The following is a 121896-nucleotide window of genomic DNA, read 5'->3' on the forward strand; positions in this document are numbered from 1 at the left end:
TCCTTTTTTAATTAAATTTGTTTCCCCATTGGCATGTCATTTTGACAATTTCACTGATGTGTCATTTTCACGTGACTATTTCCAACAAAATATTTTTTGGGCCCGCCCCTTTGGTACGCTCTCCCATCTGTACAATAAAATAATGCCAACTCTAATGTATTTTTATGAGACACGCAGTACCCGATTGCAGACAGAAACAGTTCTAAATTTTATAAATACATTTTTAACGATGCGCTCAAAAAAAGAAGGGCGGGACGTAGCCCAGCGGTACAGCGCTCGCTTTTTGAGCGGTCGGTCTGAGATCGACCCCTGTCAGTGGGCCCATTGGGCTATTTTTTGTTTCAGCCAGTGCACCACGACTGGTATATTAAAGGTCGTGGTATGTCCTATACACATACGTTTAAAAAGTCATACATGAAGAAAATACGAGAGAGAGACAAAGAGAGAAAGAGGGAGGGAGGGAGAGAGAGAGGGTGGAGAGAGAGATATATATATATATACAGAGAGACATAGAGACAGGGAGAGAGACAGTTTAAAGAAACAGAGACAAAGACAAAAAGAGTTAATCGAATACAGAGTGTCACGGGGATCCTATAATACCCGTAACTGAATAAAACACGATTATCCAAATATCTCTCCTAACTGTATATCTATTAGATCTCTCTGTATCGGGCAGTGTATACCCGAGTGGCTCGGTTCTATGTATACTAGTGGAAAAAAGTAACTGTGTAACCTAAAAAATCGGATGAAAATAAAACCGCTCAATATTTTAGCCTGATGTTTTGTACATGTTACCAGTGAACGCACCGCCACACAATAGCTGGGTCAATGCCGTATTTGCACGTGCAGTTTTGCTTCTGGGACATGAACATGTTTTTCCCATTTTTTTCTCCCAACATGTTACTTTTCAAGTTTTCAACTGTCGGGTCATTGCATACCAACCGGGGGTACAGAAAAGCAGGTTATTTCTGTTGAAAATTGTAGCAGAGCAATGCCCAGGCTAAACGAAAATGACCGCCTTCGCGCAATTGGCATGATCCAGGCTGGTATGCGCCATACATAAACAGTATTCAGGCTTTGTGGAGACGTTATCAACATGTTGGTAATGTCAGAGACTAACAACGTGCAGGCCGTCCACGCGTGACGTCACGACAGCAGGACAACCACGTCAGACTCGTGCACTTCAGGAATCGATTCCAAACGGCAAGTCTGACAGCGCGGACCATTCCTGGATTGCGTGCCATTAATCCCAGAACTGTACGGAATCGATTACGTGAACATGGTATCCGTCCGCGACGCCCGGCTGTCCGTTCAGTTTTGCTAAGACGTCATCGTGTAGCACGTTTGGCTTGGTGTAGAAGACACTTGCACTTTAATCGCCGTGACTGGGCGGGTATACTGTTTACGGACGAGTCCAGGTTTCACTTGGACAGCAGTGACGGCCGTTCAAGAGTGTATCGTCGTGTATCGTCGTGTTTTAGTGACGCCTGTGTTGTGGAGCGACGTGCATTTGGCGGAGGCAGTGTCATGGTTTGGGGTGGCATCACGTCAACTGGACGAACGCCTCTTGTGGTCATCGATGGCAATTTGAACGCTGTACGCTACCGTGACGACATTATTCAGGCTCACGTCATCCCATTTGTGCAAGGACAGCAACGTGGTAATGGATTTTCTAGCACAGCAGAACATCGATGTGTTGCAGTGGCCTGCGGTCTCACCCGATCTTGCACCAATCGAGCACGTCTGGGATGAGATGCAACGTCGTGTACGTGCACTGCCTAACCAGCCGCTGACGTTGAGAGCGCTTGGTCAGACGTTAGTACAGATCTGGAACGGCATTCCCCAGGCATTCTTCAACAATTTGGTAGGCTCTATGAGGCGACGGTGCCAGGCCTGCATCGACGCAAACGGTGGCCATACGCGCTATTAACTTTGTGAACTGTTTTTTTTTACCCCCCATGTCTTTCATCCCCAATACCGATGAAATGACGGATGCTGTGACATTTTAAATGAATTGACGTTTTGCTTAATTGCCTAATAAATAATGCTATATGATCATTTTATCGTTTTATGTCTTGAAATTATGTTTTTATCAACATGATAACCATACACAGTTACTTTTTTCCACTAGTATATATCAGAGATATGATCTTATATAAAGTATATATAATATAGCACGTTAGTTCACTAGAAAACACAACAAAACACAATACACTTTGGAATCTGTATTAACCTTAAGCTGACAAATATATTTGCCGCAGGTAATTAATTAACAACAACAATAATAATAACAACCCAGAACTAATCACTTAATTAGTTAATCACTAGGTGTCTAGTTTACACAATATTCTAATCACTTCACATCAATCACATCAAGGTTATACAACAGAGCAGAAAAATATATTTACCAAGTCCGGACTGAACTTATATATTTCGTTCAGTGGACGACGTCCGTTTCCCCTGCAGCCTTCCTATGTTTCTTGCCGATAAATCCAAATCCTAGCTATTTATTACAATAACCGAATATCGCCTGGGGGCACATCGCGGTACCGAATACCTACAAGTGATATTTCCACACAGACCAAGACGGCAATTTTCTCTTAGATGGCCAGACTTACTGTCGCCTAGTCGCCAAAATCACGGTCGTAAAAACCGCACTCGCGGAGGTATTACGTAACACAGTGCCCACCTGGTCTAAGTGCATAATGGGACTGCACACGGCCCTCTAACACAATTAATATCGCCACAGGCGAAAAGAAATTAAAAGCATGTTCCGTCACACAGAGAGATAAAAGAAGAGGGGGCGGGGACGGGAGAGACCGAGAGAAAAGTTTATCCCATTCCAACATGTATTCCATTACTGAAATATTAGTGGCTGTTGTATGCAAGGTCCTATCTGTCGGAAATTTATGTAAAAGACCTCGTTCCTCTAATTGGAAAATTGAAAAAAAAAAGAGTACAGTATATAATATGACACAGCCGATAGTTTGACCCTAGCATCAGAAGGAAGGAAATGTTTTATTTAACGACGCTCTCAACACATTTTATTTACAGTTATATGGCGTCAGACTTATGGTTAAGAACCACACAGATATTGAGAGAGGAAACCCGCTGTCGCTACTTCATGGGCTACTCTTTTCGATTAGCAGCAAGGGATCTTTTATATGCACCATCCCATAGACAGGACAACAGATACCACGGCCTTTGATATACCAGTCGTGGTGCACTGGCTGGAGCTAGAAATAGCCCAATGGGCCCACCGAAGGGTATCGATCCCAGACCGACCGCGCATAGAGCGAGTGCTTTACCACTGGGCTACGTCCCGCCCCCTAGTATGAGAAATTCAGAAGTGTATTTTACCTTGTATCAAAGGATAATGGACTGTAAAAATATAAAGAAAATGGTAGGCCAACCGACTATCGTTTTTCGGTACGGTCAGTATGAGATGATGAGTAGGTTTCATTAGTATTGCATTTTCTTTTCTTTTTTTAAACATCAAGTTTAGTATTACGCGCCATTTTAAAAGACAAACATATATCAAACTAAAAACTGTATACTATACAATAAACTGGTTTTGAGCATTACATACGTTTCTCGCTATTCAACTTCATCAGTTACTCCTCAGGTTCCTGTACTAGTACTGGCTCCAACCCATTTTTCCTTGGTACCAATTATCTATTAACCAAGACCAAGACCAAAATGTTTAACGTGCACATTCAGAGCAAGCTGTTATAACGCACACCTGTCCTGGACACAGGCGTCGGCCTCGACCGGCTCCTCCGTCCAGGACAGGAAAGGGTTGGGGTGGGGATAGGAGGGACCGCCTGCACTGGCAGGTGCAAGGGAGCACCAGCAGTCCGACCGCAGCCGGTAACAGGCGGAGGGTGGTATGATGCTATGTAATTTGGAATATCCCGTAGGATTAAGAAGAAGGAAATCGGGCGCAATTTTGAACGGTCGGTCTAAAGGAAAAGGTATTGAGCTACGTTAGGTTTGGAATTTTAGTAGGCCCGAGAGTAGCTCGGTAATTAGGGCCTGCCAATCTATTAACCTTTCGGTAGCACGTCTTTATAGCTGACATAAATTATTAGAAATAAGAACAAAACGAATAACTAATAACACAAGGGTTCTATTTTCTCATCAGGCATCAAACACCATTAAAAAAATTCAAGAAAGAACTACAGAACTAGGTCAACAAAAACATGTTATTAATTATAATTTACAAAAAAACAACAACAACATTTTATGTTTAACACACAATTAAAACACATAATGTTTTTCCAAATTCATTTCCAATGCAGGCAATTTCATTTACATTACGTTATCAAAAGCATAATATATGTCAGAAATCGCCATATCAGATACCTGACTGGCAGAGTTAAAACAAACAGATTAAAGCTATAATATCACTAATTTTCCATCAACAGCCATTAATACTTTCAAAACATAGAGCCTTATTACCTTAGTACTAGCTTACACTGTAACAAGAATTTATTATCCATTTAGCGGACATTGACATCCCTATCTTGAAACTGTCATTTCCACTCTACCCATAGCCCCCCTCCCCTACACCCGCTAAATCAACCCACCCACCTTGCATTACAAATCGTACCAATGAAGCTGACATCTTCAACACTACCTATGAAAATATCATCTTTGGTGCAAGTTTACTCTTGAAAGCCATCATCTTTGACCCCCTTCCATGAAACCCATATTTTACGTTACCCCAAACACCAGCTATTGCAACCGATTATGATGCAGATATTTAACCAGATTTAAATTTTAATTTATTATGCAATATCTCAGTCAGCAAGAGGTTGTTATAAATTAATTCCTTGACGAATAAATCTCAGTCACCAACATTACAATCATGCTACAGTTGATGTAAACTACAATAAATTACAATAATTTGTTCTCGCTGCTATAGGGTTGGCCATGCTGGGTGTAAATGATGTTGGAATACATTTATTAACTGGGAGTATTTCATAATGAAGTCCTTGGCTCATAAAACACTGTCATAGACATCAACAGTTTCGTCTTAGTTAATAACGAATCCGTCGTATCGCAAGTTGTATGTTTTGTCAGCCATTTCGGACGTCATCTTAAATATTTCAAAATGCACAAAGATGTCAAGTTTGCACTCCTCGGATCTTCAACACTTTCGAAAGATGCAAAAGTATTTTGGCACAGAGATCAAAACACGGATTTCTGTCATTTTGTTTACACCTGAATCACAAATAATAAGTGTAATAACTAACGTGAAAATCTATCATGTACTTTCAGTTTTGTTCTAGGATGTACTAAGACAACTGTAACAGTTATATCCGACTTATGGCTTATGCTATAACAATATAATTTGTAACTCATTATTTTATCCTTCCTATAAACCAATTGTATATGACCCTATGTATCGAACTTTCGTATTTCACCCTAAATTCCGAACTACACATGAAACAACCATTTGGCCCTGAAAGTGTCCTTTTTTTTACCTTCCATAAAAGTGTCATCCTTGGCCATATTCACTGACCTCGCAGTGAAAACAAATTGAGGAGTGATAAATTGCTCCCCTAACTTAGATTATGAGGAGCCATTTGAGATATTACCATACTTATACCATATAAATCCACATGCTAAGGTGAGCTATATATCACTCTCGTTGGACTAGTCTCAGAGGAGTAACATGGAGCGAGAGCGACAGCTCTCCTAAAATGGCAAGGTCTGGTGTTAATGAAGATATTTTCTTAAACCTAAACAGAAAACAGTATCAACTGACACCAGCTATTTAAGAAACCATTCATGATCCTGCATAAGAAACAGTGATGGTATTTCTTCAGCCACTATGTGTATATCTTAACTTTGAGCGGAAACAATTCATAAATATATGCTACTGTATAAATTTAGCATACAGTAATACTGTTAAGTTTAAACCCAGTGTGTGGTACTATATACACAACAATAATCACAGATTTCAGTGGATATGATAACGTAGTGCTGATTTTGACACAATTATCTTCTGTTCACAAAGTCGTCATTGTTCGACACGAATCAATATTTTTCGTTAAGAGTCGACATTTTTCGTTAAGAGTCGACATGTTTCGTTAACAGTCGACATTTTCCGTTAACAGTCGACATTTTCCGTTACGACGCTGAAACAATCGGTTGACCGCGATCAGCGTCATGAGTCAGGAATGTTTGTGGATTTCGATAATCTGTCTACAGTATCGAACTCTTCAGAACTAAAGACCTTGCCATGTCGAATAGACGACCTTTTACTACTGCTCTGGCTCTCTCTTCTGTTAATAGTTTCCTCCGGTCTTGGAGGAAGCTTCGGAGGTTTCTCGTTTGGAATTTGTCCAACATCACCGTGTGCCTCAGGCTCCTCCTCTATGTCTGAATCGGTGGTTGTTTTAAAAGACATGATTATGTAGCCAGGCAGATCTTGTCCCACGGGAATATGTGTTTCTGTTGGACGATCAGGTATCAACATATAAGGACTTTCGCCTCCACTAAAAAATATTTCAGAAGTCATATTTTATATTGTGTGATATGATAAAAAAAACACATCAACAAACAAACAAGCAAAGATACAAACAAACAAAACACAAAAATCCATTACCACACCCACCACCAGTAACAACAAAATCCCACAAATATGGTATTAAAAAGAAGGTTACATGTCCGACAAGCTACTCAACTTCTAACGTCTCTTTACTTCCGTGCACCTACCTAGCATCCTCGTCCTCTGCCGCTAATAAAGCCTGTCTGACCTACGGCACTATCTAACGACAGCCGGTTGTAGAGGAGTATAGCAGGTGGTTACAAGTGCTTTTTAATAATACCAGAAGAAACTACTGAACACTTTCCAAAGTGGTCAGACTAAGCCTACAGCTAAAGCTGATGGGAAATGGCAGGTATGGCACGGATAGCCAAAAGAGACAAGTATATGTCGTGAATGGAGACACAAGGACTGGGATGTAGAGCTGGACAGCGAATGAAGTTGAAACATAGCAGGAGCTGCCAGATCAGGAAGAAATGAGATGCATTTCAAAGGAGAGAAAGGAAAGCGGACAGTGGGATATATAAAGAAAAAAATAATAAAATAAAAAACATACATACATACATACATACATACATACATACATACATAGATATATACATATACATATACATACACATGCATGTATATATAACATAGTTGACAAGCTACCAGTACTCAACATCTAACATGTGTACAAAAATGATAGTCGGTTGGCCCATCGTCTTCGCCATGTACTCTCGAGTTACCCCCCCCCCCCCCCCCCCCCCCCCCACCTGGGGGGACTCTTACTGAGTTACGGGAAGCTACTTGAATATTGCGTCACTTACACCGGGTCACGGGCTTCCGTGACTTTGGTGTACGGCGACACGATCGTACAGAAGAAGAGGAGGAGATGGAGGAAGAGGAAAAGCGCGCCAGGAACGGCACGGAGGGGGACCAAAACTGGCGGCTCAACCACCAGCGGCGGTCCCTACTGCGACGCCGCCCCCAGCCCAGCCTGAGTCGAGGAAACCTGCTACGCCGGAACCGTCGACCACCGAGAGGGACAGACTCAACACCGCGGTGTGTGAGACGCCCCGTAAAGGCCCTCCATCGCCGACCACTACGTGGCCCAGGCAGAACTGGCCAGTATCCCCGGTACTGCCAGTCGTCAAGCCACCGGCCCGATCAGCCAGCGTTGGAAAGAGGAAGGCCGTCGCTCAGCCGAGCGACCAACCTGACAAGGCCCGGCCTCTACCTTCACAACCACCGCCCCCCACCGACTCGGAAGCCGCCTGGAAAGCTCAGATCAGGAAAATCAGGTCCGGCTTCCTGAAGTTCGTGCAGGGGGACACCTCGGATCCGGCATCCCTGATGGGCGGACTAGTGAAACCAGAACTGAAACAACTGCCCGATGGAAGCGCTTACGAGCTACACACCATCAAATCTACAGCCGGCAAGACGGGGTTGGTACTAACTCAGCGCCGAGAAGGAGTCTACCGACAAGCGGTCCTGGTTAGAGAGATGGATAGCCACACCATCCATCCACAGGATCGGAGTGTCATAACCATCCTCGCCGACCAGAGATGGAAGCACTTCATCCCCGCCTTTGCCGGCTCTCCGCTCATCGGTTCGCCGTAGACCAACCTCCAACGGCCTTAACGAGGCCACTCACGTGGACATATATATCGGACTTTAAACATTTAGACTTTCGTCAAAATTTTATGTCGAAATTACTTCTTTTTTTAAAAATATTATTAAATAGTCCGATCCTCTCTTCTTTCTCTTATTTATTTTTGGACTGTCCTTCTAAAATGCTCCAAATTATATAAATATTCGGCCGAGCAGTCAATTCTTTTTATTTTTGGCTTGTAATTTTTTTTTTTTTTTATTCTATTAACTTTTTACTAATTGCTATTTTCAAAATTCTGCCCATTTTCAACACTACCCCCCCCCCCCCCCCCCCCCCCCCCCCCCATCCCGAGTCCGGCCACCGATCTTATCGGAGGTCAGACTCGGGATGGGCGTGTTCGAAACCCTAATGGTATATGGGCACGTTAAACTAGTTATCATCATCACCATCGTCTTCTTCTACTATGCCCAGTACCTTTCTTCTATTTCCTCTAGTTATCGCTTCCCCGAACACACTGATATGTCGATTTTACGTCCCCTGTCTGCATCCCTACGAATTATTCAAAATGGGACTGTCTCTCCAAAAAAGATAGTGGTCGTGCGGACAAGTTTATGGTAGAAGAACTTTAAAAAGGAAATCGTTAAATGTTGGGGACAAAAAAGAAAAGACTATGGGATGTGAAAAAACTAAATGGGTATTAATCGACCATCGTTGTTAGTAGGTGTTTAGTAGAGGCCCAATGGGTTCCAATTGGCATAATATACATCACGTCTGAGGGCAGGACGTAGCCCAGTGTTAAAGTGTTCGCTTGATGCGCGGTCGGTCTAGGATCGATCCCCGTCGATGAGCCCATTGGGCTACAGTGTATGTCTTGTTCCAGCCAGTGCACCATGATTGGTATATCAAAGGCCGTTGTATGTGCTATCCTGTCTGTTGGATGATGCATAAAAAATATTTGTTGCTACTGATGGAAACATATAACAGGTTTGATCTATTAATCATCGGCTATTGCATGACAAACATTTGATAATTCGTAGTCATCAGAGGAAACCCGCTACATTTTTCCCTTAGACAGGAAAGCACATACCATGGCATTTGACCAATTGTGGTGCATTGGTTGGAACGAGAATGGTTGAATGGATCCACCAATGTGGTTTGATCCTGCGATACAAACACATCAAGCGAGCACTCGACCAACTGAGCTAAATCCCGCCCCCAGTGAGGTGTGTGTGTGTGTGTGTATGTGCGTGTATTTGTGTGTATGTGTGCGCGTGCATGTGTGTACGTGCGTGTGTACCTGCGTGTATGCGTGTATGTTTTCATATAATTATATTTAAACACATTTCTACATTATATTCATTTTTTATGTCTTACCATCCAGCATTATAACGCTCTATTTCCGTGTCAAGTTGAGCAATGATTGTATCGAGGCTTGGTCGCTGTTTCCGCTCGACGTTCCAGCACTGCGTCATCAAGTCATACAGCTCCGTGGTGCAGTTACCGGGAGGTGGGAAGTAATCCGTTGGGTTCTGTGATACCATTTTACCATACAGCTGAAAGTTAAGTAACTTGATATAACGCAGAATATATAGCTGCAGTAGCGAACAATAAAACCAATGTTTAAAGGGACATGTCCTAGTTTTTAAACACTAAGGCATATTTTTCACCATAAGAGCCGTTTATGATCACTGAAATCAAATATTGCTTATATTTTATTGTTTAGATTATCCATTTCCGTACATCCCAAGTGTTTCTGGTTACCTGGTGTTTCTAATACAACAAATTAAATGCATTTTTCATATTTTTAAACACGCACGTGTGTCTGAGAAGTAACGGTTATCGAGTTGCGTTTTAGTCCATTTTAATGGTATTTCAACGTCACAGACTCTTGTTACAGGTTTGCAAATTAACCAAACTTAGTGTCCATTTTTGCGGGTTGAAACTAGAGTCTAGATATAAAATATGCCTTAGTGTTTAAAATCTAGGGTTTGTCCCTTGAAGCCAGTCAGCGGCTGTATAAGCAATCTGCACACTGTTCATTTATCGAAAACAAATAATTACCCCAGATATTTTAGCCCATATGGGTAATAAATACTAACATCATTCTGCGTTAATTCGTCGAACTGGTTCAGTGAGTCCCGCTGATTACCGGAGAGGAAATTCAAAATCTCCCAGATAACGAAAGCGAAACTGAAAACATCAGACTCGGGAGAATAGACAGCGTTCCGGATAACCTCTGGAGCCGACCTGCAATACATGGACGTTTTTTTAATGAATGTTTTATTTTCATTTATTTATTAATGCTTACGTCATTTGTTCATCTGTTTGTTACGAAAGAGTATAATTTGATTTTTTTTAAAAACTGAACATTAAATATTGTATTTTGAATTTGTCTTTTCTTCCGATCGGTACATCCGATGCACGACATTTAATTTTGAAATACAGTATAACCTCGATTTAACGTCACTTAATGTACCAATGCAATTTTGGCGTTATATCGAGTTGGCGGTATAGTGAGGGTGCCTTGGGTTTACTACCAAACATATTTTGTTTGAAGTTGCTAAATATCAAAAGAATGACATGTTTTAAATAAAACTAACAGGCAGTAATAACAATAAAATAAAATAAAAATAAGAACCAGGTAAGAAATTATCGAATATTTTATGTATTTATGTTGATTCCCTTCTACAAAACGAAAATTTACGTTTTAATGTCATCCCGGGCACTGCATGACCACTGACGGAATGGGCTCCGGTTCAGTGTTGGACTCTTCTTCCTGGTCATCGCACGTTTTTGTTTTTTTCATAAGTTATCTTAACACTTTCAACAATCTGCTCATCACTAAGACTTTTATTTTGAAATACTGTATATAAATCCTTTAGGAATAGGTTTTTACAAAATACCGTTTCTTTGCTGTTCAGTACACTAGTAAAAGTTTTTAGTTTCATCACCGACCTGTTGTATGACCTTCTGTTTAGCGACTCTTTAACTTGGACATATGGTCGTCGTTGGTTTTCGTCTCTGGGCAACTGAACCATGTGGGCAAGTCGGACAAACCACACCTAAAATACACAAGCGATTTCTAAATCAGTAACATCGGTGACAGTTCCGTTGGAGCTAAAAGGGGGTGGGTTTTTACATTAATGGTTTCGGGTAGCATGGTCCTTTAATGTCTCACAGCAAGAAATGCTTTGATACAATAGCGACCAAAATATAGATACTGAAGTTTTAAAAAAGTTTTTTTAAATAATTTTCTGTAGACAGGATGTGTGACCTTTGATATAAATGTCGTGGAGCACCAGTAAGGGTGGATCCAGGAATTGTTTTGGAAGAGGGGAGGTAACTTTAAAAAGGGTATTGTGCCAGACAGTTACTTTATAAATTGAATTTACACTTGCAACGCTTGGAACTGAAAATATACCACAAAACCCATCCAATACTATATGTCAGAATTACCAAATATTTGACATCCAATAGCCAATTATTAATAAATCAATGTGCTCTAGATAGTCGTGTTGTTAAACAAAACACATTTTAACTTTAACTTAACTGATAATATTAATACCAAAGCGCGTACCAACATTTCAAAGTACAGGGCCCGGTAACACAAAGCACTCGTAACACTTTCCCCTGCGCGTGCTGTAACCTCACCGCGGTGCAGGGGTGTAACATTCTCCTTGAGAATGGCCAATACAGCACAAAATTGAAGTTTTTAGTAAAATTCAGTATCTATCTGTGATATTTGTGTTTTTGCACAGTTCTTTACACTGTTTTTGTTTAAATCTTGAATTTTTATATTGATGTTGATCATCACTTTATTTATTTGCATTACCATAGTTTGACACCCAATAGCCAATGTATTTTTCGTGCTGGGATGTCGTTAAACATTCATTCATTCATTCATTCATCCATTCATTCATTCATTCGTAACACTTTCGTCAGACGTACGCAACACATTATGTTGTACGTCTCATGTAAGTGTCACAAGTGCTTTATGTTACCGGGCCGCCATTTTGCTGTTAGTAAATTAGGTCATTTCCGGTGGTCCGATTTTGTCCTATTTTGGATATGTTATGTAGGGATAACCCCAGAATAAGATAAAACAAAAAAAACCTTCTGTTGCAATTAGTCCTAAGGCCGTAACCGTAGCGGATAACGGATATAAGGGGAGGTACGTGGGATTTTCTGTGGGGGGTTGGGGTTGTTGGGGGTGGGGGGCGTTGAGGGTGGTTGTAGGTTGTTTTTGTTTTTTTTGTTTCTTTTTTTAGTGCAAGGTAAATCCGTGGTTGACCTTCACCTTTCTTTTTGCAGACAGGGGTTGAGTCGCCTCAGCCAGGATGTTGGACGTCTGTATCTCTCCGTGCACCCAGCCTCGACTGTGCAGGTCACGTAAGTTGACAGCCGTCGTCTGCAAATACCGCAAGTACTCGGTATCGCTCGAATCATACAGTCGGTTCTTGCAAAGGTCTGCCAGTGATCTCGACAATGACTTATCGATGTGGTATTCCTGTTGTATGAAAGTACAATCGAACTCAAGTCATAACTTAAAAGTCGCCAACCCTATAGTTTCAACCCGTGAGAATGAACACTATGTTTGGTAGCTCGAGTGTCGTCTAACCCTCCCCTGTTTATATGCTGTCGAGGATAGGTAGAAGGCCAGAATAAAGGAAATGGTTTATTTAACGATGCACTCAACACATTTTATTTAGGCCTACGGTTATATGGCGTCGGACATATGGTTAAGGACTACGCGGATACTGACGGAGGAAACCCGCTGTCTCCACTTTATGGGCTACTCTTTTCGATTAGCAGCAAGTGATCTTTTATATGCACCATCCCACAGACAGGATAGTACATACCACGGCATTTGTTACACCAGTTGTGGAGCACTGAGCAACGTTCCCCCCCCCCCCCCCCCCCCCCCACTGTTTGTATGATGTCAAGGATAGGTAGAGGACACTCGAGCTATAAATTTGGTTATCTACAAACCTGAAACACATCTGGATAAAGTTATAATAGAGTGAAACGAGAGTCAGGTTCAACAGGGGAACTACCCTCTATACATAGATTAGGCCTCGTTTCCATAACCGTTACTTCTCAGAGGTACGTGCGTTTTTAGAAATTTCTTTTTTAACTTGCATTTCTTGGTAGTACAAACACCAGGATGATCAGGGGGTGAGACATAGCCTAGTGGTAAAGCGCTCGCTTGATGCGCGGTCAGTTTGGGATCGATCCCCGTAAGCGGGCCCATTGGGTTATTTCTCGCTCCAGCCAGTGCACCACGATTGGTACATCAAAGGCTGTAGTATGTGCTATCCTGTCTGTGGGATGATGTATATAAAAGACCCTTGCTGCTAATCGAAAAGAGTAGCCCATGAAGTGGCGACAGCGGGTTTCCTCTCTCAATATCTGTGTGGTCCTTAACCATATGTCCGACGCCATATAACCGTAAATAAAATGTGTTGAGTGCGTTGTTAAATAAAACATTTCCTTCCTTCCTTCCTTCCAGGATGATCAGAAACATTTCAGATGTACGAAAATTAATAGCCTATACAATAAAATCTAAGTAATGTCCAAGTTTAATCGGCCTTAACGAGGCCACTCGCGTGGACATATCGATCGGACTTTAAACTTTTAGATCTGCGTTCAAAATGTTATGTCGAAATCACTTCTTTTTTTTAAATATTATTAAATAGTCCGATCCTCTCTTCTTTCTCTTATTTAATTCTGGACTGTCCTTCTAAAATGCTCCAAATTATATAAATATTCGGCCGAGCAGTCAATTCTTTTTATTTTTGGCTTGTAACCTTTTTATTTTTTTTATTTATTCTATTAACTTTTTTACTAATTGCTATTTTCAAAATTCTGCCCATTTTCAACACACACACACACACACACACACACACACACACACACACACACACACCCTCCATCCCGAGTCAGGCCACCGATCTTATCGGAGGTCGGACTCGGGATGGGCGTGTTCGAAACCCTAGTGGTAATATGGGCACGTTAAACTAGTTATCATCATCACCAAGTTTAATTGTCAAAAGACAGTTCTAATAGTGAAAAATATATTGTATTATTTTAAAACTAGGGTCTGTCACTTTAAAGGGAACAACCTTGGTTTGCTGCCATTGTAAGATGTGTCAGATGCAATAACGTCTTTTTGAAGACAATATGGTGCTCAGAGATCGGGCGTCTGTGGTTGGTGTACAGCAGCTCAAAATGTCACAATTGGCTAAGATTGACTCCAGCCCACAAATCGGCCAAATGTGAGCCAAGACGGCCTAAAATGTCACAAATGCTGAATTGTGTGTTCTTGTTGTAGAGAAATAGTGCATATCTAGTCTGAGAGTGGCAGTCCTCTTTGTGGCGGTGCAAGGAAGGTGAACTCACCAATAGAGGATCTTATCGGGAGTGGGTGGGTGTGGGTAATTTTTGGCATGTTTCCACCAGAGAACTGTTCAAACACGCCTGTTGTGGGCACAACCTCTGACTACACCAGAGTTCTGTCCATGCCAGGGCCCTCAATGAGGCGTTAGATAGAGAGTCGTGGAATCAACCACTACTAGTAGTGGACCAAAATTTAATGCCTGGTCATGTATTACTGTTTTGTCGTGTTTTGATTTGTCTAATTACTAGAACTAACAACACGGTTAGTAGATTCAGAAGTTGGACGGCACACACCCTCTAAACAAAAAGTAAATGTTTTCATACCTAAAGTCCAATCTGATACAATTCCCTTTTAAAATTACAATACGCTTTCTGTTTTATTTTGCTTCTTTTTTTTGCTTTTTTTTTTTTTTTGCTTTTTTTTTTTTTAGGGGGATAGGGATGGCAGGCCCTAATAGATCTGCAAAACACTTCAGCCATTACAAGTATTGTTTCTAGGAATAACTGGAACATTTTGGGCTGATACAGAGGTGTGATAGGTGACTAGCAGTTTTCCCCGTGTCAACCAGTGCCCATTTACTGGCACCGAAATATCGTGGTACGTACAGTCCTGTCTATCAGCGCTCACATGGTTTGATTTGGTCGCAGGATTGAACGGCCTCGGTGGATTTATTCTCTGATGTGCTTTTTTACCTGGTTTTATCTATTATTTTGATTGTTTGCAGTATACTACTATTTTTTCTTTGATATTTAAAAAAAAAAAAATATATATATTTTATTATTATACGATTCCTTACCAGTATCGTGTTTTGCTCGTTCTTGTATATTTCTATTACGTCTGGAATGCCCGGAAGATCTTTTTCGTTTTTCAGGGACCACCACACCTGTGTTGGGTAACTTGCAGGAATTATCTCTTGCACTACTGTTGAATTCTGAAAATTAAAACGTCATAACACGTTGGTCACGATTTTAGGCATATGTTAAACGTGGGACGTGGCCAACTCAAATATGTAACAGTCAAATTATATATATAGATATAGATATAGATATATATATATATATATATATATATATATATATATATATATAGAGAGAGAGAGAGAGAGAGAGAGAGAGAGAGAGAGAGAGAGAGAGAGAGAGAGAGAGAGAGAGAGAGAGAGAGATACACACACACACACACACAACACACACACACACATACATACATACATACATACATACATACATACATACATACATACAAACAAGCATGCATGCAGGCATGCATCCATACATACATACACACACACATACACACATACATACACACACATACATGCACACATACATAGATACATGCATACATACATACATACATACATACATCTGTAGCTCAGAGCGCATCGTGGTTAGTCTCGCAATTTGCGGGCGATTCGGTACCACAGGTTCGAGTCCCATCAACGGCATGGGACAATTTGTTAGGCCAGAAAGGATTTATTTATATTGTGGGGCGGAACCCAAACAAATCCCTATCCTAGTAAGTCCTGCCAGGGATGTAAGACAGGTCAATACATAAAGTCTCACTACACAGATCAGTTCCGGGTGAGAGTTCATTTATCACGGTCCACTACAGTTCCTAGTTGTGACATATGTTGTGGTTCACATATTCACTTCTAGGAACTGGGGAAGAATTAAAACAATATGTATGTTTAATGGTAAGCCTTCTGGTTGTATTTTGCCCATGTTATTTTGTAATACTGTGCATTAACCTTTTGGGGCATGGGCGTAAGAGACAACCGGAGTGAATCGGTTAATGAACCACCTTTTCGGACCAGTACTACAGCCAGATGCGGTCATATAGCAAACAAACTGAGAAGGAAATGTTCTCAATTTTGGAGTAAAAAAAAATGCTTACATAATGTATGTTCGCAATGGTGTATGTTGTTAGTGCCAACGAGAACCCGTTCTATTGGCAATCGTCATTTGAAGTTGGGAAATTTAACATGGGTTTCAATGGTAGATGACATCTGTGTAGTGAGACCTAAGATGGGGGAGAAGTGATGGGGGACATGCCCCCCCCCCCCCCCCCCCGCCACACTAATGTGGTTGACAAAACCACTAGCCGGTGAGTTTATGATTCTATCCCAAATTCCTGACCAATTATTCCTTTAAAGGTGTTTATTCAAAACATTATATTCTAGTTTAACAATAAGGTTAAATGAGCTTCATCTAATTATGTTGCTATTAGATCGATATAATATACTAGTATACATGTACATACAAACAGAAAACGTAAGTCAAATTATATTTGTTGAATGTTGTTTTCACTTTTACCCTTCACACCTCGTTCCTGGAAAATTAATCAGTAAACTTAATCTTGGTGGTTTACACAATTTATATTATATAAGTTAAATTATTACTATCAGCTAATCAAATATTTAAGTACTGCAAGCGATAGTCTCATACATCTGCCGCCAATTGAATCTAACATCAGGGATCGAAATTGCCTGACATTCCTGCAGGATATATATACGGTCCGGTAAGCTACAAATTCTGCTGGACCAAAAATGACTGAATCAAACTAATGTGTTTATATAAATGTAAAATGTCAGGATGGCAATATTTTTACCTCTGCTAAAGGAAAGAAATAAGGAATCACACAAATAGTATCAGAAAATAATGATTTTTTTGTTTTTGTTTAACGACACCACTAGAGCACATTGATTTATTAACCATCGGCTATTGGATGTCAAACTTATGGTCATAGAGAAAACCCGCTACATTTGTTTCCATTAGTAGCAAAGGTTCTTTTATATGCACCATCCCACACACAGGAAAACACGGCCTTTGATATACAAGTCATGGTGCACTGGCTGGAACGAGAAATAGCCCAATGGACCCACCGACGGGGATCGATCCCAAACCGACCGCGCATCAAGCGAGCATTTTACCACTGGGCTACGTCCCGCCCCGTGTGCAAATAATGACTGCAACTAAATTCCTTAATTCACAGTGTCAGAAGTTGACCGTGTTACTGCCAGTCAATTCCACATTACTGACGTTCAATTCCACATTACTGACGTTCAATTCCACATTACTGACGTTCAATTCCACATTACTGCCAGTCAATTCCACATTACTGACGTTCAATTCCACATTACTGACATTCAATTACACACTACAACATATATATCGGACTAACAAAGTGACAACAATTATTTACCATCTCAAGTATTAGTGTGTAGGGTTCTACACTTTCACTTGAGAGGTAAATGGCGCTATCGAATGAATCCGCACTTCCTCCGGGTGATGACGTGGAATAGGGTCGCCGCAGGGCTGCAAAGACACAAGTAAAAATGTGGGATTTTTGTGTTCGTTTAACGACACCACTAGAGTACATTGGTTTCTATTAAACATCAGATATTGGATGTTAAACATTTTGTAATTTTGACATATAGTCTTAGAGAGGAAACCAGTTACATTTTTTCCCCCATTCATAGCAACGGATCGTTTATATGCACCATCCCACAGAGAGAATAGCACGTACCACGGCCATTGATATACCAGTCGTGGTGCACTTGCTGGAACGAAAAATAGCCCAATGAGCCCACCGACGGGGATCGATCCTAGACCGAAAGCGCATCAGGCGAGTCCCGCCCAGCAAAGACACAAGATGTGGTTGTAATCGATTTACACCAACCGATCAACTTCGGTTAGAATTATATGAATATAAAAAGGAATTGAATTATAAGGACCATGACATATGATGAGGTTAACCGGAATCTAGACAATACAAACTGGTAATTTTACATTTAATAACTATTTAATATCTGTTTTTTCTTTATGTACCACTGAAAAGCAACCCCAAATCCAACATATTTGCTTCAATTCCATCATTATATTTAAGTTGGTGGTATAATTACAGTTAACATTTTCCTCAACAATCGATTATTGAGTTTTATAATCGATCATCACATCGATATAGTCCAACCGATCAACGTTCGATCATAATCGATCATTGGAACATCACTAATACCACTTATTAATGGTTAGTAGTTAATAGGTTTGCTTTCCAGTACAGATAACAACAAGGAACGCGCTCAGATGAATACAATTAGAGATCAGGGCCCCTTTCCAAAAACGATCTTAACACTAAGATCGCTTTGTGGAACGAGACCTGCAAAAACAGTCATGTAGTTAATGTTGAAAATATAAATTATATTATTTGCATTTGCACATGATTTTATATATATATATATATATATATATAAACCACACCCACCATTGTTTTTACATGTATATGTTGTGTCGTTTTATATGTTGTATGAGCTGATGCGTTGTAAAACTGAAATCGAATAAAGAACTCAAACTTGAACTTGCATCCCAACCTGTCCTAAAATGAATTTTGACGACTCCAACTGACTTCTCTCTCGCTAACCTCCAACGGCTAACCATTAACCCTTTGTCTGGCCAGATGGTCCAGATAACTTACATATTTACGCAGTGTACTTGAATCGTAATTGAATAAAAAATATACAACAACAAAAAAAGATACAAAAATGGTAAAAGAAATAAAAAGAAGAAAAATGAGAGAGAAATTGGTGCGCCCTACTCATCTGTGGACTCAAAATGGATTATGGACGGGAGCCGGTACTGAGGTGCGAATCCAATTAAAGCTGGTGGTTCATAGTGCCACCAAAACCGTTCAACCTATGTTACAGGAAGTGGTGTTGGGCTAGAAAATCAGAGGAAAAAGTGACAGTTTCGAGGTAAGTATTTTCCGAATATTTGCTCATTTTACCTTTGTTTTCAAAAAAATAACAAGTAGAGGCACCAAAGACACTGATTCGTTAATTTTATGTGTGTTTAAATTATTTTAAACCGGCCTCGGTGGCGTCGTGGTTAGGCCATCGGTCTACAGGCTGGTAGGTACTGGGTTCGGATCCCAGTCGAGGCATGGGATTTTTAATCCAGATACCGACTCCAAGTGATACCGACTCCGAGTGAGTGCAAGGCGCAATGGGTGGGTGTAAACCACTTACACCGACCAGTGATCCATAACTGGTTCAACAAAGGCCATGGTTTGTGCTATCCCGCCTGTGGGAAGCGCAAATAAAAGATCCCTTGCTGCTAATCGAAAAAAGTAGCCCATGTAGTGGCGACAGCGGGTTTCCTCTCAAAATATGTGTGGTCCTTAACCATATGTCTGACGCCATATAACCGTAAATAAAATGTGTTGAGTGCGTCGTTAAATAAAACATTTCTTTCTTTAAATTATTTTATGGCAATCCCCAGTATTTGCAAACACTTCGTTCCAAAATGTTCGACAGTAGTGGAGTTGGTCACACAAGCTGATCGACGTTTCGTTGGCAAGGAAACTAAATTTGAGAGTGGAACAGCGCAATGACCAAACATATTTTTTTAAAACATATAGGGTGCGCTCCTTTCACTCTCCCGGAGAGCCAGAGTACTCCGCACAGCAATGGAGTGAACGGGAACACTGTCCAGGACTTACTCCACCTCTGCCAGTCAATGACTTGGTGCAGCAGGAAGATAAGATAGCGGACAATTCAAGTTTTGTTTTTCAGGGAAGCAGAAATTACTAATTAGCTAGCCAAATGCAGGTATAAAAATTACAAGGACTAGTTAAACAACATAACCACCAGTCAAAGAGGCGACATCGTTATTCTGATTTACTGTAGTGTGTAAGTTAAAGCGTTTATTTTATGTTTAATAATTGAAACGATCGAATGCTTGACCACAACAATAGAGGCAGCCATGTTGTTGAAGTAACTTTCTGTTCCAAAATTGTTCCTTTCGCTGTCCAGGACAGAACAGTTGGAACATGTCCAGGAGAGGTGAAAGGAGCGCACCCTTTGTCATCATAAATTGACAATACATAATAGTGATTGCAGGATAAAACAGCGTATGTGGAAAACGGCTCGTAAGGCAACGTCATACGATACGACTACCTGGTACGAGAATAGCCGCGTGAATAGCCGATTGTAACAAACCAACATTACGATTTCATCAATTGCTATGCAAAGGTGGAATGTAGCCCAGTGGTAGAATGCTCGCCTGATGCGCGGTCAGTCAAGGATCTACTCCCGTTGGTGGGCTCATTGGGCTATTTAACGTTCCAGCCAGTGCCCCACGACTGGTATATCAAGGCCGTGGTATGTACTATCCTGTCTATGGGATGGTGCATATTAAAGATCCCTTGCTACTAATGGAAAAAATGTAGCGTGTTTCTTCTCTAAGATTATATGTCATAATGACCAAATATTTGACATCCAATAGCCGATGATTAATAAATCAATGTGCTCTAGTGGTGTCATTAAACAAAATAAACCTTTTAACGGCTACAATGCAATTAGCTATTCTAGTACGAGACACTAATACCGTGTGGCTTCGCCTTTAGAGGACCAAGCTTCTTTTAAAAATACATGTATTAGGGTACACACTGGGAATACATAAACATGTCCTGGGGGTGACGGGGGTTATAAAAAAAAGTAATACTTACCAACTGGAATTCCCTGGAACAATGAAACTGTTGCTTAGTATACTAGTACTCAACGTTATATATATATTACCAATATGGTTTACAATAAACGGTTACATAAATATTGTATTTTCCCACGCTATCTCTTTGGCATTAGTCATAACAATACCTTGAAAACTGTTATGGCACACTTCTGACATCACGAGTCGCTATAGCAGCTGCAAGTTTGCGGCAGTCGCAGCTGTGAAATTGACATTATTCAACGTCATTGCAATTGACATCTCTGAATGTTATTAACATCGATTGTGAAGCGATTATAATCATATTTGACGTTTGTTATAAGTCACAGTTTGAGGATAATAAATAAATTATAACAGTCGCACGAGTGCCATAATAATTAAATTTGTGAAAGTCGTTTGCGAATTGTTTTATATCCCTCTATTTCGCCCGGGGAATAAAACAATTCCCAAACTCGTTTCATAAGTTACGTATAGTACATGTTACAATGCAATAATCTATATATACATGTACATATTAAAATAATGTAAGTATAAATAAATAAAGAGAAAACTATTTACCCGACAGAGTTTATTTGCTGGTGTTCGCTCTGCTTTCAAATTTGGAAACTGTGGTTGGATGACGCTGCGTCTACTGCTTTCACTTAGGGCTGTATAGGAGGAAAAACAATTGTTTATTGACACTTCAACGTATTGTTTAATCAACAAACAAATAAACAAACAAATAAATAAACAAACAAACAAATATATAAGTAAACATAAATATTTGTTTAACAACACCTTGGCACATTGTTGAAGTACAGCTATTTGGTGTCAAACATATAATGGTTCTTTTGATGTGAGATCAAGATCCATCATATCACAGGGAGCGATCTACCACGGAACAGCATTCTACCTTTTTTTAGCAGCTACTGGTATCATGATAATTTTTTAGATTTTAAAGTGTTTTTGTTTGTTTTGGGTTGTTGTTTTTTGTGTTGTTAAACAACACAACTAGAGCACATCGGTTATTTGAAGGAAGGAAATGTTTTATTTAACGACACACTCAACACATTTTATTTACAAAAGAAAGGAAGGAAATGTTTTATTTAACGACACATTGAACACATTTTATTTACTGTTATATGGCGTTGGACATTTGGTTAAGGACCACACAGATATTGAGAGAGGAAACCCGCTGTCGCCACTTCGTTGGCTACTCTTTTTTCGATTAGCAGCAAGACATCTTTTATATGCACCATCCACAGACAGGGTAGTACATACCTCGGCCTTTGATATGCCAGTCGTCGGCTATTTGATGTCAAACATCCGGTAATTTTGGCTCGTACTCTTGAGAGGAAACCTGCTACATTATTCCATTAGAAGGAAAGGATATTTTATATGCATTTCCCACAGACCGGACAGCTCATACCACGGCCTTTGATATACTAGACTTGAGGCAATGACTGGAACGGGAAAACACCAGAGAACAGGTCCACCGAGAAGGTTCGATCCTGCGACTAAAGCTCCTCCGACGAGCGCTCTCTCGACTAAAGCTATATCCTATCTCTCCCACCATTCCAAAATGTTCTAGAGACAAATCTGTCGGAGAGGGAGAAGTCGGTGTAGTGGCCTTACACCTCCCCACCCAGTTGTTAGAACTCGCTCCCATTGGGGTCCGATACCGAGATGCCAACCCAGTACCTGTAGTACCTACCAGTCTGAAAGGTACTATGTCAAAGTTGCAATAATGGTGGTTCCCGCCCAAAAAAATATTTATTAATTTTTGCTTTGAAACATAAAGTTTATACCTTCAGTTATATTGCCTATTAAAAATTACAACCAAATAATTCCATTTACTGGTGTTAAAAAATAACAAGAAGACGTTACTGAATGCCTAAAGTATTTTACTAAGGAATCTTTAGAGTAATTCTTTGCGCATTAACTAACTGACACACTGTTTTATGCCTACACATTCATGTTACACTCTAAGGTCAAATACACAGAGGGTCATTTTCGTCATTGAATAAGATGTTACAATATTCTTGAGCTTCATTAATGAAAATTTTCAATAGAACGGGCATTAAGAACATACACCAATGCGAACATACATCATATAAGCATTTATTTTCACTCCAAAATTTGAGTAGGATTTCCATCTCAGATTTTTTAACCAGCTATATGACCGCATTACGTCATGGCTGTAGTACCGGTCCGAACAGGTGTATTACATTAACCGATTCACTCCAGCTGTCACTTGCGCTATATACCCATGTCCCAAAAGGTCGATGCACAATATTACAAAATAACATGGGCAAAAATACAGCTAGAAGGCTTACCATTAAACATATATATTGTTTTAATTCTTCACCATTTCATAAAAGTGAATATGTGACAAATAGGAGTCTTCGTTTCAGGAAATATAGCACGAACCGTGATTACGTTACTGTATCTGTGTGCAGTGAGACCTTAAGGGTTTGTTTTTGCTGAATTCGAATTACATTACAATATTTGACAAAGAAACTGGTCAAGTATAAAACTTAATATATATATATTTGTGAGTTGAATTATGGAAAAGATTTGTGTAGTTGAATTATTACGTTATAAGTGTAAAAATATTACGTTAAAGTATTTGCAGCTTTTCTTTGACGTATTACGTTAAAGATTTGTGCTAGTTTAACCAGTATACATTACAATATTTGTGTCGGCCATTAACTTAGTATTACGTTACCTGTTGTTGCTAATATCTTTGTTATTATGTTATAATATTATACTTGCCTCTTTTTTCTGCGGACGTCCTGTTTGAGAATGGTTTTAATTACAATATTTGTGCGGGCTGAACTTTGTGGTATGTTACAATATTTGAATCAGCTGAACTTTGTATTACGTTACAATATTTGTGTTCGTGAACAAAGAGGCGTTACAATATTTGTGTAAGCTAACTTTGTATTAACGTACGTAACTGTATTTGTGTGCGTATCTGAACTTTGTATTACGTTACAATATTTGTGTTACCTGAACTTTCCTTTACATTACAATATTTGTGTTAGCTGAACTTTGTATTACATTACAATATTTGTGCCAGCTGAACTTTGTATTATGTTACAAGATTTGTGTTAGCTGAACTTTGTATTACGTTACAATATTTGTGCCAGCTGAACTTTGTATTACGTTACAATATTTGTGTTAGCTGAACTTTGTATTATGTTACAATATTTGTGTTAGCTGAACTTTGTATTGAATGACAAATTTGTGCAGCTGACATTACGTTACAATATTTGTGTTAGCTGAACTTTGTATTATGTTACAAGATTTGTGTTAGCTGAACTTTGTATTATGTTACAATATTTGTTCCAGCTTAACTTTGTATTACGTTACAATATTTGTGTTAGCTGAACTTTGTATTACGTTATTATATTTGTGTTAGCTGAACTTTGTAGACGCTATTTTCTAGATTTAAATTAAGTTACAATATTTGTGTTAGCTTAACTTTGTATTATGTTACAATATTTGTGCTAGCTTAACTTTGTATTACGTTACAATATTTGTGCTAGCTTAACTTTGTATTACGTTACAATATTTGTGCTACCTTAACTTTGTATTATGTTACAATATTTGTGCCAGCTGAACTTTGTATTACGTTACAATATTTGTGCCAGCTGAACTTTGTATTACGTTACAATATTTGTGATAGCTTAACTTTGTATTATGTTACAATATTTGTGCTAGATGACACAACTGTTAAATTAGTGTATATGTGATAGCTGAACTAAATAGTACGTTATAATGTACCCTACGTGAACTAAGTAATACATTACAAAATATGTGGAAACTGACCTAAATATCACATTACAATATTTGTGTTAGTCTAACTAGGTGTTACGTTACAGCATTTGTACTAGCTGATTTAAGCGTTAAAGTACTTCTGCTAGATGAACTAAGTATAATGTTATATTATTTATGCTAGTTAAGCCAAGTATTACACTATACTATTTCAGCTGGTTTAATTCTTTAGTACAGTATGCTAGTTGAACTAAGTATTAGTATAATAGATAATTTGTGTTAGTTTTACTGCTGCATTACAACATTTGTGCTAGTTAAAACAATTAGCACTATCTCGTCACATTATTTGTGCTAGTTAAACCGAGTGTTGCATTACAGTGTAAGAAAGAAAGAAAGAAAGAAAGAAAGAAATGTTTTATTTAACGACGCACTCAACACATTTTATTTACGGTTATATGGCGTCAGACATATGGTTAAGGACCACACAGATTTTGAGAGGAAACCCGCTGTCGCCAATACATGGGCTACTCTTTGTGCTTAGCAGCAAGGGATCTTTTATTTGCGCTTCCCACAGGTAGGACAGCACAAACCATTGCCTTTGTTGAACCAGTTATGGATCACTGGTCGGTGCAAGTGGTTTACCACTGAGCCTTGCGGAGCACTCACTCAAGGGTTGGAGTCAGTATCTGGATTAAAAATCCCATGCCTCGACTGGGATCCGAACCCAGTACCTACCAGCCTGTAGACCGATGGCCTAACCACTACGCTACCGAGGTCGGTTCATTGGCTATGGATGTCAAACATCTGGTAATTTTGGCACAGTCTTAGAGAGAAAACCCGCCACACTTTTCCATTAGTAGCAAGGAATATTTTATATGCACCATCCCAAAGACAGGATAGCACATACCACGGCCGTTGGTATACCACTTGTGGTGCACTGGATTGAATGAGAAATAACCTGGAGAGCTGGATTTCGTCCCGCCCCAATATTTAACCAATAAAACAAAACGAAATATCCTCTCTGATTTTGTGTTACCGCATTACAATATTTCCCCTGCTGTAACCTCCTCTCTAAGAATGGCCAATACAGCACAAATCCCCTTGTTTTCTTCGAGATACAATTGAAACTTTGAGTAAAAGTCAGTATCTATCTGTGATATTTGTATTTTTGCACAGTTCTTTACACTGTGTTTTTATTTAAATCTTGAATTTTCATATTGATGTTGATCATCACTTTATTTGTTTTATTACCATAGTTTCACACCCAAAAGTCGATGTATTTTTCGTGCTGGGGTGTCGTTAAACATTCATTCATTCATTCATTTAATACTGATTTACACAAAATTGGGTTTTGAATACACTGATGGCTTAACAGTATCATCCTAAAGTTTCAAAGTGTATACCCAAAATGGCATATGAGGACCAGGGCCTGTCCTTATAAAACATGTAGAGTCCAGAATCAATCTCTAATGATGTCACAGACATACAGTTTTGGCGTTGTCATGACATTACTGTCTCAGCCTCTATTAGAGTCTTGAGTCCTGACTCTAAACGTTTGATAATCACCAGGCCAGGGCTTGTGCTTATAAAACGTTTAGAGTCCAGACTCAATCTCTAATGACGTCACATGCATACAAGGTGTATGGCGTTGTCATGATATTAGTGTCTCAGTCTTTATTAGAGTCTTGAGTCTAGACTCTAAACTTTTTATAAGCAGGTCAGAGTCTCGTGGACTATGAAAGGAATCTTGTTAGATATATATTTATGCTAGGTTTATCCAGTGTTACGTTAAAGTATGTGTTATGCCGTGAGTAATACAATATGGTACACACCAGCTTTACCACTGCGGCGTCATCTTTGTCTTGGTGGTCGGAATACGGAAGGCATCCATGAGTGAGGACCTCATACATCATGTGACCAAACATCCAGATATCTGATTGCTTGGAGAAACATCGTTTCGTCAGGGATTCTGGGGCCGACCATCTTGTTGGAATTCCTCTACAGTCTTGTTCTAAAGATTATGTATTATTGAACGTGTTTGAATCAAAACTGAAACAAAATTCGGTTAGTGACAATATATACAATATTAAGCTTTGTATTTTGCAAAAAATATTGATTTCATGTATATTTAAAAAGTTAAAATATGTTTATAGACACGACTAGAGCACATTCATTTACTAACCATCGGCAATTGTATCGGCTATTGGATGTCAAGTATTTAATAATTCTGACACATTATCTCCTTGGTAATTCTGACACGTAGTCTTTAGAGAAAACCCACTAATTGTTTCCATTAGCCGCGAGGGATATTTTATATGCATTTTTTCCACAGACAAGACAGCACTTATCAACAACCTCAGCTGTGAAAACCTAGCAAGACAGAATCTCCCTAATCAATCTTTTGATTGTAAAGTTTTAAAACAGGTAGCTGCTTTATACACAGGTAACTAATAGAAGGAAGGAAAGGAAATGGTATATTTAACAACACACTCAACACATTTTATTTACGGTTATATGGCGTCGGACATATGGTTAAGGACCACACAGATATTGAGGGAGGAAACCCGCCGTTGCCACTTAATGGGCTACTCTTTTCGATTAGCAGCAAGGGATATTTTATATGCACCATCCCATAGACAGGATAGCATATACCACGGTCTTTGGTGTATCAGTCGTGGTGCAGTGGCTGGAGCGAGAAATAGCCCAATGGGCCCACTGACGGAGATCGACCCCAAACCGACCGCGCATCAAGCGAGCGCTTTACCACTGGGCTACGTCTCGCCCCTGGTAACTAATAGAACACGCTCCATAGTATTTTTCAAAGCACTTACCCACAACCTGTGTGTCATTGTTGAAATCTAGCGAGGTGGAATCTCCCCGGTGAAGCTGTTCATTTTAAAGTTTTGAGCCAGGTAGCTGCTTAATATAGACGTAACTGATAGAACACGTTCCATGGTATTTTTCGAAGCACTTACCCACAACCTCAGCATGTTTTCGTTGGAATTTAGCGAGATGGAATCTAGCTAATAAAATTAATTGTAACGTTTTAAGCCAGGTAGCTGCTTAATATTGAGGTAACTGAAAACATCCTACTGTATTGTGTAAAGCACATGCCCACAACCTCAGCATGCCCTTCTTGGAAACTAGCGAGATGGAATCTAGCTATTAAAGCTGCTGACTGTATGATTTTAATCCAGGTAGCCGATTTGTATAGAGCTAAATGATAGCTATGGAGAACGTTTGACCTTATTTTTTTAAAGCACTTACCCACAACCTCATCGTGTCCTTGTTGAAAGCAAGCGAGGTGGACTCTCCCTGATCAAGCTATTGATTTTAAGGTTTTAAGACAGGTAAATATTGAGGTAACTAATAGAACACGTATCACTGTATTTTCCAATGCACTTACCCACGACCCCACCGTGTCCTTGTTGAAACCTAGCAAGGTGGAATCCTGCTAGTTTAGCCGTCGTGTTGTCGGCGATGAACACACTTTTGGCGGTCAGGTCTCGGTGGATAATGTTCTTCTGGTGGATGTACTGCACAGCATCCACGACATCGAGCAGAAACGACTTGAGTCTCCACACCGGAAGCCAGTCTCTGTCGAGACTCCTGCTGACGAGCACGTCCTGCAGACACGTTTTCTTGTAGTCCTCGATGACAGAGAACCGTGGCAGTCTGCACACGTCGATGTTGTGGAACGCCAACAGCTGCACGACGTTCCTGTGTCCGGAGATCTCTCTGAGGACGGACGCCTCGTGATTGTGGGGCCACTTGTTTTTGCCCGGTTCTGGGCCTTGTTTGTGCTCATCGGCCGGTAGCTTGTGGAAATGAATAATGGCTGCCGTTTTCGCAAACAGCAGACTGACAGATGCGTCTTCAGGATCATCTTGTTGTTGTGGTTCTTTCGCTGTTCCGTTCAGGTTTGGAAGGAGTGAGTGAGTCAGGAGACGTTGTGCCATGGCAAGGTTCACTTGCAGTATGTTTTTACTAAACGCGTCCTGTTTCACGAATATGTCCACGATTCGCTGCGTCAAGAGGGCGCTCTTGTGAAAGAGTAGCAGCTGGAAGTCCTCAAGAAATACGTTAGAAATCAGACTCTCCAGAATTCCTTTAACTTCCTCGGCTACGTCCTCTCGGTCGTTGCTTTGGATCTTTCCTGAAACAGAAAGGGAATGGTGTTTTGTTTGTAACTCAACATAATTTAATATACGATTATCAATATTATTATTATTATCAGAAAGTCAGAGAGCAGTCACAAAGGCTGAACCTGCCATAGAGAGAGAACTATGTGTTTAACGACACCTAAGCACATTTTAACATACGGCTATTTGGTGTGCAACACAAATAGTTATTTTAGCACTTCCTCTACATAGTGAAACAAAAAGCCCGCTGCCACCGTAAAGGCTACTACTACCAAATTATTAACAGCAAATCGTCTTTTATATGCAATTTCCCTGTATACAGTAATGCGCGCACCTAATACAACCATTGGTATTCCAGTCTTAGGGCTCTGTTGGGATAGGACAAAAACCTGTGGGAGGAGATCCATCTACGGAAGAACGAAACGACAGACAGATAAACTATTTATTATACATATCTGATATTGCTTAACAATGTTAATTTTCCATTTTGTTTCGGGTTTCTTTCTTGAAAATGTAGGTACATAATGTTACATTGTATAAATACGAAAGCTCACCAAAATAAAAGATCAGTAATGCAGTCAGACTGTTCACGATCAAGGATGTGCTTAACGTGGTCCATTTTGAAACATTGGAAGCAGAAGATGCAAACGACATTCGACGTTTGACTATGGCGGGTATCAGTCCATGGCGGGTATCACGGTCCATAATTGATAAGAATAATACATGAATACAAAAAATAGATAGTCCATGTGTATGTGTATGTGTGTGTGTGTGTGTATATATATATATATATATATATATATATATATATATATAATATATAGACAGGCAATGATTTTTGACACTTCAGCTGATGTGACTTGTCGGCTCTTAAATAGGTATAGCTGTATTCGCAGACGAATTCAGATTACGATTGACTTCACCGGCGTAAAAAACATTGTAAAATGATGTTAAATGACAAAGCAATTTGTTTATAATGTGTATAGAATTACTCTGATATGCTGTACGAATTTGCTGGTGATTTTTATAGGACTCTGTAGTCTATTTGTATAGCACGGCTTTTGGTTGCATCACCACAAAATAACGGGGCATGGTTTTACGTAGACTTATATCGTAAAATGAATTGTTGTATAATATTAAGTATTGCTGTGCCCCACTAATTCCGTGTGGGGCAGAGTTTGCCCCTTCGTATTTACTGTATGAAAACTAAGAAAACAAGTAGCAATAAACATAAATGTTCGAAGCAAGCCGAACGGCTGACTCGATGTTTGTTTCATAAATTGTGCAGCCAATACTTACTTGATTTTGGGGCAGTAAAGTGCACGTGAATGCTCTGTACTAGTAGATTCTGGATCAGTGTAGGTTATTTAGCATTTTCTTTGTGAAATAGATCCGATCAGGTGTATCGTCCAGCCAAATTACGTAATACGATTGGTTAGATGACGTCATGTGACGTCATGTGAAAAGTATAAAAAGCGCGAAGGAACGTTTGTTTATCACTTTTCCCTTCGGTGTTAAAGTCATTATATCTAAAATAATAATAAATAGAAAATGGAAGATTACCTTTATGACAAATAGTTAACTATTTAGGCCTGACATTTGGAATGGAGACTGACACTGTTTACAAGCAATTTAAAGCATTAAAATCAAATAAAATTATGAATGTGCCTGCATTCCTATTACACTACTTTTGCTAAGTTCGTAGCTCAGCTTCACTTGAAACACAGACAGGATCTACTGGATAATGATGTTGATGTTGTTGTGTTATTTTGGCTGCTTATCTGCTGCAGTAAATAAATATGAACTGATGTTTTCTACCATTCCTGACTTGTTCCTTTTGTTAGCCGGGTGGCTTCCAATATATATATATACACACCTCTTGCAAAATCCATGCTAGGACGGCATAGATGGCTTCTGACCTTAAAGTCATGGCCGATTTCACATTTCCACTCTTACAAGCCTCTATGACGTCTGCTACCTCGCAACATTTCACCGCCCCGATGGCCTTGACGGTGGCTACTGCTGTCTTTAGATTCTTCGTGTAAGCCTTGTACTCGGAGTGCTTCCCGGCGCTGTGGCAGCCCTTCATCATCATGGCCAGAACCGTGAGGTAGAGACCCTCCACAGTGGCGGTGCTCCACCCTGACGGAGATGACGTCGCCTTGCTGTTGGCGGTGGCGTTGATGAGGATGCTTCCTAGCTGCTCCTCTATCAGACGCAGGACGTAGTCGCTGTCGGCGTTCACCTCGGCCTTCAGGAGCAGCAGCTCGGCCAGGTCCCTGGCCTTGTGGCGGATGAAGTCGCACGAGTCGGGACAGTGCAGGAACATGACGATCGAGAGGGTCGACTGGATGTCTCCTTTGGACAGTAGACGAGGCAGAGCCTCCAATTCGATGTACTTCGTGGTGTGCTCCCTCTGGCTGCTCAGGTACAGTTCGGGACTGGTAGCAATGCGGAAACAGTCTTCGTAGGACTCACCTGTAAAATGAAGTACAAGTGCGTATGTGATTCCTTGTGTTGGGGTGGCAATATACATCTATCTATCTATCTATCTATCTATTTACCTATCTCATATCGATCAATATATCCACCTATATATCTATCCATCTGTTTGTATGTCTATCTATATGTCTGTCTGTCTACCTGTCAGTCTATCCGTCTATTGATCTATCTATCTATATGTCTCTATCATCTATTTCTCTGTATGTTTGTCTGTCTGTCTGTCAACCTATCTATCTATCTGTCTATCTATCTATCTATCTGTCTATCTATCACCTGTTTATATGTATATTTGTCTGTCTGTCTGTCTGCTTATCTGTCTTCCTGAAATCCTGTCTGTCTATATATCTATCTATCGATATGTCCGTATGTCTGCCTGTCTGCTTGCTTGCCTGCCTGGTTATCTACGTACCAATCTACCTGTATCTGCCTATCATTCTATCTATCTATCTATCTATCTATCTATCGTTTTCTTTCCATCTGTCTGTTTATATATTTAGTTATATAATGTCATTTAATTATAACTATAATGCTCCATGTTCTTGAATGGGGGGGGGGGGGTCCATGGTTGTCTTTGTTTTGTTGTTTTTTGTGGGGAGTTTTGTTGTTGTTGTTGTTTTTTATCCGCCATTTTGTTTTTCAAAGGGTATTTTTTTATTTTTAGGGGGGAGGGTTTTTTTTGGGGGGGGGTTTTGTTTTTTGCTGTTTAGTAGAATATTTGATCGACGTACATGTGTATAACGGGTGTGGTTTCCAGTAGAGCACACTTGCTAGGACACTGGGTCCTTCGTCCTCTTCTCCGTGCACGTTGGGAAGTGTCTTAAACAGCGTGTCTTCGGACAGGCCGTCCGCCATCTTTGATAACCTTCAAACAGAGAAATCAACTTGCTTTCCAGTTTGAGCTGCAATAAACAAGTTAACCATCAGTGTAGAAATGTATTAGTAGGAAATACATGTATTAGACAAGACAAGACAAGAAACAATTTATTCTGTTAAGACTCAAAATATAAACAAAATTAATTTACACACTGTTTTCTGTAGAAGTATTGGATATTTTATTTCATTACCATTAGCCCGGAAGACTGACCCTCTTAATGACAGTTTGTAAATATCTACATAGTTTATACAAAAGTGACTTCTTAGTTGTAGAAAATAAATTGTAAAAAGTAACTGCACTTGCTCTGTTTGTATCCTACTATGTATATACTCATTTCACTCAGAAGGTAAAGATGGACAATTATAAACAAAAGTAATGGAATTCGTCGCCAATATCAGTACTGCATAAGTGACACATTCTATTTTCTCTCTCATTACCATCTACCGGTTTCTACAGGAAGTTTGATATTTCCCGTTCTAAATTTATATAGTATTCTCGCATCGTTTGTTGACAACTTCACCAAATCATTTTAATAATTTAAATTCAAGCTTGAACAGTCTGTAGTTAATACCTTTAGATGGGTCAGATTTATCTTTATTCTATTTTTGTAACAGCATGTTTTAACCACAAAACTTTATCATGTGTACATGGGTATATATGTTACATAAAGCGCACTCGTCTAATATACGTTATAACAAATAGCCAAAGACTTGATATAGCATTTATGTTATATTATGGGATGCTAATGTGTATAATATCATAGATGATTTAGATGTTCTACAATTAACAACATTTCCCCAACATGTAATCATTCTTATTTTAAAACTAAACAATGGATATCTCCCTAATTCGCCATATACCATAAAGATTGGTATTATCTTGTTAACATATATATATTTTGCAAAACGTCATGTGTAGTTGTTTGTGAATAGTAACAATTAAGCAGTATCAGTGAAAGTAATGAATATCCTTTTGTTTTTTAAAGTAAATTTAGTATTCATAAATTTTGATGATTCATAAGATGGATATTTATAACCGTATGTATGATTATTTTAGCAATACGCTGAACATGTTAAAAAAACCTCATTTAAATCATAATTTAATAATTGTAGAATTTTAGATTTTCTAAAAAATAAATCCTATGTTGTTATATTGTGGATAGTGTTTATGCCATGTTATACAATCCATAAAAGTAAAGTAAATTAATTTCATTAATTTAAAAATAAATAAATAAATAAAGGTTAAATGAATCAATATACATGTATATGTATTAAAAAGTAGTTTTAAATATTCACGATCTGTAATTAATAATCAACTAAAATATTCACGATATGTTATAATAATGCATTAAATATTCACGTTGTTATTTATAATCAACTAAAATACCCACGGTCTGTTATTAATATCCAACGAAAATATCCACGAGTGTTATTAATAATCAACAAAAATGGCTGCTATCTCATTTCAACAACCAACTAAATATTCACGACCTGTTACCAATACTCACCTAAAATATTAGCTATCAGTAAGCAACTAAAATAGTCAGTCTGTTATCCACAATCACCAGAATATTCATGCTTTCATATGTAAAGCCAGCTATTTATATGACTTACATTTTAGTACATATAAACAAACAAAATGAAACTAAAACGATCAGAAAGATATTTAAAGGGACATTCCTGAGTGTCCTGCATTGTAAGATGTTTCCGACTAATAAAATATTTCTACGATTAAACTTACACATTAAATATATTTTCTTATTTAGAATATCAGTGTCTGTATATTGAATGTGTTTCTGGTCATCTCAATATTTGTAAGACGCCCAAACTGGATTTTGTCTCCAAATAATTTCGTACGTACGAAAAAATAACTTTTGGGACATAAAATGAAATTTAACTTAGTACAAATATTAGAATGATCAGAAACACATTTAATATACAACCACTAGTATTTTATGCAGAAAAAATATATTTGATATGTAATTACAATCGTTAAAAAGTCTCTGTTATTCGATAACATCTTTAAAATTGTACCAAACTCAGGAATGTCCCTTTAATATACAGCCACTGATATGTAATGCAGAAAAATTTATTTAAAATGCAGTTTCAGCCAGTAAAACGTCTCTGTTTAGTCGGTAACAACTTTACAATGGCAACAAGCTCGGCACAGTCCCTTTAATAATTATTTTAATACTATATTTAATTATTTTGGAGTCAGATCTGGCTTAAATTATTTACTGGTATTACTACCTAGTGCAAATATATCGGGTGCCCCCTAAAGAAACTCAATAAACAAACGCTAACCCTATTGAACACGGAATTATTATTATAAAAGTATGGGGACTGTAATTTTTCATATTTCACAGCCATTAAAGGCATACTGTCACGGATTTAAAGACCTTATTTCTCTCAAAATGGATAATAACTAAAAATTACATTAGTTGTTGGAAACCAAATCTAGCTAGTGCATCACCTTAACTGAACCATGATGGAGTGAAACCCATGTCAACCCTCTCGGCAATTTTAGTTTTTGAATTATGGACCATTGCCATAATTCAATTACTTTTACAAAATATCATTAATAAATGGAGTATTGTGGTTATGAAGATGGTTGAATAAAGTACATTTAGGGACAAATCAAATTATATTTGTTCAGGTAATACTTTGTTAGACTATTAAATAGGTCAGTGGTCTGTGACAATATGCCTTTAAAATAGCAACATTTTGAAAACTGTAATGAATGAATGAATGATTAACGACACCCCAGCACAAACATAGAGGTCGGCTATTAGGTGTCAAACGAAGATTAGTACATCAGTATGATCATTTCCATTAAAAAAAACCAGTTCAATTAATTGTAAGTCAAAATATGTGAAGCAAGACAGGAGGGTAGAATTGCAATGAGAGTCGCATTTTGTATTTGTGTGATTAATATCCATATAGTAATGGTTGTGAAATATCAAAGTTACAGTACCCAGTAGTACTACTACTACCATCACACCACCACTACTACTACAACCACTACTACTATCATCACCACTACTATTACTACAATTACTACTCTACTACTACTACTACTACTACTACTACTAATACTACTACTAATACTAATACTAATACTACTACTACTACTACTACTACTCTACTGCTACTACTACTACTACTACTACCACTCTTCTACTACTACTACTACTACTACTACTACTACTACTACTACTACTACTACTACTACTACTACTACTACTACTATACTACTACTACTACTACTACTATTACAACAACAACAACTACTACTACTACTACTACTACAACTACTACTACTACTACAACTATCATCACTACTACTATTACTACAACTACTACTCTACTACTACTACTACTACTACTACTACTACAATTACTCTACTACTACTACTACTACTACTCTACTACTACTACAACTACTACAACTACAACTACTCTACTACTACTACAACTACAACTACTCTACTACTACTACAACTACTCTACTACTACAACTACTCTACTACTACTACTACTACTACTACTACTACTACTACTACTACTACAACTACAACTACTCTACTACTACTACAACTACTCTACTACTACAACTACTCTACTACTACTACTACTACTACTACTACTACTCTACTACTACTACTACTACTACTACTACTACTACTACAACTACAACTACTCTACTACTACTACAACTACTCTACTACTACAACTACTACTACTACAACTACAACTACTCTACTACTACTACAACTACTCTACTACTACAACTACTCTACTACTACTACTACAACTACTACTACTACTACTACAACTACTCTACTACTACTACAACTACTCTACTACTACAACTACTCTACTACTACTACAACTACTCTACTACTACAACTACTCTACTACTACTACTACTACTACTACTACTACTACTACTACTACTACTACTACTACTACTACTACTACTACTACTACTACTACTACTACTACTACTACTACAACTACAACTACTCTACTACTACTACAACTACTCTACTACTACAACTACTACTATTACTACTGTAACTACTCTATTACTACTGTAACTCTCGACTACTACTGCTGTTGCTGCTGCTAATAATAATAATAATAATAACAACAACAACAGTAACATCAACAACAACAATAACAATATTAATAATACCAAACAAAAATAACGATAATAATGCTGACGACGACGAAACTATTGCAATAAACCTGTAAGTTTGTGTACTGTTAATGTGTACTTACGTTTCGACTGTGTTGCGTGTGTTGTTACTGACCCGACTGTAAAGTAATATACTAGTAGAGTGTTGGTCTACATTAAAAAGGATTGAATACCTACCCGATAATAAATCCCCAGACGGCATTGTGTATACGCGTGCAAGAGCCAGCCAATCAGAGCATTTAATCGTGAAATAGGAAGTTACACAAGCTTTTAAAGGGGCATTCCCGAGTTTGTTGCATTGTAAGATCTTTCCGAAAATAAAATATTTCTACGATTGAACTTACATATTAAATATATTTTCTTGTTTAGAATATCAGTGTCTGAATATTCAATGTGTTTCTGGTAGTCTTAATATTTGTACGAAAAAAATATATTTTAGGAAATAAAATGAAATTTAATCTAATACAAATAGTAGAACGATCAGAAACACGTTTAATATACAGCCACTAACATTTTATGCAGAAAAATATAGTTGATATGTAATTACAATCGTTAAAAAGTCTCTGTTAGTCGATATCATCTTAAAAATTACAGCAAACTCGGGAATGTCCCTTTAAAATAAAGGTATACTAATCGGCCTCGGTGGCGTCGTGGTTAAGCCATCGAACATAACGCTGGTAGGTACAGGGTTGGCAGCACGGTACCGGCTCCCACCCACCCAGAACGAGTTTTAACGATTCAATGGGTAGGTGTAAGACCACTACACCCTCTCCTCTCTCACTAACAACTAACAAGTAACTCACTGTGCTGGACAGACAACCCAGTTAGCTGCTCACGGTGTATGCCCAGGACAGCGTGCTTGAACCTTGATTGGGATATAAGCACGAAAATAAGAAAGAATGAATAATAATCAAACTAATTATGGGGATAATAAACATTTATATATAATTTTTTTAAATATAAAAAGGTAACGAAGCGTGGGGTGTGTGTGTGGGGAGGGGGGTTTTGGGGCGGGTTGGGGGGGGTTAGGAGGTGTTTGTTTGGCTTTTATGTGTGGGTTGTTTGGTTGCTCACTGTCAGCTAGGTGTCTTGTTTGCAGTTTCAGGGAGCGGGTCTTGACTACGATATATGGTTCCAAATCGGCCTGTAGAATGACTACTACTTCATAAGCGCTCCCGTACAGGCGCTTAAACGTTCTACAGGCATAGACGTGCGGGCTCCCTTTTGTTTGGAGGGGATAGGGGCAGGCTGGTTTTTGTCCGAATTAAACGTAAATGCCCGAATCTGGATAACAGCATTTTTTCGTATTATCATTACTGCCAAACAGCTATATAGGGTTGCAAAAGAATCACTATGCATTTGTACATGGATTACAACTAATTTTGCTGGTAGAATGATGGAAATACATTGTCAAAAAAAGGCCTCGGGTTAGCACATTTTCCCCGAATATCTCTATCGTTTTGGCCCGAATTTGAGGATTTTCTCCAACACTAGGGGTTGAGCAGTTTCCTCCCCAAACTGACCCCCCCCCACCCCACTCCACCCCAACCCCTACCCCCCCACCCCACCCCACCCCTCTCATACGCTTATGTCTACAAGAAGTACAGTTTCCATAAACTGTTGTGCATAGAATACCCTTTTAAGTTTTTAAACGAAACGTTGGGATTTTTAGATAGTATGAGCTTCTTTTTTTTTTAAATTTGACAATTTTAATATATATTTTGTATCTTTTAAGCAAGAAACTGTAAGTATTTTTTAATGAAACATTTCTCAGATTATTAAAGCATTAGCTCACTGGATAAATCCATTTAGCAATTCCAGTTTTGATAGATCTATAATCAATCAGCCAATCAACCATTTGACACATGCTTACGTCAACTGACGGTTCAAGCACGTCTTTAATGGGGTAAAAAGGCTATGGATTTTTTCTTAAGTTAAAGTTTGTTTTATTTAACGACACCACTAGAGCTGATTGGTTAATAATTAATCATCGGTTATTGGAATTCAAACATTTGGTAATTCTGACATCTGAGGAAACCAGCTACATTTGTCCTAATACAGCAAGGGATCTTTTATATGCACTTTCCCATATACAAAAAAGCTCATACTACGGCCTTTGACCAGTTGTGGTGTACTAGTTGGAACGATCAAAACCCCAATCAGTTGAATGGATCCACCGAGGTGGTTCGATCCTGCGACACGAGCACCTGAAGCGAGCACTCAAACGACTGAGCTAAATCCCCCACTCCCCCCCCCCCATCCTTTTTTAAATATGAAGGCCTAAATATTGAAAGAATTAAGTAGATAGATAGATAGATAGATAGATAGATAGATAGATAGATAGATAGATAAAAAATAAATAAATAAATAAAATAAAATAAAATAAATAAAAATAAAATAAAATACATATTAAAAATAATAAATAAAACACAAAAACCCCACAAAAAAACCCCACAAAACCAAAAGAAAATACCAAAAAGAAATAAGAAAAATAAACAAAAAATTAAATTAAATACTACTACTGCTACTACTACTACTACTAATAATAAAATCTATTAATAAATAATAATAATTTGGATAGTTAGAGAGCAATTAACGTAGCCAGTTCAACATCACTCAGTTAAGATTTAAAATAAATTTAAAGGTATTAGACTAAATTAAATTAAAGTTAAAATATCTAAGCATATCGGCCTAATATTAAAATATATTATTATATTTTGGTACAAACCGAAACGATAAGCCATGATTTAAATATAGCATACCATAAAAATGGCATACAACATTAAAATAGTATAAAAACACGTAACAATACAAATCTTCTACTAGAGATAAGATTAAAACCAACTAGGCTTGTACTACAAATGAAAAAATAGAATATAATCAATGCTCATGTTACGCGGATAAGTGTTGACCTATATGAAAGAGTCTTTGTGCGGATTCAGGGGAGGGGAAACCCCGCGGAGCAGGGAGGGGGGTTGGGGAGTTCGAGCCCCTCCAATAATTCTGAATCAAAAATATTATTGGTAGTAAATCTTAAAACAGAGCTGAATTGTACTTGTAGAATGCAAAAAATTGCATTTCAGGACATCATTTGTTTTTTTTTAATTTACGGGAGAGCATACCCATGAACCCCCCTAGAAACTTTGCTTTGCACCCTCGATCTGAGTCAGCACCCTCCCCCCCCCCCTCCAATGGCTACTTGCTTCCGCCGTGCCTAGGGGAGGGTGTGAGAGCCTGTTTCCCGTTCTAGCCAGCACTACACGACTGGCATATCAAACGCCGTCATATGTAATACGTTTTGTCGTGTAGTGCATACAAAGAACTCCTTTTCTCCTAATCAGAAGCTGTACCTTTCCATTTGATGTTAGCGGGTTTCCTCTCGTACTTTCTACAGGAAGTATCACAATCGGAGGGGTGGACGACCTGGTCTCGCCCCCTCCCCTTTTTCATGCCCCACCTCCCCCTTCACAAAATTCTGGATTCGACCCCTATAATTACTACATGTTATATATTAAATTTAATATTTACATTTTAAATAGTATTACACTGAGATGTGTTTCAACAACAATCATTCCTCTCCTTTGAGTTAAATAATGCAGTTTTGAAATACCAGTTTGAGTGTCATAATACAAGAAGATTGACTTGAAAAAGGGGTTGGGACGCAGCCCAGTCGTAAAGCGCTCGCTTGATGCGTAATCAGTTTGGGATCGATCCCCGTCGGTGGGCCCACAGGCCTGTTTCTCGTTCCGGCCAGTGTACCGCGACTGGTATATAAAAGGCCGTGGTATGTGTTATCCTGTCTGTTGGATGGTGCATATAAAAAGATCCCTTGCTACTAATGGAATTTTTTTTAGCGGGTTTCCTCTCTAAGACTATGTCAAAATGACCAAATGTTTGACATCCAATAACCTATGATTAATAAATCAATGTGCTCTAGTGGTGTCGTTAAACAAAACAAAAATACTTGAGAAACATCAGCCTACGTTTCTGCAGCTCAAGAATAACAAATTAACTGGTTATAATTTCGATTTGTTACCTGCAGATTTGTTCATGCACGCCATATCTGATAACAATTTATATGCATGTACACGGGTATTAGTTAACGTACACTCTGTTTATCACGTTTCAAAGGTTGAATGGCAGAACAGGAAGTTGAACTATAAACTAGGATGATGCATCCTCATTCCACAACATGACCAAGTTTGACAGGTACGGTTGTAACAAACACATATTAGATATTCTCGTATCTTCCTTGTAGAAGTAAAGGCCTTTTTTTCTGGGGGGGGGGGGGGGGGGAGGTGCAGCGGCGGATCCATGATTTTGTAAAGGGGGTACAAAATTCCAAAAGGGGCAATTATCGTAGGCAAATTCGTGCAGGCGAGTCCGGGGAATGGGGGGAGGGACATGCTTCCCGGGAATTTCTGAAATACAAATGCCGAGAGATGCATCTTCAGGGCAATTTAGTGGAGGATATTGTGGATGTTGGGAATTTTTTTTTAAAGTCATTAACAAGGGCACTTCAAAAAGGAGGGCTGGGCGATCACAGGACCTCTGTGACTCCCCCCCACCCCACCCACCCCTCCACCCCACCCTTAGGGGCGTCAATGGGTAGGGTGGACGTGATGGTACAGAGGTGAAAAGCCTGGTGGGCTGTTTCTATTAAAGTGCAAACAAAGACACATTATTTAATTTATGGGCGGTTAAAGGTTTTTTTAAAGTTAAAGTTTGTTTTCTTTAATGACACCACTAGAGCACATTGATTTATTAATCAACGGCTATTGGATGTCAAATAGTTTGTAATTTTGACAATCTTAGAGAGGAAACCTGTTTCCATCAGTAGCAAGGCCTCTTTTATACGGCCTCGTTTATATGTACTATTCAACAGACAGGATAGCACATACCACGGACTTTTGTGTGGGCGGTGGGCGACACCACTATGGCACGTAGTCATCAGAGGAAACCCGTTTTTATTAGCAGCAAAGGATCTTTTATATGCACTTTCTCACAGAAAGGAAAGCACATACGGCGGCTTTGACCACTTGTGGTGCACTGTGTGAAACTAGAGCAAAACCAACCAGGTGAATGGATCTACCGAGGTGGTTCGATCCTACGGCGCAAGCACCTCAAGCGAGTACTCAACCGACTGAGTTAAATCCCGCCCTCATGTACAGCCATAATGACAGACATGTCAGATATTAACATGCAACTGGAATTTGTATTGGATGAAGTTTCATTGGTGTAGTCAGAGGGCTGGAGACGGGGCGGTATCTTGCCCCCCCCCCCCCCCACCCACCCCCAACTTTTGATAAGGTAGTTGGAGCCGGATGGGGCTCATAGGCGTATCGGCTCCCATTTTTGTAGGGGTGGGGTGGACTGGTTTTTGCCCTAATTAAAACGAAAATGCCCGAATCTTGATAACATCATTTATTAATATTAACATTACTACTAAACAGCTATATTGGGTTGCAAACGAATTACTACGCATTTTTGCATTGATTACAACCAATTTTGCGGGTATAATTATGAAAATACATGGGGGAAAAGGTCTCAGGTTAGTACATTTTGCGGGGGATGGGGGGGGGGGGGCTTACGCTTATGATGGGGCTTGGGAGAGGGGGAGGCTATATATGCCACCAGTTTTAAAAATCCTTTTAATTTTTGTTTTAATCAAGTCAACAAATATAGACACAAGAAGATCCTTACTTTACTGTCTTTAAAGGGACATACCCTAGTTTTTAAACACCAAGGCATACTTTTTACTATTATAGCCGTTTTTGATAACTGAAATCATACTTTACTTAGATTTTATTGTTTAGATTATCCATTTCCGTACATTCGAAGTGTTTTTGGTCATCCTGGTGTTTCTAATATCACAAAATGCATTTCTCATATTTTTAAAAACGCACGTGCGTCTGAGAAGTAACAGTTATGGAATCGAGTTTTAGTTTAATTTTAGAGGGTATTCCATCATTTCAAAGTCACATACTCATGTTTCACTCAATTGTGACTTTATCCCAGTGTGTTACAGGTTTGTAGATTAACTAAACTTAGTGTTAATTTTCATGGGCTGAAACTAGGGTCTGTCCCTTTAACTGTAGCACTGATCTATGTCAAATATCGTTTATCATAATTCTATTGGTTTTGTCGTTCAGATAAAAAAAAAAACTCCGTCCCAGGCCACACCACTTGCCATGCCAGAGCTGTGGCCTCAGAGGGACGTGCCCAAAACAATAAGGGTGAAAGGGGCAGGTTAAGGATTCAGATCAAATTAAATGTTATTCGGGAAACCAAAACCGTGGTTTAAAACCTCCTTCAAAAGTAGCAAAAAATAAACTAGGATAGTGCCAATTAAAGGGGGTCAATAGACAAAACTTTCTAAAGGGGAGAAATATATTATGCCTCCCGTCTCCCACCTTTAAAAAATACTAGGACGGGCCTGTATAATTCGGTTACATTGCCGTCATAACAACGCCTAGTGCTATGTATTAGTAGTTTCAATTTATGCAATTTAAATTAAATTTTAAAAAATCTTGGTATCGGGTATTTCATAACCCCCATAAATGTAGGACCTAACAGACTCCTAAATAGCTTGGGTAACAACAACCCCCCCCCCCCCCCCCCCCCCCCCCTATAAAACCTTGGCTACGCTAGTGTTGGGTATCCTCCGAGTACATATCACCAACAAATGTCGTTTTCTTTTTAGGATGACTTACATTCCTGTGTAACAGATCATTGCTTACCTGGCTTTGTCAAGGGATTATACCGATTATATCGAATGACGGTCATCTGATGGGCAAAGTACGAACGACTCTTCCTGGTTTCAAACACGATGAAAGTGACTGTATATCAGAAAAGACAAAGTTTGTTTTGTTATACATAATTTCTTCAGCTCATTGATTAGTTAAATTAGTTCGCCATCGGTTATACAGGATGCGAAACATTCGGTCATTCTGACAGTCTTTAGAGAACACCCGCTATTTCTCGTTCCATTCAGTTCTCCACAACTGGTGTAACAAAGGCTGTGGTATGTGCTATCCTGTATGTGGGATGGTGCATATAAAACATCCGTAACTGCTCATTATTTGTGATCCTTAACCATAATATTATGTCCATCCTTTTGGCCAGCCCCACCCCCAAACACACATCTCTCTCTCTCTCTCTCTCTCTCTCTCTCTCTCTCTCTCTCTCTCTCTCTCTCTCTCTCTCTCTCTCTCTCTCTCTCTCTCTCTCTCTCTCTCTCTCTCTCTCTCTCTCTCTCCTTAGCTCTTAGTTTTGTTACTTAATTTGCTATGACATAAAAAGATAATAAAAACATTATTCAAAGTGGCTACTACCTGGCCTTGGTGGTATCGTGGTTAAGCCATCGGACATAAGGCTGGTAGATACTGGGTTCATAGACCGAATATGTCTGTCTCTGTAAAGCTTTATTTCATGTTTTATATTTATTTTTAATGATTTGTCTATTTTATATTTATTTCTATGTTCTATGGATGTAAAATAGACAAATCATTAAACAATATATATATATCCACCAACAACCAACAACTACATGTAACCCTCTGTCCTGGACAGACAACCCAGATAGCCGAGGTGCGTGCCCGAAAATAAGATGAAATGAATGAATTAACTGGTTACGGTCTTAAGATATCAGATTTATCCTGGCGAAGGTTAGAATGCCGAATGACGCGAGGCTAAGCCGAGCTATATTCATCATTCAGCCTGAGCAAGATAAAGCCGTAACCAGTTATTTTATTTATTCTGCAATCCTATATAATTTCAAAGCTATTTTATTACCCGACTTTACCTTTCCTAGGGTAGTAGGCTCTTATGCACTGAATGCCTTATTGCCTATAATAGCTATACACTAAAACAAAATAGTTCTTAAAATACAGAATTATTTATTATTTTTGAGACCAAAATCAAAAAATTAAAACCAGTCTAAAATTCCATGTGCTCCTTTATTTCTTTCCATCAGTATACTGTCCTTGCCTAAAAACTAGAATCAGCAGCTTTAATGTATTACATAAGGGGTGGGACGAAGTCCAGTGGTAAAGCACTCGCTTGATGCGCGGTCGGTTTAGGATCAATCTCTGTCGGTGGCCCCATTGGGCCATTTCTCGTTCCAGCCAGTGCTCCACAACTGGTGTAACAAAGGCCGTGGTATGTACTATTCTGTCTGTGGCATGGTGCATATAAAAGATCCCTTGCTGTTAATCGAAGAGTAGCTAATGAAGTGGCGACAGCTGCTTTCTTCTCTATATATCTGTATGGTCCTTAACCATATGTCTGACGTAAATAAAATGTGTTGAGTGCGTAGTTAAATAAAACATTTCTTTTGTATTACATCATGATGATATTACCAAACACTGTCATATAATAGTGTATTTTATCTGTGTATTTTAAATATTTACGTTAAAAAAGTATTAATATAATATAATTACACCATAATATTACCAAACATTGTCGTATATAGTGTATTTTATCGGTGTAGTTTTAATACCTTTTAACTATTTATTAATATATTATTACACCATATTACAATACATTATCATATAGTGTATTTTATCTGTGCATGTTTAATACTTAAAACAACAATATATCAATATATTAAACCATACAATTACCAAACATTGTCATATAGATAATAGTGTATCTTATCTGTGCATTTGTAATACCTAATAACAATTAATTAATATACAATTACACCATATTACCAAAAAACGTGGTAGTGTATTTTATCTGTACATTTTTAATATTTAATATATATATATATATATATATATATATATATATATATATATATATAATAATAATAATTATTATTATTATTATTACACCATTATATTGATAAACACTTTGATATAATTAATTTTGTCTATGCCTTTTTAATATAGTACTTAATAACAATTTATTCATATATTACACCATTACCAAAAATTGTTATATAGTGGATCTCATCGTTAATTTATTACAACACATGATCACAATATTACACTGGTGGTGAATTTCACATTTTAAATAATTAATAACTCTATATTAATGCATATTTGTTAACTAGTCTGCACTTTAAATGAATGGTTTTCTGTCGGTCTGTCTGTCTTACCTTGCCACAAATACCTCAGTCTGAACCACATGGTATCATGTGACAGTTTTGTAAATACATGTAAATAGTAAAAACATACTATAATTTAATATAACATATTTATTGAAAATATTTACATAAATATTATAAGGCAAAAGGTTGTTGTCATTAAAGCAAACATCCACTTTGACAATGCTAAACTCAATAAATAATAAGTCAAATATAAAAAAGTAATCATGTATTGTGATACCATATCACATTTGTTAAATCAGTTCCAAATATATTTACAGAAGCACAATATACATCTGTTACGAATCTAAATAGAAATCAAAACAAATATTTTAAGTCTTCACATCCAATGCATTAAAATGAACAATAAACACATGCATAATATATAAAATGTATCACAGATGTTGCTTACATACATAAAAATGTTAGTTAATTTGTCGCACTGTGCTAAAGATGGTAATTTAGTATTAGTTATTATTACCTGTACATTAGACAGGTCTTAAATATGCTTCAAACTGTACATAAGGAGCCATTCAGTTACATAATGTTCAAGAGAAAGTCATGTCATGTCATGTGATTAGTTACAAAATGTTGGAGGGTTGGCTGGGGGGGGGGGGGGGGGGCTTGTCGTGAGTTATCTAACATTTTCAAAATAATGTTTATTTTATTCATAAAGTAGATGAACTTAGTCAATGCCAATTTTCTAAATTACAAATTATTTTTTAAAATTTATTGTCCATTACAATGGAAAATGAAAATATAAATATATGATTATTTTGTCAGAGAGGTTTATTGGTATTAATATTACAAAATGCCATATAGGATCAGGGGTGAGGGGGTGGGATATAAAAATTACTGATTTTGTTACATCATTGTTGAATGGCCCCATATATTTAATTTTAATGAACATTTAAATAAAACTGGTTTTTTTAAATTGTAATTTAATGTCAATATTGAATAAATTGAGCAGTTATTAATTGCACAAATTTGGTTTAATGTTTCGAAGATGGAAGGGCTTCTTAACTTAGCTTAATTAACTTATGGTAGGTTTTAAAATTATTTATGTACATTTTTGTTTCACTTTTATGTGCTATTCTCTACTTGCTGATTTAACAATATATGCCTTCTTCTTAGTGGATCCCTTGCTACTAATAGAAAAATGTAGCGGGTTTCCTCTCTATGACTATATATAAAAATGACCAAATGTTTGACATCCAATAGCTGATGACTAATAAATCAATGTGCTCTAGTGGTGTCGTTGTGGGTGGGACATAGCCCAGTGGTAAAGCTTTCGCTTGATGCCCAGTCGGTGTGGGCTATTTCTCGTTCCAGCCAGTGCTCCACAACTAGTGTAACAAAGGCCGTGGTATGTACTATGCTGTCTGTGGGATGGTGTATATAAAAGATCTCTTGCTGCTAATCAAAAAGAGTAGCCCATGAAGTGGCGACAGTGGGTTTCCTCACTCAATATCTGTGTGGCCTTAACCATATGTCCGACGCCATATAACCATCGTTAAATAAAAAACATTTTGATAAACTTGAAACACAAATGTGTCTTTTAGATTTCACCCTGTTTAAAATATTACAAATATTAGAATATATTGAAGTATGAGCATGCTCCCTGAGTAGAATATGACAGCAATAAACTGTCATTAACAAAATATAATTACTTTAAAAATGAATAAAATTACATCTCAAACAAACAGAATGATATCAATCAAAATAAATGGTTTCTCATTTCTTTAAAGTATCTCGTATTACGATCAATGGTCATAAAATGTCACTATGGTTATAGACATATACTGAACACCAAAATAAAAAGTGAATATAAGTTTTAGCTGTGACATAAAATTTAAGGTTTTTTTAAGAAGCGATGAATACAGTGAAACATCTAAAAAGCGGACCCTCTGTAAACCAGAATTCCCTCAAAACCGGACCCTCTGTAAACCAGAATTCCCTCAAAACTGGATGTTTTACAGAGTCTCTTTTTAAAAACTAGGACAGAACTTAACCTCTCTAAACTGGATCCCCCTAAAAAGTGGACATTTGTCTTGGTTCCAAGGGTGTCCAGTTTAGAGCGGTTTCAGGATTCAGGAGAACGACAGGTCGATATACCAGTTATCATTTCACAGAATGAAGTATTTGTAACCAAACCAACCTCGTTTAATTACTCCTCTCTGTGAAAAAAAGTGCATATAAAAGATCCCTTGCTGCTAAATGGAAAAATGTGGCAGGTTTCCTCTGAAGACTATATGTGTGAGAATTACCAAATGTTTGACATCCAGTAGCCGATGATTAATAATTAATCAATGTGCTCCGGTTGTGTCAAAAACGAAGTTTAATTGTTCTAATTACAAACCTTGAATTGTATTTATTGTTTTGGGGTTCAGTATATTTTAACTACCTGTATGCATATGGTTTTCAGTTGTGGATCCATGTGATGGGATGCCATCAGATGGGAGTGAACACCTCTTCTATAAAACTTCAAAATGCCTCAAAGATCCATAGTTTAATCATTTTAAAGGGAGGTAATATGTTGGTTGACTTGGTGTTTTGGAATTACACTGTCTTACATATAATGCATGTTATTATATGCTGGTTTGTGCTCTTTTGTAACACTGCACATCCTCCATTTAAAAAATCCTGTATCCATCTCTGGTTAGAACTGGATTTTTACTATCTAAGTGTAAATTAAGTTTCCCTGACTATACATACTACGCATATTTTAAACATGAGTTAAACATTGTGAGCTGAATTTACGAAGCCTGCTCTCCTTAGACACAGGTGTTTAAGAAGTGTAAATGTATGTAGTTATATGCATTTAAGACATAAACAGGCTTTGTAAATTCGGTCCACTATCTTTTAAAAAAAATACAAGCTAGAATAAGTATATTTTACAAATAATAAATAAATCTACAATTTAATAAAAGGGCAAAGCTTCTTCTCTATTTCCCTGAGAAATGATTGATATACTGTAAGAACAAAATAAGGGAACACTTGATATTGTAGACCACATTTTAGTCAGTATTAGTGTCATAATGTCTGTATAAAGTGCAAAGACGTAATGTGGGACTGAATGTCAGTAATGTGGGATTGAATGTCAGTAATGTGAAACTGAATATCAACAACACGGTAAACTTCATGCGTCTATGGATGAGGATTTTTGGTTGCAGTCACTTTTTCCTTTTAGTGTTGGCGTGATCCCTTATTTCTTTCCATCAGTGTATTTCAGCCTTTGAAATTTGCAATGGCAATCGGTAGAGTGACTGCAAAAAGCTGTTGCAGAATTTACCTACAATGGCATTTTTATCATTATCAGATATTTACTTGGTTATTATCAATACTAAATTGCCATCACAAGATGATCTGAATTTCAAAGGCTGCATTTATATTTGCTTTATAAATGTTTAAGTTGCCTACTCGTTTCCTGTTGAAAGTTCAATATAAAAACAACATAAAAACACAACACATGTTACAATATACATGTACATGACTTAACATTAATGGGCAGCAGTTCTTTTGTACATTTTCCCCAGTTATACGTGAGGAAAATGACTTTCTCATTGTCTTAAATATATGAAATTGTACATTTGTGAAACACTTCACTGATATTTTTCTATAGTTATTTCATGTCAAATCACACAAGATCCAGGTACCTACAGGTATAATAACCTCTTAGATTTGGCTGAAAATGGAGTTTTGGTGGGGTTTTTATACTTTTATATACTATTTAATGGGTTAACAGCTACCTTTCATCAATTTATTGACGTGATTCTGTAATGCTTAGCCACCTTATCAAGATATACATGTAACATAGGTGTCAGAAATTCTGAAACTGGCCACAATATGCACAATATGAACTCACAATTAATAAGTAGCCCACCCCGCAGTTGCTGCCATCTTCCAGCACCTATTTATCATGTGCAAACTTTGATGTAAAAGTCACTCACCACGTCAAATAGTTCATACATTCAATATAAAGAGTTAAATATCAGTTACTGAAGTCTGTGATAGCCAACTACGTTATACATGTATGTTACCTGTGGCTGTGAATGAAACTGGTGCAGTTATAACTATATCTATTTTACATTTGATTTCACTTAGCTAATTTTCTTGATAGTACATTTTTGTTGAACTTTATAAAATATAACTCATTTTTAGAAAAGGTGTGACAAAATATGTTAGTTAATATGTAATATCAAACTGTTTATTACCCCTAACATTGTGTCTACAGAGTTAACCAGTGGCACAAAGGTAGGAGATATACATTTCCCATTTAAAGGGACATGCCCTAGTTTCAACCCATGAAAATTAACACTAAGTTTAGATAATCTACAAACCTGTAACTCATTTGGATAAAGTTACAACTGAGTGAAACATGAGTCTGTGACTTTGAAATGGTGAAAAACTCTCTAAACATAGACTAAAACTCGACTTCATAACTATTACTTCTTACAAGCACATGCGTTTAAAAAAAAATTACAAATGCATTTTGTGAAATTAAAAATGCCAGGATGACCAAAAACACTTCGAATGTATGGAAATTGATAATCTAAACCATAAAATCTAAGTAAAGTATGATTTCAGTTATCAAAAACGGCTATAATAGTAAAACATATGTCTTAGTGTTTAAAAACTAGGGTATGTCCCTTAAACAAACCTGGAGGTCCACACCATCAGAAGAACAAAGATTAACCATTTCTGGGTTCAAAATCTGAAGGGGAAAAAAAAGGCCAAAATTAGTTGGGAGTAGCAACTTTGAGTTGTGTATTGTTCTTAAAACACAAAATATGTATCAACTAAAAACACTAACAATTGCGAAAACGAAAAAAAAGGACATTGCACTCAAACTTAGAGGGTCACAACTCAAAAACAATTTCACTGTTAAGGTCTGCGAGTCTTTTCTTTAGTATATAGCAAGGTAATTTTAGAAAACATGTTAAGTCATATGAGAGGGTGTGTACATTGACCAACTAGACAAATTAAGTATTAACGCTACAAAGTGAAGTCAATGACTGTTAACACTAATAATAAAGAATTAGCATAATGCAATTGTAACGAGTAGAAATATATGACTATGGATGTATATATGTTGTATTTTATTAGCTTCTTATTGTAGAATATTTTATTAATTGGTTATTTTGTTTGGTTTTAGGATATTCGTCATAGAGAATACCTTATTAGACAACACTGTAACCTTTCTTTCCCATTATCATCAAAACATTTTAAGATGAGACAGCCTTTATTGCTAACTGAATGGGCTACCATTAGTGTTCTTTGTAATATATATATATATATATATATATATATATATATATATATATATATATATATATATATATATAGATGCAAGGCTTAGAAGGGTTGGGATCAGGCATGTGTGCAGGAAATTGTGTAGAGTTGGTGAGTGAAGGTTCTAGGGGGGTCCGGGTCATGCTCCCACAGAAAATATATTAAAAGAATAAAATCTGCTTGGAACACAGGATAACCGACCCACCCAAGTGAATTTTCTGCACACATGCCTGGGGATATACTCTTTAGTAATTCCACTTTAGAAATCATCATCTTCATTGACAAGTTCATCATCAAATGCTTTCTTGACTTTCAACAGTTTCTTTTTCTTCTTTTTGCCATGCTTCACTGGTCTTTTGTCGTCATCGTCATAGCCGGTCTGTAGTGATATCGTCCCATCAACATTCGTGCTAGCCCTCATTAAACCTGCAAAAAGTATCCCTTAACAATCAGTTTTGGTACATAATATATTATGTGTTTGTATATAAAGTTTGAAAATGAAATTGGTATAAATACACTCTATTCGTAGACATGGTTAAAATTAGTAATGGCCAGACGATATTTTCAGCATTTATCTTCACAATGGAAGAAGGAAGGAAGGAAATGTTTTATTTAATGACACACTCAACACATTTTATTTACGGTTATATGGCATCAGACCATATGGTTAAGGACCACACTGATATAGAAGAGAGGAAAGCCGTTGTCATCACTTCATGGGCTACACTTTTTTCAATTAGCAGCAAGGGATCTTTTACATGCTCCATCCCACAGACAGGATAGTACATACCACGGCCTTTGTGACACCAGTTGTTGAGCACTGGCTGGAACGAGACATAGCCCAAGGGGCCACTGACGGGAATCGATCCTAAACCGACAGTGCATCAAGCAAGCACTGTACCACTGGGCTACGTCCCGTCCGCCTCACAATGGAAGAACCTCAGGCCTCTGGAAATTGTGAGAACGCGAGTTTCATTCATAGTTTGTGTAAACCATTTTTCGTTTGAGCATTAAATTTATGACATCATTTACATGTTCATGATGGGTTACCTAAAAACGAAATGGGTTACCTGAATTTGTTTTGCGTAACCCATAAACGGATTATGGATATTTTCAAAAATCTCAGAGGCTTGGAACATTGGCGCATGTTTTAAAAAATTTAATGATTTAGAGCAACCAAAATGACAACAATCATTACAAAACTAACGTGCAAAAATCCTAGACCTATGTTAATTTCAGTAGTTTCCATAAATAAAAACACAAAAAAAACGTGTGCAAGATTTTTGGTTGTATAATGACTCAAATTTTACTGAAGCAAATCAAAAGTAAAAATAAATAATTTCAAATGTCATAAAATTGCTGGGTTTTTTACATCAGAAATATTAAAAATTTAAACACTGTTTGCCCAAATTTTGTATTAAATAATTACAACTTCATTTTACATTCAGACATTTCACCTGTTGTCCCCTGTTACATCACAACACACCATATAACAGCTTACCCAGTGGTTCATCATTATATTCCAAATCTTCACTTATTGATGTTTTGGCTCGTTTAACCCCCATCTGCAAATCCTTGGCTAGCTTTTTAGCTGCTTTATCATCTCCTCCAGTCTCTGAAAAACAGGGTTAGACAGTTGCTAGTATGACCATATATATTAAAACAAGGAAAGACAATCAAAAGATATTTTAAACTAAACACCATTTTTATGTTTGTCTTTAAAACATTTGTTGTTCTTTCTTATTTTACCGTCTGTACTGCTGATCAACGGATGTGTGCTTCACAGTTGACTATAAATCAACTTTTGACATATCGTCTCCTTCCGAAAAAATGCAAATGGAATGTATTAAATTAACCATTCTCAACAAGTTTGTTTTCTTTTTCTATTTAATTATTTAATTCCTACTTCATGCGGTGTATTGTCATAATAATTGAATCTACAAATGTCAAGCATAGCCTGCCCAGAAGCAATTAGATGCAGGGAAGAGATATACTTTCTTAATTGATACACAGTCAAGATGTCGGGACTGAATGAGTACTAGTATTCCTGAAGATGTGAAGATCAATTATTTGCTGCACCTTATCACTGTTGTTGAAATATCTCTTTTGTATAATAGTAAACATTTAATGGTGCCACTTAATACATGTATTTTAGCGATTTGGGATACGATTTAGGTGGCCATTGGCCGCATTAGACAAGTAACCGCTTATTACAGGTGCATTTACATTATAAATCATTTGGGAGGGAAAAACGTGGCCGCTTAAGGCAGGTGACCGTTGATTACAGGTTGCGCTAGAACAGGTTTGACTGTACTAAGGTCCTGTCCTGGATGAAGAAGCCGGCATAAGTCGACACCTGCGCCCACGACAGGCGTGCACTACAACAGCTTGCTCTGAATGTGCACATTAAGCCCTTTGACCTGACCTGACCTGACCTGATACAGTGATACAGGCTTACTACATAAGGGCTTGATTTAGAATTTGTTACCTGCAACAATTTTAAAAAGTTTTTGCAAAAATGCTCACCTACTGCCATTTTGAGCCTGCATAAGGCATTTTTAAACCAATAACTTTTTGTGAGCAACAAATAAACACACACTGAAAATCAAATATTATGTCCTCAACTGATGGCAATATGTACATATCAAAACATGATAGTTATATATTTCAATCGTAATTAATACAGTTAAATTTAACTAAAATGCTTGATCCATGTCAAACATATATCATAAAAATATTGAAGCTCATTTCAAGATGCACCTTAATGATTATAACTGGCTTACTGTGAATAATTACTGCCTTATATTAATTAGTATAGATATCACATTCAAACAGTACTGTATTGATCAATTAGCTACAGTTATATTTACAGAACATTAATTTCATAAGGTGATAAAATGATGCCATTAGTATCTTAATAGATTTCCAACTCTTTATATTGCATGTTTCAAGAATTATGAAATGTATTGTGATATGTATTGTGAATTAGTTACAAAAACATTTAATAAAACTTTTGCTTAAACAACAATGGTGAAAACATGTGAATGATTAGCAGTTGTTCAAAAATATTAAACTTATAATATGATTTCATTATCAGTAAACACTCGGTGATGAACTAAACAAAAACAGTAATAATGCAACAGCATTTATACCACTTTGTGAATATCTAGCATTAAATGTTTTAGAAAGTGATTGGAGTGTCCAGAACAAATACAGTGATACATGTAAGTTTTGTGTTACATTGTTTTCTTTCTTTCTCTTTTTTTATTTTATTTATTTACTTATCTTTGTTTATGGAGGGGGTTAGGGTTTGGGGTGGATTCATGGATGGATGGCTACATTGCAATAGTCTGTCCCATCCTCCTACAAAAAATATTTTTTGTAAATAATTTCAGTTTGGTTTGACGTAAGAAGCAAAGAAAAAGTGTTTTGGAAATAACACAACAGAAAAACCTATTTATATGTTCAATTTGGAAAATAATCAGCTCAGAAATAAATAACTTGTAGGAAATTTTATAGTATGAAAAACAGGTGTTCCAAGTGGGACGGACTGTAGTTGTTCTTTTAGGGAGTTTGTGGGTGGGTGGCTGTATTTTAGTTCTTTTGGGGGGTGTAAGCAATGGATGGATGGATGGATAAAACAGGTGGGTTGGGAAAAGGCTAACAATCACACAAATTAATATTATTACACAATGACGTAAAGTATGCAACTAAACAAAAGTGTTAGGTAGGAAAGTGTTTTGGTTTAAGCAACTGACCTAAATAATCCATGCCTTTTTTCACATCAGAACTTTAAAAAAATTACACAATATGTTTCTGTGTTAGTATCTCACCATAATACTTTGTCATCTCACCTTCTGATGAACTTTCACCTTCAAAATTATTGAACAAAGATGCCAAATGGTGAAAATGTATTTTACTGTAAACCAGGAAACAATGTGTGTGTATAAATTTTGCATTGTCCACATCCACCCTCAAGTTTTATAAGCATGCATTACTTTAATTGTAGATATACCTTGCAGAGATCAATGGTTGAAATTTACACATCATGAAAATGTGCAACGATATGCATATATTTACACACAAAATACCAATATATTAAAGGAACGTTCCTGAGTTTGCTGTATCGTAAGATGTTTCTGACTAATAAAATATTTCTACGATTAAACTTACATGTTAAATATATTTTCTTGTTTAGAATATCAGTGTCTGTATATTCAATGTGTTTCTGGTCGACTTAATATTTACAAGAAGCCCAAACTGGATTTTGTCTTCAAATAATTTTGTATGTACGAACAAAAAATATTTTAGGAAATAAAATGAAATTTAACCTGGTACAAATATCAGAATGATCAGAAAAAAGTTTAATATACAGCCACTAATATTTGATGCAGAAAAATGTATTTGATATGTAATTACAATCATTAAAAAGTCTCTGTTAGTCGACAACATCTTAAAAAGTGCAGCAAACTCAGGAATGTCCCTTTAATTCATTTTACAGTAAGTAAAGCTAAAACAGCAATATTAGAGGATTAATAATCAATGCTTTGTTCATGATAGAGTCCAGTGGACATTAACATGGCTCGAACTTAAGTACATGTATTTGTTACCTATAATGGCAATTTTGAAATGTTCAATGAAGGCAATTCTGAACCTGTCTACAGCAATTTTAAACTAGTAACTTTTGCAACAAATATAAAAACCAAAACTAGTCCCTTCAACCGACAGCAATAATTTTTATCCATCAGCAAAAACCTGCCATCGGTGAAGACCATGCCTGACCGACGGCAATTCATATTGCAACTACTACATTTGCCATCGTTGCCATCATTAAGTTCGAGCTGAGTATCATTTTATAAAATACCACAACATGATTAAAACATCTACACAAATATATACATGTACATATATAAAAACAATATATTCAAATTCACTGGATTTTGTTTTGTTGAAATATAGTTTTAAAAAAAACCCCAGAGAAATGTAAATACTGGTAAATCCAAAACAACCCAGTTGTTCAAAGCATAGTTAAGTTAATCCTAGGTAAGTCTAATATTTTTCGTTCAAATATTTTTTGCACAAATACAAAATAAACTTAAGATTTGAATATGTATCGATATCATAGCTAGGTTGTTCTAAATCAAGTTTCAACATTATGTTTTCAATTATAATTTAGATTAATTCAGTCCTTGATTTAAATTTGTTTTTGTTAACCACTGGTTAAGCTAATTAATGTTTGAACAACCGACCCCTGGTGTTTATAGCAGTTTTAAATGCATTTTATGCACACACATAAAAAGAAGAAGAGAGAAATGGTATATAATGCAGAAATTAGGCTCAGTAACTTTAAAGTGATAGACACTAGTTTTTAAACAATACGGCTTATGTTTCATTATTAGAGCCATTTTGATAATTAAAATTAGAAGTTACTTATATTTTATTGTTTAGATTTCCCATTTTCGTCTATCCAAAGTGTTTCTGGTCATCCAGGCATTTGCAAAACCCCCAAATATATTTTTCATAATTCTAAAAACGATGTTCGTCTGAGAAGAAACATTTATCGAGACAAACTCTAATCCATTTTTGGACGTTAGATCTCTGTTCAAACCTCACCGACTTTAGTTTCACTCTATTATACCTTTATCCTGACGAGTTACAGCTTTGTAGATTAACCAAACTTAGTGTCCATTTCCACGGGCTGAAACTTAAGAGTATGCGCCTTTAAGTATACTAAACACAGAAATTTAAGTCGGAGGAAAATGAGGTTCTTCAAACATGCCGAGAAATAGCAGTCATACAATATGTGGCTGTAATAAAACTTGTACCAACCTGTGACGGCCGATTCCACAGTCATACAATATGTGGCTGTAATAAAACTTGTACCAACCTGTGACAGCCGATTCCACAGTCATACAATATGTGGCTGTAATAAAACTTGTACCAACCTGTGACAGCCGACTCCACAGTCATACAATATGTGGCTGTAATAAAACTTGTACCAACCTGTGACAGCCGACTCCACAGTCATACAATATGTGGCTGTAATAAAACTGGTACCAACCTGTGACAGCCGACTCCACAGTCATACAATATGTGGCTGTAATAAAACTGGTACCAACCTGTGACAGCCGACTCCACAGTCATACAATATGTGGCTGTAATAAAACTTGTACCAACCTGTGACAGCCGATTCCACAGTCATACAATATGTGGCTGTAATAAAACTTGTACCAACCTGTGACAGCCGACTCCACAGTCATACAATATGTGGCTGTAATAAAACTTGTACCAACCTGTGACAGCCGACTCCACAGTCATACAATATGTGGCTGTAATAAAACTTGTACCAACCTGTGACAGCCGACTCCACAGTCATACAATATGTGGCTGTAATAAAACTTGTACCAACCTGTGACAGCCGACTCCACAGTCATACAATATGTGGCTGTAATAAAACTTGTACCAACCTGTGACAGCCGACTCCACAGTCATACAATATGTGGCTGTAATAAAACTTGTACCAACCTGTGACAGCCGACTCCACAGTCATACAATATGTGGCTGTAATAAAACTTGTACCAACCTGTGACAGCCGACTCCACAGTCATACAATATGTGGCTGTAATAAAACTTGTACCAACCTGTGACAGCCGACTCCACAGTCATACAATATGTGGCTGTAATAAAACTTGTACCAACCTGTGACGGCCGATTCCACAGTCATACAATATGTGGCTGTAATAAAACTTGTACCAACCTGTGACGGCCGACTCCACAGTCATACAATATGTGGCTGTAATAAAACTTGTACCAACCTGTGACGGCCGACTCCACAGTCATACAATATGTGGCTGTAATAAAACTTGTACCAACCTGTGACAGCCGATTCCACAGTCATACAATATGTGGCTGTAATAAAACTTGTACCAACCTGTGACAGCCGACTCCACAGTCATACAATATGTGGCTGTAATAAAACTTGTACCAACCTGTGACAGCCGACTCCACAGTCATACAATATGTGGCTGTAATAAAACTTGTACCAACCTGTGACAGCCGATTCCACAGTCATACAATATGTGGCTGTAATAAAACTTGTACCAACCTGTGACAGCCGACTCCACAGTCATACAATATGTGGCTGTAATAAAACTTGTACCAACCTGTGACAGCCGACTCCACAGTCATACAATATGTGGCTGTAATAAAACTTGTACCAACCTGTGACAGCCGATTCCACAGTCATACAATATGTGGCTGTAATAAAACTTGTACCAACCTGTGACAGCCGACTCCACAGTCATACAATATGTGGCTGTAATAAAACTTGTACCAACCTGTGACAGCCGACTCCACAGTCATACAATATGTGGCTGTAATAAAACTTGTACCAACCTGTGACAGCCGACTCCACAGTCATACAATATGTGGCTGTAATAAAACTTGTACCAACCTGTGACAGCCGACTCCACAGTCATACAATATGTGGCTGTAATAAAACTTGTACCAACCTGTGACAGCCGACTCCACAGTCATACAATATGTGGCTGTAATAAAACTTGTACCAACCTGTGACAGCCGACTCCACAGTCATACAATATGTGGCTGTAATAAAACTTGTACCAACCTGTGACAGCCGATTCCACAGTCATACAATATGTGGCTGTAATAAAACTTGTACCAACCTGTGACAGCCGACTCCACAGTCATACAATATGTGGCTGTAATAAAACTTGTACCAACCTGTGACAGCCGACTCCACAGTCATACAATATGTGGCTGTAATAAAACTTGTACCAACCTGTGACAGCCGACTCCACAGTCATACAATATGTGGCTGTAATAAAACTTGTACCAACCTGTGACAGCCGACTCCACAGTCATACAATATGTGGCTGTAATAAAACTTGTACCAACCTGTGACAGCCGATTCCACAGTCATACAATATGTGGCTGTAATAAAACTTGTACCAACCTGTGACAGCCGATTCCACAGTCATACAATATGTGGCTGTAATAAAACTTGTACCAACCTGTGACGGCCGACTCCACAGTCATACAATATGTGGCTGTAATAAAACTTGTACCAACCTGTGACGGCCGACTCCACAGTCATACAATATGTGGCTGTAATAAAACTTGTACCAACCTGTGACAGCCGATTCCACAGTCATACAATATGTGGCTGTAATAAAACTTGTACCAACCTGTGACAGCCGACTCCACAGTCATACAATATGTGGCTGTAATAAAACTTGTACCAACCTGTGACAGCCGATTCCACAGTCATACAATATGTGGCTGTAATAAAACTTGTACCAACCTGTGACGGCCGACTCCACAGTCATACAATATGTGGCTGTAATAAAACTTGTACCAACCTGTGACAGCCGACTCCACAGTCATACAATATGTGGCTGTAATAAAACTTGTACCAACCTGTGACGGCCGACTCCACAGTCATACAATATGTGGCTGTAATAAAACTTGTACCAACCTGTGACGGCCGACTCCACAGTCATACAATATGTGGCTGTAATAAAACTTGTACCAACCTGTGACAGCCGATTCCACAGTCATACAATATGTGGCTGTAATAAAACTTGTACCAACCTGTGACAGCCGATTCCACAGCTTCATGCAGCTCTCCCTTGGACAGATTGCTCAATGCTGCCAGCTTTGTTAGCAGCTCTTGTTTCTCTTCCTGTCAAGTGAAAACAAACACATATTAATTTTATTCCTCAGAGCACCACATACTTTTGATTTATCTTACATAATAATGAAAAAGCCCATTTACTGCACCAGAAACTATAAATTAACTGGAATAGCAAGATCATAAGCTCTGTAAGTAGTCAATGCCTGATCCTTTGTTATCAATTTGAACATTTATGCTTGTTATGTAATGACATTGCCAACTGGAAAACCAGAAATGTTTTTCTTTCAACCTGTCCATACTGAATATGTTTCTCATGCATTTGAGGGCTTGGTTAGCATCAAAACACAATAGAGCATGAACACACAACAGAGCATGAACACACAACGGCATGAACACACAACAGAGCATGAACACACAACAGGGCATGAACACACAAGAGGACATGAACACACAACAGGGCATCAATACACAACAGGGCATCAATACACAACAGAGCATCAATACACAACAGAACATCAACACACAACAGGGCATGAACACAACAGAGCATGAACACACAACAGAACATCAATGCATCAACAGAGCATCAATACACAACAGAACATCAATGCACAACAGGGCATCAACAGAGCATCAATACACAACAGAACATCAACAGAGCATCAATACATAACAAAGCATGAAAACAAAACAGAACATCAATACACAACAGAGCATCAATACACAACAGAACATCAACATAGCATCAACACACAACAGGGCATGAACACACAACAGAGCATGAACATACAACAGAGCATCAATACACAACAGCATCAACAGAGCATCGATACACAACAGAACATCAACAGAGCATGAACACACAACAGAGCATCAACACACAACAGAGCATCAACACACAGCAGGGCATGAACACACAGCAGGGCATGGACACACAACAGGGCATGAACACACCACAGAGCATGAACACACAACAGAGCATCAATACACAACAAGGCACGAACAGTTCAAGCAAGCTGCCTTTGTGAAACTCTTCATCTGTCCAGAGCATGAACACACAACATAGCATCAATACACAACAGGGCATGAACACACAACAGGGCATGAACACACAACTGGGCATGAACACACAACAGAGCATGAACAAACAGAGCATCAATACACAACAGGGCATGACTTGGCACCTACCAGTACTGGATCCTTTGTAGGACTTGGCACCTACCAGTACTGGAATCTTTGCAGGACTTTGCACCTACCAGTACTGGATTCTTTGTAGGACTTGGCACATACCAGTACTGGAATCTTTGCAGGACATGGCACCTACCAGTACTGGATTCATTGCAGGACTTGGCACCTACCAGTACTGGATTCTTTGCAGGACTTGGCACATACCAGTACTGGAATCTTTGCAGGACTTGGCACATACCAGTACTGGAATCTTTGCAGGACTTGGCACCTACTAGTACTGGAATTTTTGCAGGACTTAGCACCTACCAGTACTGGAATCTTTGCAGGACTTGGCACCTACCAGTACTGGAATCTCTGTAGGACTTGGCACCTACCAGTATTAATATTCTTCAGTATCTGCCATCTACTGGTACTTGGATCTTTTCAGAAGCCTACTGGTACTGGATGTTGTAACGACATTAATAATACGGATACAGATACACACTCCTAAGACTACTGTGTAGTAATAACAATGGTAGCAGTAGAAACACACTCACCTCTAGAGCTTTCTGGAGGTCCAGCTCAAGCTGTTGGTTGAGTTCTTCGCGACACTTCTCCATCTCCATCTTCATCTCCTTGTCGAGGTTGACCATCGCCTGGCGGTGACGCTGCTCCAACAGACTCTGCATCAACACCTGACTGGCCACCCTAAAACAAGACAGATCTATGTTATATACAGGGATTATTACATCTCCTTGTCAAGGTTGACCATCGCCTGGCGGTGACGCTGCTCCAACAGACGCTGCATCAACACCTGGCTGGCCACCCTAAAACAAGACAGATCTATGTTATATACAGGGATTATTACATCTCCTTGTCAAGGTTGACCATCGCCTGGCGGTGACGCTGCTCCAACAGACTCTGCATCAACACCTGGCTGGCCACCCTAAAACAAGACAGATCTATGTTATATACAGGGATTATTACATCTCCTTGTCAAGGTTGACCATCGCCTGGCGGTGACGCTGCTCCAACAGACTCTGCATCAACACCTGGCTGGCCACCCTAAAACAAGACAGATCTATGTTATATACAGGGATTATTACATCTCCTTGTCAAGGTTGACCATCGCCTGGCGGTGACGCTGCTCCAACAGACTCTGCATCAACACCTGGCTGGCCACCCTAAAACAAGACAGATCTATGTTATATACAGGGATTATTACATCTCCTTGTCAAGGTTGACCATCGCCTGGCGGTGACGCTGCTCCAACAGACTCTGCATCAACACCTGACTGGCCACCCTAAAACAAGACAGATCTATGTTATATACAGGGATTATTACATCTCCTTGTCAAGGTTGACCATCGCCTGGCGGTGACGCTGCTCCAACAGACTCTGCATCAACACCTGGCTGGCCACCCTAAAACAAGACAGATCTATGTTATATACAGGGATTATTACATCTCCTTGTCAAGGTTGACCATCGCCTGGCGGTGACGCTGCTCCAACAGACTCTGCATCAACACCTGGCTGGCCACCCTAAAACAAGACAGATCTATGTTATATACAGGGATTATTACATCTCCTTGTCAAGGTTGACCATCGCCTGGCGGTGACGCTGCTCCAACAGACTCTGCATCAACACCTGGCTGGCCACCCTAAAACAAGACAGATCTATGTTATATATACAAGGATTATTATTTCTTCTTGTCACGATCCACCATCATCTGGCGGTGACACTACCCCAACAGATTCTGCATCAAAACGTAGCTCGCCACCTTGAAAGAAGACAACTCTTTTATATTCTCTGTTATAATACAGACATCCACTTCACTAGAAACATCATACTATTCTTATATATTTAAACTCTGGCTTGCTGTGTTCCATACAAATGTTTGGTCATGGACTCAGGATTACATGGATAAGTCTGGCATTTTGAATTCAAGATAGTGGCCATTTTTACCAATACAAATTAAATATAATGAATAATAAAAGCATCATGTAACTCATTATACATCAGCAGATCCCCCCCCCCCCCCCCCAAACCCCTTTTTGTAAATTCAAGTATGATGTGTTCAGCTGTAAGAGGCGCACTGTGTAAAAGGAGAGATGAGTCATCACATTTGGACCCCCCCCCCCCCTTTCAAAAATCCTGCATCCGTGCCCGTTATCCGCAAGGCTCAGTGGGTAGGTGTAAACCACTTGCACCGACCAGTGATCCATAACTGGTTCAACAAAGGCCATGGTTTGTGCTATCCTGCCTGTGGGAAGCACAAATAAAAGATCCCTTGCTGCCAATCGGAAGAGTAGCCCATGTAGTGGCGACAGCGGGTTTCCTCTCAAAATCTGTGTGGTCCTTAACCATATGTCTGACGCCATATAACCGTAAATAAAACATTTCTTTCTTTCCGTGCCTGTTATATTTCCTTAATCTTCACAATCAACCCCAGTGTAGGTGTCTATAATATTAAGAAACTCTTAAAGGTTGTACTATAGCAAATAGAATCTGATGAGTGTCTCACTTTGATATTTCTTTTCTAAACCTTATTGCTACTTCATCAAAACCATAATGCATAAGGGCCGTACATGTATCTGCAAAATGCAGAGTTGAATGGGCATTAGGCAAAATAGTGGTTGATTCCATGAATCTTTATCTAGTGCCTCGTCTATAGGAGGACAGCCACTCCCAAGGAGATCCTTTACTGGAGATTTCATACCTCTTGCACTGCCATAAAGAAGACTGCTATTCCCAGACTAGGTTACTAAATTAAAACCAGCACCAGACACAGCTCATTGGAATAAGTACAGCTGTGATAAGAAGCACTCATGAATCACTGTCCAACCAGTGATGATATCAGGTGTTTGTGAGAGGTGAGCATATCCTGCTCCACCGGTGGCGCCCGTTGTGAGTACTGCCACCACAGCTGTCAAGTCTGTCCCTCAAAGCTATGTCTTACCCGGCTCCTCTCTGTGCCTGACTCTGATACTTATTTTCTAAACCTTACTGCTGCTACTTCATCAAAACTATGTCTTACCCGGCTCCTCTCTGTGCCTGACTCTGATACTTATTTTCTAAACCTTACTGCTGCTACTTCATCAAAGCTATGTCTTACCCGGCTCCTCTCTGTGCCTGACTCTGATACTGCTCCTTCACCTCTTCCTCGATCACATGTTCAATTTCCCTGAAACAAACAGAACTTACTTTCAACATACATTACCGTTTTGAAAAATAAATGAACTAACTGAAAATTACCACTGTGTCATTTCATCCATAAATAAAAAGCCATTGTGGTAAACGGTTTTTGTATTTTTTTATTTTTAAAACAAAACTGAATTGGAAGACTAACAGTTGGTACATCAAAGAACACAGTATGTGCTGTCCTGTCTATCAAAAAATGCAAATTGTAACAGGTTTCCTCTGAAGCTTACATGTATGTGTCATATAGCAACAGCAGATGATTCATTAATCACACTGCTCTACTTTTCGTTCTTAAACTTTCCTGTCCTTTTTATTACCAGCAAGGATATGTTCTTGGCATTAATCTCAGTTGTTCTGCATTTGCACATCAGGCGAGCACTGTACTACAGTAAAATCCCCCCCCCCCCCACTTAATACAGTGGCGTACAAAATTAAAGAAAAAGGAGCTACATCCTACCATCAACATAGTTGGGGAAGGGGAGGGGAGGGGAGGGGAGGGGAGGGGAGGGGAGGAGGCAGTATGCAGCTCAGTGGTAAACTCTCGCCTGATGCACAATTGTCTAGGATTGTGCCCGACAAATGGTGTAACAAAGTCTGTAGTACAAAGAAATCCGCTTATTTGGATGTGCCTCGAGCAACAAAAATATATTCATATAAGCGGCATATTTAATAAACCGAAATTACGATTTCGACATACAATATACCCAATTAGAACCTCTTCATGATTTATGCAAAACCTAATTACGATTCTCCCAATTTGGGCCTCTTGACATATTCAAATATCTGAAATATACAATAATCTGATATCCAATTAAGTGGATTTGACTGTGTGTACTTTTCTGTCTGTAGAATGATGCATGTAAAAGACGCTTGCTGCTTATTGAAAAGAATGACCATGGAATGGAGCAACAGGTTTCCTCTTTTAGTATGTGTGTTCTATGTCTGACACTATATAATCAAAGATAAAAATGTGTTGAGCACATCATTAAATGAAACATTTTGTTTCTTCCTTTATTTCTTTCCATCTTTATTCTTTCAACATAGTGGATTACAAAACTAAAGTAAAATAAAGTGAGCACACCACAGACACACAAACACTCAGACACAGACACACACACAGACACACACACACACACACACACACACACACACACACTGACACAGACCACACATATTCAATACCTTTCCCTCTTGAACTTCTTGGCCTGTATCTTGTCTGCGAGGACGCGCTCCTGGCGTTCGCGGTTGTTCTGGATCTGCTCGCTGAGGTTGGTCACCTGGTTGTAGTGCTGCTGAATAAGCTGGTCCGTGTAGCTCTTGGGCAGACTGACGCCCTCCGTCATCTTCTTCTCCAGCTGGTCCTGTCACAGAAACAGATCACACGGTAAAACAAGCATCCTGCAGTACTGCTACAGCAATATATGTCCCCAACAGGGCAAATGTTTTTTTTGTATCTCCTAAATTCCTGGGCCATGTCTCCATCAAAAACAGATAAATCACCATGAAAGTCAAATGTGATCTGTAATGGTACATGATAAAGCTATACACACAACATCAGATCGATATCTTGAGTCGTTGCCAAATTATTATTTCTTTTAATGGATTTTTTTTTTCCATATCTCCTAAGTTAAAGGGCCATATCTCCAACAAAAATAGATAAATTGTCATGAAAGTAAAAATTCACGTTTAATGATACATGATAAAGCTATACACAAAACTTCAGGTCAATATATCTTGAGGCATTGCAAAATAAAACAACCAGAAAACTAAAGGCTATAACTCTGTCAAGAATGAGTAAATCATCATAAAAGTGAAACTTGATTTGTAAATGTACACAATAAAACTATAATCACACTTTCAGCCAATATCTTGAGGCATTGGGGGAAAAGATCCAGAAAACAAATGTCAGCATCTCTGAAATTCAAGGGCCATAAGTCTGTTAAAAATTGGGTAAATCATCATGAAAGTCAAATAGTATATCATAAAGCTATATAAAAAAATTCAGGATGGATGGATGGATGGATGGACAGACAGACAAGACTGACAGACAAAAGGACGGAGATGAAATCTATAGTCCCCACCGGTGGGACTGGTAGGGGACTAAGAAAACTAAAGAAATGTTGGTTAAAAGTGACTCCTTACAATATTATTCATATAAAGTTGTTGCGCTTAGTTTCAGATTTATTTCTCTATGGTTTATCATCCTGATGTTTTTGGAGGTTTTTTTTGATAGAACATAATTTTTGTGTTTAAAAATCATTCACAATACCTGAAGCTCTTTCAGTGTCTTGTCTTGTTTTTGTAATATCGCCTTTCTTCTGGCCTGACCAACCTGAAATGAAATATCATGTGATTGAAAAATAGTTTTTAGGGAAGAAAAAAAAAGACAGTTTATTTTGTTTAATGACACCACTAGAACACATTGATTAATTAATTATCGGCTATTAGATGTCAAACATTTGATAATTCTGACTCGTAGTCATCAGAGGAAACCCTCTACATTGTTTCTAATGCAACAAGGGATATTTTATATGCACTTTCCCACAGACAGGAAAGCACATACCACGGCCTTTGTCCAGTTGTGGTCACTGGTTGGAATGAGAAAAAACCCAATCAGCTGAATGGGTCTACCGAGGTGGTTCAATCATGTGACCCTAGCACCTCAAGCGAGCACTCAACCGACTGAGTTAATTTTTCGGGAAGAAGACTGGCACATGTATTAAAACCCATGGGTTGAAAACATTTTTAATATAAAAGCATTTAGAATAGATTATTCAGTTTTGTTTTATCCATGCTAGGTATATTATTCTTGACTACCCTTTCTTTGTTATGTTTAACAATTGCAATGTACAAATGCTATTGACCTATATAGCTTTAAATTAGACAAAAAATGGTGGGCAATTACTATTGATTTTAACCCCCCCCCCCCAAAAAAAAAAACCCCAGAAAAACACACCATCATTTGGCTATGATTATAGAACTTTGTGTTTGTGTTGTAAATTGTGTTTTTTTTATAAGTTGAGGAAGTGAGATTGGGGCCTTAACTTCAATTCAAATTAGCTACAGATCAGTGGTGGATCCAGAAAATCAATTTAGGGAGGACCCCAATGACATGAGGCGGAATGCCAAGGGAACTTTGGGGGAGGTTTGGATGGGGATCGTAAAAAAAAAAAAATTAATATATAATAAAATTGTATCTGTTGCAAAATTTTGGGGGCCCCCTAGATCCACCTCTGCAGATCTAAATTCAAATATTGCCATAGTATGTTCTGCTACTGCTAGGAATGGTGTGTCATTCAAACTGAACAACATGCAGACTTAGACCCCATCCTTCCTGTTTGTCAGGTAAAACAATTCCACATAAACAATGTAAATACAAAAAATGTATTTTAAAGTGGGAAAAACAAAGCCACTTTCATACAACAGACATTTCTGATGTATGTCCAAACATTTAGTTAACGGGGTGTTCTCACTGCACGACTTGTTGTAATGATTTGTAGTAGTTCTGAGAGAAACTTCTCAACTAACGACTGTACAGTTGCATCCTACAGAGTAAGTAGCATTAGAGTATTACACAGTATTGAATGTTACAATTCTTTTTTCAAGATGTACTTTTGAAATGAAGATAATCAGACTTCAAAGAACCATGAATTCCTGCTGGTACAATCAATTCTTGCTTGTGTAATTACTGAATTATTCACACCTCACCGTTTAAAGGCACGGACCCTAGTGTCAACCCGTAAAAATGGACACTAAGTTTGGTTACAGTTACAAACCTGTAACACATTATGATAACATTACAAGAGAATAAAACAAGAGTCTGTGACTTTGAAATGGTGAAATACTGTTAAAATAGACTAAAATTCGACTCCATAACTGTTACTTCTTAGATGCATGTGCCTTTTTAAAAATATGAAAAATGCATTTTGTGGTATTAGAAACACCAGAATGACCAGAAACACTGTGGTTGTATGTAAATGGATACTCTCAACAATAAAATATAAGTAATGTTTGATTTCTGTTATCATAAATGGCTCTAATAGTGAAACATATGCCTTAGTGTTTAAAAACTAGGGTCTGTCCCTTTAAGATGAGCTATCGCTTTCACTCCCCATCCCTACCGTGAGACTGCAGTTGTTGAAGGAAAAGTAAAGTTTGTTTTGTTTAACGACACCACTAGAACACACTGATTAATTAATCATCAGCTATTGGATGTCAAACATTTGGTAATTCTGACTCATAGTCAACATAGGAAACCAGCCACATTTTTCTAACGCAGCAAGGGATCTTTTATAGGCCTATGCACTTTCCCACAGATAGGAAAGCACACACCACGGCCTTTGACCAGTTGTGGTGCATTGGTTGGGACGAGAAAAAAACCTAATCAGTTGAAAAAAAACCATAATCGGTCGATCCTGCGACACAAACACCTCAGGTGAGTGCTCAACCGACTGAACTAAATCCCGCCCTAGTTGCGACTGAACTAAATCCCACCCTAGTTGCGACTGAGCTAAATCCCGCCCTAGTTGCGACTGAACTAAATCCCGCCCTAGTTGCGACTGAACTAAATCCCGCCCTAGTTGCGACTGAACTAAATCCCGCCCTAGTTGCGACTGAGCTAAATCCCGCCCTAGTTGCGACTGAATTAAATCCCGCCCTAGTTGCGACTGAACTAAATCCCGCCTGAACTAAATCCCGCCCTAGTTGCGACTGAGCTAAATCCCGCCCTAGTTGCGACTGAACTAAATCCCGCCCTAGTTGCGACTGAGCTAAATCCCGCCCTAGTTGCGACTGAGCTAAATCCCGCCCTAGTTGCGACTGACTGAGCTAAATCCCGCCCTAGTTGCGACTGAACTAAATCCCGCCCTAGTTGCGACTGAACTAAATCCCGCCCTAGTTGCGACTGAACTAAATCCCGCCCTAGTTGCGACTGAACTAAATCCCGCCCTAGTTGCGACTGAACTAAATCCCGCCCTAGTTGCGACTGAACTAAATCCCGCCCTAGTTGCGACTGAACTAAATCCCACCCTAGTTGTTGAAGGAATACATGTGTACATAGCAGGCGCGGATGCAGGATTTCTGAAAAAAGGGGGGGAGGGGGGGGGTCAAAATGTGATGACTGATCTCTCCTTTTACACAGAACAGTTAATATAATCACATTTCCCCATAAAGGTTATGGTCGGTTTTCAAAAAGGGGGAGGGGGTCGGAACCCTGGACCCCCCTGGATCTGCTACTGCATAGACCTGATTCAGTGGAATACCTGTAGCCGCCCAATGAGCTTGCCAATCTCCACGTCCTGCAGTCGGAGCGCCTCCTCGGTCTCCAGAGCCAGCAGTTTCCTCTGTTCCGCCAGCGCCGTCTGTCTCGCATGCTCCAACTTCTCCTCCTCCGCCGCAATCTGGGCCGCCTGGGTGCAAAACACATCTCATATATATCAACATTAAAAGAATCATTCATATGTACCCAAGTGGGACAGGGCTATTCCACCCAAGGGTACATAATTTGTTCTGCATGGGCTGAGGTCATGGAATACACCTGTCTTGCATGGCTAGGGATGTAAGAAAAATATATCCTGCAATCACTATTATATATATTGTCAAGATACGATAACTATAGTCTGTCCCATCATTCTATTAAAATGTTTTTTGTAAATAATTTCAGTTTAGTTTGACGTAAGAAGAAAAGTAAAACTGTTTTGGAAATAACAAATAAATACTATTTGTGTGTGCAGTTTACAAATCAATCGGCTCAGAAATAAATACATTTGTGTAAATTCCATAGTATGAAAAAAGGTGTTTCCTGTGGGACAGACTACAGATAAATTTCTATATTTTCGGTCACAGACCAAAAATATAGTTTTCTGGGACGGAACTATTTTTTTAACTAGTTATGATCAACAAACTAATATTATATTTTTTAAAGTTACTTCTTCTTTTATTTTTAGTTGATAAGTTTGATTTGTAAAAACATTTTGCAGACAATTTTTAATTCAAAAATAAGAAATAAATTGTTGTTATTTAAGAACTATTTTGTTTTGGTGTATGGATATTATAGGTAATAAGGCATTCAACACATACATGTATGGAGATACTACTATGGAAAGCTATAAAGTTATGAAATAAAACAGTTCATTTAATTAATTTTTAATTTTTATGTGGATTACAGGATAAATAAAATAACTGGTTACTGTCTTAAGATATTGGGTTTATCCTGCTCCGGTCGAATTCTAACCTTCATAGGATAAAACTGATAGCTTAAGCTTAATTACGACAGTAACCAGTTATTCTTTATATATCAGCTAAATTTACAAAATCTACGTTTGTCTTAGATGTGTGTAACAACAAATATTTACAATGTATAAACACCTGTGTTTAAGGAAGGAAGAAAGGAAGGAAATGTTTTATTTAACGGTGCACTCAACACATTTTATTTACGGTTATATGTCGTCGGACATATGGTTAACGAGCACACAGATATAGAGAGAGGAAACCCGCTGTCGCCACTTCATGAGCTACTCTTTTTGATTAGCAACAAGGGATCTTTTATATGCACCATCCCACAGACAGGATAATACATACCACAGCCTGTTTCACCAATTGTGGAGCACTGGCTGGAACGAGAAGTAGCCCAATGGGACCACCAATGGGAATCGATCCTAAACCGACCATACATCAAGCGAACACTTTACCACTGGGCTACGTCCTGTCCGCCTCACAATGGAAGAGGCTCAGGTTTATTCCATATGGGCTGACATCATGGAATGGGTCTGTCTTGCATGGCTAGGGATGGGAGAAATTATTCTCTGTGCTTGGTGGACATTAGAAACACATTAAAAGCCTACCAGCTGCTGTTCCTGCTTCTCCTGCTCTTTCTGACTGGATACCAGTTTTGTCAACTTGATTTCCTCCTGTTTTTGACGCAGCTCCTCCAGTCTTGCTCGTCTTTGGTTCAGTTTAATCTCTAAGCTGTGGATGTACATGTATTGCATACAGTTTAATCACCCTTTAATTGCCACAATTGATGTATTAAATGTAGTTTAATTGCTAAGCTGTCAATGTATTACATTGTTTAATCTACACCTTGTTGTTGTATTACAGCTGTGCATGTATCACAGTTTAATATCTAAGTTGTGGATGTTTTACACCTTAATCTCTAAACTGAGTACAGTATGTATTACAGTTTAATCTCTAAGCTGTTGGGGTCTTACATGCAGTTTAATCCATACCTGTGCATCTGTAATAATTTCTATCCGGAAAACATGTCTGTGATTCATTTTAAGCCAGCAGTATACCAACATGCAATTATGGTCAAAGTTTACCACATATAAATACAGAATTTATAAACATGGATAACTCATACATGGATATAAAAATAATTGATAGAATTCATTTCATTTCAACTTATTTTCGGGATTATATCCAATTAAGGTTCAAGCATGCTGTCCTGGGCACACACCTCAGCTATCTGGGCTGTCTGTACAGGACAGTGGGTTAGTTGTTAGTGGTTAGTGAGAGAGAAGAGGGTGTAATGGTCTTACACCTACCCACTGAGTCATTAAAACTCATTCTGGGTGGAAGCCGATACAGGGCTGTAAACCCTGTACAACCCCAGCCTTATGCCTCATGGCTTAACTACGATGCTACCGAGGCCGATAGAAAAAAAGAGGTTTTTGAACAATTTTTAGTTTTTTACTGTGGGTACTAATTGTATTCCATACCTTTTTTGTTGCCTCATTTTGCTATTCTGAAGCTGGTTGGACAAAGCATGCATGTTCCGCTGGTGCTCTTGAAGAACTCTTTCTTTAGCGCTGAAATAAACAATATATTAAGTGAATGTTTGGTATGAGGATCACAGGCAACAAATATACACGTTCATGAAATAATGGAAGCCTATATTTGGAAGCGATTTCCACAAATATTTTAAAGGGAAGGGACTGACAAAAAGGTAAAATATTCTCTTTTTGATGAATAGGCTACTTAATTTGACCTCCCAACTTTACATAAAAATTTACCCCTTCATGGGCTACTCTTTTCAATTAACAGCAAGGGATCTTTTATATGCACCATCCCACAGACAGTATAGTACATACCACGGACTTTGTTACACCAGTTGTAGAGCACTGGCTGGAATGAGAAATAGCCCAATGGGTACACCAACAGGGATCAATCCTAGACCGACAGTGCATCAAGCGAGTGCTTTACCACTGGGCTACGTCTCGCCCCTAACTAGTGGGTTGTTTCATTCAGCAAGTCAGTAATACAGTATTGGTAGATTCACTGTAATTATTGGTATTCGTGAATATTTTTATTCGTATTTGAGACCCTATATTCATGATACGTATCGTATTCACCACTTGGTGTATTCGTTGCAGCTCTAGTACTCAAACATGTTGATTTTTATAGACGGTTTTCTCATATCTGAAGTACAGTGAAACCCCTCTAAACCAGACACCCATGGGACCAAGACAAATGTCGGGTTTAAGAGGGATCCGGTTTAGAGAGGTGAAGTTCTGTCCTGATTTTTAGAAAGGGACTCTGTTAAGACGTTCGGTTTTGAGGGAATTCCGGTTCACAGAGGGTTTGGTCTTGAGAGGTTTCACTATATATACTCTGATAATAACCGTCATCCCCAGCATGTGGTTTATATGAATGGCCCCGAAATTGTCTTGTAATTCTTACTCGTCTGTGAGTTCCATGTTGGACTCCAAGACTTTGTTAAGAACCGACGTCTGCTGCTCGACCAGCGTCTCCATCTCCACCGCCTCCTGCTGCTCACGCACTTCTATAGCCTACAGCGACAAACACACGCCGTATAGGTTGTACTATACCAAATAAAACCCCATAGGTGACAATGTTAACATGTGTTAACACTATATTATATGCAATTATATGCAATATATCAACCAAACTATGACCCATAAATACCCGTACTACAACCCCTCTCTAAAAATAGTAACAGATGTGGAACCTTTCATGGCTTATTTTTTTATATAACTGGATGTTTTTACAGCAACCCTAGTTTCACACAAAATTGTAGTATTTAGTTTTACAGGTACCCCATACATGTTTCAAGCATAAGGCTACTTGACACAATTGTACCAGATGAAAGAAAATTGCATATGTTTATTCTGAGATAATGTTTTGGACAAGAAACGTGGTCACGTTTATCACCAATGACAGGATCGACTATTAACTGCCATTAACAAGTAAGAGCCTTCATGCTTAAAGCAGCTCCATTAAAACTGCACAATATTATTTACTGCATCTTAAAACTATCCACTTTGTCTAAAGATGTTTAAAGTTGCATAAGAGCAGTTTCCCATCAAAAGTGTTTATCAATTTTTGCTTTGAAATAAGCTCTAAATAAGTCGAGAAAAGTCACAGGATCAGATACTAAACATTTTCAAGCAGCAAGTATTTGCTCTAAATATGTCGAGCATAGTCACACGGTCAGATATTAAAATTTTTCAAGGCAGCATGTGTTTGCTGCCAGGAGTAAAAATAGGCAGTAAATTTACTTTTCAGGAAGTACAATTTTGGATCATACATGATTGTTCTGATTTTAATTTAATTTTTCTTATCCACACATCTTCTATTTGGACTTACATGTATAAGTGGATACCATTTCCAACTAAAACATACTGTGTTGGTATTTTACGTTGACTATTAAAACCCATCAGCAACTTTTAGTTTAGAGCAGGCAACAAATAAAGATTCCAAGCAGCAATTTGTACTGCTTGTTGCACATAATAACAAACTAATGCTGAGTCATTCAGGTTGCCAACCTGTCAAGGAAGTTAAGACAGATACCTTATTCTAAACAAAACATTTTGAAATAAAACACCACCACATTTATTTTGACCGAGTTTTTGCTATTAAAGTATAAATTACACACACAAGTATCACTACAATGAGAACAGTGACATGAATGGATAACAATGTATCAGCATTATTTGTGATGGAATGCTTGTGGGAATTGTAAACTCAAATAAATGTGTTGTAACATATCAGTGGCCGATCCAGAAAATCCATTGGGAGGGGGGGGGGGGGGGAGTGCCAATGACATGTGGCATAAGGTCACAAACATTCTCGAAGGGATTCCTCAGATTCTCCAACGTAAAAAAAAAAGAAAAAAGAATTTAATTATATAACCGACACAAAATTTAGTGGGGGGGGGGGGGGCCTCCTTAGATCCACCACTGGCTATAGTGTACCAGTTTCAAACTATAAAAGAACGTATATGGCTGGTGAACACAATTTCCTTCATTCAAATTGTGCACCTTTTCCCCTTTGGCATTAATCCTACAAGACATTTCAAATTCCATAGCACCAAAACCACCCCCACCCCCCACCTGTTATCGACTCTGGTCGGGCTGCTGGTGCCCTCTTGCATCTGTCAGCGCAGGCGGTCCCTACTCCCACCCACCCCAACCCTTTTCTGACCTGGATGGAGGAGCCAGCCAAGGCCGACACCTGTGCCCATGACAGGTGTGCACTAAAAGAGCTTGCTCTGAATGTGCAAGTTAAGCCCTATGACCTGACCTGACTTGACCTGACCTGGTGAATACATAAAGTAATGTTTACCTGTAATCGTTGTTTTAGTCGGTCTTGTAACTTGTTCAACATGGCCTGTTTCTCATTTTCTTTGCGGACTTATAAAATACACAAATAATACTTATCATATATAGGTTAACTGCAGTAAAGAAAACAATTATTTTTACTTATTATATATAGTATATAGTGGACTATAAAACACTAATATTATTATGGCACATGTATATGGCATATAGCTAAGTAGAAAACACAATTATTTTTACTGATGGTATGTAGTACATAATGATTATTGTCAGTAGTATATAGACTAGTACATTTTTTGTTTTTTTAAATTAAACATCCCAGATAATCTTCAGTTAATTGTGCTTATTATTATGTGTTAATCTAGATCAATTACAAATCCATTATAAATACATTCAAAGAACTCACCATCCAAAACCTGTATAATATGTTTGTATTGAAGCGTCATGTACTCACCATCCAAAGCCTGTATATGTTTGTGATGAAGTGCTATTTACTCACCATCCAAAGCCTGTATATGTTTGTCGTGAAGCGTCATGTACTCACCATCCAAAGCTTGTATATGTTTGTGATGAAGTGTCATGTACTCACCATCCAAAGCCTGTATATGTTTGTGATGAAGTGACATGTACTCACCATCCAAAGCCTGTATATGTTTGTGATGAAGTGCTATTTACTCACCATTCAAAGCCTGTATATGTTTGTGATGAAGTGTCATGTACTCACCATCCAAAGCCTGTATATGTTTGTGATGAAGTGCTATTTACTCACCATCCAAAGCCTGTATATGTTTGTGATGAAGTGCCATGTACTCACCATCCAAAGCCTGTATAAGTTTGTGATGAAGTGCTATTTACTCACCATCCAAAGCCTGTATATGTTTGTGATGAAGTGCCATGTACTCACCATCCAAAGCCTGTATAAGTTTGTGATGAAGTGCTATTTACTCACCATCCAAAGCCTGTATATGTTTGTGATGAAGTGTCATGTACTCACCATCCAAAGCCTGTATATGTTTGTGATGAAGTGCTATTTACTCACCATCCAAAGCCTGTATATGTTTGTGATGAAGTGTCATGTACTCACCATCCAAAGCCTGTATATGTTTGTGATGAAGTGTCATGTACTCACCATCCAAAGCCTGTATATGTTTGTGATGAAGTGCCATGTACTCACCATCCAAAGCCTGTATATGTTTGTGAAGTGTCATGTACTCACCATCCAAAGCCTGTATATGTTTGTGATGAAGTGCCATGTACTCACCATCCAAAGCCTGTATATGTTTGTGAAGTGTCATGTACTCACCATCCAAAGCCTGTATATGTTTGTAGTGAAGTGCCATGTACTCACCATCCAAAGCCTGTATATGTTTGTGGTGAAGTGCCATGATGTGCTCTACTTCTCGTTCATTCAGGTTTGTCTGGGACTGAATCTCAGGAATAAACGTTTTGTCTTCCTCATTCAAACCTGACTTCAGTTGTTCCTGATGATCCTGAAAATATACAGAACAGTTAAAAATAAATGGCATTCTGCATAACTAAAAACTAGTAATAAAATAATCAGAACTAGCTATAAAACACCCCATTAGTCTCAAACATTTAAAGTGACTTTGAAGCTTTATTTCAGTACACTCCGGACATCAAATGACAGCATATGTACCATAGTTATTTACAGTGACAAGATGAGTAGAGTTCTTCATAGAATATATACAAACATAATTCAAAATAGCTATATACACATTTTAAAAATGAAGACACATGGTGACAAGAGATATTCCAATTATTTGGAAAAAATTTATCTAAGTTTAATGCAAATATATGTAGTCTCAACTTCATGAGAATCTCAATTTAGGGAACATTAAATTCTTAACCTGACCTCTAACCAATGGCATCCCCCCCCCCCCCCCCCCACCTTTACAATGGACTGGTTCAAACATCCTAATAGCCCATTGGCTTGAACCTTCCAGAATGGGAATTATCGGCTGTATTATTATAATACATAGGGCAGCAGCCAAAGCTTCTACATGTATGTGTGCTAGTGGCTTTCTCAAAACCATTTGTCGAACAATCAGGGATGTGAGAGGGGCTGGAACAATCAGGGATGTGAGAGGGGCTGGAACTAAAAAGCTTACTGCTCACCTTTTTTCTTCCCAAGTCGAACAAAGGCTTTCAAATGGCATATCCTGGATTGGACAAAACTGGCCAATCGCAGTGAAGGGAATGTACTATGCATGAATACTACTTGCGATCACGCAATACTACTTTTTTTTTTTTCTTTTTTTAAAGACGAAATGGAAAAGCACATTTACACGTTTCCACATAGCTCACACATCCCTGAACAATGGACTATTTCTTTGGTTGTGGTCAGGTTAAGTTGAATAAAAAAAACGTGTACAGTATCCTCACCTTCATTAGTTTATCCATCTCCTGCACTTCAGACTGATCCAGTTCCGTAGAGACCTCTTCCAACTCAACATGCTGCCGAACCAGCAGATCGTGGTAGTCCTATAGCACACAGGAAGACATTGTAATTCATCTGGTTCTAATAAATTCACACAACTCAATTCGGTAACACGTTTGTGTGATGAAATTATGTTATTAAATCTCTAAAAGCATCAGAACCATGGATGGATGGATGGATGGATAGATGGTTGGGTGAATAGATGCATTCATGCATGTATGGATGGATGAATGGATGGACGGATGGACGGACGGACGGATGGGTGGACGGATGCATGCATCAATGGATGCATGGATGGATGCATGGATAAATGTATGGATGGATGCATGGATGGATGCATGGATGCATGAATGATGAATGGATGGATGGATGGATGGATGGATGGATGGATGGATGGATGGATGGATGGATGGATGGATGGATGGATGGATGAATGGATGAATAATGGATGGATGCATGGATGGTGGGAGGAATGGACAGATGGATGAATCCATTAAATGGAAAAGTTAAAGTTTGTTTTGTTTAAAGACACCACTAAAGCACATTGCTTTAATAATCACTTGATAATTCTGACATAGGTTTAGTGGAAACCTGCTAGTTTTTCCATTAGCAGCAAGGGATCTTGTATATTATGCACTCATCCACAAGCAGGACATCACATACCACAGCTTTTGATATATCAGTCATGGGGCACTAGGATGGAACATCATCCAAAGAGGGGGTTCGATTCTATGACCCAAACCCCTCAGGTTAGGGTTCTACTGACTGAGCTAGATCCTACCTTCAATGGAATGGATGAATGAATGTTTTAACAACATTCAAGCACAAACAACTTGTAGGGGTTATTTCTCATTTCAGCCTGTGCACTATGACTGGTGTATCAAAGCCCTGATATGTGCTATTCTGTCAGTGGGATGGTGCAGCATATAAAGGATCTTTTGCTACTAATGGGAAAATGTAGCTGGTTTCCTCCAACATATGTCCAAAATGACAAAATGTTTGACACCAATAGCCAATGTGCTCTAATGATGTTGTTAAAGAAAATAAAACTTTAACTTTTCAAACAACTTGTTATCTACGACATAAAAAGAAAATCACCTTCACCAATTTAATGAATTTGAGTTCAAGAGCATCATTACAGAATTATTATTTTGTTAAAATTCATATTTCACAAATTTACATAGCAAAAATATTTAATATTTTAAAGCTGTCTTTCAGCATTAAAAAGAAAATCCAGAAAAACATTCCAAAAATTCATGACAGTTATACCTATGTGTTTTTAAAAGTAATGCAATCATGGAAAACTGTTATAAAGTCAATAAGAGTTACCTACCTTTACAAAGTCTCCAGTACTGGTGCCCCGAGTAGCCAACTGCTGATGCATAGCTCTTTCCTTGGCTTGCTTGTCTAGCAGTTTCTGCATTCGCTTTAACCTGCGCTGACGGAGTTTCTCCAACATACTTTCTCGTTCTTTAGTGTAATCTGTAATGAAAGAAAATTATTAAATACATATGAACTTATATAATTCATTTCTTACACATTCATTTTTGTGCATAGATCCATTCATTGTTCAAGAACACTGCATCCGTCTCAGTCTGTTTGCTTATATCTGTCTGTCTGTCTGTCTGTCTTCTTTCATTCTGTCTGTTTGTCTACAGCTAAAGGTTACATATTTTCGAAGCCATCTTAACAATATAATACTGTAAAACTGTTATAAGCTATAGCATCACTATAATGCATGTCATAACTTATGACAGTTTGAAAATCGGGGCATAGGCTGGATTTTATATTGAGGGGAGAGGGGCATTAACAATGAGTGAGGGCCAATGTCATTTACACCTGTTATGGGAAGACGGGCAAACGTAAAAAATGGTGAGAAAAAAAAGAGAGGTGCAATTAGGCTATGCCAGTGTTGGTCTGTTTCTGTCTGTCTGCTAAGAACAGCTTAGAACTACTCAGATTACATGGTACATACTCGCTGTCTTTCATCTTCTGCTTGTAGTGTTTCATGTGTCGGTCTATACTTACTGACTTTCATCTTCTGCTTGTAGTGCTGTACATGACATTACCACTATTCAAACTGCAAGTTCTATACTTACTGACTTTCATCTTTTGTTTGTAGTGTTGTACATGTCATTACCACCATTTAAACTGCAAGGTCTATACTTACTGACTTTCATCTTCTGCTTGTAGTGTTGTACAGGTCATTACCACCATTCAAACTGCAAGGTCTATACTTACTGACTTTCATCTTCTGTTTGTAGTGTTGTATATGTCATTACCACCATTCAAACTGCGAGTTCTAAACTTACTGTCTTTCATCTTCTGTTTGTAGTGTTGTATATGTCATCACCACCATTCAAACTGCGAGGTCTATACTTACTGACTTTCATCTTCTGTTTGTAGTGTTGTACATGTCATCACCACCATTCAAACTGCGAGGAATATACTTACTGACTTTCATCTTCTGTTTGTAGTGTTGTATATGTCATCACCACCATTCAAACTGCAAGGTCTAAACTTACTGTCTTTCATCTTCTGTTTGTAGTGTTGTATATGTCATCACCACCATTCAAACTGCAAGGTCTATACTTACTGACTTTCACATTCTGCTTGTAGTGTTGTACAGGTCATTACCACCATTCAAACTGCAAGGTCTATACTTACTGACTTTCATCTTCAGCTTGTAGTGTGGTACATGTCATTACCACCATTCAAACTGCAAGTTCTATACTTACTGACTTTCATCTTCTGTTTGTAGTGTTGTATATGTCATCACCACCATTCAAACTGCAAGTCTATACTTACTGACTTTCACCTTCTGCTTGTAGTGTTGTACAGGTCATTACCACCATTCAAACTGCAAGGTCTATACTTACTGACTTTCACCTTCTGCTTGTAGTGTTGTACAGGTCATTACCACCATTCAAACTGCAAGGTCTATACTTACTAACACACCAACTGGCTGCTGGAGATGAGATTAGAAGGAGACGATGGGGGTGGATTGGTCATACGCTCCGGAAACCAGCATCAAATATCATCAGGCAGGCTCTGACATGGAACCCATAAGGCAGAAGAAAAAAAGGCCGCCCAAAGAACACATGGCAAAAGGACCTCCAGGTGGACACCAAGAAGACAGGATACACCTGGAGGCAGCTTGAAACCAGAGCCCAGGACAGACAACTCTGGAAAACTTACTTTCCTTGGTCTTCTGCTTGTAGTGTTTGATGTGTATGATGAACTTGTGGAGAATCTCCTCCTTGTTCTTCTCAGTGACCTTGCCCTCGCCGACCTGCTGCGTGAGGAGTTGGTCGAGCGTGACGACGCGGTTCTTCACTTCCTCGTTCTCCGCGTCCTCCAGCAGCTTCTTGTACTCAACCATCTGGCGCCGGCGGGCAAGACGTTCTTCAAGATTCTACAACATTAAATAGCACTGACTGTACGCATGGAATTATTTAGGAGTAACTAGTAAATGTCATAGGATATTGGCTTTATTCTGTTACGGTAAGAATGGGAAATTTCTCATTCGGTCTGAACTGGATAAAGCCGATATCTGACATCATTAACTAGTTATTATTTTTATCCTGCTGTCTATAAAAATTAAAGTTAAAAAAACTGTTATTTTTTTTATTACCACTACATTGTACGATGACCTAGAAGTCATATGAGTGATTTTGTAATATATCTATGCAGTGATGTCATATTCATGACATCAAAAGTCATAATCTGCAATCATATGTTTATGACTTTGCATTAATCAGCCATTATTAATTGACCAGTAGAAACAGTGGTTGCAGGATAAATGGAAATAAATTGTTGTTAAAGGGTCCATTTAACAGTTACATAATGCTCTAGATGGGCTTGTCCTCAACCATCTGGAGCAAGTGAGCCAGCCTTCCTTCAAGATTCTACAACATTAGAAAGCATCGATTGTACGCATGATATTTCATGGAAAATCCATTATTGGTCAAATTACATCACATTGATAGTAAGGAGGGATGTACTGATGAGCATTACATAATTTTAGATGCTACAAGGGGAACAGACCAAAGTCAACTTAAAGAGTGAGTTACGTAGTTTTAAAGAAACTGGTCTTGATGGCATCATGGTTAAGTTCAGGGCTTCTAGATTATGGTAGCCCCACTCCCATGGCTACTGATATTCAATGTTGGGCTAATAAATAACTACTATTGCCATGCCCAATGGCTAGTGAACAAAATTTGTCAAATGTTGCAGTTAAGTCTATTTTGTAAATATGAATATCTTTCATCAGCTGCTACGTAATCAGTTATTCTCGTACCAGGCACTTGTATCATAATGGAGTCACATTTACAGTAAGAAAACTAAACTCTCAAACTGAATTCTGACTGTTGAATTCAAAATTTCATTATTTTATTTTTAACGGCATAGACATATAGTTAAAACTATCTTGGTACATATCAAAGTGATACATCCCATTAGAATGCCAAGTGGGATGTAACACTTTGTGATGTCATCGATTGGTGCACTATAACCGTACAAGAATGTCAACCAAAAGAGCTGAGTGATATAAATTAAGATTGTGATTATGGGTAATAAATAGGATATTAAACTCGCTACCATTTCATATCATGTTTATGTCCCTTGAGACATAAACATGATATGAAATGGAAGCTTGTTTAATATCCTATAAATCATTCACTGTTTTATATATTTTTATATACATTTACAGACATCAACTATCTATGTCACTATTTCCACTCTATACATACTCTTCTCCGTCGAGCCTGTTCAGATCCGAGTTTCTCCTCCAGGGCAGCCATGTTTTTCATTAGCTTGTCTATCAAAGCTTGTGCCTGTAATATAGAGAAAACAATACATTCGCATTTTGTATTAATTTGCTGTTATTAATCAGTTATGAAAGGAATTAAACCATTAAATTATACCTATAAGAAAAAACAGGGATAATGTTAGATACTTTCTAAGACTCATTTCACTGGAATGCATGCTGTAATATAAACATTTAAATCATTCATATTTAAGGATTGTCTGTTATTTCTTTTAGGTTCATCGGGGTATGAACAAAAAAAGCATAATACTTGTTTAAGAATCTGATCAGAGTTTTATGCTTCAAATAGAGATGAAGTTAAACAAAGAAAAAATAATGTGAAAACTCTGGGAATCTGCGGAAACTGTTCACACAAAAGTCTGTCTTTTTTTTCTTTTTTTTCATACCCATATGGACCTAAAAGAAATTATAGACAATCCTTATAATTAAATTTAAAACATACTTACTAATAAAAGCACAAACAATATCATATTTTATTGTGTATTCTTTCTCTTATTTTGGTTTTAGAACAATAACACTCAGTAATACAAAGCAGCAATATAAAGTGACGTCATTTTAGGAGACGTTCTCCAATGTAATTTTTACATTCATCAAGAAATGATCAAATCTGCATTGCTACAGATCTAAACAGTAATTAATGCAATGGAAATTTAATTATATTCTATTATTTTAAAGGGACATTCCTGAGTTTGCTGCAATATTTAAGGTGTTATCTACTAACAGAGACTTTTTAACAATTGTAATTACATATCAAATATATTTTTCTGCATAATATATTAGTGACTGTATATTAAACAGGTTTCTGATCATTCTGATATTTGTACTAGGTTACATTTCATTTTATTTCCTAAAATAAAAAAAATTCATACGTACAAAATTATTTGAAGACAAAATCCACTTTGGGCTTCTTACAAATATTAAGACGACCAAAAACACATTGAATATACAGACACTGATATTCTAAACAAGAAAATATAGTTAATATGTAAGTTTAATCATAGAAATATTTTATGAGTCTAAAACATCTTACAATGCAGCAAACTGAGGAATGTCTCTTTAATGAAACCAATCAGAAAGAGTGTAACAGAAATGAGATATATCAATAAATTTAATATTGCTCACCTCAGCCTCAGACATGCCAGATGTCCTTATAAGGTCTTGTCGTATCTTCTCACGCTGTTCACGCTGTAACTTGGCCTGAAATTGATACACATTATGATATAATTCTATTGTTTTTAAATAAAGCTGATTCCATCACTAAAAAAGGTGCTCTTATATATATATATGGTGGTGTCAGAAACTGGCACCTGCTTTTAAGAATTTGTTTTATTATATTTGAACCAGCCAGTGCACCACGACTGGTATATCAAAGGTTTTGGTATGTTCTATCCTGTCTGTGGGATGGTGCATATAAAAGATACCTTGCTAACAATAGAAAATGTAGTGGGTTTCCTCTGTATGACTAAATATCAGAATTAGCAAATGTTTGACATCCAATAGCCGATGATTAATAAATCAATGTGCTCTAGTGGTGTTGTTAAACAAAAAAAACTTTAACTTTAAACTTTTATTATATTTTAAACAATTACCCACTACATGATACCATCAATAGCTTATGAAAATATGCCCAATATTGATCAGTAAAGTAGTGATAAATAATGTTCATGATGTGCATGAATTAAAACAGTGAAAATAAAAAATACAAAACATTCTCCAAATATTGTTCTTAGTAATGAATAATCAGTGTCTGCTTACAGAAGTAATACAATGTTATAAACGAGACAGCTGGTATTCAGTGAAACTGTGCTTGCTTCATCACCTGTTTTTATGACTATATGTAATATATCAATGACAAAAGGCAAAGTGGGAGTATAAGAATAATGGTCTTGACTTTCAGTGATGGTCCAAACGTACATGAATGCACTTTTGGCCGAAAGAAGACAAATCTTTGGTGAATTGAAATGTGTGTGCTTTACAAATTAAAATAAATAATAAATCTGTTATTGAATATTAAATTTGAGTTTTAACCTATGTCACTGTGCCCTAGTCGCATGGGCTCACCTGAACATCCTAACAGCCAATCAAACTGTTAAACTATACCAATGAACCAAAGGCATCTTGTTCCATTCACATGGTAGCTACTAGGAGGGAATTGTCAGAGGTCAGGTTATGTATAAAAAGAAAATGCAATTCATAGAGAATAACTAGTTAATGATGCCAGATATCTGCTTTATCCTGTGGTGGTAAGAATGGGAAATTCTGCAAGGCTCTGCCAAGTGGAATTTCTCATTCGGCCTGAACAGGATAAAGCAGATATCAGACGTCATTAACTAGTTTATCATCTTTATCCTGCAGACCATAAAAATTAAGGGGAAAAGCTATTATTTCTGTTATTTCAGCCACATTGTATGATGACCTAGAGGTCAAATGAGCGATTTTGTAATGTAGCTATGCATGTGACATTACAAGAGTGATGTTAAAAGTCATATCCAGCTAGTAGCAGGATATGACTTTGCTTTATCCGTCATCATATTCTGTCAACAGAAACGGTGGTTGGAGGATAAATTCCAAAAACCTTTTCCAACACTGAAAATACTACAGTTATGCAATCATGCCTTTCATCGACACTATTTAATAATCACTGGTGATATTATCTATAAAATACTACAGTTATGCAATCATGCCTTTCATCGACACTATTTAATAATCACAGGTGATATTATCTATAAAATACTACAGTTATGCAATTATGCCTTTCATCGACACTATTTAATAATCACTGGTGATATTATCTATAAAATGCTACAGTTATGCAATCATGCCTTTCATCGACACTATTTAATAATCACTGGTGATATTATCTATAAAATACTACAGTTATGCAATCATGCCTTTCATCGACACTATTTAATAATCACTGGTGATATTATCTATAAAATACTACAGTTATGCAATCATGCCTTTCATCGACACTATTTAATAATCACTGGTGATATTATCTATAAAATACTACAGTTATGCAATCATGCCTTTCATCGACACTATTTAATAATCACTGGTGATATTATCTATAAAATACTACAGTTATGCAATCATGCCTTTCATCGACACTATTTAATAATCACTGGTGATATTATCTATAAAATACTACAGTTATGCAATCATGCCTTTCATCGACACTATTTAATAATCACTGGTGATATTATCTATAAAATACTACAGTTATGCAATCATGCCTTTCATCGACACTATTTAATAATCACTGGTGATATTATCTATAAAATAAAACCTTACCAGCTTGTTGTTTCCCAGAGTCTGCAACTTCTGCAGTTCACTTTCAAGCTTCTCGGGATCTTTACTTAATTTGGGATCATTTCTCAGTTTCTAAAAAGATAAAGATAAGTAATTAAAAACCCAAATCACAACATCAAAAACCATGTATCTTACTTAATAATGACTGAATAAACAATGTACTGAGATTTAATTAAATCATAAATAGAATCATGCATTTTGAACAGGAATTCTGCAGATTTAAATGTCTCGCCTACCATAAACTTTTTCAATGCACTGTGATTAACATTCATACCTGCAACTATAAACCAAGTTTCAATGACTTAGGACCTATAAATCTAGTTTGTGAGAAAACTGATCCAAACACCAAATTTAAACCTTAAACTTTAATGCAAAAATTTATGCTGCTGCCAATATCAAAGAAGTAATATCTATTTATCTCACCTTGTTACTTTTTTGTACTTGAAGATAGTTATATCCAAACAACAGTCACAGCATTAATTCTCACTATAGGTTAAATTTATACCTCTTCAGCTTCTTCTTTCTCTCGGTCGACAATGTTTCTCAGATCATTCACATCTTCTTTGGTCTTCTTCATAAAGATCTGGTAGAACTGTTCACTTATGTTCTTCTTGTCCACTTGTTTCCGCAACAAATTGTCCAGCGTCGTCACCATCAGCTAAAAGATAAATATATTACATCCAAGTTTTAAAATAATTAAAATGATATCAGTGATATCTTACCTTTATATGATTTACTCCATTCTGATTGGACAACGTCATTAAAAATCTTAATGTTATTCTTTGGTAAACCTCAGAAAATGACGTCATTAGAGCAAAAGGAAAATGACATCATTACAGCAAAAATAAAATGACGTCATTACAGCAAAAGAAAATGACGTCATTACAGCAAAAGGGATATCATTACGTAAAACGGGTCATGGAAAGGACATGAGTGCTGATTTCTGCATATTTTTAACTAATAAGTTGTGTTGTTTGTAATTGTTTGTAATTGTGCACATTTTTTGTGAATTTATTGATATAACAGTCATAAATTTAGTATAAAATCGCTTCACAATTTTATACAATTTGTGACTGTTATACATTGATAATTTCACAAAAAGTGACAAACAATTCTTATAACCATTAGTAGAGGTCTGGTAGACTCTTGGTTAAAACCTTTTTCACTCTAACATAAATTAAAGACCTGACCTTTAACCCAAGCCATGAAATTAACAGTTACTATTCAATCATAACTACCGTACATTATATATGTGCTAGCTAATGACAATGCTTTAGGTCCCACTAATTCAGGCACACTTGTCTTTGCGTGTGTTTGAAGTACAGCCAGATCCTTTTTGGCACCATAATGTTATCATAACAACTCCTGAAAGGTTCTAGATATTCAGACATGTATTGCAAGCTATTCTAATGTAATTAAAAGCACAATATATCCTTTGCTTAACAGACATTCTAGATAGCTGAGGTGTGTGCCACATGAGGATTGACACTAACAGAGTGCACGAGACAACCGCTGCTCAAAATGTACAATAAAAGCTTTCTGATAATTTATCAGGGTTACAAGCGGCTTTTGCTATTTGTAATACAGCTGTGCTCTAAACCGCTTCTCAATTTGTAGCATCTGCATCAAGATCAAAACTTTTGTTCTAAGCAAACATTGCTTCTCGCATCATGAAATAAATGTTGAGTCTTGACAAGGTCAGCATACTTGAATCTTTTGTGAATATAAGCACCAAAAAAAAAAAAAAATATGTCATCCATGTGTCCTTGACAGACATGATATGTGGGTACAGGACAAGGTGTTAAAACCTTAAAATAAAAGAAAGGACTTCTAATTAACTGGTGTTAAAAAATAAAATTTGTATTGGTTTAATGCTAAAAGGTTCTGTGCAGCCGAATAATATGCAAATAAGTGATTTATGCTATAAACTGATGTGCAATAAAGTGGATCTGACTGTATACGTAAATCTGACAAATGTAATACATAGAATATATTTTATCCAAACCGTTTCTTTTTCTTCTTGTAAATCTTTTTCCATACTGATGATGAAGTCCATGTCTTGATCAACCATTTCTCCATTAGAACCAGCACTGTAGTAAACAAACAAAAACAGCGTAACATAGAGATGTTACAATAAAAAGATATTGGCCAACTGTTTGATTCTTCTAATCCCTGAATTTTAAAAATCAATAAAATAAAAAAAATGGGTATGGTAAAAAATTAAGTACTTTATTTCTGCTATAATTGTGACTTTAATTTTTTTTAATTCCTTTCAGCACATCAATAATTGAAGTACCTCTAAAAAAACCAAGTGAGGGCAAATGAATGAAAGAAGAAAATGTTTTATTTAATGACACACTCAACACATTTTATTTACAGTTATATAGCATCAGACATATGGTTAAGGACCACACAGATATAGAGAGGAAACCCACTGTTGCCACTTCATGGGCTATTCTTTTTGATCAGCAGCAAGGGATCTTTTATATGCACCATCCCATAGACAGGATAGCACATACCACAGCCCTTGATGTACCAGTTGTGGTGCACTGGCTGGAATGGGAAATAGCTCAATAGGCCCACTGACGGGGGGGGGGCAAATGAATGAAATGTGATAAAAAATATTTTCAACCATCCCATGTTACACCATGTTTCTGCTATAATTATACAGTAACTGCTGTAAAATGATAACCAAAATATATGTACATGTATGTACCTCTTAATACATAGCCATGGGGGAAAAAATCAAATACAAAGAAAAATAATTCGCCCACACTCTATTGTTAGGAATTTGTAACTACAACATGTATTTCAAATACAGAATTTAGAAACATTACATTTTTTTTCCAAAGTGAGTATGCAATACCGGTACTTTGTTCTAACAAACCCATCGATCGGGAATGGAATGGAATTGAATTGAAAGGTTTATTTAACTACTTATGATGCCATAATGTACAGACAAACATCTCAAAACCAGACCCTCTGTAAACCGGAATTCCCTCAAAACTGGATGTTTTTCATGGTCCCTTTTAAATATCTGTGCAGAAAAGAACCTCTCTAAACCAGATACCTCTAGAAACCAGACTTTTTACTTGGTCCCGAAGGTGTCCAGTTTAAAGGGGTTTCACTGTATATGTAATAAACAGTTTGAAAGAACTGCAACACCTCAGGCTGTTTTCAGATTCAATCAATACATGTATTACAGGTCAAGTTGGTGGTTTGAAGAAAATGAATACAAGTTGTAATAATCTCAAAGGAAGAATGTAAAGTTTGTTTTGTTTAACAACACCACTAGAACACATTGATTTATTAATCATCGGCTATTGGATGTAAAATATTTTGTAATTTTTGACATCTAGTCTTAAAGAGGAAACTTCTATATTTTTTTCATTAGTAGCAAGGGATCTTTTATATGCACCATCCCATAGAGAGAATAGCACATACCATGGCCTTTGATATACCAGTCGTGATGCACTGGCTGTAATGAGAAATAGCCCAATGGGTCCACCGACGGGGATTGATCCCAGACCAACCATGCACCAGGCGAGTGCTTTACCACTGGGCTACGTACTGCCCCTCGAAGGTAGAAGCACAGATTTCAATATCCAACACTGGCGTAGGAAGCAGGGGGGACACACACACACACAGTTTTCAGATATTTTGCTTTATAATAGTATAAAAGTGTGTAAATATAAAAGTGTGCTTTTTGGCACCTCCCTATGCTCGTGTCCAATGACTTGGAATTATGGGGAGAGGGATTAAATTTAGTCAGACAATGACCATGGTTATAGTCTTTTGAAAAACTTGAAGCAATGGTAAGTTTAAATGTAGCAATAGGAATTTTGAATATATCATGGAATATATATATATATATATATATATATATATATATATATATATATATATACTACTCAAAAGAATTTAAAGGTCAGATGATATTTTCGACATTATTTTCTGAATGTCAATTATATTAGCTAGACCATAATGTCACGCATGGTATTGTTCCATTTTGACGAAATTAAAATCCAGTCATTGACACTGTCGACTAGTTCTAATGGCGAAAACATGCTTACATATGCACGCTTTGCACGTGTATTCCATGTTCCCAATGCTGAATTTCCGTATAATTGGAGCTTGCGTTCGTGTACGGTGCACACTCCAAATTCGACAATGGTACGACTTCAACTGACTATCGAAGATCGAGGAAGGGCTATTGCTTGGCTTCAGGATGGCAATATGCAAAGAAATGTTGCTCTGAGACTTGGTGTCAGTCAAAGTGTCGTTGGCTGACTGTGGCAACGGTACCAAGCAACGAATTCTGTTCGAAATCGTCCACGTTCGGGAAGACCCCGAAGCACTACAAATAGAGGACTGCTACATCACCAATATGGCTCTACGTCAACGCACAACCACTGCACGCCGATTACGTGACAATCTGTGGTCTGCGACTGGAACTCGAGTGTCTGATCAAACCATACGCAATCGTCTGAGAGCCAATAATCTACGATGCCGTCGCCAGGCTGTTCGACCACCACTCTTACCACGTCACAGAACGTCCAGACGTCACTGGTGCACGCTTCATCTGCGGTGGCAACGTGTTCAGTGGGGTCGAGTGATGTTCACTGATGAGTCCAGGTTTAGTCTCCAGTTCAACGATGGTCGGGTTCGTGTCTACAGACGTCCTGGGGAGCGCTTCGCTGACGTTAAGGTTAGACAACGTCACCGGTTCGGTGGTGGCAGTGTCATGGTGTGGGGCGGCATCTCTATCCACCACAGGACCCCCCTCTATGTGGTGGATGGCAATCTGAATGGAATCCGCTATCTGAATGAGATTATCCGGCCGTTGGTTCTCCCAGGCCTTCAGCAGATTGGCGGCAGGGCAGTTCTGCAGGATGACAATGCCAGACCCCACCGCGCCAGGGTGGTAACGGACTTTCTCAGACAACAAGGTATCGCCAGGATGGATTGGCCAGCATATTCGCCTGACTTGGCCCCAATAGAGCACGCCTGGGACGAATTAGGCAGGAGAGTTCGGGATAACCATGCCCCTCCGGCCAACCTTCATGATCTGGGTCAACTTCTTATGGCAGAGTGGCAGGCCATTCCCAAAGAGTTCTTCAGACATCTGATCAACAGCATGAGGCAACGATATGTCGAGTGTATTTGCACCAGGGGTGGATTCACACACTATTAAACGAATGTTCTAATGTGTAAAATCCATGTTTGACAACCTTCAACTTTGACAGCATGTCATGTGACTTTCTTGTATACAGTGACGTTTATTTGTGTTTTTTTGTAAATATGGAACAATAAATAAAAAATTTGGTGTAGTTTACATCATTAATCTAATACACTCTGAAACTTATTTGGTTATAAATTTTTGACCCTTAAATTATTTTGAGTAGTATATATATATATATATATATATATATATATATATATATATGTAGGACAAACTGAACACAAGGTAAAGAGGACATCCTAGCATTACAAACAAGGTAATTCAACTGACAACATGAAACACCGGCAGAAGAATGGAACAGCATCCACGTGCATGAGACAGGGCAGGACGTAACCCAGTGGTAAAGTGTATGCCTGATACATGGTCGGTCTGGGATCGATCCCCGACATTTGGCCCATTAAGCTATTTCTCATTCCAGCCAGTGTACCACGACTGGTATATCACAGGTCATGGTATGTGCTATCCTGCCTGTGGGATGATGCATATAAAAGATCCCTTGCTAATAATGGAAAAATGTAGTGGGTTTCCTTTCTATGACATATGTTTGACATCAAACAGTCGATGATTAATAAATCAATGTGCTCTAGTGCTGTCGTTAAACAAAAGACAAACCTTTTTTTAAACTATGTGAGACATACCAATGTCATGATAAATTCAGTGTAAATATAACGGGACATGTTAGCAGTGTTCAACAAGTCAAAGATTGTTTTGTATAAACAGCAATACTAGAAAGCATTGATTAATTAATCATCGGTTATTGGATGTCAAACATTTGAGCCCGAATTTACGAAGCCTGTTTTTCTTAAAAACAGGTGCTTAATCATGGTAAATACATGTAGTTTCACATGTATGAGCTGAAAACAGGTGCTTAATCATGGTAAATACATGTAGTTTCACATGTATAAGCTGAAAACAGGTGCTTAAGCATGGTAAATACATGTAGTTTCACATGTATGAGCTGAAAACTGGTGCTTAAGCATGGTAAATACATGTAGTTTCACATGTATGAGCTGAAAACAGGTGCTTAAGCATGGTAAATACATGTAGTTTCACATGTATAAGCTGAAAACAGGTGCTTAAGCATGGTAAATACATGTAGTTTCACATGTATAAGCTGAAAACAGGTGCTTAAGCATGGTAAATACATGTAGTTTCACATGTATAAGCTGAAAACAGGTGCTTAAGCATGGTAAATACATGTAGTTTCACATGTATAAGCTGAAAACAGGTGCTTAAGCATGGTAAATACATGTAGTTTCACATGTATAAGCTGAAAACAGGTTTTTTAAATTAGGCCCTTCGTAATTTTCAACACGTAGTCTTAGAGAAAAGAAAACATTGATTTATTAATCATCGGTTATTGGATGTCAAACACTTCAACCGCTGAAGGAAACCCACTACATTTTTCTGTTGGAATCAGGGGATCTTTTATATGCACTTTCCCGCAGTTAGGATGGCACATACATGTTTCATGGCATTTGATGTACCAGATATGAGGCATTGGTTGGAACAAGGAGAAAAGTAATCACAGAATGGATACCTCTAAGAGGATTTGATCCTTTGATTCAAGCACCTCAGCTATAATTCCCCCTGCCCAGAGCAGCAACAAAAAGGAAGGAAATGTTTTATTTAACAACACACTCAACACATTTTATTTACAGCAATATGGCATCAGACATATGGTTAAGGACCACACAGATATTGAGAGAGGAAACCCGCTGTCGCTACTTCATGGGCTACTATTTTCAATTAGCAGCAAGGGATCTTTTATTTGCACCATCCTACAAACAAGCTAACACAAACCACGGCCTTTGATATACCAGTCTTGGTGCACTGGCTGGAGCGAGAAATAGATTAATGGGCCCACCGACGGGGATCGACCCCAGACTGACCATGCATCAAGCGAGCGCTTTACCACTGGGCTATGTCTCACACCAGTCTCAGAGGAAACCCACTACATTTTTCTGCCAGCATCAGGGGATCTATTATATGCATTTCCCCATTCGGGATGGCTCATACATGTTACATGGCCTTTGAGATATCAGATGTGAGGCACTGGTTGGAATAAGGAGAAAAGTAATCACAGAATGGATACCTCTAAGAGAATTTGATCCTTTGATTCAAGCACCTCAGCTATAATCCCCTCTCTAAGACTGTATGTCAAAATTACCAAATGTTTGACATCCAAAATAGGAAGGAAGGAAGGAAATGTTTTATTTAACGACGCACTGAACACATTTTATTTATGGTTATATGACTTCAGACATATGGTTAAGGACCACACAGATATTGAAGGAGAAAACCCGCTGTCGCCACTTCATGAGCTACTCTATTCGATTAGCAGCAAGGGATATTTTATATGCACCATCCATAGACAGGATTGCACATACCATGGCCTTTGATATATCAGTAGTGGTGCACTGGCTGGAGTGAGAAATAGCGCAATGGGCCCACTGACGGGGGTCAATCCCAAACCGACTGCACATCAAGCGAGCGCTTTACCACTGGGCTACATCTCGCCCCTACATCCAAAATAGCTGATGATTAACAAATCAATGTGATCTTGTGGTGTCGTTAACCAAAACAAACTTTAACTCTATATGGTTATGTGTTTCTTGATCCTTTCAGTATATGTAATAGAAAAAAAATGCGATAACCTTTGCAGTGATGGAAGTGATTAATTACTAGATAAAACTACATGAAAGTGGGTAAAGTTTGACTTATGTCATAATAAGCTGATTAACTGTCTGGCTCTAAGTCAGCGTTTGACTTAAGTCATAATAAGCTGATTACCTGTCTGGCTCTAAGTCAGTGTTTGACTTATGTCATAAGCTGATTACTTAGTGCACTCTACCTGGTACTGCCATGCTGTTGACATTAGCAGCAGTGTTATTCTGTCAGCTGGAAAATGCTTGACAGAGTACTTACTCTTTAATGGAGCCGGCACTGGTATTGTTTATTTATTTGTTTAACGACACCACTAGAGCACATTGATTTATTAATCATCAGCCCATTGGATGTCTATAACAAACAAATTTGTAATTCTGACATATAGTCTTAAAGAGGAAAGCTGTTACATTCTTCCATTACGCCAGGTCAGGTCAGGTCAGGTCAGGTCATACGGTTTTACATGCACATTCAGAACAAGCTGCTGTAGCACACGCCTGTCCTGGGCACAGGTGCCAGCCTCGGCTGGCTCCTTCGTCCAGTATAGCAAAAGGGTTAGGATGGGTGGGAGAGGAGGAGAACCAGCAGCATTGAGGGAATTCCAGTTTACATAGTGTCCGGTTTTGAGGGGTTTCCCTGTAGTAGTAGTAGTAGTATGTACAATATTATAATTACAAGGTTTTCTCAAACACATTTGGGTGCTTTAGTCATTCTCAAAGAAAACATTTTCAATAGCAGAATCACAATGGAATTTTCCAGCATTCTGAAAACGGAAATGTCATGTAGTAGGTTTATTGTTATTGTAATGAGATGCAAAGTGATGTCATACTGGAATACTGACGCCAATTGAATTCAGAATTAACTATATTGTTACACTGATTTGCCATATTACAATAAAAAAGGTCAAAATAGTTCCAAGTTTTATGTTGAGCACCTAATGCCACTTACAGGTTTGTACAGTTTTATTTTTCATAATATTAGACAAAATATTAAGTGTAAGTTTTAAAAGATGGAAGCAATTATACAAATTACAATTGGATATGTTTTATTTATTGTGTATGAAGGAAGGAAATGTTTTATTTAACAACACACTCAACACATTTTATTTATGGTTATATGGAGTCAGACATATGGTTAAGGACCACACAGATATTGAGAGAGGAAACTCGCTGTCGGCACTTCATGGGCTACTCTTTTCGATTAGCAGCAAGAGATCTTTTATATGTACCATCCCACAGACAGGATAACACATGCCACGACCTTTGATATACCAGTCGTGGTGCATTGGCTGGAACGAGAAATAGCCCTATGGGCCCACCGACGGGGATCGATCCCAGACCGACCATGCATCAAGCGAGTGCTGTAACACTGAGCTACATCCCACCCCCTTATTGTGTACAAAGCCAAAAGGCGAAAAAAACTATTAGAGAATGGCTCCACGGAGGTTTGATCGTGCGACCAAAGCACCTCAGTTAAGCACTCTACCAACTGAGCTATATGTAAATTTTAAAACAGAATAAAGCACAAAAAAAAGATCTTTTATATATATGCACTCTCCCATACACAGAACAGTACATACCACAGCCTTTGGTATGGTATGATACCTTGACCATGGCCTTTGATACACCAATTGTGAGGCACTGGTTAGAATGGGATAAAATATGAGACCAGTGAGTGATAGATCCTGCGACTAGTCACACCTCGAGTGAGTTCTCTGAACTACATTGATCCCGCTCCAGCCAGTGCCTCACAACTGGTATATCAAAGGCTGTGGTATGTGCTATCCTGTCAATGGGATGGTGCGTATAAAAGATCCCTTGCTACTGATGGAAAAATATAGCAGGTTTTCTCTCTAAGACTATATATGTAAAAAATTACCAAATGTTTGACATCCAATAAATCAATGTGTTCTAGTGGTGTTGTTAAACAAAACAAAACTGTTTTACATTGATCCTGCAGCCTTGACATCAATACAAGCTGAACAGCAATATAGCCAGGATCCTCATTAACTTGATGAATTATTTGTAATGCCATGCACTCTGGATTAACTATTGATTTTCTGGAACCTCTATCAAAGCATATCTGTTGTCCAACAATGGCTAAATATATAACCAATAGTCGCTCATCCCAGTCAATATTTACCCAGTGTTTAAATACAATTAGATTCTCATGTCATGACAACACACTATAAAAGCTTGTTAGATTTTTTTTTTTTTTAAATAACAGACTAGTTTTTTAAAAACAAAGGTGTATTTTTCACTATTAGAGCCGTTAAAGATAATTGAAAGAAAGAAAGAAAGAAATGTTTTATTTAACGGCACACTCAGAACATTGTATTTATGGTTACATGGCGTCAGACATATGGTTAAGGACCACACAGATATCGAGAGAGGAAACCTGCTGTCGCCACTTCATGGGCTACTCTTTTCGATTAGCAGCAAGGGATCTTTTATATGCACCATCCCACAGACAGGGTAGTACATACCGTGGCCTTTGATATACCAGTCTTGGCACACTGGATGGAACGAGAAATAGCCCAATGGGCCCACCGATGGAGATCGATCCCACACCGACCGCGCATCGAGCGAGTGCTGTACCACTGGGCTACGTCTCAGCTTAAAGATAATTGAAATCAGACACTCTACTTTGATTTTATTGTTCAGATTATCCATTTGTGAACATCCAAAGTGTTTCTGGTTATTCTGCAGTTTCTAATCCCATAAAATGTAGGTTTCATAGTTTTAAAAAGTCACTTACCTCTGAGAAGTAATGGTTATGGAGACGAGCTGTAGGCTATTTTTAAACAGTATTCCTGTTTCACTATGGGCGAGATGTAGCCCAGTGGTAAAGTGCTCGCTTGATGCGCGGTCGGTTTGGGATTGATCCCCATCAGTGGGCCCATTGGGCTATTTCTCACTCCAGCCAGTGCACCACGACTGGTACATCAAAGGCTGTGGTATGTGCTATCCTGTCTATGGGATGGTGCATATAAAAGATCCCTTGCTGCTAACTAAAAAGAGTAGCCCATGAAGTGATGACAGCGGGTTTCCTTTCTCATATCTGTGTGGTCCTTAACCATGTCCAATTCCATATAACCATAAATAAAATGTGTTGAGTGCGTCATTAAAAAAAAAAATTCATTTTCCTTCCTTCCTGTTTCATGCTATTGTAACATTATCCAGATGTGTTACAGGTTTCTAGATCAACAAAAACGTATTGTCCATTATCACAGAAACTAGAGTCTGTGATTTTAAAGGTGTATTATCGAAGTTTTAAGTGTCACATTTTGCTATTTTACACGTATTTATGATATATAATTATAAATTAACCAATTTCACATATAATCTGAAGTAAACTCAAAATACCAAAACTGTAATGTGTTGCCTCTCAATGTAAACAATATGTATTGCTATAGACTCTGGTGAGCGAACGTTTTTGGGAGTCGTAATATTTTGTTATTTTACAGGTACTCGTGATATACATATATAATTACAAATGAACCAATTTCACATATAATCTGTACATACATCTAATTAACTCAAAATACCAAAACTGTAACATGCTGCCTCTCAGTATAAATATACCGGCCTCGGTGGCATTGTGGTTAGGCTATCAGTCTACAGGCTGGTAGGTACTGGGTTCAGATCCCAGTCGAGGTATGGGATTTTTAATCGAGATACCAACTCCAAACCCTGAGTGAGTGTTCCGCAAGGCTCAATGGGTAGGTGTAAACCACTTGCACCTACCAGTGATCCATAACTGGTTCAACAAAGGCCATGGTTTGTGCTATCCTGCCTGTGGGAAGCGCAAATAAAAGATCCCTTGCTGCCTGTCATAAAAGAGTAGCCTATGTGGCAACAGAGGGTTTCCTCTAAAAAACAGTGTCAGAATGATCATATGTTTGACGTCCAATAGCCGATGATAAGATAAAAAAATCAATGTGCTCTAGTGGCGTCGTTAAATAAAAGAAACTTTATTTTTTACTCAGTATAAATAATATGTATTGCTATACACTCTGGTGAGCAAAATATTGAGGTCAGGTCATGCTCCCCCTAAAAATAAATTGAAAAACAAATTGCATGGTCCCCCCAACCCCCAAAACCCATCCTCTGTACCTGTATTAAATGAAATTATTTGGATGTAATATTTTGTGGGCATGTGTAGTGGCGTAGCATGGGTTGCCAGCGCCCGGGACAAGGCAAGTATTGCGCCCACTAAACAATGGAACGTTAGCACTCCCTAAGTTCCTTCCACCAGTCTAGAATTTTGTGCTCAGAGCAACGGCCTCAGTGGCCCCGCCCATGCTACGCCACTGGGCGTGTAAATTCAAGATACATCTTTACATTTCACACACACAAAAATAATAATAATTTGATCATTATGTAACTTCAAGATTGATTGCCCAACTGTGGACGATTACCAAAAAAACTAGACAATATGTTCCAAAAACAATGAATGAATGAATGAATGAATGAATGAATGAATGAATGAATGAATGTTTAACAACACCCCAGCACAAAAATAAACATTAGCTAATGGGTGTCATAAAAAGGTAATAATATGGAAATATTTATACAATTATGTAAAACCACAGTGTAAAGAGATGTAGAAAAGTACAATACAATACAAATATCAAGGCATGTATATTTTAAAACTGTATAGAAATCAAAGTATTTTAAAAACTTTAAAATTAATTCAGGGTGAAATTTAAAAGATTGCAAAACATTTCTGTTGCCGAATATATCATTTCTCATCGGCTTCAGATGAGCACTCCACCAAAATGTGGCACACACAGTCAGTGTAACACTGACAATGTTCACACTGAGGAGGAGGGTCCTTCTTTAAAATAAATGAATGCATCAAATACATATGGCCGATATGGACACGGCACAAGACTACTCCATCCATCCTTCCTGCACTGCCTATAGGAGGACTGCCACTCTCCCAGGACACATATACAAACAAGACATAAAGGATGACAGGTTAATGATGTACCTTAATGGATTTATTCTGTAAAGCTAAAAATAGGGAACTATATGTGAGGCTTGCCAAACAGAATTCACCATTCATTCTGAACAGGACAGAACTGATTTATATATTCATCTTTGTTTTTATCCTCCAATTTAACAAGAAGAGTAAGAAATCATCTTTATCCCTAACTTTCAGTATGCTCAGTTTAAACAAGCAACCATTTTGCACTACGGCAATACATGATTTCATCCTTGCAATTAAAGGACATTTCCTCGGGTTGTTTTTTTCTATCAAATACGGTCGATATTTCATTGAATGAGGTCTGTAATCATATCCCATGAGTGGTGCTTGCATAACGATGTGATATGACACTGCAAACTTCACTTCATGAGATATTGATCATATCTGACAGAAGACAAATACATTTTTTGTTCATTACATAACTGTTAGCAATTGACCTTTTTTCTCAGAAAAACAAAGCAAACAGCAAGTTGATTGATGCCATCAAGCACCTGTTGTTAATACACTTTAAAACACATATATTCCATGATGGAAATGCCAGGTAGTTTCCATGTTAGGGAGTGGGGGGGGGGGGGGGGGGGGGGGGGGGGTGGAATAATAAAAAAAATAAAATAAAAAAAATAATAAAAAACAAATATATAATATAAAAATATAAAAATATAAAAATAAAAAAAATAAAATAAAATAAAATAAAATAAAATAAATAACAAATTTAATTCTATACTATTAACAGTCACTAATATCTTGCTGGACATTTTATTCATTATGCTAAAGTGAACTTTTAAATGATTTTGACATAAATAAACATTAAACATGAACTAAGATCCAGCCCTGTAGTAATTTGAAACAAACCATCTGCCATTTGGCTCCATTACATTACGTTTGGCAATTTTCACACGCTGATTTTTTTTGTTTTGTTACGAAAACGGAACAACAGTGAAGAAATAAAATATTTAGTATTTTAACTACATGTATAGTGGCGGGAATCAGATGACATTGTGTGATTAATCACCACTTTTTCATCAACCGATAAATGATGAATTAATCATTAATTAAATATACAATGCAATGCTTTGGGGAATAAAAATGTATTTCCTACTATCATGGCATCCACTCTGGACACGCAGTATGTCTCTATGTTCACCCATTTGTTTATTAAAGTATCACATGACAGAGTTTTATTTTTAAAATTTCACTTGATGCCCATGGTGCTGACTTTGGGAATTTTTGACTCATTTTATAAAACAGAAGAGGGAATTTTCATCTTACTAAACCAAGTTAGATTTTAAAAGAGTAAAAGAAAGAAATGTTTTATTTAACGATGCACTCAACACATTTTATTTACAGTTATATGGCATCAGACATATGGTTACGGACCACACAGATATTGAGAGAGAAACCCGCTGTCGCCACTTCATGGGCTACTCTTTTCAGTTAGCAGCAAGGGATCTTTTATATGCACTATCCCACAGACAGGATAACACATACCATGGCCTTTGATATACCAGTCGTGGTGCACTGACTGGAGCGAGAAATAGACGTTGATCGATCCCACACCGATCGCGCATCAAGCGAGCGCTGTACCACTGGGCTACGTCCCGCCCCTTTAAACTAGTAATACTATACATATACATGTACTGCTTTATTCAAATTAATATAGGGCCTATCTATTTTGCAGTATGAAATGTTACGGGTGAGGGAAAGGGTGTTTGTCAAGTGTTACGTATCGATTTCAGACTATATCTATATATAGTAATTAACAAAAGGAATATCTACATTCAGATTGGGAATTGTTTTAGTCACAAAACTGGGATTAAAAACAACGTAGCCTTTTGTGAATGATGCTGATTACCGGAGTCTAGAAATATTGGTGATAAAAACCCTGTGCCCATTTGACCCTCTTAAGAAATCCTTGTAAAATATATACCATGAGAATCTTAGTACTGTTACATACATACATGTACATGTACCAGTACTGTTTGAAATTGTTCCCCTAAAGAAACTAAAGAACGATCAGGTACTGTTTGTGGTAAGAGCAGACCTCACCCTTTGAGGAGATGGAGCTATCATTAGCATAACAAAGCTACATTGTATCTACATTCAGATTGGGAATGTGTCAGTTTAAAATTGGGAATAAAAATTACATACGGTAGCCTTTTTGTGAATGATGCCGATTACCGGAGTCTAGAAATGATCTCATTTACATGAATAAATATTTTGAAAGACAACATCCCGGCTTAGCAAGTTTATGAGACACCATTGTAATATACAGTGAAACCCCTCAAAACCAGACCCTCTGTAAACTGGAATTCCCACAAAACCGGACATTTTTCACGGTTCTTGTTTAAAAATTAGTACAGAAATTAACTTCTCTAGACTGGATACCTCTTAAAATCCGGACATTTTACTTGTTCTCGAGGGTGTCTAGTTTAGAGGGGTTTCACGGTACTCCAAACCATACTAGAAAGCTATGAAATAATATATCTAACTTTTTATTATAATGTCATTACTATTTTTATGTTCAATATTTTCACCATTTTTCACACAATGTAAACTTTTCTTTTCCCTTTTAATGAAATATTTATGTACTGTACATGTATAATTTTATTTCATATTTTTAACGCCTATGAACTATATGTTTACAGTTACTAAAGTATACAATGTATGTATACGACACACAAACAAAAAACTCTGTATTGCACTAATGTTACTTGATTATTAGTCTTAATAGGCAATTAAAAGGACATTCCTGAGTTTGCTGTAATTTTTAAGATTTTACCGACTAACGAAGACTTTTTAATGATTTTGTAATTACATATCAAATATATTTTTCTGTATAAAATATTAGTGGCTCTATATTAAACATGTTTCTAATCACTTTGGGCCTCTTTCAAATATTCAGACGACCAGAAACACATAGACACTGATATTCAAAACAAGAAAATATATTTATCATGTAAGTTTAATCGTAGAAATATTTTATTAGTCGGAAACATCTTACTATGCAGCAAACTCAGGAATGTCCCTATAATCAGCCAAAAGGATCATGTCAGAAATCCAACTCCTTGCGACATTACCAACTAAAACCCAGTTGAAGAAACATAAACCAGTATTTTATTATTTGGTTTTGGATTTTTTGTTTTGTTTGTTTGGGGGGGGGGGGGGGGGGGGGGGGGGGGTTTGGGTTGTTGTTTTTTGGGGGTTTTTTTTGGGGGGGTGGGGTGGGTCGAGGGTGTTGTTTTTTCATTTCAGTAAACAAAAACCTAAATCAATCAAACAATCAGTTAGTTGACCAGTCCTTACATTTGCCTAATATTATTAAAAATAGGTTCTAGCATGTCTGTGCAAGACATACATGTATATATAAATTTTCAAGGGGCATAATAATGTGCCGAGATATGGAGTATAAACAGTGGAATAAAAACCATTGTCAAGCTCAAAGACTTTCTGTCCACTTAACAGCAGTATTTTGTTGTAAACAATACAAGTACACTTGACAAGATCTGGGTGAAGGCTAGAAGGTCTGGATCACAAAGCCCAAATCAACAATACCATTAGTTACACAAACGCAGACACCAACACTACATTCGGGCACATTTGTACACTCCACAAAACCCAGTATCATGCCAACTCATTTAGTGTTTAGCATGTGACTTATAGTCCAACCTGCAAAAAAGGGACCGATAGTCCTTTCCAGCCTTCATGAACATTTTTTTTTTTTTTTTTTAAACAATTTCAGTTTCATTTGACAGAAAAAGAAAAGTAGAAGTGTTTTGGAAATAAAAATTTAAAAAAATAATTGTAGTGCATACAATAGTAAGAAAATGACGCTTACTGCTGGGAAGGACTACAGTACAGTAAAACCCCTCTAAACCAGTCACCCTTGGTACCAATAAAACTTTGGTTTTAAGGGGTATTTGGTTTAGACAGGTTAAGTTCTCTGCTAATTAAAAAAAATTAGACCATTAAAAACATCCGGTTTTGAGATAATTCCAGTTTATAGAGGGTTTGGTTTTGAGAGGTTTCACTGTATATAACAATCACCTATACACAAAGGACACTCCCGAACAGGTCCTTTACATATTAGTTTATGATTATTTTACATGTATATAAAGGGAACATGTCTTACAAAGTCCATGTTTTGTAGATGTGTTTGTCATTTATACACTGATTTCACTGTAACCAAGCATGTATTGATTGTATATCGATGTATATATAGGGTAAACGTTTGGCAGCTATATAATTAGTCTGTTTATGTTATACAGGCTGTAATGTGGTCAACAAATTATTCAGTCAACATAATAAGTCATGATGATATTAGACACTGTTAGGATTTATTAGTCATAGTTCCCTGATTCTAATATTTTATTATTTAAATGTCATGTACACCTTAAAACATTACTGTATATGTATGTTGTATGCCTACTGTAGACTGAATATTATATTTGAAGCACACAAAGATTCACAATTAACATATATGTTTTCTTTGGACAAACATACATGTATGAAGGAAAATGTGTTTTAAACTACATGTTGTTATTAGTAATAAATATTATACAATTATTATATGTATGCAACATCAAACTTGCAAACAAAAAAGATAAATTTAACTGCTATATACTGAATACTTTTTAACATACATAAAACAGAAAAATTACATCAAATCTGTTTTTAATAAAATATAATTTTAATGAATATACTTAAACTTACTTAAACATTTGTTAAACACTGATATTCAGTATGATTACAGAGTAATAATAAAAATATGTTCAAACAGCAAATTACTCACAGTAAGATATAAACATAATCATTAGGTATATCAAACTGGATCGGTGAATCAGGACACAATATTTAATGCAAACCACGATTCTGTTCATATATTGAAAAAAAAAGTAGTTTTTTTTGTTTAACGACACCACTAGAGCACATTGATTTATTAATTATCGGCTATTGGATGTCAAACATATGGTCATTTTGACACAATCATAAAGAGGAAACCTGCTACATTTTTCCATTAGTAGCAAGGGATCTTTTATATGCACCATCTATTAGACAGGATAGCACAAATCATGGCCTTTGATACATTGTATACCAGTTGTGGTGCACTGACTGAAACAAGAAATAGCCCAATGAACCCACCTATGGGGATCGATCCTAGACCGGCCGCTCATCAGGCGTGCGCTGTACCACTGGGCAACATCCTGCCCCCTGTTCACATGTTGATTACACAACATTAAACTCAGGTGAACGACCAATCACTTGTCTGTACGTAGTGAACTGTTGCCATGTAAAATTAAAAACCTGCAACAGTTCTAGACAAGACTTTTGGACACTCAATGTGGAGCACATCAGTAGTTAAATATAAGAATGCCAGCTCATTGAAAAATCAGTTAATTTAAAATACATTTGGAATGTCTAGTACAGAACCACTTGACAAGTGTGTTAGGTATTGGTGTAGTCATAAAAGAGCCATGGCTCTCTACATCATACCTATTTTCCCCCCACAACCTTTTATATATTTTCCTGTCATGCAATAACATGTTTCATAGACGGTGTGGTTGGACCCACCTCCAATATAAAAGCCAGGCCAATGTTGTTAATCCTGTCTTGGACAGAGAAACCGGCCGAGGCCGATACCTCTGCCCAAGATAGGCGTGCGCTACAACAGCTTGCTCTGAATATGCACGTTAATCACTACTCCACTCCACTCCAATGTTAAGATTGGGTTATTTGCTGGTTATGTAAAATAATTTACATAACCGAAGTTTGAAACAATCAGGTTACCTATAGTTCTTCCAACAGGGAACGCCTTTTTCATATTATGAAATTTACTACAAGTAATTTATTTCTGAGCAGACTGATTTCTAAATTACACAAATATAATACTCTTTTTTTTTGTTAATTCCAAAACACTTTTACTTTTCTTCTTACATCAAACCAAACTGAAATTATTTACAAAAAGCATTTATGTATGAGAATGGAACAGACTATAGGTAAAAATCACATGCACAAACTTCCAGTTACCTAAAATGTTAAAACCATAACACCTAAGGTGAGTGTTCTTTATCACCTTTATATAGAGTATACAGAGTATAAGATCTGTATTTTAATCTGAATGCTCAAGCCCAGGAAAACTGGCCTCAGTGGTACTGTGGTTAACCTTCTGACTACTGCAGGCGAGATATCTCACCTGACGTCACGTCAGTTGACATACTGTACACTGTATACAGTGCATTCCCCAATTCATATTTCCCATCGTCTTGCAAACGACACTCACCAGAAAGACTGGTATAAGAGGAAACAGAAGACAACTCAGCTTCCTGTATGTTTAGGTTTTTGTTTTTCAACTAAAAATAGCTTGTAAATTTGAGTTGAAAAAGTTGTTTTCGGCAAGTATTTTCACTTGACAACAATGGCAGCACATCGTGCTCATTTTCAGGGATCGATAGCTGATTGTGACAGCTAATTTGATAATAAATTTTCCAACAACGACCAAATATTGAGATCGATAGCTGATTGTGACAGCTAATTTGATAATAAATTTTCCAACAACGACCAAATATTGGGATATGAATCAGTTTGTGGGGTTTTTTTTAAATTCTGGTCAGAAAACCACTGTTATTCGGGAATTAAATACTGGACAGCTGGCCACAAATGCCCATATGTAAATGCATATTTTATGATTTTTTGCCTAATTTTAGTCAACATTAACTGATCTAAAATATAAAAAATATAAAAACCCGCGAAAATAATACTTACCAATTCAAATATGTACTTTATTCTATGTATTTATAAATTATTTAAGTGAATATATGTGAGTAAAAATTATAAACTTGTACCCACTCATTGTGGTTTTTGTCAAAAATTAATTCAGTTGTCTAAAGGTTAAGCCATTGCACATAAGGCTGGTAGGTACAGGGTTCGCAGCCTGGTACCAGCTCCCACCCAGAGCAAGTTTTAACGACTCAATGGGCAAGTGTAAAACCACTACACCCTCTTCTTTTTCACTAACCACTGTCCTGGATAGACAGCCCAGATAGCTGAGGTGCGTGCCCAGGACAGTGAGCTTGAACCTTAATTGTGTATAATCATGAAAATAAGTTTAACAAAGAAGAGGAGGAAGGCCAGGAAAAACTGAGCAGACTGTTTTCTAAATTACACATAAAAATAACATGGTTTTGGCCAAAATGAAAGTGGACCAACCTGGTGGTCTGTACGAGGATGTCCACCATCCCCCGACTGAGAGCTGAGTCCACCTGGACATCGGCCAGTGATTCATCCTCATCTCTCAACCGGGCGCTCTTTCGGCTGAACCGAGAACTCTTCTTCCTAACCTTGTGTTTCCCTTCAATTATCTGCAAAACGAACACGTGAACAAATTGCAAACCTGGGGCCTAATTCACTAAACTCTCGCAACTTTGCGATTTCGCAGTGCAATGCAAAAAGACTTGCAAAGAGGATGCTTTGTTGTCTAGCAGAGCCTAAGAGACCTTTGTGAATTAGGCCCTGAGCCCTGTTCCATCTAAGATCACCTTAAGTATATAACTAGAGCTGGGTGGTATTGAAATTTCAGGTTCGGTATCGGTATTATTAGGGTGATTTACCTCAATGTTGGTATGGTATTCGGTATTAATACAATACCACTACTGATACGAATACTGAGCGGTATTTTTTACTTTAAATGCATGCCCAAGTTAAGTCTCACCTGCTAATTTCATCAAAATCAAATTAAATTCCATATACTGCTCCCTCATCTATCTTTTCTTCTCAGCTATTTTGTGTTCGTCAAATATATATTGTTAGTGCTTTACTAAATGGTGGGGAAAAAATTTTCTATACCAAAATTTCAGTATTTTGACATTTGGTAAATCGGTATTGACATGATACTGATACCATACGGTATATATGATATACCACCCAGTTCTATGTATAACTACTGTATGTACTTAAGGTGATCTTAGCGCTAAGATCGCTTCATGGAACATATTTTCAAAGCTATCTTAGTGCTACGATATCATAAAATCATCATAGGCTATGGTGAGTGGCATAGTGACATCATAGCTTACGATGACTTTACGATATCGTAGCACTAAATTAGTTTCGAAAATCTGTAGCTAGGCCTATGCAAACTGAAAGAACAATAGTTTTGTTTTGCATATCACTAAGGTAAGTCCAGGGCCCAATTTAACAAAACATTGTAAGCCTAGTTTTACATGTAAACGTAAATCTATGTCTAAACCACAATTCCTATTACTGTTATAGTATAACAAATATAGTTAGAAATAAACATACGTCATTTTATTTTCTTCCATAATGGTGTAATTTGCTGCATGAACTTACAGTGTATTGTGAAATTGGCCCCAGTACTGAATAAGCCAATTTTCATTTGCACTATAAATTTAGGACATCATATAAATGGTCATTTGGTTATTCAAACAGAAAAAGTATTGTAGACATAATTAGTCAAGATTTTACACGATAAACGATTATGGATCATCACATTTCAAGAAACAAACCAATCACAGACCTCGATGTTTAAGGTGAGCCACTCTCGCTCCCCATCACTCCCCTGAACTAGTTCAAGGAGAGTGATTTTTAGCTCCTCTTAGCATGTGAATTTATATGGCATCATGATAGTACATGTAATATCTTAAATGGCTCTCCTTAATCTAAGTTAAGAGAGCAATTAATCTCTCCTTAATCTAAGTTAAGAGAGCAATTAATCTCTCCAATAATTTTTTGTCCCATTTTGGAATTAACATTTTATGACAAAATTTCAAGACATTTTTTTTGTTTTCGCATGCAAATAACCGATATATATGTTTATAATGCTATTCAATTATCCGATATAATTTGTATTGGTTTAATGCTAAATGGTTCTGTGAAACATAATAATATGCAAATAATCAATTTATGCTATAAACATATATGCAATTAAGTGGATTCGACTGTAATATCTTAAATGGCTCTCCATAATCTTAAGTTAAGAGTGCAATTATTCGCTCCCCTCATTTTGTGTCACATCAAGGTCTGCAAACAATTTTCAAGTATAACTGATCATCAGAAATCCACCAGGACTATCTGAGGGGATCTTTTCTATAGTTCCTCAGATGGCTGCTTATCATGTTTATATTAAAATGTAAACAATATACACTTACTTTTTCAGTGCCATCATATCCTGGGGTAACAACTGCATCTAAAGTTCCACCTGCTATCATGGCTTCTTCCATATCTTGACGCTGAAATATATGTCAAGGTTTTCAACACCCATCTTGCTGGACTACAATATTGGGCATAATTCTCCAAACAATAAACACCATTAAATCACACCTACCCCTATCCGCAAAATTCTCAACTTTCTGGAGGGATTGTTGACTGATCTGATATATGGATGGACAGATAGATGAAAGGACTGATGGATGAATGAATGTACCAATCCATGCATGAATGGATGCTTGTATGTTTGTATGGATTTGTGGATGAATGAATAGATGTGTGGATGAATGGATGAATAGATAGATGCATGGATAGATGTGTGGATAAATTGTTCGATGGATGGATGCATGGATATGTGTATGGATGGCTGTATGGATAAATTAATGGATGCATGGATGGATGCATAGATGGATGTGTGGATGGATGTGTGGGTTTTGGGTGGGTGGATGGATGGATGGATGGGTTAATGGCTGGCTGGCTGGATAGATGGATGGATGGGTTAATGCACAGATGGATGGATGTATGAATTAATAGATGCATGGATGGATGAATGGGATAAAGCATGGATGGATGGGTTAATGCACTGATGGATGCATACATACATGCATGAATGGATGTGTGGGTGAATGGGTTAATGCATGAATGGATGGATTAATGCATGGCAGGATGGATGGATGGATGGATGGATGGATACATGGATGGATGGATGGATGGATGGAAATAATGCATGGATGGGTGGATGATTGGATGGATGTGGATGGTTGGATGCATGGATAGATGTGTAGCTGGATGGATGGGTTAATGCATGGATGGATGGATGAATGGATGGATATATGGATGGATGGATATGTGGATGGATGGATATGTGGATGTGTGGATGTATGGATGGGTTAATGCATGGATGGATGGATGGATGGATGTGTGGATGGATGAGTGGATAGATGGATGGATGTGTGGATAGATGGATGTGTGGATGGATGGATGCATGGATGTGTGGATGGATGGATGCATGGATGTGTGGATAGATGGATGGATGGATGGATGAATAGATAGATGCATGGATAGATGTGTGGATAAATTGTTCGATGGATGGATGCATGGATATGTGTATGGATGGCTGTATGGATAAATTAATGGATGCATGGATGGATGCATAGATGGATGTGTGGATGGATGTGTGGGTTTTGGGTGGGTGGATGGATGGATGGATGGGTTAATGGCTGGCTGGCTGGATGGATGGCTGGATGGGTTAATGCACGGATGGATGGATGTATGAATTAATAGATGCATGGATGGATGGATGGGTTAAAGCATGGATGGATGGGTTAATGCACTGATGGATGCATACATACATGCATGAATTAATAGATGCATGGATGGATGTGTGGGTGAATGGGTTAATGCATGAATGGGTGGGTTAATGCATGGCAGGATGGATGGATGGATGGATGGATGGATGGATGGATGGATTAATGCATGGATGTGGATGGTTGGATGCATGGATAGATGTGTAGATGGATGGATGGGTTAATGCATGGATGGATGGATGAATGGATGGATGGATGAATGGATGGATATGTGGATGGATGGATATGTGGATGGATGGATATGTGGATGTGTGGATGTATGGATGGGTTAATGCATGGATGGATGGATGGATGTGTGGATGGATGAGAGGATAGATGGATGGATGTGTGCATAGATGGATGTATGGATGTGTGGATGGATGGATGGATGACTGGATGGATGGATGGATGGATGGATGCATGGATGGATGTGTGGATGTATGGATGGGTTAATGCATGGATGAATGGATGGATGTGTGGATGGATGGTTGGGTTAATGCATGGATGGATGAATGTGTTGATGGAAGATGGATGTTTGGATGTGTGGATGTATGGATGAGTTAATGCATTGATGGATGGATGGGTGGATGGGTGCAGGGATGGATGGAGGTAATGAAACCATTAGTTATAGGATTAACTCAGTGGAAGAATGACCCTACAAATTAAATGTGGCTGTTTAACATGTAACACATTCATATTCTGTCATTTCAATTAACTGTATAAAATGCATGTTTATTTATTTTATTTTTTAAATAATAATAATAAATAAATAAATCTCCTGTTGACTGCTAATGCCCAACGTGTAACTACTATACTGACTGTATTTGTAATCGTGCTTAATCATTTCAATGAATATACCTTTTTCTTTTCCCAGTCTTTGAGGCACAGTTTTACACACAGTGCGGCGAAAAGTATTCCAAGAATCAGACCCAGAAAAAAGGCTCCTGCGATCCAGTTGGGATCCGGGGTAAAGCTAGACTGATAAACATCAATCGTTACCGGCAAACAGACATCATTCATGCTATACGAACACGACGCCATTCTGAATGAATGTTATCGTGTTTAGTATCAAGACAAATATAGGGTGATATATTTCGTATGTCTCCGTATCGTTTGATTAAAAGTATTCAAACTTATCAATGACTAGTTATTCATTTTTATATTAAAAATAAAAATCCACATATTTTTTTTAGCGTCTAAATTGGCTAAAAACACAACGACTTTCTAACACTTTCTGTAAAACTCGTGCGAGCCGCCATTTTCGTTGTTGTGGTAAATAACCACCCGTTGCTCAGTAGTAACCGTTTTCAGATACCCAACTGATCTGCTAATTGGTGAATACAGATTGGGGTGGCTGGAAACTGACCGGATTCATATTTGTCACACTACTTTTCGATAGCGGTAAATATGTCATGCAGTTACCTGTAAGGTAGGAAATGTTGTTTTTTTATTTAATAGACTCTTAATTATCCGTCGCGATTTTTTAAATGGATCGACTTTATATAAGGTCTTATAGCAATACCCGATAGTCACTAAATGTGCTGTGTTTTTATTTCTACCCGTAATAATGACTGACCACTCGAAATACACACAGTCTTTCACTGACCACTGACTTTTACTGTATCATTTGCCAATGTTGAAACACCGTGTTACTTAAAATTAATTTTATTATTTTATCACTGGAACTATGTACAAGTGTCAAATGAATTGTATTGTAACACAAATGTTATACAAATGTTAAACCATTTAATATTACATAGTTTACTAAACTGTTAAACATTTTACTTCTTTGAAAGGAAAGAATGTATTATAACTATATTGATCAGAGGAAAACTCACTGCAGTCAAATATATGGAGAGGGGTTAGAGGCTTGAAACACATCTTTTTTTTCTCAATATATTGTTTTTGTTTTGGGGGGGGGGGGGGGAAGCATGACAAGACCCCCTCTGGAAATTTTGCTTGCTACAATCTGTAAAGCTTCCAGCACAGGTTGTTTTGTTACTGAATGGGTGCAATGTCACAAAAACCAATATAATAGCAGCTAGATGGCCTAATCATGCATGGACTAAATGTTTGCAGGGATTCTAGAATTCTTTTAAAATTCACTAGCCAAGAGATCAGTGATTTAAAAAGATTACTAGCCACGATTAAAAATTCTTTAATACTTTACTTTAAGTTGATACAATTTTACTAAATAATAGTAATAACCAGATATGTCAGGGGTGTGTGCAGGAAATTTTGCAAGGGGGGGTGGGTGGGTGGTCGAGGTGTCTGTCTAGGGCTATTCTGAGGTGTTTTATGCTGGCTAGCCGAGCTGCTTTCTGACCACATTTTTTTGGAAAGAAATTACATTAAAAATTGGGATATGATTTTTTTTTTCGCCTTGAGCAGGGGGGGGGGGGTTGACCCCCAACCCCCTTCCCCTGCACACGCACCTGTATGTCACCTAAAGAGGGAGATAGAGCTTAAAACACTAACATTTGGGGATTAGGGTAGGGGCAGGATATTCATATTTACAAAATAGACTTAACTGCAACATCTGACCAAAACAAATCACTAGCCGTTGGACATGGCAATAGTATTTATTTACTAGCCCAATACTGAATATCACTAGCCATGGGAGTGGGGCTACCATAATCTAGAAGCCCTGATGTTCGCTTAATTCAATGTAGACCTTTGGTGTTTAATAGCTAATTTTGTTACTTATTGAAGACTTTCATTGGTACATCAAATATATAATATCAATACATGTACCTTTATATCAGGGGTGTCAGAAGCGGTACGGCCGGTATACCATGGCTGTACCATTTTGTGGACCAGAAATGTTTTTTCTCTCTTCCTATGGTGCTGGCATAGTATAGATCTCATCATATACTAACAGTTTCTGGCATGAGTCCTTTTGTAGATGGTTTTTCTGACATGAGTCTCAAGAAAATCAATCTTTTGAGCGAGCTTTAGCGAGCTCCGTGGATTGATTTTCTTGAGATGAGTGTCAGAAAAACCATCTACAAAAGGATGAGTGCCAGAAATATTTTCTAGCACAACCTGTCTCATAAATTTAATTATTAATTTAGTCTAACTATACTGTAAATCTCTTCATTTTATTTTTGTAACGTGACGTCACCTCTAAGCTGACACCCATGTTATGTCACGAGTGTGAAAGCATACAGTGGTGTCGAGAAGACCTACTCATATTATGTGACGTCATATACTACTTTGTTTAAAAAATGATGTAATCAACCGGTAGCAACTGCCGTGTACATCCTAATATTAACCAATGAAAAGGGCGGATTAGCGTCTACACACATGTGGTAGACGGTTTTTCTACCACCCCTGTCTAGCACCTTTCTACGACGTCATTGTGCTAGAAATTGCTTTTATGACTATACCAACTTTTAATTGCTTCCGATGTTCCTGTATACATGTGTTATAGTCATTTTAAGGAATCAACTTGTATTTTAAAACACTTTGATCCAATATTTTGGAACAGTTGTAATTAAGGATGTGGAGTTTAGCACACACATAACTGCTGAAATAAAAATTGAAAGTGTTTAGAAAATAATGAGACATTTAGCCCAATAACAAGGTTTAAATGCACACAAGATGCACTTATATGTACTATTTTGCTGAATAACACAAGGTGCTTAACTCGTAGTATAAGACATCATCTGTGGACTCAATATGTAAAACAGGTTATGGAATGGATGTTAGAAACTGATTTTTGTGTATTTTAACGAAATTGAAGTTTTGTTTGTAATTATCAGAGGTACGTGAGTTTTTAAAAATATGAAAATGTAATCCATGCTATTAGAAACACCAGGATGACCAGATTCACTTCAGATGTATGGAAATGGATAATCTTAACATTAAAATCTAAGTAACGTCTTATTTGGCTTATCAAAAATGGCTCTAATAGTGAAAAATACATTTCAACTTATTTTCGTGCTTATATCCAATTAATATTCAAGCATGAAATACAGAGTAGTGTTTAAGAAACTGAGGTCTGTCACTTTAAATGGCTCCACATAATTTAATTTAGGGGAACAACAATTAAGCATTCCACTTAAATTGTTCACACACAGATCAGGTACATACTTGTGAAACTAGCATTGGTGGATTTAAAGCAATTCAGTTTGAACAAAATTATGCATATAAATTATTACAGAAAGAACCACCTACTACAAATGAACTAAATAGACTGAGTATGTTGCTTTTGAATAGCTAACTCAGTCTGTTTAGTTAAGTTGTCATGTGTTGTTCTCAATAAACACATAGCTGGTTACTCACAAGAATTTGGAATCCTTCTTGTAGTTGTAGGTGGTAGGTTGGGTTTTTGTTTTTGTTTTTAGGGTGGGTTTTCTTTTGGGGGATGGGGGGTGTGTAAAGTTGTTTTTGAAGCACAAGTTACAAAAATTCATGTAACATGTTTGTGCAAGATCACTTGTTAAATTAGTCATAACAAATGTATCAAACAACCTAAGTTATATTTTTGATGTTTGTGTTTTTCAATAACTGGACTAGGATTAATAAATTTTGTTGCCAAATGGAACAGAAAAACATTGAAATTATAATGTACATCCCTTGTACCTCTGTCGTGTTAAATGTATATTCCACAGTAGCAGCTGAATGTATTTAATGCATTCCTAAGAATTGACCGGCCTCGGTGGCATCGTGGCAGGCCATCGGTCTACAGGCTGGTAGGTACTGGGTTCGGATCCCAGTCAAGGCATGGGATTTTTAATCCAGATACTGACTCCAAACCCTGAGTGAGTGCTCTGCAAGGCTCAGTGGGTTGGTGTAAACCATTTGCACCGACCAGTGATCCATAACTGGTTCAACAAAGGCCATGGTTTGTGCTATCCTGCCTCTGGGAAGCGCAAATGAAAGATCCCTTGCTGTTAATCGGAAGAGTAGCCCATGTAGTGGCGACAGCGGGTTTCCTCTCAAAATCTGTGTGGTCCTTATCCATATGTCTGACGCCATATAACCGTAAAAAAAAATGTGTTGAGTGCGTCGTTAAATAAAACATTTCTTTCTTTCCTAAGATTTTTTTTTTTTTAGGCTGTATAATAGTGATGGCATAATTCACACTTGTAAACATTGTAATTGGATATTTTATCTTATTGTTGAGGATTTACTGGCCAAAACATTCAGATTTCGGCTGAGTGGATTTTATAGTTTAGTGACTATGTCTTTTGATTTTAATCAAATTTTCAAGGAAATGCTCTACATATGTGAAATTGGTTAAACAGAAATTATGGGGTGGGACGTAGGCCAGTGGTAAAGCTCTCGCCTGATGCGCGATTAGCAGGGTTGAAAATTAGCATTTATTGGCTAAGGGCGACTAAGAATTTTACAAAGGTAATCCGTTGGGCGACCATAAATTTTAGTGTCTGGCAAGTATGGTACTAGGTAAAAAAGAAACACACTAATACTGAATGTGACAAAACAACCCCCGTTTATGTTGGCGCGAAATACAGATATGGCAACAGAATAATTAGAACATGTTCTAATATTTTGACAGCGCCAACATAATGAATAAAGATAAAATTCATATCAAAACATTAATTTATTAAGTTTTAAACACATACCGTCTCAAATAACATTTTACTGGGGGTAAAAGTGCAGTGTAAATTAAAACAAATATCCTTTACAAATTACCATCAAACTGCAAAGGTTAACTCTTTTGTCGTGTGTGTGATACAAGTTTTAAAGCAATTGATGGAACATCCAAGGTAATCTGAATGACACAACCATAATACATGGTCAGGGCCATATCTCTGCATAAAGCAGAGTCGAATGGGTATTTGGCAAAACAGTGAATGATTCCATGGATCTCTATCTAGAACAGCCACTCCCGAGGAAATCATTTGCTGGGAATTTCACCCCTCTTGTATCACCACAAAGTTTATTCCATCCCTCTTGCCACAAAGAGGACTGCCACTCGCAGACTAGTTTATTAAAGCACGCGCAGTTTTACATTTAGTCTGTTTCTACTGCATTATTTTTTTCCCCGTAATGAAAATGAGATTTAATATGTTTAATTTAATGGTACTTTGAAAAGAAACATGTTTATATATATATTGGATTTCTTTTTCTTTTTCTTTTTTTGTTTGTTTTGTTTTGAGTTGATATGGGTTTAAAACTTAACATGTTTTTATATCAATTTTTACTTTATTCATTATGATGTTAAACGTCAATTCATCGGGTTTTTGTAACATAAATGGTTATTATTCAACAAAAAAACATAATAATTTTCATTTTACCTGTGCAGTTAAATTACAATGTGATAATTGGAAGGCTAGTTGAATTTGAGAAGGGTCAGTAAGATTTTTCTTCCACTGGCCCTGCTGGCAACCTTGGTTTTCATGTTAATTTTCAACCCTGGATCAGTTTAGGAGCAATCCCCATCAGTGGACCCATTGAGCTATTTCTCACTCCAGCCAGTGCACTACGACTGGTATATCAATGGCTGTGGTATGTGCTATCCTGTCTGTGGTATAGTGCCACAGGGTTAGCTCTTTGTGATCAGAAAATGTTGCCAAGTCATCATTTTAAACTTCAAAAATTGCAAAACCCCAGTTATTTTCTAATAAAATAATATTTATTACATGAAATTTATTTGCTAAATTAAAATAAAATTTGTCAATTGTTTTTAAAATTGGCACATTTGGTGAGTGTATATGCACTGTGCATATAAATTATCCCTTGCTGCTAATGAAAAAATGTAGCGGGTGTCCTCTCTATGATTATGTCAGAATTACCAAATGTTTAACATCCAATAGCTGATGATTAATAAATCAATGTGCTCTAGTGGTGTCATTAAACAAAATAACCTTTAACTCAAATGATTTCTAGTGTAAGCCCTATTATCAATAGAACTTGACATAAATTGTTTCAATGAATAATTACTTGACTTTGAAAGGTTTTTACTTTGTTTCAGAAATGTATGCAGCTCCCAGCATCAGATTATAGCAAGTTAGGTTTAACCTGACCGAAGTAAATACAGCTCTGTGATGCAGAACAAAGATGTCTTGTGCTATGTCTGGAGTTATCTCCTCCTTATGGTAGTGCTCTTTCCTGGGGCTGATGGTCAAGTCATATTGGAGGACTTGTGTAGCTATGACAATCAGACAGTTCCGACAAGTGGAGGTTTTCCTTTACAAGGGCAGGTAAGTAGTGGCATACTGACAAATGGGGGAGACAAACAGGGGAGGGGGGTGTCATAGTATACTGAGATTTTCTGTACACGGTGAGGAGCGGGATGTAGCCCAGTGGTAAAGCACGCCGTTGGTCTGGGATCGATCCTCGTCGGTGGGCCCATTGGGCTATTTCTCATTCTAGCCAGTGCACCACCACTGGCATATCAAAGACCGTGGTATGTACTACCCTGTCTGTGGGATGGTGCATATAAAAGAACCCTTGCTGCGAATCGAAAAGAGTAGCTCATGAAGTGGCGACAGCGAGTTTCCTCTCTCAGTATCTGTGTGGTCCTTAAACATATGTCTGATGCTATATAACTGTATATAAAATGTGTTGAGTGTGTCGTTAAATAAAACATGTCTTTCTCTCTGTACATGTTCTGCCGTATGTCACAGATCTAGCTCTGGGTAATCAGAAAATTTCACCAAATTATCTGGAGAAAAAAAACCGAAAGCAAAACCTATAGCTATTTTCCAACGAAATATCCATCATTACAGACATGTTTTTCACCAAATTCAGATAAAAATCAGCAACTATTATTAAAAATTTGCAATTGGTGAATTTGGCGAGTGGTAGAGCTAACACTGTCATTTATATGCAAGAATGTGAGACAATCATTTTGTGTGTAAGTTGCTTGCACAAAGCTATTTTTAACACATCATTTACATGGACATAAAGGGTAATACGAAAAGAAAATGGGTTACCTCAGAGGCCTGACTAAAATTACATCTGAAATGATTTATGTTCATAATGTATTGTCACTTACAATGGCAGCTCCCCAAACTTTCCTCCGAGTTTAAGGGAACAGAGTATCTAAACTAACAGCCAGCTTAAAATACTTATTCAGCCATTAAAGGGACATACCCTAGTTTTTAAACACTAAAGCATATTTTTTACTGAAATCATACTTTACTTAGATTTTATTGTTTAGATTATCCATTTCCGTACATTCAAAGTGTTTTTGGTCATCCTGGTGTTTTTAATATCACAAAATGCATTTGTCATATTTTTAAAAACGCACGTGTGTCTGAGAAGTAACAGTTATGGAGTCGAGTTATAGTCTATTTTTAGAGGGTATTTCACCATTTCAAAGTCACAGACTCATGTTTCACTCAGTTGTAACTTTTTCCAAAGGTGTTACAGTTTTGTTGATTAACTAAACTCAGTGTTAATTTTCACCGGTTGAAACTAGGGTATGTCCCTTTAACAAATTTTCAGAGATGAGATATTCAAAAAAGAAAAAAGTTTGTTTTATTTAACGACGTCACTAGAGCACATTGATTTTTTATCTTATCATCGGCTATTGGACGTCAAACATATGGTTATTCTGACACTATTTTCAGAGGAAACCCGCTGTTGCCACATAGGCTACTCTTTTTACGACAGGCAGCAAGGGATCTTTTATTTGCGCTTCCCACAGGCAGGATAGCACAAACCATGGCCTTTGTTGAACCAGTTATGGATCACTGGTCGGTGCAAGTGGTTTACACCTACCCATTGAGCCTTGCGGAGCACTCACTCAGGGTTTGGAGTCGGTATCTGGATTAAAAATCCCATGCCTCGACTGGGATCCGAACTCAGTACCTACCAGCCTGTAGACCGATGGCCTGCCACGACACCACCGAGGCCGGTTGAGATATTCATGACAGTATTATGAAAGGTACACTTCAGTTGCCAAACAAGGGCCCTTCCTCGTGTTCAGGAGCATGGACAATTGTAGTCATTCGCAAGTCAAATAGTTAGTGAGCGCTTGAATTCCTGAACACGCCACATATCACATTAGGGAGGTGTCATATCTATTATTATATGCACACTGGTTTTGAGGTGATGGGTATACTGTAGGTGCCTCCAGAGAGGTGATGAGATCGTTGAGGTAATATTGTTTTTAACATTATCACGTTTCTGTTTTCAGGTGATGTACCAGGTATCCCAGTCTGCCATCACATCATCTGGCCCCCCTCCCGTCCTGGGATCCCCCGACACTGTGGAGGGCAACGGTGTGCGTATTCGCATTACAGGTGTCAGCAATGACTCCGCCATCGTCGTTCCTGATGTCATCATCACCAAAACACTCCAGGTGAGGCAACATGGCAGCAGCAGCAGCATTTGACTAAAAGTTAAACATGGGTTGAAATATTGCCATCCCAACCAGGTTTTTATTCATCAACATCTAGTGTTTCTACCAGAATGGCACTATGGAATGGAATGCAACCACGGTCAACAGGGGGTGTGGGGGGGCCTCTCTCAGAAAGAAAATGGGTTAAGTTTAGGGCTAGGGTTAAGAAAATCATACATTAATAATAAGAGTAATTAATTTTGTTAACTTTTAAAAACAAAATTGCCAAAAAATCTGGGTATGGCGCCATACCCATTTTACCCTCTGGCAGAAACACTGACATCAGTACTGGCTGGGAGATGTTTTTGCCTGCCCTCCCACTTGACCAGCAATTAATTTGTCTTTATGCCTTATGAGCATATTTGGTCCAGCAGGTTTTGATTCGGTCCAATTGACCGGTACAAATTTGAGTAAATTTCGACTCCTGTTAAAGTTTGTTTTGTTTAACTACACCACTAGAATACATTTATTCATTTATCACACATAATTGGCTGTTGGATGTCAAACATTTGGTAATTTCTGACACATAGTCTCAGAGGAAACCTGCTATATCTTTCTGTTGTCAGCAAGTGATCTTTTATATGCAGTTTCCCACTGACAGGATAACACATACCATGGTCTTTGATATACCAGTTGTGTGGCAGTGGTTGGAACAGTAAAAAGTCCAATCTGGGCCCGTGCTTATAAAACCTTTAGAGTCCAGACTCAATCTCTAATGACATCACACGCATACAATTTGTATGGCGTTGTCATGACATTAGTGTCTCAGACTCTACTAGAGTCTCGAGTCTGGACTCTAAAAACTTTATAAGCACCAGGCCTGGCAGAGAATGGGTCCACCGAGGTGGTTCGATCCTATGATGCAAGCACCTCAGGCAAGCACTTGGGGAGGGGTCTTTCTTTAAGTTTATTGCATGTTGTTTCACATAATTTATCAGTGTTGAGGGGTGAGATGTAACACTGCGGTAGAGTGCTTGCCTAATTTACCAGTCATTGGGTACTGGTTGGAATGGGGAAAACCCTGAAACCATTGAAAACATGCCCACAATTTACTTAAAGGCCAGAGGCCAGTTGTTCAAACATTAGTTATCTTAACCAGTGGTTAACAGAATTATATAAAAGCAAGGACTGAATCAATACAAATTATAATTGAAGACATAATGTGGAAACTTGATTTAGAACAATCATAATCATATCTAAAGTTTATTTTGCATTTGTGCAATAATAATTAAAAGGAAAATATTAGACTTATCCAGAGTTAGTTTACTGTGCTTTGAACAACTGGACCCTAAGTCACTCTTCACACCCTTGTTTTGGCTTTGTACACAATAAATATAACAAATCTTGTACTAGAAATCCATATTTCATAAAAGGTACACTTTTTTAATCACAAGATTTTCTTCACACACACTCAGGTGCATTAATAATGTTCAAACAAAAATATTTGAATAGCAATTATGTAATGAAATGTTTCCAGCATTCTTAAAATGGAAACGTCATGTACTTAGTTTATTGTAAGGAGATGCAAAGTGACATGATTGGAATACTGACGTCATTCAGAATCAAAATCAGCTATATTATTACAGTGCTAAGCTAAATTAAAATAAAAGCTGGTCTACTAACCGTGACCCCTTTCAAAATTCAATAACAAGCAGACAACGCTGTTTACGGGTCGATATGTTTATATTTTTCATAATTCTGGATACAGTATTAAGTTTAAATTTTAAAAGATGAAAAAAATATATAAAACTTTTGTCAAATATATGATATGTTTTATTTACTGTGTACGAAACCAAAACAAGGGTGCGAAAAGTGTCTGCGTCAACCGTAGTCTTTGTCCTATCAATTCAGAAATATCTCAGAGTGCAGATAAAAAAATTAATGTTGTTGTCTGTTCTTCTTATTCTTCTCATATTTTCATTACATGTATATTTGATTTCACTACAATAACATAATTATGTGTTTTTTTTGTTTTTTTTAATTCTGCAGATGGTTGATGCTACACGTAGTCCGCCTTTAGTGTTCTTTAGAACCGAGCTGTTGCATTCTGAGAACTCGACGGAAAGCTCCATTTCTGATGTTCTTATGGATGAAACCATGACGACGGGGATGTTGATTATTCTTGGCACAGGCTTCGTTCCGGGAATCTTTGCCCCAAACCTCACAAACAACGGGAGAGTCTCTTTATCGTGGTACCATACATCTGTAGCTTGTGAGTGTTCAAAACACCTCTATGTTTTGCTGTTTTATTTTTAAACTTTGGTTTACAATTTAGGCAGGATCAATTAGAATTTATGGAATTCATCTTTGTATGCAATATTTATCACAATGTGTGTATGGTAGTCAATTGGACCTGAGCGCCAAACAATCCTTGCAAAGTGTGGCATCGGGTAAGCTAATACAAAGGTGATCCACACTGCAGGAAAGGAAATGGTTTATTTATGGTTTATGCGCTCAACACATTTTATTTACAGTTATATGGCGTCATACATATGGTTACGGACCACACAGATACTGAGGGAGGAAACCTGCTGTCGCCACTTCATGGGCTACTTTTTTTGTTTAGCAGCAAGGGATCTTTTATATGCACTGTCCCATAGACAGGATAGCACATACCATGACCTTTGATTTCCAGCTCTTTATCACTGGACTACGTCCTGCTCCTTCGACGTTGCAGATCAAAAAAGGAAAAGCAATTATAAAAATCAGAAACTGTTAAAAAGGCTTTGGATAGTATTTGATAGATTCTTGATATATAGGCCTATCCTAGTTAGCATTCTGCCAGTGGGCAGTGGTAGAACATCAGTGGCTTAAACGTTGGCCCATCATCATTTTGCCACTGGACAGACCACAATGGCATACTGGAAAACGTATCACTGGTAGCTAGGTCTCACTGGTGTTGGCTATAGTTGCCAGTCTGTCACTTAGTGGCCAATGTTGATGCAACTGTTCCAATGAAAATCAGTTAATGTTGAATGAAGATAATGAGCTATCTGGGTATATGCACCAATGTGACATATAATTTCAAAAGCATCTTTATTATTGTTTTGTTAAGTCCTATTGTTTTGAAAATATTTTAGTTTTTGAGGGTTAGCCTTGAAAAAAGTTAGCATTTCTCTCTCCCCATCAGTGTATCTGCAACTGAAACATTTTATATTGAATATATATTTTCTTCGTTCTCCTTATTCATTTGAAGCTGTCTTGAATAAATATTAATTAGATTTTTATTAGACACATCTCAATCAAACCTTTTTCTGACAGACCGTATAATGATTTATGAAAACCAAACAAAAATCCTCTACAAAATATGGAAAACATATCATATAAGGATGAATAACTTCAGGGTTTTCTGGAAGTCCAGATTTCAATGCTAATCAAGATGGGGTTTTTTATTCTTTTATTTATTAACTTTTTGTTGAAAACATTATAATATAGCCAACTACTTTTCCTGAACCTGCAGAGTTTTTCCCAGTTGTTTTGCATCATTTTGATTTGTGATAATTTATTTGTGTTATTTCAGCAAACGACAGTCGTGTGATAGAGTATCAGGCGGAACCGGACGGTTCGAACGGTGGTAACCTTGCAGCAGGGCAGTCCTGGTACTGGTCTTCCATATCATTCAGAGATGTAAGTACATCACTCTTAATTGCTGTGATAGAGAACCGGACAGAACCGGATGGTTTGAACTGTGTTAGCCTTGCAGCAGGGTAGTCCTGGTACTGGTCTTCCATATCATTCAGAGATGTAAGTACATCACTCTTAATTGCTGTGATAGAGAACCGGACAGAACCGGATGGTTTGAACTGTGTTAACCTTGCAGCAGGGTAGTCCTGGTACTGGTCTTCCATATCATTCAGAGATGTAAGTACATCACTCTTAATTGCTGTGATAGAGAACCGGACAGAACCGGATGGTTTGAACGGTGGTAACCTTGCAGCAGGGTAGTCCTGGTACTGGTCTTCCATATCATTCAGAGATGTAAGTACATCACTCTTAATTGCTGTGATA

The 121896-nt window shown here is 37.6% G+C and overlaps 5 protein-coding genes across 5 annotated transcripts; 1 reads left to right on the plus strand and 4 right to left on the minus strand.

Moving 5' to 3' along the window:
• Nucleotides 1-3898: 3898 nt before the first annotated feature.
• Nucleotides 3899-11206, minus strand: LOC121384488 (fibroblast growth factor receptor 1-like). Its single transcript, XM_041514895.1, has 4 exons — nt 11106-11206; nt 10250-10397; nt 9525-9703; nt 3899-6506 (listed from the first exon to the last, which is right to left on the minus strand). The coding sequence occupies exons 1-4, from the start codon at nt 11186-11188 to the stop codon at nt 6176-6178; spliced, it is 741 nt and encodes a 246-aa protein (XP_041370829.1). The 5' UTR covers nt 11189-11206; the 3' UTR covers nt 3899-6175.
• A 1208-nt stretch (nt 11207-12414) lies between these two features.
• LOC121383556 lies at nt 12415-18008 on the minus strand. Its single transcript, XM_041513643.1, has 3 exons — nt 17749-18008; nt 15344-15478; nt 12415-12657 (listed from the first exon to the last, which is right to left on the minus strand). The coding sequence occupies exons 1-3, from the start codon at nt 17923-17925 to the stop codon at nt 12415-12417; spliced, it is 555 nt and encodes a 184-aa protein (XP_041369577.1). The 5' UTR covers nt 17926-18008.
• Nucleotides 18009-18646: 638 nt separating this feature from the next.
• LOC121383557 (tyrosine-protein kinase TXK-like) lies at nt 18647-29653 on the minus strand. Its single transcript, XM_041513644.1, has 5 exons — nt 29503-29653; nt 28213-28962; nt 26639-26817; nt 21049-21061; nt 18647-18702 (listed from the first exon to the last, which is right to left on the minus strand). Exons 1-5 carry the CDS (start codon nt 29651-29653, stop codon nt 18647-18649), a joined length of 1149 nt encoding a protein of 382 aa, XP_041369578.1.
• A 21335-nt stretch (nt 29654-50988) lies between these two features.
• On the minus strand, nt 50989-109589 carry LOC121383558 (trichohyalin-like). Its single transcript, XM_041513645.1, has 24 exons — nt 109428-109589; nt 107166-107246; nt 105211-105362; nt 87112-87196; nt 85612-85764; nt 85089-85178; nt 82917-82991; nt 81718-81801; nt 80165-80381; nt 78300-78448; nt 76912-77010; nt 75857-75998; nt 74516-74583; nt 72611-72720; nt 71650-71739; nt 70774-70897; nt 69193-69339; nt 66201-66263; nt 65114-65292; nt 63846-63914; nt 61288-61438; nt 59521-59611; nt 52409-52522; nt 50989-51333 (listed from the first exon to the last, which is right to left on the minus strand). Exons 1-24 carry the CDS (start codon nt 109587-109589, stop codon nt 51167-51169), a joined length of 2862 nt encoding a protein of 953 aa, XP_041369579.1. The 3' UTR covers nt 50989-51166.
• A 6044-nt stretch (nt 109590-115633) lies between these two features.
• On the plus strand, nt 115634-121599 carry LOC121383559. The gene is made up of 4 exons (XM_041513646.1): nt 115634-115741; nt 117685-117849; nt 119878-120100; nt 121409-121599. Exons 1-4 carry the CDS (start codon nt 115634-115636, stop codon nt 121597-121599), a joined length of 687 nt encoding a protein of 228 aa, XP_041369580.1.
• The last annotated feature ends 297 nt before the right edge of the window (nt 121600-121896 follow it).

This window comes from Gigantopelta aegis, chromosome 10, assembly GCF_016097555.1.
Source record: "Gigantopelta aegis isolate Gae_Host chromosome 10, Gae_host_genome, whole genome shotgun sequence".
Taxonomy (NCBI): Eukaryota; Metazoa; Mollusca; class Gastropoda; order Neomphalida; family Peltospiridae; genus Gigantopelta; species Gigantopelta aegis.

Bases quoted from the DNA above. Each gene is read 5' to 3' on its own strand.
- LOC121383559 (XM_041513646.1), top strand. From the start codon at position 115,634: ATGGTAGTGCTCTTTCCTGGGGCTGATGGTCAAGTCATATTGGAGGAC. The intron at 115,742-117,684 runs GTAAGTAGTGGC...TTCTGTTTTCAG, and splicing joins GTTTTCCTTTACAAGGGCAG to GTGATGTACCAGGTATCCCA. The intron at 117,850-119,877 runs GTGAGGCAACAT...TTAATTCTGCAG, and splicing joins TCATCACCAAAACACTCCAG to ATGGTTGATGCTACACGTAG.
- LOC121383556 (XM_041513643.1), bottom strand. From the start codon at position 17,925: ATGTACTCTAGTGGTGTCGTTAAACGAACACAAAAATCCCACATTTTT. The intron at 15,479-17,748 runs GTAAATAATTGT...TTTAATTTTCAG, and splicing joins ACACACTAATACTTGAGATG to AATTCAACAGTAGTGCAAGA. The intron at 12,658-15,343 runs GTAAGGAATCGT...TTCATACAACAG, and splicing joins ACGAGCAAAACACGATACTG to GAATACCACATCGATAAGTC.
- LOC121384488 (XM_041514895.1), bottom strand. From the start codon at position 11,188: ATGGTTCAGTTGCCCAGAGACGAAAACCAACGACGACCATATGTCCAA. The intron at 10,398-11,105 runs GTCGGTGATGAA...CATGTATTGCAG, and splicing joins AACAGAAGGTCATACAACAG to GTCGGCTCCAGAGGTTATCC. The intron at 6,507-9,524 runs GTAAGACATAAA...AATATTTTTTAG, and splicing joins GAGCGTTATAATGCTGGATG to TGGAGGCGAAAGTCCTTATA.
- LOC121383557 (XM_041513644.1), bottom strand. From the start codon at position 29,653: ATGGACCGTGATACCCGCCATGGACTGATACCCGCCATAGTCAAACGT. The intron at 28,963-29,502 runs GTGAGCTTTCGT...TTTCTGTTTCAG, and splicing joins ATTACTGATCTTTTATTTTG to GAAAGATCCAAAGCAACGAC. The intron at 26,818-28,212 runs GTAAGTGCATTG...CATAATCTTTAG, and splicing joins AGGACACGGTGGGGTCGTGG to AACAAGACTGTAGAGGAATT.
- LOC121383558 (XM_041513645.1), bottom strand. From the start codon at position 109,589: ATGAATGATGTCTGTTTGCCGGTAACGATTGATGTTTATCAGTCTAGC. The intron at 105,363-107,165 runs GTAAGTGTATAT...TTCGTTTTGCAG, and splicing joins GATATGATGGCACTGAAAAA to ATAATTGAAGGGAAACACAA. The intron at 75,999-76,911 runs GTGAGGATACTG...GTATATTTTCAG, and splicing joins AGATGGATAAACTAATGAAG to GATCATCAGGAACAACTGAA.